The sequence below is a fragment of the Haliotis rufescens genome, unplaced genomic scaffold (assembly GCF_023055435.1).
Source record: "Haliotis rufescens isolate VD_foot unplaced genomic scaffold, xgHalRufe1.0.p SCAF_143, whole genome shotgun sequence".
In the NCBI taxonomy this organism is placed as follows: Eukaryota; Metazoa; Mollusca; class Gastropoda; order Lepetellida; family Haliotidae; genus Haliotis; species Haliotis rufescens.
The window spans coordinates 1,879-146,057 of NW_025963828.1; the positions used below are offsets into that span (position 1 = coordinate 1,879).

A 144,179-nucleotide genomic window follows, 5' to 3' on the forward strand; every position below is an offset into this window, starting at 1 on the left:
CTCTAGTAATGCCAGTTAGGTCTGCCTGGCTACATATGTGAGTGTCAATCAGGGTATTACTTGGCTAAACCTCTCGTGCAATATCAGTCTGTGTTGTACGTATTGCTTGGCTGTACCGAAACAAGTGTGAGTTTGAATAAACCCTCTAGTAATGTCAGTTATGTCTGCCTGGCTACATATGTGAGTGTCAATCAGGGTATTACTTGGCTAAACCTCTCGTGCAATATCAGTCAGGGTTGTACGTATTACTTGGCTTTTCCGAATCAAGTGTGAGTTTGATTAAACCCTCTAGTAATGCTAGTTAGATCTGCCTGGCTACATATGTGAGTGTCAATCAGGGTATTACTTGGCTAAACCTCTCGTGCAATGTAAGTCTGATTAGTACGTATTCCTTGGCTGTACCGAATCAAGTGTGAGTTTGATTAAACCCTCTAGCAATGTCAGTTATGTCTGCCTGGCTACAGATGTGAGTGTCAATCAGGGTATTACTTGGCTAAACCTCTCGTGCAATGTAAGTCTGATTAGTACGTATTCCTTGGCTGTACCGAATCAAGTGTGAGTTTGATTAAACCCTCTAGTAATGCTAGTTAGATCTGCCTGGCTACATATGTGAGTGTCAATCAGGGTATTACTTGGCTTAACCTCTCGTGCAATGTAAGTCTGATTAGTACGTATTCCTTGGCTGTACCGAATCAAGTGTGAGTTTGATTAAACCCTCTAGTAATGCTAGTTATGTCTGCCTGGCTACATATGTGAGTGTCAATCAGGGTATTACTTGGCTCTCTCTCGAGCAATATCAGTCTGTGTTGTACGTAATCTTCGCTGTACCGAATCAAGTGTGTGTTCCACCAAACCCTCTAGTAATGTCAGTTAGGGCTGTGTGCATGATTTTGGTTGTCTCTCAAGCAATGTCAGTTTTGGTTGTGCGTTGCCAAACACCTCAAATGATTTCGCCCTCGGCCTGAGAAATCCATGGAGAAAATTCAGAAACACAGAAGTGGCAGCCAAAATACAATCGCACTCATTCTATTTGTTCTTTTCTTGAATAACTGTACGATAATAGAGCATGAGGGAGGGAGTCATTCCCTGTTGCGTCACGTTATCAGATAACTGAACAGTCCAGAAGTCCATGTACTGGTAAACAGAGCCGAGTATATCTGTCATGCTGAGATATAGGAACTAACAGCACTCGGAGGATAGACCGCCTCCGTGGTCTTGTGGTAGAGCGTCCGCCCGGAGAGCGGAAGGTCCAGGGTTCGATCCCGGGCCGCGTCATACAAAAAGACGTTAAAAGATAGTGTTTGTTGTTACCCTGTCTGGCGCTCGGCATTAAGGGGCTAAAACAAGGACCAGTCGGCTCGGAGTCAGTATACTTTGTCTGAGTGGGGTATTCATGTTAAACTGTGGCATGGTATCTCAGTGAGCTAGCACTATAAATCGGCATCAGTCCGGACTAGTACAAGCAGCCACACACACACATCCACGTGCATGCACGTCGCTATATAAGTGCAATAATCTTGGACGCGACGTTAAACCCCATTTCACCTCACCTTACCTCACCTCACCTCACCTCACCTCACCTCACACTCGGAGGATACGAATAATACAAAGAAATCTTATAGTCCATGTATTGATATAAAGATAGTGTTTCCTGGTAGGTTTTCATCTGTTACTACCAGAAGAGATGTCTATTCGGTAAAGCCTAATTTGGAACACATGGCTGTAATTACACAATGGGTTTGTCTGATGTTGTTCAATGCATTGGTAATGCCATCTTGAAACTGCCTCCCTTCAAAGTAGCAGTCTGATACTCCATCATCGAGTAGGGTTTCATTCTGACTATTAACTCGATAAGTGAACTCAGATATTCTAATAGTATATTTTTTGTTTGAGGCGTATGCGTGTCAAAAACCACCGCATGATTATAGGCAGGATGGACCAGTGTTTTTTCACTTTATCGTACTTCGTACTGCGCTATATTGCTATGCTATGCAATAGAACAATATGTCGATACATTAGAACAGTTCAATGACACAATTCGATAGAGCGAGAACGCATCGCAGTATTTCGAAATCGCATTATATAGAATCGCATCACAATACAGCTAAGCCGTATTTCGATACCGATGTGTGACATCGCAATATCGTTCAGTTGGGTATAAACGTAGCCCGCCAAAGCAATGTCCCTTAGGCCTGTGACAAGGTCGATGTTCCCTTAATAGTTGTCAATAAAGGCAGGTCCCGGCCCCATAATAGCAGTGTATGAAACTCCCCAAAATTTCAGCCAGACCACAGGACTGGCTAGCTGAAATACTTGCCAGCCCTGACCAAAACCTGCCTGCCCACTATAATCATATGTTCTCAGGATAAGCTAACGGGGTTTCTTTTTGGTTACATTTTATCATTCATCTTTACATGTGAATTAATACTTATCATTGGGAAATATTTAGAATATTTTCACATATGAAATATAACCTGACCGTCGGGCAGGGGGATTTGAAAATCTGGCAGCCCGAGTTGAAATCAACCCGTCTCGGACGGTCGGGCAGGCAGGTATTTCGGACACTGATAATAGTTGTCAATAGAGGCAGGTCCCGGTTCCGTAATAGTTGTCAATAGAGGCAGGTCCCGGCCCCATAATAGTTGTCAATAGAGGCAGGTCCCGGCCCCATAATAGTTGTCAATAGAGGCAGGTCCCGGCCCCATAATAGTTGTCAATAGAGGCAGGTCCCGACCCCATAATAGTTGTCAATAGAGGCAGGTCCCGGCCCCATAATTGTTGTCAATAGAGGCAGGTCCCGGCCCCATAATAGTTGTCAATAGAGGCAGGTCCCGGCCCCATAATAGTTGTCAATAGAGGCAGGTCCCGGCCCCATAATAGTTGTCAATAGAGGCAGGTCCCGGCCCCATAATAGTTGTCAATAGAGGCAGGTCCCGGCCCCATAATAGTTGTCAATAGAGGCAGGTCCCGGCCCCATAATAGTTGTCAATAGAGGCAGGTCCCGACCCCATAATAGTTGTCAATAGAGGCAGGTCCCGGCCCCATAATAGTTGTCAATAGAGGCAGGTCCCGGCCCCATAATAGTTGTCAATAGAGGCAGGTCCCGGCCCCATAATAGTTGTCAATAGAGGCAGGTCCCGGCCCCATAATAGTTGTCAATAGAGGCAGGTCCCGGTTCCGTAATAGTTGTCAATAGAGGCAGGTCCCGGCCCCATAATAGTTGTCAATAGAGGCAGGTCCCGGTTCCGTAATAGTTGTCAATAGAGGCAGGTCCCGGCCCCATAATAGTTGTCAATAGAGGCAGGTCCCGGCCCCATAATAGATGTCAATAGAGGCAGGTCCCGGTTCCGTAATAGTTGTCAATAGAGGCAGGTCCCGGCCCCATAATAGTTGTCAATAGAGGCAGGTCCCGGCCCCATAATAGTTGTCAATAGAGGCAGGTCCCGGTTCCGTTATAGTTGTCAATAGAGGCAGGTCCCGGCCCCATAATAGTTGTCAATAGAGGCAGGTCCCGGCCCCATAATAGTTGTCAATAGAGGCAGGTCCCGGCCCCATAATAGTTGTCAATAGAGGCAGGTCCCGGTCCAATAATAGTTGTCAATAGAGGCAGGTCCCGGCCCCATAATAGTCAACTTGTCAATAGAGGCAGGTCCCGGCCCCATAATAGTTGTCAATAGAGGCAGGTCCCGGCCCCATAATAGTTGTCAATAGAGGCAGGCCCCGGTTCCGTAATAGTTGTCAATAGAGGCAGGTCCCGGCCCCATAATAGATGTCAATAGAGGCAGGTCCCGGCCCCATAATAGTTGTCAATAGAGGCAGGTCCCGGCCCCATAATAGTTGTCAATAGAGGCAGGTCACGGTTCCGTAATAGTTGTCAATAAAAGCAAGTCCCGGTCCGTAATAGTACTGTTGTCAAAAAAAAGGCAAGTCCTGGTCTGAAACTCACATAGGGAGATACCCTACAGTATCGACTGGCTAAGTATGTACCCCCGAAATTCACGACTGTATCAGCAGTGTATTGCGTCGGTGCTAGACACCGTACACTGGAAGAAGAATATGCTCAATTTCCGAGGTCTAAACAATCCGTGTGTAGACAGATAGTCAATGTCAATTTTCAAGATTGACGTGACTTTAAAACGTATTTCCAACATTATCCAATGCATTCTTGTGAATTGGTGTGGCTAGTCTGAGTACTGTGTGTATTAATGAACATCAGATGTTATTACCTTGCAACATTGTGCCAGTGCAGGTACATGTGTTGTCAGGTGTGTCTATGACATGATGGCTGGTTGTAATATTCAATAATCTTACCTGTTACGAGATACGTATACATTCAACGGGGTCAATAGTCTTCCTCTGAACATCTCAGAACCATGGTCGTGCTTTAATTGTGGAATACATGATTCAATGAAATGCAGTATTTCACCCTATACATATATATTCTTGCTGTGTGTTTGTCATGAGTGAGTGAGTGAGTATGGTTTTACGCCGCTTTTAGCAATAGGCTTTTAGCAATGAGCTTCACACATTGTGCCCATGTCGGGAATCGAACTCGGGCCTTCGGCGTGACGAGCGAACGCTTTACCCACGAGGCTACCCGGCCGCCCTGTGTTTGTCATCAACTGATTATTTGTACCAGTGGTGCTTATCCATCAAAGCCTGTTTCCTGTGTAGCTGTTGGAGGAATGTCAGTGACTTATTCAATCACGGCAGATGTTTTGCTGTTTTTACGTACAAATATTGTGGAATACGTGGGCATCTCACCAGAGCAACCTTTCTGGTTTTGAAGCAACACAGCAAGCCTGTTGAATTTGCCGTATTTCCTATTCATTCGCAGGAGCTGACCTTATTTGATTTCCATGGCTGCACGAGTACTGTCTGAGCCATAAATCACTGTAGGTTACAGAGGACGAATGATAAGAAATACACACAGTAAACGGCTTGAAATACCACACGCTGGAAGGTTAAAGCTTTACATTACTTCATCGACTGTGTAATGTCGTGTCAAGAAGATGTGGGATACGTTTAGTCAAATAGGTTGACGTGTGAGTATTTGCACCACGCTACCGCTGCCTAACCTTATCAAAATAAGATATTTTACTCCGATGTGATATCTCTCTGGGTGTAGATCTGATGACATCCTCAATAGAATGTGTTATTTGTAGGCATCACTACATTAATTATTTGATCAAAGAACTTGGTGTAAGTAACACCAAGTAATGCCACATGTACGGCCAGTGTTAACTGTGCAAGACATCTGCCAAAACAACGCATCTGTACCAATAACTTTTGGCTTGACTCGAAAACCTGAAGACGTGTTCATTACTCTTTTATACTGGATGTAAAAGCTCCATAATATCCGTACATAGAGAGACTGGGTTCAGCACATGTACCACCAAATCATTGTCTCCCAGATTGACCATAATCCTTAAACAACTAGGGAAGCACTTTATATCCTCACAGAAAGTATTGTTACAAGTGGAATAATGCCATGTCCAAACAACAATCTGCAATTACTGATCACTGCAAGATCCTTAAGTTTGTCCAATTTCCAAAGATCACAGACCCCTTCTTATTTTACCGACAATTTGATCAATTGACTAAAGTGTTTATGGATATACCACTAGGAAATCTTGTAATGTCCACGACAAAATATTTCACTATTGCGCAAATCCTTCCATGTGAGGCTTAGAAACGTTCAATCAACCATCGTAGTTACGCCTTTATTTTCAAAGGTTCGGGACAATTTATAGAAAATGAAAGCAAATGTCATTTGAATTTTACTGAGAAGACAAGTATATATGTGAAATGCTGGATTCTTAATGTAAACGAATCGGAAGTTCTGCTCCGATTGAGAAATTCAAAACATGGGAAGTGGCCAAGTTTGATTAAATTTCATATGTATCGATGAACTGATGTCGTTAGGGGCTGTGGGGTAGCCTAATTGTTAAAGCGTTCGCTCATCAGTACAGAGTGTGAAGCCCATTTCTGGTGTCCCCAACTGTGATATTGCTGGATTACTGGTAAAGCGGCGTAAAACCCAAGACATATACTCACTCTAATGTCGTTCAATGTTGGCCAATTAGCTAATTCCCTTCTTCTGATTTAACCACGGTTTCCTATTTTGACGTGTACCATGTGTTCCCGTGTGTCTCCATATGAACAACTGACGTGCCTTTGCATGTGTTTGTGACGCTTGCCACCGGTGGAGCTAATACGCCAACCAGTCTAGTAGCGACCACTGTTCTATAGCGATTCATAATGGACTTTGCTTTTGGCATAGATTTTTTATGATAATGGAAAGGGGTTTGTTATTTATATTTGAAAATGCAGCGTTATAGCTAGTTTTGAACGCCCGATAGGTCTCAACAAGGCAATCAGTTTGTCCCTGTCTCCACGTCACCTGGAAACCTGGTGTTGCATCGTTTCCCGCGGACTGATGCTTACGACATCTACCTGTGGGACATACCTAATTGCAGATTGTCGTTAAAAGGAGTTTAGGCATTGTTGAACAGAGCATAGGTCCGGCAGTTGACCACCGTCACACATTAACAAATCGGGATTACCGTATTTGTGCCGTATAGTGCCCATGTTTTCAAAAAACCACCAAGCCCACAGCTGTGTAGAACATTACACACGCCATAATGAGTTTTGATGTTTTCCCCCAACGAAAAGACATAACTGTGAGCGAGTAACACCGGAAATACCATGTCAACAAATTCGTACAGGAGTGCGCATTGGTATCCCTCGGCCAAAACAGCTGTCATCTGCCAACAAACAGTTTGACCATCTTTCTAGTTTGAAGAGCTTTTAGGTCATATTACTGTACATTATACGAAGTGAATTTCGAAGTCACTGGTCAAATGTGCTTGAAGACGGTCATGGACATCGTGATATGAGGTGTGTCTGACTCAAAATATTACACAATAATATCATAACATGCACTGTTGTTAATAAAATAGTATAATAGTTTATTGATGTCGAAAATCAACACTGATGTATTTATTCAAAGATGTATATATCAAAGCTCTATAATACAAGTGTACATTGCAAAGCACATGTTTTTGGACGAAATACACCATGATATTACATGGAGGAGTTCAAGGTGGTCGCAGACGCTTGCAACAGCATTTACCAACACTTTTGATAATATTGAACAACACGTGTCTGAAATTCTTCCCCCATATAAGGTAATAAACAAAATTACACGAGAAACTTGTATAATATACTAACTGGCACAAATGTTGTGTAACTCTGTCGTGCTGAGTCGCTTCATTTTTATCACTTGCCAGGATTGAAATCAAATACCACAGTTTATTCACGTGGCTAGGAGCTGAAAATATCATAAATGAAACGGTAATAACAAAGAGGAGTCTTGTTACTCGTAACAACGCTCTTTCCTTACGAGTAAGGACACGTCTCATGTTTGTTCTGAAACCATTGGGCTGGGATATGTTTTTAATGAATATAGCTATGAGGAATGATATGATTAACAGTGAAGGCAGCACAAGTGTTATCACGACATCCACACAGGTTAGAACGGCAACTATGGTGCCATACTCATCCGATACAAAGCAGTACGTTGTATTTTGAATCTCCGTCTCTTTGGTCGACCATAAAGCAAAGTCGTACAGAAGTAACGCGAAGAAGGTGAGGCCGCCGACCACTATCAACGCTCTGCTGACGGTGCACAGTCGGGGAGCGTCATGGAGATGGAACGTTATGATGAAATTCTCAATTGTAATACACACAATGAGCCAGATGGATAGAAAACTGCACACGTAAGTAACGAAGATGACAGTCTGGCACCAACCATTCTGATGAACAAGTCGTATTCCAAGCATCTCCAGCCAAACGATGAACAAGGCCAATAGGAACGCGCTGTTGCTGGCGGACAGGGCCGCCAGGTACACATTACACGACACAGTCCGCAGCTTTTTGGACGAAAATACAATCAGTGATATGATATTCCCAACGACCCCAAAAAGGCATATGATTGGTTGGAAGTATAAGGTCAAGCAATGGGCGACTTGGTGTATTGTGTCCGGCCGGTACCAGGTGAAGTTTTCGTCTGGGGTGGAAAAGTTACCTTTCCCCGCCAATTTCAGAATTGGATCGTCCATGTAGTTTGTCCGAGGAAAGTTTATGCACATGTGGAGATTGGGTCGCGAATCATCTCATCTGGAAAGAAACAAATAAAATAAAGTACAATAAGTTTGATTAATTGTGCGTCTATTAACAACCATTAACATTGCAACAAAACTGTGCAATATCTCATCGTACAGCTTCGCACTGGGAGGTATATAATCACCATCAAATGTGATTGCAACTAGCGCATGCTGCACATTTACACAATCTAGAAAACACATGCATGTGAAAATTTATTGATTCAGTTGGATGTTTATTTCATTATGATGACTAGGAATAAAGAACACCACTATCTTCCTTCACGGTTACCCCGTACCATTCTCAGCGATAACAACCGTTGTTTATATAATTATCTTAACATAGCCCCGATACAACAGACCACTGTGCCTTTGAAATACGTAATACTTGTAATTTCCGTGTTTTAATAAGCTTTAGTAGAAACACCTGAAAAAACTGAGACAGCTGTTGTCTCCCCGGACAAATCTCCACTTTCGGCGCGTTCATACGAAACGAAACATGACAGATGGTGTATCGACGATTCAGGGTCCCTTCATGAGATGAACCATATTGAATTAATATATAGAGATGTTTAGGATTGGATTATTGTACATAAATAGCAACATCATGACCACGGTATTTCCTGGCAACAAACCAACGTTCTGTATACCAACATCAGTTCCTGGAAAAAAGGAAACCTCAAGAAGTCATTGAAATACAAAGAAAGAAAACAGCCATTCAAAGAGACTAATGCCAACTTAAAAATCACAAAATAATATGTCCATGTAATTTGAAATAATATCAAGAAAATCTATCTTATCATCATTATCATAAGAGGTACATAATGATAGATGATTGAAGTTTACCGGGTGCAGCCGTTAGGGAAGGCATCCTTACCCCTTTCGCGAACACCCGGTGCCATCACCGAGTTTCAGTGGCCCATTCACATACTTTTCACAGCTGATTTGCCCTTTACGCCAACAGGATTATGTTTCGGTGGATAATCAAGACTGGTTATTCGCTTGCATTGACATTGCATATTTAGTGCAACATTTAGTATTCTTAATTTATCATATTCTTTGTAAATGATACAGACTGCCATGTGGTCTGACTCTAGGTAGGATTTGTGATCTTAACAATCACCGGGGGTGACCACGTAAACAGGATCTCATTAGGGTTTGCAATTTTTACAGGCTCGCTGACTTGGTTGATGCATGTCATCGAACCCAAATGCTTATGATATCAGTCACTGGATTGTCTGGTCCTGACTCGATTATTTACGTTCAATGTACTCTCTCTTCTTTCTCTCCCATTCCACGGACAATATCCGAGTAAGAGTTTTGTGTTGCTACACTGTGTGGGTTCACGACAGGGGCTGGAGAGTACAGTCACAATGACGACCCATCTATGTAATCAAGGTAGTCTCTTCATTGAAAAGAGGTGACGAATTAAGTCACACAATAGTTAACCATGACAAAAGTCCGTTTTAATGATATTCGCAAAATGCGCAGCTCACTTTAAACAGACTGAAGTTCGTGAACACTGAGTTTGTGTCAACTCTGTAAATGTATAATTGCTATAGTGAGTGAGTATGTTGGGTTTAACGCCGCTTTGAACAGTATTCCATTTTCATCACGGCGTGTCAACATAATGTAGGGGGAAAGCCCGGAGTGGCGCATGTCTCAGACGTTTACCATTTCGGTGAAACCCAGGAGCACGGGTATGTTGCTGCCAAACTTAGAACTGGCATTTGAACCCACGATTATAGGTGTCTGACGTGCCCAGGGGACGCAACTCTGAACAGCGAATCGCGGCACCTGAGACGACTTGGCCACCCGTGTCCCCAAAATTGCTATAGAAGCAGGTACTGGCTGGTTACTTCCTATGTTTTAGGGTATGAAAAATGGGAGTCTGGCAAATGGGTGATCCGCACTAACCGTCGATGACGGTAACGTTCAGCACCAACATGTGCCATCTACAAATATCTACTACGTTTTCCGTACTTGATAACATGAATTCTTATCTTTGATTTGTTTAGAGTAGTTACCTTTAACTGTACGCTTGGTGTTAACGGGAGTTTTTTTTCAAAAATGATTTACTGCTAAGAAAATATTGCTCATATGACCCTATATTAGGAGCAAATATACGACGTTATTGAATATATGCGACAAAACACTTTCCAAGCCCATCAAGACCATATTTGAATATGAGAGAAAAAACTCGCATTAAGGAGAAAATGTTCGTAATAACGACTTTCAAAACTCGTGATTACTTTTCAAAACCCGTAATTACGAGAGAATATAGTTTGTAATAAGATTCTATTTATTGCTTTGTCATTATATCACGTTGATTTTCATCACCATTGTAAATGTCGTAATTACGACTTTATTCTCGTAACTAGGAGTTTTGAAAAGTCGTAATTACGACTTTTTTTCTCGTAATTACGACTTTTAAAAGAGAAAAAAACTAAATACCAATATGGTCCTAATGGGCTTTCGTACTAATGGGCTTTCGTACCATATACATAACAAATCTCTGCCAAAAGCAGAGTCCATCGTACGATTACGACTTTATCATGAGCATGTGTTTACGAATTACTATCAGATAGCGGTGATGCGCAATGCAGGAACATTAAATTGTTTAAATATGATCATATAACGAAGGTCACTTCAAGAACGTCGTCTTGAGATGTATGAAATGAAATGATGCAATTCGTTAGTGGTTAAAAATCGTTATGAAAATGGACCATCAATTCTATATTTTGTATTACAAAACAAACACACCAACATATCAAAGCCTTAAGATAATTGAACCTTTTACCGAGGCATGTTCAAGGCACCTGTCAGAACCATGTGGAGCCTGTTCTGGAAAAATAAGGATTGTCACAATTCTTCGAGACACTGTTGACGGATACCATTCAAACTAAAAATTGAGACTGGCAGATATGCACATGTTCCAAGAAATGAAAGGTTTTTCAACGTTTGTTAAAAAAGTTTCGTTGAGGTTGAGTATCATTTCTTGTTTGTATGCCGAAATGCGTGAACAGTACATTCCAAGAAACTACTATGTATTTCCCACGTTACATAAATTCAATGTCTTGATGTCAAGTGATAAATGTAATATCAAAGAAATTTGGCTATGTATGTTTATAAGTCTATGTAATTAAGGACAAAACTGCTGATGTAAATTTCAACTGATGTGACATGGGCCCATGGCATACGTAACCTTGCTGAATAAACATAATAAACAAATGCATTGAATTTCCGTGGTCAACAAAAGACACGCGACTTGTCTCCGATTTTCATGACTTGTAACAAACTCTGAGAAACCGTTAGCATTGCTGTCCCTAAAGTCGCCTTCCGCCCTCCTGGTATTTGTGGCTCTGAAAGGTCGCCTTATATGTGCCTCAAGGCATTAAACCAGCAAATAAAATGTCGTGTTCGTGTGAGACACAATCCGTCCATACAAAGCCAATGAAGAGTTTGAAATAGAACACTGGTTGGTCCGTGATGAAGACGCTTTCCTTGACATAACTTGGGTAAACACGCTGATTTGACACAAACCGCGCTAGAAAAAGAACAAGCTATTATTACCCTCGCGTTTTTTTTAAAGAACAACAATGTGTTTGTGTTCTTTGTGACCAAATAGCTTAAAAGAAATAATGGGTAAAACTATGGTACTTTTTTTTACATTTTTTTGTTTCTACATTTCAATACGCAAGATTTAATTTCTAAGAGATTTATGGAGATTAGATTAGATTAGTTACAGCTGAAAAAAAAACATATTTCTATGAGCCTGAACGTTGTTTTAAGAAAAATACCTTGCAACAGTTTAATTTTTGGGGCAGGCATTTTTTTCCACAGTCTGAAGCATAATTATTGTTATGAGATTTTTTATTATTCTTCCTTAAAATCCAAGGTCCCCACTCTGGACGTTACCATCAGCATTAAGAGGCTAACACAAGGACTGGGTGGTGGGTCAATATAGACCTGCAGCACGCCGACTTACTAGTTGAAACTTCTACTCAACACATATGTATTTCTGCGAGTCAGTTAAGGCTTATTCAAAGTCTGTTGTCATTTGGTTTTAAGTTCAAAGTTTATCGGAAACCGACGCGCAGTGGGTTTGGTAGCCAAGTGGTTAAAGCGTTCGCTCGTCACACCGAAGACCCGGGTTCGAATCCCGACATTGGTACAATGTGCGAAGCCCATTTCTGGTGTCCCCCGCCATGATATTGCTGGAATATTGCTAAAAGCGGCGTAAAACAATACTCACTCACTCACGCGCAGTGGTGACTTGGTTTTTGGTGTACACTGATTAGGACTGATATACACGTACACGCGTTATTAACGATGCGTGGGAAAGTGTAAGAACCACCACGGAAGTCACACAAACCTATTGTTCAAGGCAGCGAATCAACTTCGCCTTTGGTGAGCAGAGTGGTCTCAAAACGCACAAAACACACAGGATACATAAACAAATAGGTTAACACAAAATATATAGGATGTATGTGAGTGAGTGAATATGGTTTTACGCCGCTTTTAGCACTATTCCAGCAATAGCACGGCGGGGGACACCAGAAATGGGCTTCACACATTGTATCCATGTCGGGAATCGAACCCGGGTCTTCGGCGTGACGAGCGAACGCTTTAACCACTAGGCTACCCGATCGCCCCTAGGCTGTATGTAATACGATGAGGGCTAGCATATTTTTTTGTTAACAAGCCCTTCAGTCCTGTGACCTTCGGAAACAAAGTCTTACACTGCTCGGGAGTATGTATATCGAGTTATTCCAGAGTCCCAGAGTGCCGATATAAACATTTGTGTTCAAGACGACGTCATCATGTTAAGCTGTCTTAGAATTAACGACATTATGAGTGCATAGCTAACAATAACAAACAATTTTTTAAAATATATTAAATAATAAAAAAAGCGCAAACCTTGATTATTACCATGATAACATTTACTGAAATTAACAAACCGTATTCCCCACTCCGCATGCTCAGCTGTGTATATAATCACGTTAACATTTAACAGTCTACTCACTCAGACAGTAATGGCGACTGGGAAGGTATAAGTTCACTTACCAAGGCAGTTTATATCGTGCAGGATTCTCTGATTGTTTAATTTGTCCAGACAATATGCGTTAATTGAACTAGAATCTGCACAATGTCTAGACTTTACGCACTTTAGACGCATGTCCAGATGGGCTATGTATGTTATAAACTTTTAAAGACATGTAGTTGCCACAGAACAGTGAGGCAAAGTTACCAACAGAGACCATATAAAAGATTATATGGTCTCTGTTACCAACTTTATGACACTTATGAGCGGCCATACACTTGGTGCGAACTCTCAAAGACATTCAATAACAAGTACAATCAATAAATACAGTCGAACCTCGTTGTATCGAACTTGGATGTGTCGAATTCCCGGTTGTCTCGAACTCACCTTCCGGTCTCTGCGAAGTATGTGCCTATATTTATCATCACTTGTACTGGGATTTGTCGAACTGGAAGTGTCAAGCTCCCGGTTGTTTCGAACTCGTTTTGGAGTATCTGAATTCCCCTGATGACTCGAACAGTTCAACATACACAATCACGCCCACACGCCCACACGCCCACACGCCCAAACACGCCCAACTTGTATCTTTATACATTATTTTGCAGTCATAAAGAGAACCTAGTTCGCCAAGAAAGCTTACAAACATGTCCAAATGGATGAAGAACGTCCACGATAGCATTGTGTACGAGGTCCAACCTATACGACTCATAATGGGAACGGTCATAATGGGAGTGATTCATCGTGACACACATTAATCGTTAATAATTATTGTCTGGTTGACATTTTATTTAGTTTCCTGGAATTCTTTTTTTAATGGAGAAGACACGCTAATTTGCTGTGCGTATTGAAGCGATGTGTTAAGCCTAAGTGCCCGGTGTCCTCCGATCCTCCTGCTCGCCAAGAAAACTTACAAGTATGTCCAAATGGATGAAGAACGTCCACGATAGCATTGTGTACGAGGTCTAACCTACTCGGTACGTGCGATGGATTGCTATTCTCCATTATGGTTTGCAAACCCATATATGTTTCCAGATTAAGTTGCATAGAGGGTCTGAATAGTCAACAGATTCCTTGTAGTATTCGTATTAATATATTATGTAATATTTATTCATGTACTCAATTCTTGTAAAACTGCATTTAGGACGCACTAGAAGAAAATAACATTCATCTTCGACAGCACATACATTTTGTTCCTGACAGTAATCACAATCACAAGTCCCATTAATCCGACATGGTTGCATTTGATTATGAGTATGTCAGATAAACGAAATTAGGTGATTTGTGATCGAAAAACGGACATCTTCACGATAGATAAGAACAATGTGTACCTTGTAATAAAATCATTAGAAACGAAATATTCATATGGTTTTGCTGTTCATTAATTCATTCCTTAATTTATGATTGATGATATTTCAAAATTACAACCGATTTTCGGATTTTGTATCTATATTTTCTTGCAATATTATTGTAACTCTCTGCTTTCTTGAGGTAAAATATCTAAACACATATCGTCAACCTCAAAGATGTATACAATAGACGTTTCTTGTTATGACATACATTTTCTCTCAGCTTTTCGATGTAGTTATCAGGCAAACGCTGTTTGAAACATACACAAGCACCAGGGTTTACAGAGAGCAGTAAGACCATTCGTATAATTTGTGTTTGTTTGGTTCAATATTCTTGATATGGAAAGTCAATTTTAAACCCATTCCACTACATATTAAATGCTAATGCCAACAAACATTTAATACTATTTAATAATTTAAACCAAAATGTTATCCTTCCAACATATCTAACAACATATATATACTACAACATCACCCACTGTAGTATGCTCTAATCGAGAAATTCCCAGTATCTGTGCTAAGGTATTTTCAGAGATTTTTGTGAAAATAAAGGACATAAGAATAAATGATACATCGAAAATACAAACATCTCTCATAAGCCGTTTTCTTTTCTTCATGGGCAGAGTGTGTATGACGGCTGGAGCAGCCCATTATTCAGAAGGTAGGCTTATTTCATCTTCTTTTTTTTCAGTAGTCATAATGGGAACAGTCCAAATGGAAGTGATTCATCGTGACACACATGAATCGTTAAGAATTATTGTCGAGTTGACATTTTATTTAGTTTCCTGAAATTATTTTTTTTAAATGGAGAAGACGCTAATTTACTTTGCGCATTGAAGCGATGTGTTAAGCCTATTAAGTGCCCGGATTTTCTGATCAGCTTGAAGAATACATCCCCGTTAATTTCTAATCGTGTCTCATTCTGTTTTGTCCACGTGTATTATACATTCCCATACAGCAACTGATAATCCTGACCTTAAAGTCACCGGGACAGAGGCCGCACCTACAGATTCAAGGTATCTAAAACCATATAACTGTGAAGAGTAATTAAACATATAAATTTCATGAAACGTCAACTTCAGAGAGTAACCAGTCTCGATTAGCCGCCCAAACAGATTTCATTGGGAGTAAAAGGCAATAATTATATGAATGGATCGCTGAAAGTCAGTGATGGCACCAGGCGGTAACAAAAAGTGTAAGCATGTAAGCATGTAGGCATGTTAGCGTGTAAGCATGTAAGCATGTAAGCATGTGACCAAACCAGACAAGCAAGTGAACGACAGAAATTCCAATTACACGATAGCGCATTTACTGGCTTTGGGGGAAACAAGAATTTGTAGGTTGATTTGTAAGTAGGTATAAAAACGTGTAAAACATACGTTCGGTTTGCAACACAGTTGGGAGCAGTTCATGTCATTCTGAGGTGAGGTAAGGTAAGGTGAGGTGAGGTGAGGTGAAAAGGGGTTCAAGATTGTGTGTTTGTGGCTGCTTGACCTAGTTATGACTATTGCCGACTTTACAGCTAGACCACTGTGATACCATGCCCCAGTTTAACATGAATACCCCACTCAGACACAGAACTGACTCCAAGCCGACCAGTTCTTTTGGTCTGTTGGTGTAGCGCGGCCGGGGATTGAACCATGGACCTTCCGCTCTGTGGGCAGACGCTCTTCCACTAGACCACGGAGGCGGTCCATGCCATTCTGAAATGATCTCGATAGCGTTTTACTGTCAATAGTGTATTATTCCCTAAAAAACCTCTTTGTTAAGTCGTAAATCTGGTAATCAAACACTAATGCAACACTATCGCAAAGATGAAACACATTTCGCAATGTTGTGGTAGCAGTCAATATTGAGAAATGGTATCCTGATGGCTTACTTTTGCAGGTAACTTGTAAAGATTAATTTCGATAACCATTTAGATTATTTACACACACGTCCCACCAATACTCTAGGTTTATTCAGACTGTGTATCGAAAAGCAGATAAATTGCTTTGCCACAATGCCACAATATGGGTTGTCCGGTATTGATTTGCAGCTCTGTGATTATGAACATGGACATCAAGCTGCACGTGTAATGTCAGTTTAACATTTTAATTCGAACGGAAGTAACCACTGTCGCTATCATCACAGACATTCTTATTGCAGTCATGACCAACACTGGCATCAACTTTAGAAATATATTCAGCATCACCGTTATATTTATGATCAATATCATTCAGAACCACAATCATCATCGCGATAATGACGATAATAGTATGTGCATATAGGTATAAGTTGATATCGGGAGTACGCTGGTTTCTCTCCGTCTGTTTTACGTCACACTCAGCAATATTTCATTATATAACGGAGGTCTGTAAATAATCGACTCTTGACCAGACAATCAAGTGACTGACATCATGAGCATCGATGTACGCAATCGGGATATGACGACATGCATGAACCAAATCAGCAAGCCTGACCACCCGATCCCTTTAGTCGCTTACGACAAGCAAGGGTTGCTAAAGACCTATTCGAACCCGCATCTTCATGGGGAGAATGCGATGGCACAATGAGTAGAACAATATATGAGGAGGAGGATTGTATTAAAACAACAATATTAATCAACATCGTTATTTCAAACAAGCAAAGCAGTTATAGAAGCCATTCTCATTTCATTCGTCATCTTTGCTAGAACCATCATTATGGTCACGATATGGATGGACGCTACAAAAACAAAACAAACAATTTCAAACTTAAGGAAGACAGACATTCACCTCTATCAATATAATGGTTGGTTGGTTTGTTGTATAACGCCGCACTCAGCAATATCACACCTATATGACGGCGGTCTGTAAATAATCGAGTCTGGACAAGACAATCCAGTGGTTAATGTCATGAGCATCGATCCACGCAATTGGGTTGGTTGGTTGGTTTGTTGTTTAACGCCGCACTCAGCAATATTCCAGCTATATGACGGCGGTCTGTAAATAATCGAGTCTGGACCAGACAATCCAGTGATTAATATCATGTGCATAAACCCACGCAATTGGGATTGATGACCGTGCATCAACCAAGTCAGCGAGCCTGACCACCTGATCCCGTTAGTCGCCTTTTACGATACACCTATGACCCATTCTAGCCCGGTCTCCCCACCGATGGCAGATGTGATGTAAACGACAGAGCGTAGGTCGGGGTTGTTTATGTGAGCCCATTAATAGCGTGGATTAATGATTTTACCTTTGCGACATCGTACCTCAAAGGATTAGGCTGATGAATCTTCTTCAACGCTACAGTCAGCAGTACTTCAGCTATATCATGGTGGCCTGTAGATACTCGAGTCTGGGCAAGCCATGCAGTGACTGGAAGCAGGGGTACAATGGCCCGCAGAGTCAAGTGACAGCCTGATCAGCCGGTCTCCATGCTAGTCCAAACTGAAGTGTCTGGTTTCTGTTCATACAAACGGACGACGGCGTGGGCTGGTAATAATATGATCAACTATTAGTTTGGCTTGTCCAGATTCCACAGCGTTCAGCCCGCCGTGTTATATCTGTAATGCATCGGAGTGCAGCGTAAACAAAATTCACTCAATCTTCTCGAGCACCCCTGGGGTTGGCTGTGGGAGATTAACCCACATTTGAACATCAATGGAGACAATGCTGCTCCAAACCGATTTTGCATCAAATCCGCATGTATGGGAATCGATTTTAAATATGGTGTACACTCTGAAATCATTCACATTGAGTGTGGTTTAAGCTGCAGGGCCATTAGATTTGTTGCCTTAGGTGAGTTGCTGAAGCGTTAGATGAGATGGTTCAGCGTTTAGAAGTACATGTACAGAAGCTACGGTTATAACGAACTCAAAGGGACCACGAATTTCGTTATAACCGTAGTTCGTCATAAGCATATATACAGCATATATACAGCAAGTGGAGAGGAAAAAAATCAGTTCGTTATATCCGTCTGTTCATTATAAGCGTGTTCGTTATAAACGTAGTTTACTTAGTCTTAGAGGGAGTATGAAATGGAAGACGAAACGCGGCCATCACGTGCACTGGATTTGTAACTTGGTCGTGCGGGAAAACAAACTTGTCAGAGCTCCACCAACAAAGGATTTAAATAAATGTATGGGTGTTATTCAAGAGTTGTAGGATACATCACTCAAAAAAACACCTGACTGATATACTATGACAATGCATAATTCACACAAACCTACACGTGTAGATGTATTAGTGAACTATGACATGTCGTTGTACTTTTAAGGGAGTGAGTTGGGTTTCACGCCGCTTTTACCACTTACCGGACTTTTAACAGTATTCCACTTATATCACGGCGTGTCAGCTTAATGTGGGAGGAAAACCCGAAGTGATGCAGGTCTCAGACGTTTACCACTTCGGTGAAACCAACGAGCACGGGTATGGTGTTGACAAACCTAGAAACATAATCGGGTCGAACCGGGATTCGAACCTACAATCATAGGTTTCTGGCGTGCCAAAGGGACGCAACTCTGCACAGCGAATCGCGGCGTCTTAGACGACGGGGCCACCCGTGCCCCCTGTACTTTTAAGAACATTAACAATTTACAATAACTCTTTCCATAATTAAAAGGAATCTCTGCTAAAGCAGTCTCCAATGTACGATTCCGACTCTATTATTTAAGATTGATACGCGGATTCATACAGTTTGCACATCGGTTTTTCGATTCATACCTCAATGAACCGAAAAACATACACACTCAGTCAATCTCTATAATTAAATTCGACAACGAAAACACGTTAATCTACAATAGTTTAACCCAAAACAGTTGTATATGTCAAAGCAGACAAGAAAGACGAGATTGATAAACATTCCAGGAGCAGGAACACATACTGTGGCGTGGCAAGAATCAGGTGATTGTTTAATTTATGCACATAACTTGACACGCCTACAAAGTCAGTAGCCAATCAAGGGAGAGTAGGATCGATCAAAACAATGTTCATAGGACCTGATAATCAAGGCAAGAAGAACTGCAATAATTCTACTGTAACGAACCGATACAAATATGTCCGGGAGAAGGCGGCTGTCTCAAATGACATGGTCAGATAACGCCAAATTCAAACATAAGTTCCCTGTGAACGGGAAGACACAGTTGGAAAAGTGCGGTTAAAAATAAAACCCGAAGACATGAAATTTGTGGCACCCAGGCGAGCGGATAAAAAAACCCAGGAGAGCGAGCTTGCACGTTTGCAGCTCATTCCTTCTCGGCCTTCGGTCTCAAACAGTGGTTTTGACAATGAATATGCATGAATTTCGCTAAATGTCCTGTGCATGACGATACACGTGAGCACATGAATTCCCTCGACTGTAATATTAAGATTCCCCGACATTCCATAGTAAATAAAGTAGTCCGCCTCGGTGGGCGTGGCTTCATTATTTTAAATTTCATTGGGAAATGAATGCAATAACGTTTGACCAATTCAGCTAATCAGATTGCAGGAATTACAATGAACAAAACGAAAACAAGTTTGTGAATCACTACTAAATGGTGATAATATCAGGTTTTCGCGAAAGCATCAGAGTATCCTGACCCAAACGGTGGAACCCGTCACAAACACATGCAAAGACAAGTCAACTATTCTCCTGACAAAATACAGGATCTTATGGTTCAAGTCAAAATTGGGACATAATTTATGTCACAGATGCGTCAAAATGCAGGATTCCGACCACGTGACGAATGGTTGAAAACGTGCGTCTCTCGCCTGATTCACTTCCAGTTGATGTCATCTCGTTGGAAATGGTGTACTATATTTGGAAGCGTTTATCAGTGATTCACGAATTGGCAAGTGGTTCAAATTATGACGTGATAACTAGGCTTGTGTTTCATTGGTTAGATATACCTTTATACACATGAATATCAATTTGACACAGAGGACGGCTTTCATCGGTTATAGCATAAACACATGCATCAGGGAGTGAGTGAGTGAGTGAGAGAGTGAGTTGGTTTAACGCCGCTTTTAACAGTATTCCAGTTATATCGCGGCGTGTCAGCTTAATGTGGGAGGAAAGCCCGAAGTGATGCAGGTCTCAGACGTTTACCACTTCGGTGAAACCCACGAGCACGGGTATGGTGCTGGCAAACCTAGAAACATAATCTGGCGAACCGAGATTCGAAACCACAATCATAGGTTTCTGGCGTGCCCAAGGGACGCAACTCTGCACAGAGAATGGCGGCGCCTCAGACGACTGGACCATCCGTGCCCCCGAACACATGCATCAACTGTATTGGGTCCTATTCCACATTTTTGCGTATTGTCAGTTAGGTAATTTTGCACACTTGATACAATTCCAACAATACGAAACACAACCTACCAGACCAAACGTCGGCAAATACAAATAATTCACTGATTGATACATAAACAAATGCCTGAAATGAGTGAAGGAATATTCTTTTCAAGTACATTTCGGCAGCCTACTCTTATCGGGGCCAAGCAAACCAGTGATTGATAATATGAACACCATACATGTGGCAACTGATCCTGATCTTGATCCAAGTCGGTTACTACGTCAGGCATGGGGTGATGTGGGACGTTTCTTTCCAGGATTCTCCTCGAATATAATTATATTGCACCAATCACGACTGTTTGGGTTGTGTTTTTTTCTTAGGCACTGAATATATTTGTCTGCTGGTAGGAATGGTAAAATAAATTGGACTGGAATATGGAAGAAAGCCTTAAACAGGAAGTAACCAGAGCTGTAAAAGTGATGGAACTAGCCTTCAGTTTGTGTTTTTCTGTACGCAGTAATATTTACTGAAGTGAAGTAAACTGAGGCAACCTAATCAATATAGTTTGTTTGTTGGTTGGTTATTTTAACACCGCATTCGGCAATTTTCCAGCTGTATGACGGCGGTCGGTAAATAATCGAGTCTAGATCAGACAATCCAGTGAATTTGGGATACGAAGACACGCATCAACCAAGTCAGCGAGCATAATCATCCGACCCCGTTAGTCGCCTCTTACGACCAGCATGGGTTCCTGAAGACCAATTCTAACCGTCGCAGGTATAAATCATATCGATATACAAGAACATGAGCAACATGATTAGACACCTTAGATTTCTGTTCTGAAATATGTCTTAGTGTGTGCAGTGTATAATAACGTATCTACTGAGACATATTCTCAGAAGTTAAACTTTCACATCGCTCGATTCGCGCATGCGGAACTGAGATAACTGGATTTGGAGGTGTGGTATGTTCAGAAATGATAAGCATGGAAAACTCAACCTTTGTGCTAAATGTGTTGCACGTGTTCTCAAAAGCACAATGCTATGCCGTTCCGCCACTGGGAAGTACCGCTGCGATTTTCCGATTCAACCAAGTCAGCGAACCTGACCACCCGATCCCGTTAGTCGCCTCTTGCGAGTCGCCTTTTACGGCAAACATGGGTTGCTGAAGACCTATTTTAGGCACGGGTCAGTACCGTTCCGAAGATCATCAGGATAAAAGAATCATTAATAAAAGATAGAAGATAGGGAATTAGCTACCATTTAGTGACATTTAAGAACTACCTTCATGACCAAAAACACGAGAAGTGCTATTCTTGCCGCCCCTATTGTTTTCGGCGAACTAGCTGTGATCGTTATTTGAATGGATTACTGAGTGAGTGAGTGATGGCACCAAGTGTCCGCGAAAGGGGCAAGCATGTCCTGCCCTACACATCGTATCCGCCACTCGCACAAGTTGCCTAAAAAAGTAAATGTTTGCTGCCTGACGTCTACAGCAGTACTCGTGCCATGCGACGGCGGCCAGATAATCAAGTGATCGATCGCGATAGACCAGAAAATCCAGAGCTACGATAGTGTAATTACTGATGTTGTTGAAACTAAAATCGAAATGTTAATTTTGAATTACATTTGTTGTGTGCCATTTGTGATTTTGGAGCTTAAACTTAAAGAAAAATATTATTCATGAAAATCATGTGCCTATTTAGCATGCGCCACGATAACTCTCAAGACATGTCCCAAAGCCTTTAACACCGGATGCTTGCCGTAAAAGGCGACTTTGCTTGTCGTAAAAGGCGACTTTGCTTGTCGTAAAAGGCGACTAATGGGATCGGGTAGTCAGGCTCGCTGACTTGGTTGATGCATGTCATCGTACCCCTATTGCGGGGATCGATGCTCATGATATCAATCACTGGATTCTTTGGTCCAGACTCGATTATTTACAGACCTCCGTCATATGGCTGGAATATTGCTGAGTACAAACAAACAAATCTAATGTTCTCAAATAAAGAGGTTTCCGAAGACATTAGCTTTTGAAACATTGTTGCGAAACAGCTTCTCCAGTGAAATGCCCTGTCGCCTTAAGCATCAATCATATCTGATGAAACACGAGCACATGATTTCTCTAGGCTCCAAGATTACCAGCTTATTGGGCTTCCAAATCATCCCGAGGAACATGAAGCAATAACTTGTAATTGCCCCCGACGGAAGCTGGGGCCCTTCCATCAACTGACTAAATACATCACATTATGAAAATGTAACGACACTAATTTGGATAATGTTCAGGTTTGAACTCGTATTTTGTTGCGACGAAGTACCGTTATTTATATTTTGAAGTATTATGGACGACAGCGAATAGGATCTCATCGTATTAGCAAATCGGCCTCAGGGTAAGTTGCCAGGAAATGGGAAATCACAGCTTGTGGAAGTAATATTGTTTTTCACAAGGAACAATATTAGCCATACCACGCAACAGACAACGCTTGGAGAAAGCTGATTTTTGGTTGTATGTTCAGGTATCATGTGATGTTTTCTGGGTTGGCCGAGCCTTCTAAAGCGGTGAGGTTAGGTGAAATTGGGTTTAACGTCGCGTCCAAGATTATTGCACTTACATGTATATAGCGACGTGCATGCACGTGTGTGTGTGGCTGCTTGTACTAGTCCGGACTGATGCCGATTTATAGTGCTAGCCCACTGTGATACCATACCGTAGTTTAACATGAATACCCCACTCAGACACAGTATGCTGACTTCCACCCGACCAGCCCTTGTTTTAGCCCCTTAATGCCGAGCGCCAGACAGGGTAACAACAAGTACCATCTTTTAACGTCTTTTTGTATGACGCGGCCAGGGATCGAACCCCGGACCTTTCGCTCTCCGGGCGGACGCTCTACCGTCTATGGCACGCAATTGACTGTGCAGAGTTATCTCCATTAGACGCGAAGGATCCAATGATCGTGGGCTCAAATCGGGTGTTCGCAATAATCATCAGTCTGTCAGCATTTTCCCAGTTGTTTTGGGTAAGGGGTAAACCACTGAGACGTTGATCATGTCGGGTTTCCGTGCCAAGCGGCATTATTTATACACTTCGGTTCACATTCCCAGACTCATTCATATCACTTGAGGTGAAGTATCACCATGCCATTGCATTTGCACTGACCCGTGAAGATCCGGGGTAGAATAGTTCTTTAGCAACCCATGATTGCCGTAAAAGGCGACTTTGCTTGTCGTAAGAGGCGACTAACGGGATCGGGTGGTCAGACTCGCTGACTTGGTTGATGCATGTCATCTTATCCAAATTGCGTGGATCGATGCTCATGACAGCAATCACTGGGTTGTCTGGACCAGATTAGATTATTTACAGACCTCCGTAAAATAGCTGGAATATTGCTGAGTGCGGCGTTAAACAACAAACAAACAAACCAAACCTATTATTAATACCACTAGTCATACAACGTAGATTTCCTTTATCTCTTCAACACAACAATGCTACCATATATACCAAGTCCACTATTTAACATATTGCTATTGCTATGGCTCTTTTCATTTCTATGGCTAAAGGATAGTTAGCTCTGGGTATTTTTTTTTATTTAAGTGAGATGGGGTGAAATGGGGTTTAACGTCGCGTTCAAGTTTATTGCACTTATTATTAGCTCTTGTATATGTGGTTCTTGTACTAGTCCGGACTGATGCCGATTTTATAGGGCTAGCTCACCAAGATGCCATGCCGCATTTTAACATGAATACCCTCTCAGACACAGTATCCTGACTCCGAGCCGACCAATACTTGTTTTAGACCCTAAAAGCCGTGCGCCAGGCAAGGTAACATCAAATACTATATTTCAACGTCTTTTGGTATAACGCGGCCGGGGATCGAATCTCAGACTTTCCGCTCTCCGGGCAGACGCTCTACCACTAGACCACGGGGCCGGTCTGATATAACTTCATTATCGATTTCAGAATGGATACCCATTTAAACATGTTGTCACCTTAAAACGTCGACGACAGAGAATATCCTGTCTGGTGTATCCGCAAAAGCCGATTCCACTTAGCGTAAAAGACAAAATATCGGTGAAAAGTATATATGTGGATCAAATAAAAATCGAATAATAACGCGATAATATGTTGTTTTTTTATTTACTGATATGCCGACAGGAAAAACAGAAAATGAAAATATAATTAAAACGGTTTTTTTCAAATGTATTAATACCGCCGACTCTAATGGTATGAAAAGTAAGTAAAAGTATCAAGCATATTGTTTTTCATTGCGAAAAACGAAATACATAGCGACGTGTTTAAGGCAACCTTTAAACCTATATTAGAGTTATGGCCCTTCGATATTACATGCGGTTGCGCAGCGTTCAGGCAGGAAAGTTGCGACATTTATGTGCCTCGTGAGTTCAGTTGAGATTTTTCTTTCTTTTTTTTTATCACGAACATGGTGAGAACAAAACACAATTCCATAACCCAATAAAAAATGTAATAGCCTAAAGAACTATCAGCATTATCATCTTATTAAGTCTTCTGATTAAGTCATGGACGTATTGACATTAGAACTGACACTTGCAAAGCATCGGTAGGTCGATCAATCATTTCACCCCTAGTGGTTACTCGCTCACGATCAGCTCCAGGATGTTTAGCACTCACTGAACGAGGATTATTTTGAGTTCCATCTGTCAACCCGTCTGGCGTTTACCTTGAAATGGCGTTGACCTTCACCTTATCTGATCACATAAGATGTGACCAGGTAGCTTAACATCAAACTTGACAGTGTCCCCCTGATTCCCCTGATGTTCGTTATCTAGACACTAGGTTACTTTCAATTCCTTAAACAAGCCATGCGCAATGACAGTGGAATATTTGAAAACATTTCTTCAAAATAATTGTAATTTCTTTTTGGTCAAAAGAAACTTTCCTCCTCTGCTGTTTGCATAGTGTGAATACCGGTGAAGATCCGTGGTAGAATTGGTCTCCACCAACCCATGCTTGTCGTAAGAGCCGACTAACGGAATCGGGTGGTCAGGCTCGCTGACTTGGTTGACGCATGGCATCGTATCCCAATTCCGTGGATCGATGCTCATGACATCAATCACTGGATTATCTGGTCCAGACTCAGTTGTTTACAGATCGCCGTCATATAGCTGGAGTATTGCTGAGAGCTTCGAGAAACAACAAACAAAAATCATCGTGTGGAATCAAGGAAATTAGAACTAGATTTGCCTAGGCTTTTAGTAAATAAAATCACACACACTATATAATTGTATAAATATATAATATAGACAATTAAAGGAATGTTTTCAAAGGATAAGTGTTAGTCGTCCCTTGGCCCTACATACATTCATAGTCAGTCCGCCATTTATGGGTTTAACGACCACTTCAGTGTTGTGGATTGGTCATTATTCATAAGGAGTAAAGACACATACCAGTGACGACCAGCCCTCTACACAGAATCATGATGGAACAGCATACCAGTGTTACCACCAGATGTGTCCAACTTACCTCAGGGTACTGACATGCATGGGCTCTCCACCAAGAACCGGAGGGTGTGTTGACACACATGTGCTAATTACCCTAAGGAGGAAACGGAAATCTTTTGGCAAGAGATCTGACAGTTCAGCCTTGCAGTTCCCTAGAAAGAACTCCGTCTGGAAATCAAACTAGCACCTTCCTTGGACTCTTTTAAGAAACAGATTATAATCAAACCTGTGATTTACAATTGAGAAACGGAGGCCAATGAAACAAATTAACCAATCATTTCCACAAAATCAACTCAATAAATTAAATGACATTATTTCTGTTACTCTCAATGTAGACTGTTCTTTGCATGACATTAACTGTTGCATGTATGATGCTGCTCGAACACTGGAAGAACTCCATACAGTTTCCAAAGAAAATGAACCACAAAAGGGTAATAAACAAAATCATCCAAAGAAAAAATAGTTCTAAATTAAACTAAATGAAACAAGGAAAGACATATCCTAGATAGAACTTTGCCTTTAATTTACGCCCCAGGGCAATCAATGTCAAAATGGCAGAAATCAATTTGGAAAACTTTAAAACAACAGACAACAAAAGAGAAGATTCTCAATGAAATTCTTGAATCTCTGAAAGCAAAGTTAAAGGTTTTGACAGAAAGAAAAAGAAAGTGGGACAAGAGAAAGAAAACTAATTTCATCAGACAAAAGAAATTGTTTAAATCTGATGAAAAACAATTTTACAGGCAACTAAATACAGCCAATGGCAGTGATGAGAAAAGACCCACCATGGATTACAGTGAAAGGTTTTGGAAACAGTTGTAGTCTGTACCCGGCATCTGTAACCTCGAGTAACCATGGGAAGCGGAATATAATGATTGGGTACACGATGAAATATAAGCACCATTGTTGTGTTTTATTACACCTGATTGGCTTAAAATTGTAATTAAAAAGTCCAAATCTAATATGGCGCAAGGACCTGATGGTATTCGAAACCGGTTTTGGAAACTGTTCCCTTGTGTCCAAACACCATTACTTCACTGTTTAAATTCTCTTGTGGATACAGGGGATGTTCCGCCTTGGTTCTGCAAAGGTCGAACAATACTTCTCCCAAAGAAAGGTGATTTAATTGATCCCCAAAACCTCCGCCCTATTACTGAATACACAGTACAAAATATTTACAGGGTGTCTTACAGATATTGTGTCATCAAACTGCGCATCCAATGACATTATTATGTAATCGCTTATATTTTGATTAATGTCGAGGCCCAGTTTTTTAAGGAGAGGCTATCTGAACGACCACTGCTTCGAGTTTATGTGCAGTGTGTTGAGAAAATCAGCAATCCTGCAGGGTCCTTTGCTTGGATGAAGTCGTCTGGCCTGAAAAGTGAAACAGAACGCTTTCTGTTTGCTGCTCAGGACCAGTCACTTCCCACTCGAAACCGGCAATGTGTGATTTTGCTTCAAAATGTAAATGTGAAATGTAGATTATGTAATGAATTTAATGAGACTGTCCAACACATTGTCAGTGGATGCCCAGCTTTGGCACAAACACAGTATCTAAAGCGACATGATGGTGTAGCTCGATCTTTTTATTACCGTCTTCGCCATGCTTGTGGTTTTGATACAAAGGTCCATCCATGGTACGACCCGCAATATCTAGAGGGCGTCATGGAAAATAATCAATACAAAATGCTAGGCCTTTTTTTAGGAAATGAATAGGCCTATATACAGCCTCAGACGTATCCAGGCAAACAAACCTGATCTTGTCCGTTTTGATAAAGCTAATGAAATCATTTATATCATTGAATTTTCTGTCCCCTTTGACACTAATGTGATTGACACGATTGAGGAAAAACATGGCAAATATGCGGACCTCGCTTTCGAAATGTCACGCTTGCATCCCATGTACCAAGTTGTCCGACTCCCCATTGTTCTCGGTGCCTTAGGTTTGGTACCTCCAAATCTGTTGACTGATAGTGGGAGAGTACCCGGGTTTGCTACCAGGAATACAGCCCTTCTAACAATCTGGGTAATGCAGAAGGCTGCAGTGTTGGAGAGTCTTCACATTCTCCGAAAAGTTCTTGGTGGGTTTGACCAGGCAGCGCTTCCTGGGAGAAGCCCCAATCGCTGTCTGGGCTGCGTGTAGAGGGGGCAAGGTCCCTGAGCTGATGATGAGCCTAACCAGCCTGACTGTGCAAGGGTCACCCAAACCCTCGTTGCTGCATTTTTCGTTTTAATCTGTACATCATAATAATAATAATAATAATAATAATAATAATGATGATAAAAATAATAGATCCCACCACCCTCGCTCTTTCCTCAATCAGAATTGTTTCATGATGATGCTCTTGTGAAGCATATCATGACTCGTCATGAAAACAAGGCATCCTACAGTTTTCGTAAACGGCTGCAGTGTTGGGGAGTCTTCGCATTCTCCGAAAAGTTCTGGATGGGTTCGACTAGGCAGCACTTTCTGGGAGAAGTCACATTTGCTGGCCATAGAATAAAGTTACTCAGCTTGCCACTAACTCCGGATAATTGATAATACGAGTTTAACTAGTCTGTCTTACAGACCCTGATACAAGTATATCAAATACAGCCCATGCAAGTCTATAATGTTTGGCAAGTTTAGATTACTGCAGTATCTGAAAACGAAGAGAGTCTCTGTCTAGATTACTGCAGTATCTGAAAATGAAGAGAGTCTCTGGGCTCCTTTTTATTATATTTTTATTAAGATAAATTAACAACTGTTTTTTTCTGTACTATCTGTTTATTTCAGAGACTAGATGTTAGCCTAGAGTTTAACGTACATGTAGAGGTAGGGTACGGCTTAAGTTGCCAAACGTATTGATACCGCACTGCATGCTGGGCTAGAGAGTGCTGGGTGATACGATAGGCGGTGTTTGTACATGTAGGTCGGTAATTGAGGTTTCGTATCAGAAGAAACTCAATTAAATCAGACATTGCTGTGATGGCCTTCGACCTTGTAGACCAGACCGCCTCTGCCGGAACAACATTCTCGTCCTGATAATGGAAAGACTCAATTTACTTTGATAAACATATCCCCATTTATTCCAAATGATACATTGAAGCAATTTATCGTCAGATAAGACGCCATATTCTTGATTGCTCAAAATAGCGAAAGCAATTGATCCGAGAACCCGATGATCATCACGCGCGCTCTGCTCTTATGGCTGAAACAAATCCACATTTGACGGACAAATGGACCAATGTCATTTACAGATCACTTATCAATCTCGCGTGTGTGAGATGTATTGGAACAGATCCACAACCCATCCATTCAGTGATGTGCATCTCAAACCAATCCTGAGAAGACCATGGTGTTTCAATTTGGCAGTGTCATGTCTGCAAATGTTCTCACGAAGAAGTCAAATAAAGACCCGAACCGAGCTAAAAGTAAGAGCTGATATTGATTCCATCCAATCTTGTGCCCAATTTAAATCTCATAACAGTGCCAGGCTTAATATTTGATTCTAACCAGGCGCTAAGAAAAAAGTGAAAATCGTTTATTTCCATAGCTCCGACCCAGCATAACATATTGCTGAGATAGATTTATTGAGAAGTTCAATTTTCTGCTGATGAACTATGTGACAAGATTGCTGACGTGCAAGAATTACGAGTTATATTATTAAAGCAGAATTTAAATATAGAGGGTGATAATATTTTTTTCCAGCAAAATTGGTTTACAGGTTTAAATAGTTCAGACACACCTCAATCTAGAAATGAAGTGTCTAAGTTGGCTGGAGCTTTAAATATGTTGAAATGAGGAATATTACGTTAATCAAATTTAGTGGTGATGTTTTAGATAAAGCCCAATATTGAAACGCCAGTCCGTTATATAAGGGTAGATAAATATGAAAGCAAACGCAACATAACTGACGAAAAAATGGAAACTACTGAATGAATCCAACAGGTGGTTACTGTGGGCATGCTATGGCCGATTGACCTTAAAGTGAGTGAGTATCATTTTACGCTGCTTTAAAAGTATCCCAACAACACCAAGGCGGGGACATCAGGAAAGGGGTGAGTGAGTATGGTTGTACGCCGCTTTCAGCAAAATTCCAGCAATATCACGGCGGGGGACACCAGAAATGAGTTTCACACATTGTGTTGGAAATCGAACCCGGGTCTTCGGCGTGACGCGAACGCTTTAACCACTTGGCTACCCGACCGCCCCCGTACGATTGTATATGTATAAATGCAAATCTACTTGTCAAGATTTCGTTACCCAATGTGCCACTTAAGTGTTTGTTTGTTTGTGTAACGCCGCACTCAGCAGTATTCCAACTATGTGACGGCGGTCTGTAAAATAATCGAGTCTGAACCAGACAACCCAGTGACTGACATCATGAACATCGATCCACGCAGTTGGGATCGATGACATACATCAACCAAGTCAGCGAGCCTGACCACCCGATCCCGTTAGTCGCCTCTTACGACAAGCATGGATTGCTGAAGACCTATTCTACCCCGGATCGTCACGGTTCTTGATTAATACATCGATGAGTAACACCTTAGTAACAATAATGTAAGGGTAACCCTTTCCTAAAGGTGCAACATATTTAGAACTTCGTGGAATTCTTCCATAACAATCCACTGGTAATTGGATACAGACTGGTCGATAGGGATTGGCTGTCATTCTCCATGCGACCTGACTACAAGACTGCAATATATTAGCCCTCATACAAAACGGAAAATGAAAGAAGAGTGAGTGAGTGAATATGGTTTTACGCCGCTTTTAGCAATATTCCAGCAATATCACGGCGGGGGACACCAGAAATGGGCTTCACACATTGTACCCATGTCGGGAATCGAACCCGGGTCTTCGGCGTGACGAGCGAACGCATTAACCACTAGGCTACCCGACCGCCCAAATGAAAGAAGAAAGCATTGAACTGACAAAATGAAAAGAAGTGTCTGGAACCACAAGCATCCATTTCCAAGTACTTGTCATATCGCCTCTACAAGGACACAAACTGATAAAGCAAAGTTCACCCAAGACATTTAGGGGCGGTCGGGTAGCCAAGTGGTTAAAGCGTTCGCTCCTCGCGCCGAAGACCCGGTTTCGATTCCCGACATGGGTACAATGTGTGAAGCCCATTTCTGGTGTCCCCCGCCGTGATATTGCTGGAATATTGCTAAAAACGGCGTAAAACCATACTCACTCACTCACTCACCCAAGACATTTGATTTATAGCAAGCTTCCTCCATCACTCTTCGTTATGAGGTCTCATGGGTTGGATGACACTACAATAGAGCCGAATAAGCAGTTTGAACTGGTTACCTTTGCAACATCTGAGCAGGATTTCTAGTTTTCGATGCGAGGATGATGGACTGATGCCGATTTATAGTGGTACTTGTTTACGCCCCTTAATGCCGAGCGCCAGACAGGGTAACAAAAAGTACCATATTTTAACGTTTTTTGTATGACGCGGCCGGGGATCGAACCCCGGACCTTCCACACTCCGGGCGGACACTCTACCACTAGACCACGGAGGCGGTCGTTGACATATGAGACTGTTGAACAAAAGGCAATACTTTGGTCGGCGTTCCTTTGTTTGAGGACACTTTGTTTGTGATGCTTCCCGTGAATCATTCGCAGAGGTACTGTGAGATATTACCATTAAGGCTCGCTATCTGTTTCAAATGCATTTCCCTGCAAAACATCCGGGCTGGAATAGGTCTTCAGCAACCCTTACTTGCCTTTTAAAGGCGACTTTGCGTGTCGTGAGAGGCAACTAACGGGGTCGGGTGGTCAGGCTCGTTGACTTGGTTGAAGTATGTCATCGATCCCAATTGCGTGGATCGATGCTCATGATATCAATCTCTGGGTTGTCTGGTCAAGACTCGATTATTTAAAGACCGCTGAAATATTGCTGAGTGCGGCGTAAAACAACAAACCAACGAACCAACGACAAGTGAATTGTTCCATCTTTTTAACTTGAAATGTCTCACTAACTATTCATTTACATCGGAACGTTTATTCCAAGACATATGCATGTAGAAGGCTCATCTCCATCAACTTTCAGCTTATGGTGCAAGATGATGATGGCAGTTGTGACAGATTGTTGATTTTGTAACTCTAGTTTCTATCTACGACGGCTCAAGGATACCACTTCCAGTTTAACTTCCTGATTCACCTGACTCACTTCCTGATTCACCTGACTCACCTGACTCGCCCTGATTCCCTTGACTCACCTGATTCACCCCTGATTCAACCATGATTCACCTCATTCACACATGACTCACCTGATTCAACCATGACTCACCCGATTTACACCTGACTCACCCTAATTCACCTGATTCACCACTGAATCACCTGATTAACCCCTAAATGATGCCGGAAGTAATTAATACTGAGACACCAGTTTGATCTGATCATTTGGGAGTTGAACAATTATAACGTAGACGACTCATTTCCCTTTGTCGATCGATTCATTTTCATTGTTCATCGTACTATAGGTTTTAGTTAAAAAACGTTATGTAATCATGACAATAGAATTTCATTACAGGCAGCGTACACAACTGTCAGTATGATGGAAATCAGGGGACACCAGTAGACGGATCAAGCTGAACCTAATCCCCAGAAAACAACTAAATGTGATCAGTTCGATACGCATTGAAATCAGTACTACAATCAGTTATCTCTCATTATCAATGGTTGCTATCGTCAGTATGTTTGTTTAATGCTACTACAGTAAACATTTATTCAGGCATGCCATGGCAATATTTCTGAGGTATGGAAATGATTTTGCCCTCTAATCATCACATCCCCACCATGTATACGATAAGAGACAGCAATAGAAAAAATACCACGTGGAAATACCTGCAAATTACTTCCATTATTCAGCTTCCGCCTTTTGATACCCTTTCATAAGCTCGAACAAGGAGTTCATAAACTGAAACAAGGAGTTCATAAACTGAAACAAGGAGTTCATAAACTGAAACAATGAGTTCATAGACTGAAACAAGGGGTTCATAAACTGAAACAAGGAGTTCATAAACTGAATGAGTCCATAAACTGAAACAAGGAGTTTATAAACTGAAACAAGGAGTTCATAAACTGAAGCAAGGGGTTCATAATCTGAAGCAAAGAGTTCATAAACTGAAACAGGGAGTTCATAAACTGAATGTTAACTTAGTCAAAACTGTTTCACATTTCTTTATCATAATTTGCTGATGTTATCCTGGGTTGGAATACGAAATCCACCCTGATCATGGTCATTCGTTTTTCCGCACGTTACCCAGTGATGAGGGATTCCTTAAGGTGGTACACGCCACATTTGGATCCACGTTCAGTTCACTCACGATAATATAGTTGAAAAGCTAATCATGTTTGCATTCTCACTCACCTAAACATACTCAAAACAACGGCGCCCAAGACAAAGCCTCCAAAGAATTATAACAATAAACACCCCTTCTATCTCAATATGGAATACTCTAATCTGTCATAGGAATCGTCAAATTCGAACACACACCATTATGAATTTAAATATCACGACACGGTGTGTTTATATTTAAATTATCTCTTTTGATTAACGTCTTGCAAATATGTATTTCTTTTGGGTTTTTTTCAGTCTGAAATCTAATTATTTGTTTCAAACAAAATTAGTTTGTTTTGATAACGTCCGACAAACAAACATCGATTGAAGCTTCAAAAAGATTTATTTCAAGCAAATATTTTAATAAATTCATTTTTCAAATTTGAATCCCGTCTTACCATAAGTTATTGTGAAATGGTTATTTATATTCTCCATGAGTGATGTTGAGATTAATGTTAACTATTATCGTCCATGATAACGGCCATGTATGCATCGAACAGGACGCTGTCTTGCATGTAGTGACACGTGTGTACAAGTATATACATCTTGACACAGTGAGAGGAAGCGGTTTCAGCAACCACACACCAGTGTCACGCACGGTTTCCTTCAAGAACATTGTTCATCAATTTGTTTTAGGTTTCAGCACCATGTTCTAAGAAAACACGCAAATATAATAGTTTCCTGTACACACGAGCATTCGGTGTAAGGTTCATAAACTAAAACTGGTAATAACTCATGTCTATAGCCATAAACATTCTACGCTCGCTTACCAGCATAAGCCAATATTACCGGGGAAGATATCATTGCATCACATACATTTATTGACCGCCTCCGTGGTCTAGTGGTAGAGCGTCCGCCCGGAGAGCGGAAGGTCCGGGGTTCGATAACCGGTCGCGTCATACCAAAAGACATTAAAAGATGGTACTTGTTGTTACCCTGTCTGGCGCTCGGCATTAAAGGGCTAAAACAAGGACTGGTCGGCTCGGAGTCAGTATACTGTGCCTGAGTGGGGTATTCATGTTAAACTGCGGCATGGTATCTCAGTGGGCTAGCACTATAAATCGGCATCATTCCGGACTAGTACAAGCAGCTACACACACACATACACGTGCATACACGTCGCTATATAAGTGCAATAATCTTGGACGCGGTACTCATAGCATGGATGGTAATGGTGAGTCTATTAGGACTGAGAACCACACCCAAGTCACTATAGACGGAATGTCATAATACATTTGTTCTGGGGAAGATAACGTGAATCTATCGATTTGGAGACATCACAAGAAAACTAAATATTTTGAGAAAATAGTATTTTCTGTCGAGCTTACAGGAAACATCAATACATACTAATATTGAATAATACACCGCAAACGATAGAGTGACATGTTCATTGGACCAGTTTGTAATTATACCAAAGTTTGAAATGATACGTTCCAATACAGACAAAGGACAATGGAGGAGTCGACCATTTGATCCTGGGTCCTGGAATTTATGCAAGAAATAGTGTTCACAAAAACTCTCGATGAGAATAGAATGTCGTCAGGTTTAATAGAATACATCGTTCATTGGACATGATAATGGTGTGAACAATATTGGCAGTGTGTAAATATAGAATGTCGACGCCAAAGTTATAAATAAGCTGTCTCGAATATCCGCCGAAAAATATTCCATTAGGCGTAAAAGGCAAAATAACTGTGAACATTATATGAATGGATCACTGCAAACCGGAGATGACACCATGGTGGAGTCAACTAATGCCACAGTGACAGATACCTACATGTACAGTGTTAGATAAAAACGTTTATGCCCCAGTGGTTTTCGTAATTACTATTGAATTAAAGTGGTATAGTCCTGCTCGGTCTGGTGGACAAATACCTACACTAATATTATTGCTCTAAAACAGTTAAGTATGTTGTTTGATATTTATTATTTATTCGTATTTTCAGACATACAACAACTGTCATTAGGAGAACTAGTCCATCTTGACTAAATACCCAGCTATCAGGAATTCAAAAGTCTTTAGTTCTGCTTGGAACAGCCTCTGGTCAAATCTTACTGTAAGTCTTCTTGCCAGGTATGGTACCATGGATCACATAGGCCACCTTGTTTCTCTCGGTCTTCTACAACATATACTGCACCTTGACAAAAGCAAATATGTTAGGATGTGCCTCTGCACCACCCTGGTGAGATAAGAGTGCCTCTCCTTAAGATGGCTTCATGTCCGAGGATCGAGGTTGTCATGGTCGTTCCATATCCCAAGGCGGAACTGTGCGTGGACATCGTCCTTGTTGGTCATGTAGTCATTGACATCTTGTGTTTGTCTAATGGCAGGAACATCTTGCATGATCTGTATCCAAGCATCTTGCACCATGGTGACCTTGAAGAATGGAAGTGCTGCAGCTCCTCGAACCCATCTGTAGACATCACGGTCTGGTTGGTAGACTTCACTGAAGTCCAGGTTTGAACCTCCCTCCATAGAGCCTGAGAATAATGGAGGTGAGGTGAAATTGGGTTTAACGTCGCGTCCAAGATTATTGCACTTATATAGCGACGTGCATGCACGTGTGTGTGTGTGGCTGCTTGTACTAGTCCGGAATGATGCCGATTTATAGTGCTAGCTCACTGAGATACCATGCCGCAGTTTAACATGAATACCCCACTCAGACACAGTATACTGACTCCGAGCCGACCAGTCCTTGTTTTAGCCCCTTAATGTCGAGCGCCAGACAGGGTAACAACAAGTACCATCTTTTAACGTCTTTTGGGAAGACGCGGCCGGGGATCGAACCCCGGACCTTCCGCTCTCCGGGCGGACGCTCTACCACAAGACCACGGAGGCGGCTGAGAATAATGGAAATAGCATCCACGGGTACATATTTCCAGGACACACAAATTAGTCGCCAGGTGTTGAGTCTGTATATGTAGGACGATTTGACAAGATTTGTTGACCACTTTTGTGTGACATGACGCGTTCGACATTCTAATGATTCGCAATGGTTATGAGCTCTACTTTTCCTTCTTCACTTTGAGTAAACTAAAAAAGCAAAAATTGTAAAACTATTTCTTACTCAAACCAGGCACTAAATTATCATGGAAACAAAGGGGATGAAGCAGGAGAGGAATACACAGGATGGTCACTCAAACAGATTTAACAGACCAAAAATATGTTCCCTCTGAATAAAAAAACAAAACAAAAAAACAACAACAGGGAAAATGAAACGGAATCTTATTAGGTCAGTCCCAAACGTAGTGATGCGTCTAGCCTAGAATTAATTAATGTGTTTCCTTTGTTCACGACAGGTGATAAGTTCATCTAATAGTTGACATACATTTGACCGTCTGGAGTACCAAATTGATAATTTGTCACAGTTTAGAAGGTAGGTTCAGCAGAAATATGGCTTCATCCTGGTAATCAGCACGGATAACGTTCGTGTGAATTTCCGTTTGTAACGTCTCCGCGATCTAATGCATTGTGCGTCTGTCCGAAGAGCGTCACAAGCAAGGATGTCATCTTGTACAGACTGCCTCAAAACTGGATTCTCAAATATTATCTTCGATACGGGATATATATATATATATATATATATATATATACAAGAACAACTTTCATTATCCCGATCTTCTATCTGCATCCACGGCACACTAATCCATCCACTCCACAAACTGCATAACCCAGAACTACAAGCAATGTCGATGAAGTATCAATACAGAAGAACAAAGCTGACTGTCAAAATACCTACGAGGCAAAATTAACTTACAATTAAGGATTACAGTAAAATGAGTTATTTTGGATCTGTAGTTTAACTCTGTTCGTTGTTCTTAACAAAAGAAGAGGACACTCTGAAATTAATTAAAATTTCCACAATGGTAAGAGATGTTAGTTTCTAGTAATAATGTTTTGATAATAATGAACGAATTCGAAACACGATAAAACCGATAGTGAAGTATGACAGTAGATGTTATGACCTCTAACGATTTTGAAGGACGGGAGGGGTAAGATGGAACATTTCAGAAGTTGACGTTTTGGATCAGTAGTGCGTGATACCGCCATGACTTATCAAACATTCATTCAATCGACTAGGCACTCTGGATATGAGTCTCCCAATGGCGATCTGAGGGAGTCTGATCCACTCCTCATGCAGCGCATGGCCAATTACAGCCAACATGGTCGGCGGCCTATGACGTTGACGCACGCGTCTGCCTATCATGTCCAAGACGTGTTCAATTGGGGAAATGTCTGAGCACATTGTTGGTCATGGCATTCTATGGATGCTGTGATGTTGGATGTGAGCATTGACGATTTGTGCACGATGAGCACGGGCGTTGTCGTCCTGGGGCCCGTTCCTCAAAGCGATCTTAGCAGTAAGGTGATCGTAAGTTCCATACTTAGACATAGGCTTACGATCATCGTAGCGCTAAAATCGCTTTGAGGAACGGGGCCCTGAAAGACAAAACGTCGACCCACAAGCCTTGCAAACGGAACAACAAGAGTGTCAGAATGTTGTCCCGTAGTACTGTCTAGTGACCTTTTCTTGACAAATCTGTCATGAGGTTTCTGGTTGACACTGGCTTGACGTTCATGTCAACGTCGCCAGACACGACCACATCTATTAAGGAAGTGAATCGGGACATGACACGTGATCAGCGACGGTTACCCCATTTTCGACGTTGTGTACACCATTGACGTCTGTTGGCAATGATGATTTGTATGGGGCTGTTTGTAGACTTAGATTAGTTATCTAATCGTCTGACCCGTAACTCGTACCCCACTAGCCTGATTGAACGTTTGCAGCAATGTGATTCGCCGGTTTCAGCTCAATTTCGTTGAACCTGGTTTCTGAGGTTAATTAATCGACCAGGGTGCCGTTGTACAAAGCTATCTTAGAGCTAAGGTGATCGTAAATCCCATACCTTAACATAGACTTACGACAATCGTAGCGCTGAGGTTGTTTTGTACAACGGCATCCAGGTACTCCTTTCGTTGACCTGGAACGCCCTGAACGGAGTCCATTACAAATACAGTAAAGTACGGTTATAACGAACTCAAAGGGACTACTAATTTTAGTTCGTTATAACCGTAGTTCGTTATAAGCATATATACAGCATAATACAGCTAATTATCGGGACCAAAAAAGTAGTTCGTTATATCCGTCAGTTCGTTATAAGCGTGTTCGTTATAACCGTAGTTTACTGTATTTGGGTTTGTTAGTGCCTGTTCCATAGCCTCCTAACAGACTGTGAGACTTTGAACTGATTGGCCACTGCACGCGGACTTCGAGCATGCCAAGAGCCCGCAGCCGCATCGCGAGCTCATACACAAGCAATGAATGAAATCAAGTAAATCACAATTGTATGATAGGCAGAATCAATAAGGTTGACAGAAATGATGGTCGACAGAGATTAATCGACCTACCGTGAAATTGTGAAAATCAGGAATGACGACACCCAAGGAACGACGCGTGCAAACTAGATGTGTTTTTCGATGTTAGTCGTCAACACTTTTTTTATTGTTCTTATACCTCGTATAAATATATATATTGCCTGAATTATTAACCAGTGGTTTCTGAGGTCCAGGTTCGATTAACCACAAACCTTGATGATTGATGTTGACTATTAAACTTTTTGTTGCGGTGGACGTATCATGTACACCCTCACTCATTTGTCGCGTTAAACAACAAACAAACAAAACATTCGTCGCTTTCAAGTTTGTTGTTACTGCATGGGAAATGAATGGCCCATGTCAAAGATGCCATATACTTGTTTTTTAGGTGAGTGAGTGAGTTTAACGCCGCTTTGAACATTATTCCGTTTATACCACGGCATGTCAGCTTAATGTGGGAGGAAAGCCCGAACTGATGCCGGTCTCAGACGTTTACTTTGGTGAAACCAACGAGCACGGGTATGGTGCTGATAAACCTTGAAAACTAATAGGGGCGAACCGGGATTCGAAACCATAATCATAGTTTCCTGGCGAGCCCAAGGGACGCAAATCTGCACATCGAATTACGGCGGTCTAGACGACTCGACCCACCGTGCTCCCCTGGTTTTTATATGAAGTAGATGTACTCATTTGCTACTTTCTACAGAATAAGTTTAAAACGCCACAGTTCACTCCCTTAACCCTGTCAGGATCAGCTGGACATGATGTCGAATCCCACAGTCGCCCCTATTATTATATACCTGGTTTGTCGTCACATTAACCGTCCCCAAGTTTCACAACATGAACCCTCCGCCATTTTAAGTTTTCTTTCTGTGTTACTCATTCACTCTAAGACCTGACGTAGGTACGGTGGGGGCACGGGTGGCCCAGTCGTCTAAGGCGCCGCGATTCGCTGTGCAGAGTTGCGTCCCTTCGGACGCACCCGAAACCTATGATTTTCGGTTCGAATTCCGGTTCGCCCCGATTATGTTTCTAGGTTTGTCAGCACCATACCCGTGCTCGTGGGTTTCACCGAAGTGGTAAACGTCTGAGACCTGCATCATTTGACATCAAGCTGACACGCAGGGATATAAATGTAATACTGTTAAAAGCGGCGTTAAACCCAACTCACACACACACACACACACACACACACACACGAAGGTACGGTACCTGTACAAGGGAAATGTGTTCCAGGGCCCCGTTCCACAAAGCGATATTTGCACTAAGATAATCGTAACTCCGATTCTTTATCATAGACTTATCGTACAATCGTGGCTCAAAGATCGCTTTGTGGGATTGGGCCATGAGCAGCAGACGTCAATATTTCCGTTGATAGTCTCACCGGGGTTAAAGCTTGAAATCACAGCGAATAATATCCGACAGTGTATCGTGTACGCTGAATGCTCTCTCAATAACTGCACCTGCCAAGCTTTAGAAAAAGACTGGGTTGTATTGCTTGGGCCTAGCGCTGTCCATCGATGCGTTGTACAACACCTCGCTGTGGCACAGCGGTGAGGAGCGAGAGTCATCAACTTTGAGAGGCCGTCACCAGTGCTGAGAGGCAAAATGAAAATGGCGACCCAAAACACCGCCGGGCATGACAACAAAGCAAACTAGACTGTGTGCCTTTCTAAGAATGAGGGGGGCGGTCGGGTAGCCTAGTGGTTAAAGCGTTCGCTCGTCACGCCGAAGACCCGGGTTCGATTCCCGACATGGGTACAATGTTTGAAGCCCATTTCTGGTGTCCCCCGCCGTGATATTGCTGGAATATTGCTAAAAGCGGCGTAAAACCATACTCACTCACTCACTCTAAGAATGAGGTTGCCAATATTGAGCAAGTGAGGCTTTCTCATTTATTTCTATACAGTGAAGTACGTTGGTGACGAACACGCTTATAACGAACTGACGGATATAACGAACCGATTTTTTGTCCCGACCATTTGCTATAGTTATGATGTATATATGCTTATAACGAACTACGGCTATAACAAACAAAAGTAAGTGGCCCCTTTGAGTTCGTTATAACCGTAGTTAACTGTACTTCGGTATCTGGTTATTGTTTCAACTATAATGTTTGCATAATGTTTGCGCGCGGTCACCCCTGAAGCACCGATACGTAGACTGTTTCCCGGTGCTTTTCAGCGCATACTCCCTGTTGACGGCATAAACAACGTGACACTGGTAACCCGTTTCCAGGCACGTTCGTTCAGCGCATGAATTATGTAACAAACTAACAGGAAACGCAGTAACACTGACATCCTGATGAGGCGGTGTCCTCCCATTAGTTAGACGTCCCAATAGTTAGACAGCTTAAAACAACACTTTAAACGGTTGAGTGCACACAAATCCTTTTGCCTGTTACCTCTGACTTTAAAATGGAATAGTCCAGATAAGATCTAACAAACAAAGCAAAGCAGCTTAAATAGATACTTTAATATTATACTTAACATTTAATGACACTTTACATTTGATAAATTTTATACAGTTTGGATTTGTAGATTGCTGATTGTGTATTGCTGAGGCCATGCCCATTAGTTCGGCCGTGAATATGGATTGGTTGTTTGGGAGTCGGTAAGATTGTGTGTTTTGGGTTGGTTGTGCGATGTGGACTCCGAAACCAGTGTGTTTTGAGATCGGTTCTGAGGATCGTTAATCATAATATTGAAGAGTGTTGGGCTAAGGATGCTGCCCTGGGGAGTGCCATTTTCTAGGGGACATTGGTCCGATAGCGTTTGGTCTATGCCCACGGTGATTTTGCGGTTTGTTAGGAAACTTTGGATGTAGTTAATTATTCGACCTTTAAGACCTGTTTTTTGTACTTACTTCCACGCCGCGAGGTGAAGTACTCTACTTTCCTTAAACCAGTCATATCGATACTGATAATGATACATACCCCATGATCATTTTTATTTGTTGGATAAGTAGATAATCTAAACTCAAGTCCTTCAACTGAACATACAGTAAGACCTTAGTTTACATAGTTAATCTCATGCCTATTGAACCTGTGCTGAGAGTAAGGTAATTTAGGTTAATTAAACGAAATTGTAACATATATACTCCCTATACTGTGAGTCCCCTATCCCTACTCAGTAATTTAATCTAATTAGGACTGATCCATTATACCTGTAGGTATATTCGATCTTTGCCTAAATAAAAATGTCTAACAAATGGGACGTCTAACAAATGGGACGTCTAACTAATGGGATATAACCGATGAGGCAATACAAAGAAGATTAACATGCCCGAGGACGTGTTGTTTTAATGACGTAATACAATGACAATGCAAGAGAATATTTAATTCGATAGAATCAATACGCACTTAGCGTGGTAGTGCGAAAACTGTTTCTTTCCATTATGCAACAAGCGAACGTCATTAACCAACGCCCGACCTTCCGGAATCGCACCATCCAGGTCCTGCCATGGCCATACAAGATATTCAGAAGGGGTACGTGACCTTCATGATCGCAACATCCAGGTCCTGCCATGGCCATACAAGATATTCAGAAGGGGTACGTGACCTTCAGCTTGAGAATCTACTGTTCCATGTGTGCTATTTGGAACCAGGGTCAATGACAATGATGTGTGCCAAATTTGAAAAAAATCGATTACCATCTGTTGATTATCACTATGATATATAAAATATACGCTGACTTGATGCATATCATTGATCCCAATTGCGTGGATCGATGCTCATGATGTCAATCACTGGATTGTCTGGTCCAGATTAGATTATTTACAGTCGGCCGTCATATAGCCTGAACATTGCTGAGTGCGGCTTTAAACAACAAACTAATCAAACAAACGCCTACATCAATTCCCCGACCCACCAATACACCCACAATCGCACGTGCATTGATCGTTTACACATTCAAACCCAAACCCACCAATACATTCACAATCATACATCCATACATCAATACTCGAACCCACCAATCACATTCGATCGCGAATACATTCATTTACCAAAAGAGGAATACATCCGCATTGGCGATGTGTGATTATATTACACTTATACTAAGTCCCTCCGCCACTGCACAAATACTTAAACAAAAGTAGAAACACTAACTTGTTATTCTACTCCCAAATGTACACTTAACGCCTTTAGTTGTGCTAGTTAGTTTAATCGGCTCCTCATTGCCGTGTGTCTTACATCCCGATCACTTGGCGTCCATTTCCTATCGACTCCCTATCCAGTGCTTCGCTTTTACATAGGCAGGCGATCAAGTGAGGTAAAATGGGGTTAACGTAGCGTTAAAAAATCAGGAGACGTTTATGTCGTGTGTGTTTGTGGTTGCTTGTACTAGTCCACGACTCACAAGCTTTGCATAACAAAGAACATGTTTCACATTGCCACATTTCCATATTTATGAATCATAAATCATCGCTTAATATCTGTTTGTTTGTTTGTTTGTCGTTTAATATTCAAGTTCTATTACGGCGGTCTTTAACTAATCAAATCTCGAACAGATCAGTGATTGGAATCATGAGCATCGATCTACGCAATTGGGATACGATGACATGCATTAACCACGTCACCGAGCCTGACCACCCGATCCCGTTAGTTGCCTTTTACAACAGTTATTGCCACCTATACGACTAGCATGGGTTGCTGAAGACCTATTCTAACCCGGATCTTCACGGATTTGGAATTTTCATAGACGTTCCAAACAGTAAATGCGCGGAAGGCGGGTTTCCGGATTAGCAGGGTCCTCGTGAACAAGGTAGGTATTTATAAACATAAACACAGCGTACCGAGTATCAGGGTTACCTGTTGCTATTGGAGAGCTTCGGATATAAGGGAAAGTTCACCAAAAAGTCGTGGTTTAAATGTCCGATTTTGTTTTGTATACTCACTGATCATTTCATCTATTAAACTCAACGAAAATGACGAAGATTCCACTCGTGACTGAAAAGTTTGTTTACCGAAGCCATTTGCATTCATCAGCCATTCATGTGCACACAAAATGTGACGTCACCTTGATTCGTGGATTACGTAGTAGAATATTGTATCGCTTTGTACAAAAGCCCAGTACCGTTACTGTGTAACATTTTTTATGAATCCGAATCTATACCTACCAGCATTTCTGTGTCGGCTGATAACAGTTGAAAAGCATAGTTATTCAACAAACAACTCCAAAACAAATCTTGTCAATAAAGTTATGTACACTAATTACAGGTAAGTTTTTGTCCTCTTTCAGTCCCTACTCTTCCGATGGTTTGCATGGCAGACCATGGCAAGGGCAATAAAATGTGTCATGAGTCCGAAGCACGCGCACTGGTCAAGAATACTGTAAGTGCACCCAGTGGTTACAGTCATGATACATGCACTGTCCCCACTGTACGAAAAACAGTGATGTGCATTGGGCCAGTTGTGCGGGCTGAAAGTGATGACACACCCAACATGTTTCCTCATCGAATATTGGCGAATCCTCACTGTCACTGCTGTATAGTAGACAAATCGCACCGGATCGTCCCGCTGCTGGCTCCGTGGTACTTTTAGGTTTCTTCCGAGATGGTTTAGCTGATGTATGTGACTTTGCTGGTCGTTTCTTGGTTGTTTAGAAGTTGAACTTTTAACATAGTTTTTAACTTGAATTTCGATCTCTGGTTCAGTAATGGCTTTGCCGCGAGCGATCCTGTGGATAGATCTGCGTGGTTTTCTTTGCTTCTTCTGAATGATGGGAAGCTGGTCAACAAAGAATTGGGTTTGGTCAAAGTTAGAGACGAGATTCCCCTTCTCAACGTTAGGGTGGGCTGTGTACATTGCCAGTAGCTGGTACTTGCTGCGATTTGTCTTCATCATGTGATGGGTGGATATAAGCATTTGGTTGGAATGAAGATTTATCAATCATATCTGGCGAAAAGGGATAGATTCCAGACTTTCTGAATACCGACTGCAGGTGACCAGGCGTTAAAACAGCAGAATATCTCTGCAGGCTACGGAGGCGATGTTATATCTGTTGACTGTGGGACTATCTGACTTCAACAGTTTGTGACATTGTATTTTTTTGTAAACGGACCGTAACATCCTATCGACTCCCAATCCAGTGCTTCGCTTTTATATAGGCAGGCGATCAAGTGAGGTGAAATGGGGTTAACGTAGCGTTCAAAAATAAGGAGACGTTTATGTCGTGTGTGTTTGTGGTTGCTTGTACGTATACAAGTCCATTGGCAGCAAAATATGACTTGTGTGAGCCGGAAGGGCAAACAACACAATGTTGTGATCTTTTGCTCAGTCTATCAGAGACGGAGAAATGTGCGACTTGTGGTCATTGTACAGAAGGATGCAAAGGTCTATTCGGCGTTGTTGGAGATGCATATCGAAGAGAATGCCTGTCCAAGTAATCTTGGAATATAACACCATTTGACCATCCCGATTCAGAAACAGTTCCGTCACTTCCCGCTGTACAGCCTTCAAGCAATTCAATGCGCATTCTAGCACCCGCAAATACACTGAAAGGTGGAATACATGTGCCCAGGGCGTTTCCACATCCCAAAAGTGTAACGACCGGCGATCTCTTGGAAGAAATCTCGTAGGCCACGGATTTTCTTGAGCCAACAATTTTCGGTGCGACGTGGGACTTGATTTCTTTCTCATCTACGTTATAAATTGCTTCTGGTCTTGATTGGAAACCGTATTTGTCCATAATCATGGCAGGTTCATCAACATACTTGTTGATGCATTCCTCAGAACTTGCTTTGGCACGAAGTTCCGTGAGAGACTTGGCACTTCTAACTTTCAACTCCGGCCATCGCTCCAACAGACCATATAACCCCTCGACAGATAATGGATGGGCCAGCTCACGTTTTCCTAACTGACAAGCAAAGTTAGACCCTAATTGGATAACCTCTTAATGCCGCTTTATGAACTGCAACTTCATTGTTTTTGATTTCTAAGTAGGCATTAGTCAAAGCTGTATCCCTGTCGTTAAGGCCTGGGTGAACCCTATGAAAATGAAAAAAGCTCTACGAGATGGCCCGAAAATGTTTCCATAGATTTGTAATTTTATCAGCCGACAGCACCTGAAGTCACGTGACTTATGTTTATTGACATCCAGACAAGCCGACGACGAGAGGTGAGAAGGGTGGTGCTTACGGTATATATTTTATTTGATGTTTTGTAAATATGACATTTGGTATTAGTGCTCTAGGGCTATTTATCTCAGTGTTGGACATTTGGTTTTTCTGTACTTACGTGTAATGCAGCGATTCGGAACATTTTTGTCAGCAAGGCGTGGCAGTGTGTGTACATCAAAAGTACCGCTGTGTGACGTCATACGAGACTTAATTTACGAGATATCACGATAATAACCGCGATCCACGAATCAAGGTTATCCACGAATTTAGGTAACGGTTCTGTGTGTGTGTATATATATATATATATACAAAAATGAGGTAAATGTTCACTCGGTGTACATGTAATATATAATAAAATAATAAAGTCCACGTTAGTCCATCATCTTCTTTATATCAGTTTCATACATAGTACTTTCGCTGTCTCATGACAGCTCTTCAGTGTAACTGACAATGACATATAATGACGTCATACTTATGATGACGTCATAAATTACAACTGTGACGTCACAATGTATTTACACACTCCAGCGACGACACCAAGTAATTTAACAATTGTAGGGAGACTTTTGAATTAAATATACAGTATTTGTAAAGTAACAGTGCAACATTTACGATTGAAATGACCAGTCTTTATAAATTATCCACCGAAACAGATTCCAATGGGCGTAAAGGGCAAAGTTAGGGTGAACATTATATGAATGGATTACTGAAAATCAATGATGACACCAGGTGTTCGCGAAAAGTGTAAGCATGTTCTGTCCTACCGGTAGCACCCGCCATCCACACAAATACTTATATTTATCGCCTGACGGCAACCATTTAATAAACCAGACAATCAAGTGATCGATAGGCTAGATATCCAACGTCAAACCCTTTCAATCTGATCAAATAGAGACAGAATTATCACTAAACATGTATAGTTTCACATCAATAATACTGTATAGTTTCACATCAATAATACTGTATAGTTTCACATCAATAATACTGTATAGTTTCACAACACTGATACCGGACAGTTTCACATCACTTATACCGTATTGTTTATACATTGTCCTCCAACTACAACCAGTCTCCTAACCAATGATCGTTATCCCCTGTAACAACATAAAACTCACAGATCGATAGTAACAAAATCCGATTTTACACAACATCATATTTCTGATATTGACTCAGAAGCACTGTTAACAAAAGTTACAGATGTACAGATATCGTCATGTACACATATTTAAACAACTCATGAAACCAGCGCCAGACTCAGTTCTGAAACGTCACTTAGGAAACAGACCCTGGTCTTGCCTGACTAATCCATTTAGCCTCAGAGGATAATTTGATCTACTGTATTAATATTGGTCTGGCGAACAAAATAGATTTCGCCACATTGGCTAAAACTACTTCACTGAAGTGTCATCCCTGTGAAACAGGAGATTACTAACAATTTCTGGAGACAATTTGAAATACTATTAACAGAGAGAACACACTTGAGGAGCTGCGCAAAAAGGTCAAGTTTTGAAACGACTGGCTATGGAGTTGAGACCTTTTATGGAATATCTAGGCTTCATGCTATAAGTCATTCTTGCCATGCCCTGTTCGTCTTCCATGAACAGTGTACCACCATCCAGACACACATATGAACGTGAATATAACGACGGTTGCTTTCCATGAGAGGTCGCCCCAATCACATGATTATTTCTGGAAGAGCGAGTTATGGAATAAGCAGAATAGATGTATATTTTATAAAGACGTTTCAAACAGTATTTGTCAGGAGGGAATTCGTCCCAATCCATAGGTTTCACACTAGGTGTTTAAATGAGAGAGCGAGTGAAAGAGTGAGTTGGATTTAAGGCCGATTGGTATAATATTTTAGTGAATCAATTGGTTTTTTACCAACGCGAATAGCTATAGCGATGTAAAACAATATTCACTGTTACAAACTGTTTTACTAACCGAACGGTTAACAATTGGCAATATATTTGGGATAACACTTTCTTAGTAAAGTACAGATTCTAGTACTTTTTTTGTTTTAAGTTGAGTCCCGTCCGGGATTCGAACCCACACTTGCCAGAGTGAGGCACCTAATCGCCAGCACACAAAGTCGGCGATCTAACCAACTCAGCCACCGAGGCTTCCACAAAATGAAAGTCCGACAACTGGTAGTCTAGATCACGTACTTTGAGTACCCCTCTGACAAGTGGAATTGAACCATCTGTTAAACCAGAGTTTACTGCAGTCTGGCAATTTGGAAAGCGTTTTTTCTCACCATATCTGTTTTTAAAGAATTCCGTGTCTTTGTTTTGTCCGACCTATTCCAGTAAACGTACACTCGTCTGTTATTTAATCACCTTATTTCAGCTGGCAAGGACAAAGAGAAGGTCACCCATCTTCATGTTCCATTATTCAAATGTACATGTATACAACAAACTGCCAAATAATTGCAAAATATGTTAACTGCAACTGTGTATTGATTCTACAATAACTTCAAAAGGAAGAGAGAGCAGGTGGAGGGATAACGACCGCACTTCGCATCCACTGATGGCGTTAACATTACCGCTGCAGATAATGCCATTGTAATACGGCTAAGATTAGGAAGAATGTGTTGAGATTCACAGAAGGTTGATTGAACAATAGAACCTGATTACCCTTCGGAAGAATAACATTACATTCTTGACAATGACCCTTAATAATATTCATAATCATAATAATAATAATAATAGGTGGGAGGATCAGTCAGTTTACTTGGAGGAGTTATTGACCATCTCGTGGAAGGTCAGGCCTACACGTACTTAGGGATGCAGATTAGGTAAAACTCCAGAATGCCCATATTAAGGAAAAACTTCGGGCAGAGTACAAATTTAGACTTAAGAAAATCCGGAATTCAGAGCTGAACTCTGTCAATAAAGTCAAAGCCACAAATACTTATGCTGTACCCGTCCTTTCGTATTCTTTAGGTGTTGCTGATTGGACGAAACAAGAAAATCAGGGTATTGACACGCTCACACGAAAAATCATGTCAGACAATAGATCCCACCACCCTCGCTCTTCCCTCAATCGCTTATATTTACCAATCATTATGGGAGGTTTGATTAACGTTGGGCTTTCCATGATAGAATTGTTTTGCGCAATCTTGCACACATTTATTTGTCTCATGATTCTCTTGTGAAGCATGTCAAGGCTCATGATAAAAACAAGGCATTCCACTGTTTTCTAAAACGAGCTAAGGATGTGGGACATAATCTCAATGTCAGTGTTGATTTTGTTGATGGTGCTGTACTACTGGACGGTACAGAAATTAGTGTCCACCAAGCGAAGTGCCATGTCAAGGCGGCCCAGACTCAGTTTTTAAAGGAGAGGCTACCTGAAAGACCACTGCATCGAGTTTATGTGCAGAGTGTTGAGACGATCAGCAAACCTGCAGAGTCCTTCGCTTGGATGAAGTCGTCTGGCCTGAAAAGTGAAACAGAAGGCTTTCTGTTTGCTGCTCAGGACCAGTCACTTCCCACTCGAAACAGTCGATGTGTGATTTTGCATCAAAACGTAAATGTGAAATGTAGATTATGTAATGAATTTAATGAGACTGTCCATCACATTGTCAGTGGATGCCCAGCTTTGGCAAAAACACAGTATCTGAAGCGACATGATGGTGTAGCTCGATCTTTTTATTACCGTCTTCGCCATGTTTGTGGTTTTGACACAAAGGTCCATCCATGGTACGACCCGGAATATCTAGAGGGCGTCATGGAAAATGATCAATACAAAATTCTTTGAAATAGGCCTATTTACAGCCTCAGACGTATCCAGGCCAACAAACCCGATCTTGTCCTTTTTGATAAATCATTTATATCATTGAATTTTCTGTCCCCTTTGACACAAATGTGATTGACAAGATTGAGGAAAAAACATGGCAAATATGCGGACCTCGCTTTCGACATGTCACGATTGCATCCCAAGTACCAAGTTGTCCGACTCCCTATTGTTCTCGGTGCCTTAGGTTTGGTACTTCCCAATCTGTTGACATTTGGAGAGTACCCGGGTTTGCTGCGAGAAATGATAAATAAATTTAATAATAATGACCCGCACCTGCACCCGCACGCCCACCAATGTAGTAAACATGTACGTCATGTTTCCTTTCACATCAAACTGGAGTAACAATCAAAGAGACAATGGATCTAACTTACTCAATCACTCCTTTGCATGTGGCGATGTGTTGAAGTAAGTGATGGTTATGTAAGATAGTCGCCAGGCACACGATCACGGCGTGCGAGAAATGACAGCAATGTTAAATAGAGTTTTTGTCAGGCCCCTGTTGTTAGGGGTATATAAAGGCAGTATTATCAGGAAGCAAATACGATAAAGAGTATCATGTTAGAGTGATATTTGAGCTACGTACTATCGTGAGGAGAACGGACATTGTCTCTGAAAATGTATATCTTTGATAGAACGAGCAACCACATGAATTGAAAAGGATTCCAAGTGAGATGGTAGAGCATGTTAGAGTGATATTTGAGCTACGTACTATCGTGAGGAGAACGGACATTGTCTCTGAAAATGTATATCTTTGATAGGACGAGCAACCACATGAATTGAAAAGGATTCCAAGTGAGATGGTAGAGCATGTTAGAGTGATATTTGAGCTACGTACTATCGTGAGGAGAACGGACATTGTCTCTGAAAATGTATATCTTTGATAGGACGAGCAACCACATGAATTGAAAAGGATTCCAAGTGAGATGGTAGAGCATGTTAGAGTGATATTTGAGCTACGTACTATCGTGAGGAGAACGGACATTGTCTCTGAAAATGTATATCTTTGATAGAACGAGCAACCACATGAATTGAAAAGGATTCCAAGTGAGATGGTAGAGCATGTTAGAGTGATATTTGAGCTACGTACTATCGTGAGGAGAACGGACATTGTCTCTGAAAATGTATATCTTTGATAGAACGAGCAACCACATGAATTGAAAAGGATTCCAAGTGAGATGGTAGAGCATGTTAGAGTGATATTTGAGCTACGTACTATCGTGAGGAGAACGGACATTGTCTCTGAAAATGTATATCTTTGATAGAACGAGCAACCACATGAATTGACAAGGATTCCAAGTGAGATGGTAGAGCATGTTAGAGTGATATTTGAGCTACGTACTATCGTGAGGAGAACGGACATTGTCTCTGAAAATGTATATCTTTGATAGAACGAGCAACCACATGAATTGAAAAGGATTCCAAGTGAGATGGTAGAGCATGTTAGAGTGATATTTGAGCTACGTACTATCGTGAGGAGAACGGACATTGTCTCTGAAAATGTATATCTTTGATAGAACGAGCAACCACATGAATTGAAAAGGATTCCAAGTGAGATGGTAGAGCATGTTAGAGTGATATTTGAGCTACGTACTATCGTGAGGAGAACGGACATTGTCTCTGAAAATGTATATCTTTGGTAGAACGAGCAACCACATGAAATGAAAAGGATTCCAAGTGAGATGGTAGAGCATGTTAGAGTGATATTTGAGCTACGTACTATCGTGAGGAGAACGGACATTGTCTCTGAAAATGTATATCTTTGATAGAACGAGCAACCACATGAATTGAAATGGATTCCAAGTGGGATGGTAGATTCCGACCCTGAGGGAAATCATTTAGGTCTTCAGCATTACAGTAAGGGCTGGGGGACAGGAAAAATAATATGTTTCGAGGACTGTGAGACAGACTAGGCCATTAACTATAAATAGATGCTCCATCTCGTGAGGCATACCTCATGGTGTTCTCTTGTGTGTAGTATAACTGTGTACTGATCGTTGATTATTGTGGCAGATACATATTATTGTATTATACATATATATTTGATTTGAATGTATGAGTTAATCAAGGAGTTATCGCCCCCTGTATATTGTCATATACTTTGTCATTTTTATTTCACCTTATTTGTGTAATGGACTGTTTTGAAGCCTCAAGTATATTGCCTGACGCTGTATTTATTGAATGATATATTGTTTCAGGGAGTGTTATCATACAACGGAAATAAAATGTTCTCACCCGTAACCAGTGTCTTGAACCTGTGTTTACCTCCACACTAAATCGGTTACATTATCACGAGACCTTTTGAAAGACCTTTTGCCCATGTCAAGTTGAGTTCCAGACCTTCTGATAAGTGTCCTTGGTGAAACTGTGACATTGAATAAGGTTAAACATTCACGACTGAAGTGGGATTTAACGTGAATGAGCCGTGCTGGGACTGCCAATTTCGCCGAGCCTTACCCCCCTTTAAAATGAGAGCAATGAGAGATTCAGAGAGAGTTCTAGGACATGTGTGCACACCTTGGACAAGTTGGATACCTTCAACACCCGAATGCCATAGTAGTACAGGACCCTGTTGTATCAATCTCTAAATAATAAAAGATGAATTAACGTCTCATTTGAACTAAATGTGAAAATTCAAGTTTACGTTTTCCAGAAACTAGTCTGGAAAGCTTCCCAACTTTGGTCGTGCCTGTTTTAATCTCCGTCAACTTAAGTGTGTTATCAAGACTAGATAATATAAAAGTGAACCTATTAAATTATTGCTGGATGGTGAGTACTATTACCCATCATCAATCCAACCATTTCTGGACCCGTGAAGATCCGGAGTAGAATAGGTCTTCAGCAAACCATGCTTGCTGTTAAAAAGCGACTATGCTTGTCGTAAGAGGCGACTAACGGGATCGGGTCGCCAGGATCGATGACTTGGTTTATACCTGTCATCGGTCCCAATTGCGTGGATCGATGCTCATGATATTAATCACTGGATTGTCTGGTCCAGACTCGATTATTTACAGACCGCCGTCATATAGCTGGAATATTGCCGAGTGCGGCGTTAAACAACAAACCAACCAGCCAACCAACCAACCAAACATTTCTGACGCTATTTGCCTTACGGTACCCCACAAACTGAATGTTACAAGTGTCGTCTTAACAATTGCGTCTTATCAAACTGTCAAGGAGTGATAGTCTCATCTAAACATATTTTTGCCATTTGTATTGGAATCAACGCGATAGCGGAGATAATGAGAGACTTTATACAACAGAAACATAGTAGATATATATAATGTGAGAGGTGGGAAATTTAGCTACGAATTCAGAAGACTCACAGGAAACAATAACAAACTCCTCGATTCAACAACGAAAGGAAAAGAAAAGGTATAAAGAGGGAAAACAAAACAAACAAATTGTAATTATGTAATTGAATAATTATGAACATTCTAAGAAGCGTTCAGGCAAGCAATTTTTGTAAAATGTTTGAATTCATAAAGCATTTAAATTTCTTCTCTACGCAAATACCATTAAGGTTTGGGTTGTTTTCTTAATAAATTATAACGTAAATCTTCTTTAAAACTGCATTGTAGTGATATGCTGTGAGCACAGCGATCCATTGTGTCATTGTCCAACACAGCAATTCATCACTAAATCATAAGTCTCATGTCAAGGGCAACGCTATTGTCACTTCGTCTGTCCTTGGTTATCTATTTTTACATACATGTATATATATCTTTACTTACATACATGTATATATATATATATCTTTACTTACATACATGTATATATATCTTTACACCTGTACTGTTAGTTAGTCAGGTATTCCGACAGCACCTGTATGTACAGCCGCGAGCAGGATACGTCTGCCTGCTGAGCAGTTGGAATCACCGCTAAATTTATTTCTGTTAGTAATTGTATTTGTTTATTTTAAAACCGACTAAAGAAGTTTGAACGAGTCCCTCGTCGTCTTACACGTTGACACATATAGACAAAATTAAAGTGCACCGACACAGATATGCGGCAAGTCTTCAACAACTAAACCGAAATAAATTCAGTAACAATGTAATATATATATATAGAACATTATAATTGAATATATCGTGTTATACCACACGAAAGTTATAGCAAAACTGTTCATGAACATTGCGTGCCACTGGTATCATACGAGGAACATATAATTATTCATCACATATGATATAATATAATTTATATGCTCAGTAACATTGATTATTCGTGGTACATACATGTGTGATGTATAATTTTTCATAACAATGTCCAGTACCTTTATATCATTAGGAATATGTGCATTTCCAAATAATATGTATCTAAAAAAACATTAAAACACGAAAACTATAAAACATCTAGACTTGTGAAAGTACGAATAAGGTGAAACATTTCATTGGATAAATCAAAATCAAGAACATGTTCACTGTTTCTAGCTCATGACGATAGCTCACTGGATAGTCTGGTCCACACTCGATTATTTACAGAGCGCCGTCATATAGCTGGATTATTGCTGAGTACGGCGTTAAACAACAAACATCTAGAAGGCCTGAAATCCCATCTCGTCCGCTTCAGTACATGTACTTATAAATTCCTTTTCTTTACCTATTCGTTATCATGTAGCGCTATGAACATGTATTCCTGGGTGGATATGGCGCATTACAAATGTTCGTTATTATTATTATTATTATTATTATTATTATTATTATTATTGTAGTTGTAGTAGCTTGTGTCAGCAATATTGGATTCAGATCTCTGAAAATAATCGAATCTGGATCAGACACTACTCTGATTATTAACCAAGTCAGCAAGCCTGACCACCCGACCCGGTTAGTGTAGCATGGTTTGCTGTTCTTCATGGGTGAGTAGTAGTAGTAGTAGTAGTAGTAGTAGTAGTAGTAGTAGTCCCATCATTGATGCCCCATCGTTAATGCCTCATCAAGGGCAAAAGGTCTCATCGAGACTTGGTGTATAAAAACTACAGAAGTAGCAAGCCATACATATTGTGGCTCAACTTCTGAATACCTTCTATATATACTATATAGTATCTATAAAGAGGTCTGAATATTTCCATATAGTTATGACAAAATGTACACATGACTTCACATTTGTATAGAGAACCTACTTACCTGAAATATGAAAACGTGACACACTTGCTCAGTAAGCTCGCCGTAGCTATATCCGAGTACAAACGTCTGGAAAATATCAAGGCGTGTCGATACGCAGACCAGTGCCTTCACTTGCCCGTGCCGCTCCCTCGTGTGTATACGTGTCTGAAGGATGAGCGACTCCTGTCAGTGTCGACACACAACAACATATTTTCTTCTAGGAGGCGGAGCCATAACTCGCCTACAGCATATCGATCATTGATCCCCGAATCACTCTGTGACTACTGTTGTGTAAAACACGCTCAATCGTTTGGACGTCGTTAGCACTTCGCAGCTTATTACGATGAACAAATGTGGAAAATGCAAGCAGTCAGGTTATGGACGCGTACGTGGTAAGACTTCTCACAGAAGCATTCAGCTGTAGGTTGCGACCTATGGCCATTCTTCCTGAAAGCTGGACATTATAAAGGACGGTGGTAGCGGTCCCTGGCTTGTTGGGGAACTATTGATCGGGACACTATTACCGTGTCATGTGTACACTCGTTGTTGACGTTGTAATTGCCAGCACCTGCAATTACAGCATGTACAGTAATCAGACGAGATGGGTGTCAAACATACAAATGGTTTTGATTTATCAATTATTGTTATTGTATTTCCCTTTATTAGTCTAAGTTGAGGGTCGCAAGGAAAGGGTGTGAGTATTCGAGATTAATGGTATGGTATGGTTTGTTTGTTTAACGCCGCACTCTGCAATATTCCAGCTATATGACGGCTGTCTGTAAATAATCGTGTCTGGACCAGACAATCCAGTGATTAATATCATGAACATCGATCCACGCAATTGGGATCGATGACATACATCAACCAAGTCAGCGAGCCTGACCATCCGATCCCGTTAGTCGCCTTTTACGACAAGCATTGTCACCTTTTACGGCAAGCATGGGTTGCTGAAGACCTATTCTAACCCGGATCTTCACGGGTCTCGAGATTAATAGAGGTGGTTCTTTGGTATTCTGTTATGTTTGGGCCGAGACAATAAAACTGCACACATTGTCTTGTAAAATGGACACTTTTCTGAAACGTTTTCCTTCACTCATAATGCAGCAGATTATTCTTCATGTGTACACAGAAGACGTAAAACAAAATCAGTAAATACGCTTTTTGTGTCACTGAACTAAGTAGTCAATCACTTGATTGTCTGACATTTTTGTGCCCAGTGGAATCTGTTTCGGCGGATAATCGCGAGTTGTTATTCTCTGGTATTGACGCTTTATATTTAGTGAGTTGGCTTTAACGCCGCTTTTAACATTATTCCAGTTATATCACGGCGTGTCAGCTTAATGTGGGAGGAAAGCCCGAAGTGATGCAGGTCTCAGACGTTTACTACTTCGGTGAAACCACGAGCACGGGTATGGTGCCGACAAACCTAGAAACATAATCGGGGCGAACCGGCTTCATAATTTATTTAACTGGATCTCGGGCGTAACAAGACAGTGGATTAAACCGGACAAACCCAGAAGTGGAAAATATTTCAGACAATCCAGTGATTAATGTCATGAGCATCGAACCACGCAATTGGGATCGATGACATGCATCAAACAAGTCAGCGAGCCTGACCATCCGATCCCGTTAGTCGCCTTTTACCACAAGCATTGTCACCTTTTACGGCAAGCATGGGTTGCTGAAGACCTATTCTACCCCGGATCTCGAGATTAATGGAGTCGGTTCTTTGGTATTCTGTTATGTTTGGGCCGAGACAATAAAACTGCACACATTGTCTTGTAAAATGAACATGTTTCTGAAACGTTTTCCTTCACTCACAATGCAGCAGATTATTCTTCACGTGTACACAGAAGACGTAAAACAAAATCAGTAAATGCGCTTTTTGTGTCACTGGACTAAGTAGTCAATCACTTGATTGTCTGACATTTTTGTGCCCAGTGGAATCTGTTTCGGCGGATAATAGAGAGTTGTTATTCTCTGGTATTGACGCTTTATATTTAGTGAGTGAGTTGGCTTTAACGCCGCTTTTAACAGTATTCCAGTAATATCGCGGCGTGTCAGCTTAATGTGGGAGGAAAGCCTGAAGTGATGCAGGTCTCAGACGTTTACCACTTCGGTGAAACCCACGAGCAAGGGTATGGTGCTGACAAACCTAGAAACATAATCGGGGCGAACCGGCTTCATAATTTATTTAACTGAATCTCGGGCGTAACAAGACAGTGGATTAGACCGGACAAACCCAGAAGTGGAAAAAAATTTAGTTTTAAAACTGCATGTTTGATTCACGTGGGATAACTCAAAGTGACACATCTTCCGCATTATTTTCCAACATATTACGATCACAATTGGGAGAACCTGGAAAACGATCCGGGCACGGACACGGGAGGCAACTATGTAAAAGCATTCATCGTCTACCAACTTGTCATAGCAGGAATTAAACCCTAGAAACTCGCAGAAGTCAAACTGCTGAAAGCGGTCACCCATTCAACTACTCTCTGAGACCGGCGTGGCTTAACTTCGCCTAAATTGTGACCTGTACGCTGTGCACAGGACCACGTGCCACCCATGGCAAACCCATCAGTCAGCGCTTGTCATAAGAACCAACCAAAGATGACTCCCCAGGCTCACTGTGTCATCCTGCTGCGATGACGTGTATGTCAGACATGTTTTCGGTCTCTGGTATGCCTGGTTCTGATTTCAAATTTACAGGTCGCTGGAATATTGATGCTAACTAAAATATTCAGTCACTGATTAACAACAAGGGAAATTAGGTGTCATTGGTTTATATTGAGACAAATCTAGATGTCAAAAGCCTATATCGTAAAGTGATACGATGGACCATCAAATACATAAATATCATTCCCAGTAGGTTTGCGTTCAAATTTGCGATAACTCCGTAAACATCGCGCCTTGACCATTGATAATCCTCTGTGTGTGTGTGTGTGTGTGTGTGTGTGTGTGTGTGTGTGTGTGTGTGTGTGTACATTGTTGCAATGTGCTTTTTCGTTTTGAAAAAGATATCTATTTAGGCTCCTAGTTTTAATTTTTTTTAAAATCTGGTTTTAATTTTAAAAATATCTGGTTTTGCAGCAGTAACTGAAAAATAATATCTGGTCTCCAAACACTATCCCAGACCCTATTACAATATAAAATGGTCGATCCCGAACGAGATCGGTTGGTAAAGTTCGCTGACTTGTTTGATGCATGTCATCGTATCCCAATTGCATAGACCGATGCTCATGATGTCAAACACTTGATTGTCTTGTCGATTATTTGCACACCGCCGCCACAGAGCTGGAATGTTACTGTGAGCGGCATTAGATAAAAAGATGAAAAAAACTCACAATCGTAATAAAACCAACAAGTAAGAACGGCAGGTTTGAATTACACCCTCCATTTTGAAGGGATTGCATAAAAAATGGCGGCAATTTGCATCATTCTCATTCAAAACTGAAAGACATGTTGAAGTTCGAAAATTCAATTCGTTCTCATGAAAAAGTTATTGCGGCAAACCTTAAAATGTATTGAACGAATTACATCACTTACATTTAGAGCGATTGAACGAATTATACAATGAACGAGGGTTGGATGACATTTTCACAAATACTTTACGAAATACGATTTTGTCTCATTTTAGAGTAATATGGAACCATTAAAACCGATTTTAAATGCTACTCGTGTCATTTTAGCATCGACACCTTTCAAGAGGGAATAAACCACTGTAAATAGAGACCAACATTAGTGTACGACTCAGGTTTGGTAAACTTTCCTTGATCCTGATACGGGAAAGCAACTGTACCGCGTTACACCCACATGTACATTCCATATGCAATACGCAGCTCCAGACACATTAGTTTGGAGGGAAATTTAGGCAGCATTGGCGATGTTACCAATGAGGAACAATCCAGATTCCATGGCCAAAGTATGCAAAATGTCTGTTGCATCAAAGTGAAATAAAAATAAGAGTTTATAATAGATATTTGTCCTTTTGGATTTCGCCTTGTCTTCCATAGTCTGGGGTCCAACGAAATATAAGTAAACTTGAAATCATAAATAAATGGTTCAAACACTTGTTTTGTTTGTTGTTTTTTTCTGTTTAACGCCGCACTCAGCAACACTCCAGCTATATGACGGCGGTCTGTAAATGATCGAGTATGGACCAGACAATCCAGTGATTAATATCATGAGCATCGATCCACGTTATTGGGACCGATGACATACTTTAACCAAGTTAGCGAGCCTGACCACCCGATCCCGTTAGTCGCCTTTTACAAGCATTAAAAACACTAATAACAGTACAAGGACATACCATAAAAATGAAGTGAAAATAGCCAATAAGTAAGTATCATAGTTGCAAAAGAGAATAAAGCAGTGTCCAAGATAAAGAGGATAATCAGCCACTGAATCAATGCTTGTGCTCACTTCGGTTTCAAAGCTCATGTCTAAGACACTGTTGCCGGTGAAGCCGCTGATTCCTATCTCTGTGGGAGTGAGTGAGTAAATATGGTTTTACGCCGCTTTTAGCAATATTCCAGCAATATCACGGCGGGGGACACCAGAAATGGGCTTCACACATTGTACCCATGTCGGGAATCGAACCCGGGTCTTCGGCGTGACGAGCCAACGCTTTAATCACTAGGCTACCCGACCACCCCCCTATCTCTGTGGGAAAAGATATGAACAAATGATAAAACATCTGACTAATGGCAGATGGTAAATGTTATATACGCTACAAAAATGGGGATATATAATAATATAAGATAGCTACGCGATAAATCGGAAAGGACATTGAAGAACGAAGCATGGTTTATTTCACGATAAAACATTGTTCTACCATGACGTCATTTCTGGAGATTCGCCCATGCGCGTCGCAACTTGATGATGTCGTATATTGAACGATGTTAAGTTTGAGAGTGAGTGAGTATGGTTTTACGCCACTTTAAGTAATATTCCAGGAATATCCCGGCAGGGGACACCAGAAATGGGCTTCACACATTGTACCCATGTGGGGAATCGAACCTGGGTTTTTGGCGTGACGAGCGAACGCTTTACCCACTAGGCTACACAACTGCACCTTTGATATTAAGAGGGACGTGAATGGTGAGTTGTTTCCAATATATGTAGCTTGGCAACGCAGATAAATGCGATGTCCGACCGGTCGCACCCAGAACGGGGAGATATGACAATCGGTATTGGGAGAAATAGGTACAGATAATCGACGTGAGGATTGTGAGAATATGCGGGAAATTCCCACATGTGCGTAAAATTGACTTGTCCGACATTTCCGGATTCTATGGAGGGAGTCATCATTAATAACATACGGGTAGATATTTGTGAAGCTTGTACATTGTATCATCATCCTTAAAGAGGCTATACCTAATGTTGATGTCTCCCACACGTAATCGACTCATAGTCGTTGTTTATCGTACAGTAAAACATTCCCACGCGTCCTTTATTTCTTAAATAACAGATGAGTACAGAGATACAAAGATATATTGAGCAGTGACAATGGATTGATAAAAAAAAGGAAAGACCAGATGTAACCTCATAATCAACAGATGGTGTTGGCGGTGTACAGAAAGGGTGCAAACAACCAAGACAGGCGACATGGGTGTATAGTAAAACAAATGACTGTTTGAGATGACTTGATCAGTAAAGGGCCATGTGCCCACGATTGGGCAAACATTCGTCTCTACGGTGTGGCATGGTCCGAATCCATCTCCAAATGACAATCTGAGGGAGTCATGTATGGCCAAGTTCGACAAACTTAGGGTGGCCTTTGGCGCAGGCGAACACGTCTCCGGATCATGTCCCAGGCGTGCTCCTTGAGGGAAAGGTTAGGACTCAGGGCTGGCCGGTGCATTCAGGTGATGTTTTGCTGCTGGAGGTAGACAGTTATGATGCGTGGACAGTGGGCAAGAGCGTTGGCGTCTTGAAAGACAAAACGTGGACCAGCATGGGGCGCAAACAGCACCATGATTGGCGGAAGTATGTTATCCCGGTATCCCATGGACAATACGCAGTGGTGTTCTGGCTGTCATAGCTATTCAGCCCAATATCAATACAGGCCCACCCCAAATCTGCCATGTTGCCTTACGTTAACGTTCGCATGACAATCGTTAGGATGCCTCGAGACACGTCCACGCCGATCCAGAAAGTCCTGAGTGGATCCGGACTCGTCTGAAAAAGTTGTACGAGATCATTTGCCTTCTGAAAATCATTGGCGTCTGGCTAGAATGAGTTAGACGACACGGTCCCAATTTGATTTAAAAATGATGCATTAAAGCAGCAGTTTGTAGTAATAATCAGCAATACTAATTTTTCATAGCGAGTTGACGTCCTTTCATTGAAGTGTCAATATCAATATCAATATCAATATAAAGAAAGACCCCAACTTAACTGGACAGATGAGTTACATTGTCCACCTGAAATGTTTCGGGGGTGTTAGGATTTGGTACCGAAAATTTCTATCTCCGGCAGTTATTTTTCAAAGCTTATCTTTTTCTGGCGAGAGATCATAACATTAATATTTCATTATATCCTGACGATCTGGGGTAGAATAGGTCTTCAGCAACCCATGCTTGCCGTAAAAGGCGACTATGCTTGTCGTAAGAGGCGAATAACGGGATCGGGTGGTCAGGCTCGCTGACTTGGTTGATACAAGTCATCGTATTCCAATCACTGTATTGTCCGGTCCAGACTCGATTATTTTCGGACCGCCGTCATACAGCTGGAATAGTGCTGAATGCGGCGCTAAACAACAAACCAACAAACTTGTCTCTTAGGGTTTTCCCTATTTTAGAAAGAACAAGTCTGTCAGCTCTCCCGGCTCTCCCGGCTAGCAAGGGGCGGGGGTCTTTCTCAAGGGGCGGGGGTCTTTCTCCGATGTCCGCGCGTCTCGTACAAGAGACCTGGCGCTTTCAAGATTATTTCCGGGAGACGGTCAGCTACTCGAACGTACATAAACAGAGCAGAAATTCTATCAATTTCTAAAAATCACAAATGAAATCATATCAAAACGAAAAACTCACAAAAGATAGTGTACCCCACTCACACACATAAATCCCAAAGTGGACCGACCCGTGAAGATCCGGGGTAGAATAGGTCTTCAGCAACCCATGCTTGCCGTAAAAGGTGACTATGCTTGTCGTAAAAGGCGACTAGCGGGATCGGGTTGTCAGGCTCGCTGACTTGGTTGATGCATGTCATCGATCCCAATTGCGTGGATCGATGCTCATGATATTAATCACTGGATTGTCTGGTATAGACTCGATTATTTACAGACCGCCGTCATATAGCTGGAATTTTGCTGAGTGCGGCGTTAAACAACAAACCAACCAACCAACCAACCAAAGTGGACAGGTCAGCCGACATTGCTGAGGCAGATGGCGACCTCTTAAACACTACATAAACAACATAGGATCACATCACCAGGATTTGCTAGATCGCTTTACATGTCGTACTGTTAATTACATGTACTGGGTGGTCAGGTCGAAACTTAGTTTCGCCAGTAAATAATATTTAATGGGCAATTTTGACCTTGTATTGACCTAGTCTGGCGTTACTGGGCTAAACGTATTAGCTTATATATTATATTATATATATTTTATACCCCTTTTTTCCAGTGACCCGTGATTATCCAATTTTCCCGGGATTATCTAGTTGAGGGTCAAGTACCTGTATTTTTGTGAAGTCTAGAATTCCGTTGCTCAGTCCAACCGACTTAAGTCTATAAGACTTATCTTCTATTTAGGCGTGTTCGTCTCGCCTGAATTGTCCAAGGGACATATTTTAGGGATAGGCCAAGGGAGTTTAGGGATCAAGCCTAGCCTAGGTTATTCACTCATTAGAGTGTCGAGTTTATTAACTCTCGGGTGTTAATTGGTCACAGCCGGCTAAATTGGCTGTCTATGCATCTTGTCGATTGGCTTGCCAGAGTATTGATTTAGCTATCTCTTGTAATAGGTGTTAATCTGTTGCTTAGCCAATCAGCTTGTGTATTTGTTTAACAGGACCACAGGGCCACTTTCGGCGTCCCTCCTTTCAACGTTACGGACAATCAAGATAAATGGATTAGTTAAATCGATGCACTGAACATCACAGAAGCGATCTAAATGAAGAATACAGTGCAGTGATACGACCATTGTAAAGTTTGGTCACGCGTACCCGTTCGGACGTAATTCCGAAGACCCGTGTTGGATTTCCAGTATCGATGCACAAGTTGAAACACACTGATTGTCGTCAGCCTTGAAGTGGTTTGACTAGTGTAAAACGCGACGACTCATACATTCTCTGTCATGAATATAGGGGACGTTGTCATTATTAGTAGTCGCGTTGGGCGCTTATATGTATTGCCGTGCGTGTGCGGTGTGTGTGTGGGGGTGGGGGTGGGGGTGGGGGGGTGGGGTGGGGGGGGGGGGGGGGGCAGCGTAAATGTCGTGCGGGAACCTAATGTTTGTTTGTTGTTTAACGCCACACTCACCAATATTCCAGCTATATGACGGCGACTGAAAAAATAATCGAGTCCCGGCCAGACAATCCAGTGATTGATATCATGAGCGTCGAAACCTGTGGTGGTGGGTTCGAATCTCAGTTCACCCGGAATATATTTCTAGGTTTGGCGTAAATGGCGTGCGGGAACCAATGGTTTGTTTGTTGTGTAACGCTACACTCAGCAATATTTCAGCTATATGACGGCGGTCTGCAAATAATCGTATCTGGGCAGACAATCCAGTGATTGACATCATGAATAATGATTGACATCATGAGCATCGAAATCTATGGTGGTGGGTTCGAATCCGGGTTCATCCAGAATATATATTTAGGTTTGTCAGCGCCGTATCCTTGTTTATGGGTCTCACCCATGTGGTAAACTTAAAGGACTCAATCTCTTCTGGCTTTCCAGTATAAACCGGCGTTAAACCAATACTCATTCATTCACTCTTTGCCTTAATAAGTGAGAATACATAATTTGAATATGAAATTGATTTTTCTTATCTTCGTTTGATCCCTGTTATGGAAACTGAACAGTTGTGCCATTCTTACTGACGTCGTTGAAAATGCGGGAAATTTACGTCAAGTAAATGTTAATGTGAAATATTGCTGTAACGGCCCATTGTCATGAGATCCAACAGGTGCCTGAACTGCTAACGAGAGTGTGGGGCCGGCCAACATCTAACATTTAACTATCGTAAGATCACAGATTAAAGGCGACAGATCAGCGTTGTGGGGGCTAGTTTATACAGGCCTTTGCGTTATATTTCCGCTGAAGCATTATACCACAAATCAGCACTTTTGGGAATTCTTTCGCCCGCAAACCATGTTTTCCCAATGATGCTAAAGACTCAGCCTTTGGTGTGCGCTGTCAGTTGTGACGTCACATATTTGGGTGTATATTCGCCCCCGTAATGTTAACAATTGGATTCTTTTGGGGGATTTTGTAATGGCAAAGGGTTTGAAATTTCATACTTTGATTTATTTTCAATATCAAACATAACGCAAGAAAAGCGTAGCTCTGATATTGGAATATATATTTAAGTGTCTTCGTTTGTTGTTGAACGCCGCACCCAGCAATATTCTAGTTATGCCAGTGGCCGTTTCAGTCATTGAGTCTGGATAAGATATGCCAGTGATCGATATTATGAACGGCATAGGTTACTATGGACAAACTGAACAAGGTTAATACTATTACAAGGACCTTGAAGTGGACTAGAGCGTCTCAATCCAAACTGGCCTTGCTAGGAATTTAGTGACAATGACCAATGTCACATTAATATAAAACGTCGACGTCAGAGAATAACCTCGATTATCCGCCCAAAGTGAACCCATGCGTTAAAACGCAAAACAGCGGTGAACATTATATGAATGGATCACTGAAATTCAGTGATGACACCAGGTGTTAACAAAAAGAGTAAGTGTGTCCTGCCCCCCCCCCGGTTGCATCCGCCACTCACACAATTTGCTTAAAAAAGTAAGGGTTCGCTGCGACGTCAGGCACAGCAGTTGTTCTGTTACGGATGCCTGAAAATTAACCAAACAATCAAGTGATCGATGGACCAGTGTGAGTGGGTGTTTTACGACGCTTTTAGCAATATTCCCGCAACATCACGGCCGGGGACTCCATCATATTGGCTTCACACATTGTATCCTTGTGGCACCCGGGTCTTTGGCGTGACGAGCGAACGCTCTAACCACTGGGATACCCCACCGACCCCGATAGACCAGAAATCCAGGGACACTAATTTTGTTGAAACTAAAACCGATATTGTAATGTTGAATTACGTCTACTGTGTACAAGTGGAGAGATGCTGCTGCTTACAAGTAAAAGCAAACGTTTAACAAACACGTTCGTTCTATACTTTTAGCTCCTGATGAAACCCGGGGTCCACCAGCAGAAATATTGACCCAGTTCTGGTAAATATATAACGTCAACGACCAGTCTCGATTATCCGCCGAAACAAATTGATATTCACTTCTAGAACATGGACCCTGAAGAACAAAACACGTGATGTTGGCTCAGTGCATAAGTGGATAAAACGCGTTTTATTATCAACACACAAATTGACATTGAAAGCCATTTCAACACGTCTAGCCAGACAATTAAAACATGACTGAGGTTTCATCGCAAGTGGTTGGTAGTTTGATAAAGGTGGATGTGTACCATTTCAGGCTTGTACAGTAATGCTATCAAGGACTTTGTATAAACGTGGTCTCGCCATTACGACGATGTATATAGCCATTGCGTATACTCTCGAAACTCCCTAAGGCTACATTTTCCAGACAACAGACGTTGGCATGTAAACACAAGAGGCGGTCTATTGCTTGTTATTATCAACACAGCCCTGTTTTGCGTTTTACAAGTAGTTTCAGAGCCATTATTCACGATTCCAAGTCGGTTGTTGTCCATGCCAGAGATCCCAAATAGAAGTGCTCTACAATATGTCGATAGTTTTCTGTGTGCATGAGTATCTAACAACCAACTGTCGATTCGCGAAATGTATTGGATCGTTTGAAGAATAAAGTGATGTCACATATGTGACCAGGTACAGGTTAAAAAAAAGATATACCATAGATTAAACACAATGTTCTATTGTATAATAATATAAGAAAACTAAACGTAAGTGATCGTGACTATTTTGGGGGATATTCTTTTGAAGTCCGTGAATACCGGGTAGAGAATAGGTCTTCACAACCCATGCTTGGCGCAAGAAGCGAATATGCTTGTCGTAAGAGGCGACTAACGGGATCGAGTGGCCAGGCTCGCTGACTTGGTTGATGTATGTCATCTTATCCCAAGTAAGTCGATCGATGCTCATGATATCAATCACTAGGTTGTCTGATGTTAATGATGAGCATAACCAGCCTGACTGTGAGATGATCACCCAAACACTCTTTACTGCATTCTTTTATATTTCTGCTCAGGACCAATCACTTCCCATCCCTAACCGATGCGTGATTTTGCATCAACATGTTAATATGAAATGTAGATTATGCAATGAATTTAATGATTGATCCTTTTATTACCGTCTTCGTCATGCTTATGGTTTGGACACAGATTTAGAGGTCCATCCATGGTACGACCAAAAATATGTAGAGGGCGTCATGGAAAATGATAAATACAAAACTCTTTGGAATAGGCCCGTTTACAGCCTCAAACGTATCCAGGCTAACACACCTGATCTTGTCCTTTTTGATAAATCCAAAGAAATCATTCATATCATTGAAATTTCTGTCCCTTTGACACTAATGTGATTGACAAGATTCAGGAAAAACATGGCAAATATGCACACCTCGCTTTCGAAATGTCACGCTTGTATCCCAGGAACCAAGTTCTCCGACTCCCCATTGTTCTCGATGCCTTAGGTTCAGTACCTCCCAATCTATTGTCTGACATTGGGAGTGAGTGAGTATGGTTTTACGCCGCTTTTAGCACTGTTCCAGCAATATCACGGCGGGGGACACAAGAAATGGGCTTCACACATTGTACCCATGTCGGGAATCGAACCCGGGTCTTCGGCGTGACGAGTGAACGCTTTAACCACTAGGCTACCCGACTGCCCCATTGACATTGGGAGAGTAACCGGGTTTGCTGCCCTACTGACAAAATGTACAATACAGAAGGATGCAGTGTTGGGGAGTCGTCACATTCTCCGAAAAGTTCTTGGTGGGTTTGACTAGGCAGCGCTTCCTGGGAGAAGTCCAATTCGCTGTCTGGGCTGCGTGTAGAGGGGCAAGGGCCCTGAGCTGATGATGAGCCTAACCAGCCTGACTGTGCCAGGATCACCTAAACCCTCTTTGCTGCTTTTTTGTCCCCCGCCGCGCGAAAGCGCGGAGCGGGGGACATAGTATTCACGACCGTCCGTACGAACGTCCAACCTGTTTGTTGCCGCGATATCTCAAGAACTAAACACTGGATTGTCTTCATATTTGGAACTATGGTGTATATACAGACTCCGCAGACACCAGTCGGTTTTGGTGACCTTGACCCTATTTTCAAGGTCACAGCAGGCAAATCTGCTTTTGGAGTTGGAAAACGGTGTTGCCGCGATATCTCAAGAACTAATCGCTGGATTGTCTTTATATATTTGGAACTATGGTGTATATACAGACACCGCAGACACCAGTCGGTTTTGGTGACCTTGACCCCCTTTTCAAGGTCACAGCAGGCAAATCTGCTTTTGGAGTTGGAAAACGGTGTTGCCGCAATATCTCAAGAACTAATCGCTGGATTGTCTTCATATTTGGTACTATGGTGTATATACAGACACCACAGACACCAGTCGGTTTTGGTGACCTTGACCCCCTTTTCAAGGTCACAGCAGGCAAATCTGCTTTTGGAGTTGGAAAACGGTGTTGCCGCGATATCTCAAGAACTAATCGCTGGATTGTCTTTATATTTGGAACTATGTTGTATATACAGACACCACAGACACCAGTCGGTTTTGGTGACCTTGACCCCCTTTTCAAGGTCACAGCAGGCAAATCTGCTTTTGGAGTTGGAAAACGGTGTTGCCGCAATATCTCAAGAACTAATCGCTGGATTGTCTTCATATTTGGAACTATGGTGTATATACAGACTCCGCAGACACCAGTCGGTTTTGGTGACCTTGACCCCCTTTTCAAGGCCACAACAGGCAAATCTGCTTTTGGAGTCGGAAAACGGTGTTGCCGCAATATCTCAAGAACTAATCGCTGGATTGTCTTCATATTTGGAACTATGGTGTATATACAGACTCCGCAGACATCAGTCGGTTTTGGTGACCTTGACCCCATTTTCAAGGCCACAACAGGCAAATCTGCTTTTGGAGTTGGAAAACGGTGTTGCCGCGATATCTCAAGAACTAAACACTGGATTGTCTTCATATTTGGAACTATGGTGTATATAAAGACTCCGCAGACACCAGTCGGTTTTGGTGACCTTGACCCTATTTTCAAGGCCACAACAGGCAAATCTGCTTTTGGAGTTGGAAAACGGTGTTGCCGCGATATCTCAAGAACTAAACACTGGATTGTCTTCATATTTGGAACTATGGTGTATATACAGACACCGCAGACACCAGTCGGTTTTGGTGACCTTGGCCCCATTTTCAAGGTCACAGCCGGCAAATCTGCTTTTGGAGTTGGAAAACGGTGTTGCCGCGATATCTCAAGAACTAAACACTGGATTGTCTTCATATTTGGAACTATGGTGTATATACAGACTCCGCAGACACCAGTCGGTTTTGGTGACCTTGTCCCTATTTTCAAGGTCACAGCAGGCAAATCTGCTTTTGGAGTTGGAAAACGGTGTTGCCGCGATATCTCAAGAACTAAACACTGGATTGTCTTCATATTTGGAACTATGGTGTATATACAGACACCGCAGACACCAGTCGGTTTTGGTGACCTTGACCCCATTTTCAAGGTAACAGCAGGGACATCTGTTATTCGTGATGGAAAACAGTGTTGCTGCGATATCTCAAGAACTAATTTCTGGATTCCTTCATGTTTGATGATCAGACATGTCGCTATATGAGCAGCCATGAGCCGATTTGATTTGCAGGAATTTGGGTAATTATTTCTAATGGTACGACAAATAGTTCCATGGAGGTATCTAACGCAGAAAATAATATTAGTCAAAAGGAATAAAATATTTAGAAAAAAACCACATATCGCATAAGGCGGCGGGGGACATTTCGTCACTTTGTGACAAATACTTGTTAAATTTTAATCTGTAAATAATAATAATAATAATAATAATAACAAGCGTTTGCAACTAACGTGGCTATATCCCCCGTCCCTGTTGCAGAATTTATGACATAATTAAATCTAAACAAACCCTAACCTTTTTTAACCGAGGTTGAACATTTCATCTTGTTGCCATGGAAACGTAAAAAATTAAAATTTCTAAAATTTCTAAATAGCAAGAGGCACCAGTTCAGCATGTACCTGAGAAACCTGCAAAGTTTCATGAAACGATATTGAACGGTTTATGAGTTATGCTCCGGAAACGAACCCTACCGTCACAGAACCTAAGTCAATCTTGTTGCCATGGAGACGTAAAAAATAAAACTTTCGAAAATTTCTAAATAGCAAAAGGCACCAGTTCAGCATGTACTTGACAGACCTGCAAAGTTTCATGAAAGAATGTTGAACGGTTTCTGAGTTATGCTCCGGAAACGAAACGTGACGGACGGACGGACGGACGGAGCCCGTTTCTATATCCTCTTTGTTGGGCGGGGGATAATAAACAATCCATTTATAACGCGCATTACTCGCCCTTTATACACAGACACCATCTAAATTTTGCATTTTTTAATGAGAACAAAATGTTACTTAGTCCGAGCATGGGCACCAGAACGTGGAGCATGTCCCCCCTTTTATGTGAAGACGACACCCTTTTTACAGAAGCTGTCGACCATGAGTTTCGTGCATGGAAGTATCAATACATTCGAACGTCTTCGGATATGATGGCGATGAATTGATAGTGTAGACTCCCATTAAAAATACACACCTTTACTCTATCTGTTAGATCAAGAGGCCGATCCATTACGTAGGTACACTTTACAAGTAGGATTGTGAACAGTAATTGAAGAAGACATAACGTTCAGACAGAAGGTTCAGTGTTAACAATTTGAATTAAGAGAATGGCCCACGAGAAGCGCGGAATTAAGTAGTATCTGTTCCAAGAGAATAAACTTCCTTTGCAAGTGGCTTCGAACGTTAGGCCCGGGATAGAATAGGGCTTCAGCAACCCATGCTTCCCGGGTGGTCAGGCTCGCTGACGTGGCTGATGATGCATGTCATCGTTCCTAATTGCGTGGATCGATGCTCATGATGTCAGTCACTGGATTGTCTGGTCCAGACTCGATTACTTACAGACTGCTGTCATACAGCTTGTATATTGCTGAGTGTGGCGTAAAACAACAATGGTGAGGACTACAATGAAATATTTTCACTCCATTAATTGCATACTGCCCTAGGGCAAGATCATGACTATACAGCATGACACCGTTGATTTGTAAGCTCCCGAGCGTCTGATTCATGTTTGGAAAAACTACTAAAATATTTGTTGAAAGATAGACAATCGGAAATTTTCCTCCTTCGTGGCATTATGCGATTAGCATTCCTGCACCACAGCCTCGCCGTGATCATACTGATCAATCCAATTACTGTCCCATAACACGAATTAGCTTTGTTTGTAAAACCATGGAGCGCATTGTCAACAATCGATTAGTCTGGTACTTGGAGACCAATAACCTCCTGAGTAACATCCAATGTCGTTTTCGAAAAAGACCCAAGTACCATTGATCATGTGGTGCGTTTAGAATCATTGATTAAATTCCATTGTCAACAAAACTGTTTCCTCTAGAATCCCAGATAAAAGTTCAATCTTCACTGCTGAAGTCAATGAAATCGTAACAGCTTTGACTGAGGGACTACTTTCCTGAGTGTAAGTCATTCATAAATTGCTCGTGCTTCAGTCGAATGTTCACCCACGTCTGTATTGAACAACAGGACCATGTAATTAATAATAAAAATAAACAAACTCGTCCTTGTCTGCGAGTTTGTTTGTTTTTATTATCAGTTACATTATCTGTTGTTATGTCAACATTATCGTTTTTTCAGAGTGTAAACCCCCTGGCTGCAACAGTGACACATATGACCCTCCTCTTAACCCTCACTTCGAAATCGAATAAAATTCAAAATCACGCAGACACTTCACAGTTTTGAATTCCCCCTTCCGTTTATCATTTACTGTCATTTGAGGCAATTCAAAATTACTGAAATTGACTGAAAGTTAGGTACATTGTAAATCTCGCCAAACTACAACTCACGGCGTAATAAATATAAATATAAATATTTACTGTGTGTTTAGAAATCTAAATATCGGATATTTACTCGAATAATTAAAGTAGAAAGATAGCATATTAGTGATCACGGGTATCAAATCACTCATGATAATTCTGAAACGTCGCTGATCAGCCTAGAGTCGTTTAGAATGTTTTGGAAAATATGCACACACGAACGCCGAAGTGTACGTTCCGCCATATTGGATTGTGTTTACAAAATGCCGGTTACGAGAGGCCTATATTCGATCAGGTATATTTCGAACTCAGCTGCTATACATGCATCCCTGAATTCCTCATACATTTTCGAAACAATGGATGAATGGTCTTTGTCACCAATGCAAATTATCTAGATGAAATCATGCGAAATAAATTAGGTATGGAAACGAAAACTGTGCTCGGAAAATTGTACTTGCTGAAATGTAAACAAAGCAAAATTCAGATTTTACACTGTAGCGTTAAAGAGGTACTTTCGTCTAATTGTTGCATACATTGGCTCGATCACGCGTTTGAGAATATTCATGGGAAGAGTATCGTTGCACTAATTATGGAATTACACATATATACATTACAATGATGTGGTAAATTCAACAGAAGCCGTAAAAGTTTCCGTGTGACGCCACGACTGACGCTAAATCACGCACAACGATGACGGTACTAGTTATCTGCATTTCTGACTAATTCTCTTTCTTACATTGGAAAACATGGTAAACAAATAACAGTACGCAGATTTTCAGAATATTTCTGATTACTTACGTGACACATTTATGTGTATACGATCCCTTAATCAACGAAAACCTCCTCTGGAAATCCCGCGTACTGTTGTCAGTCAACACGCCATTTTGTAAAAGTCGGTCACCGGTAGTGATGTCACACGGAAGTAAACATTGTTGTACATATTTGGTAATTTCTTTGAGATGTAAACTTTCAACTTGGCACCCAGCGTGTTCTTGGTTTTTGTCTAGTTTGCATTTTCATCATTGCCTTGATAATCCACAGATAGGACGGAAACCTTTTTGTGTAGGGTCACATTATTTATGAGTAGTAATTATAAGCAGCACATAGGATGACGTCACTTATGACAGTGGTGTTATATGTATTAATGCGCTACTGCAATCATGAGAATAGACAAAATTCATCGGTTCGATGCTAAAAAGTGCGATTTTAGGGTGTGTAAGAAACAGATTACTGCACTCGTGTCTGTCAGATACCATTGATCTTACAACTCGTTGTTACAAAGCGTATCTAACTCGCTTTCGCTCGTTAGATACGTTTTGAAACAACTCGTTGTAAGATCAATGGTATCTGACAGACACTCGTGTAGTAATCACTATATCTCCACTCCTTATCCCGTACAGTGATATCAAATCAAAGAGTTATCATCGGGATCTTATGCAAGAAAGGTGGGACACCAAGGTAAAAATAAATATATTTCAAGAATTTAAACCATCAGTCGGTCACACCTACATGGGTTTTCAGTCAAGCCATGTTGAGGTAACCTGGTTGTGGTGACAGGTGGCTTTCTTGCCCGTGTTTTAAACAGTTGTAAATAATATTATTATGCCAAAATATGTTTAACAAATGTGTTTTTAAAAATAACTTTGTATTCATGACACACTTGTATGTGTCAACTTGTTCTCGTCGCAATATGGCTGAAATAATGCCGATGCGACCTACTATTTTAATTTTTATATTATGATTAGATTGATGTGTTATAGCGGAAAACAACAGATTGATGCTATTGCTTCACGAAATTTAATTTGAAGTTAGTTTCTTCCGTTGTAGCCATTTTTCCAAAACGGTATGTAATCGCTGAACGGCAGATTTGAATTACACCCTCTATTTTGGACAGATTAATAATTCAATGACGGCTATTTGCAAAACATACATGCAGGTGTAATGAGCACAATTTTGCCCACAATTATGTAATATTTATTATGTCTTTTACATAACCTAAAATATTTCCTTTACTGTATACTTAAACGACATTTATGTGTTATTTAGAGGTCAACTTACCAGTATAATTGGGCAAAACAGACCCTGAAATTCGACATCATCTTTTCAACAGATAAATGAGAATGATTTTGCTCATAATAACATATATTATCGAGATACAATTATTCCTCATTAAAAACTGGAAGACATGTTGAAGTAATTAAACTTGGGAACTGGCTATGGCGACAGAAAGAGGCATACCCTTTGAAACGAATTGAACGAATAGCATCATTTACATTTTAAGCGATTGAACGAATTAAGATTCGCCCAATGCCCTTCGCGTGATCCGTTCAACGGGATCACTTGGTTAGCGACTTTCAGTATCCCTTCTTTCAATGTTCAGGATGATCAAGATAAAAAATAGTAATAAAAATCAGTGCAGTGACCATCTTAGAAACTATCCAAATGTAGAATACAATGCAGTGATACGACCATTGTAAAGTTTGGCCACGCGTACTCGTTCGGACGTAATTCTGAAGACTCGTGTTGGATTTCCTGTATCGTGAGTGAGTGAGTGAGTATGGTTTTACGCCGCTTTTAACAATATTCCAGCAATATCACGGCGGGGGACACAAGAAATGGGCTTCACATATTGTACCCATGTCGGGAATCGAACCCGAGTCTTCGGCGTGACGAGCGAACGCTTTAACCACTAGGCTACCCGACCGCCCCTTTTCCTGTATCGATTTATCCCATTAAACATCGGAAGCAATTGTCCGTATTACCTGGTGTATGTGTACAGATTTTGTCTAGGTTGTACATTAAGCATATATACTTCTAGTATGCACAATGTAGCTGGTATATTCTTCTTTTTTACTACTGAAACTATGAAATGTTATCTTGTCACGTGCACGCGTATGCTTCTTTTTTGGTGTAATTCGTACAAAATAGTAGGTGTAATTCAAACCTGCCGTTCAGCAATTCCATGCCGTGGATCAGTTGGGGACTCAAAATTCATAGACTTTGTGTACCTACATGTATCTTAGAGGTGAGTCATACTGCATAATTTATAATAGACATGTCCCACCAAAATGAGAATAATATCTGTAGCTATTTATCCAAAAAAAATACACAGTCAACCCAATGAAGCCTTGTGAATTGTGGGCCCACCTGTTTCAATCCCTATATAAGTCGGAAGAAGTGGGCCCACATTTTCGAAAATGGTTATCAGTAAGCCAACGAAGCTTTGCGATTTATAGGTATGGTCTCTCTTGTTGCAATCACTGTGATGGAAAAAGTAGGTCCACATTTAGAAATTGGTTATCAGCACTAATTAAGAAGCCAAGTGAAGCTTCGCGACATTCAAATGTGGGCCCACTTGTTACGATGACGCTTAAAAAAAGTGGGGCCACAATTTAGAAAATGGTTATCAGTAAATGGAGCTTCGCGATTTATAATTGTGCTCCCTCCTTTCGCAATCACTATGATGTGGAAAAAAACGCCGAAGAACTGTTTATCAACACTATGCCAACCTAATTTGGCAAATGTGATTTACAAATGTGGGCACACTTGTGTGGGAATGGAGTGAATAGACATTTTAAAAAATGGCTAACGCGAACCAACCAACGAGGATTTGCACATCACACTCAACATACCACTACTGACGTGTTTCAGCTGTGAGCCCGACCTCAGCCATCTGCTAAACTGAAGTGGGCCCGTATTTAGAGAAAACTAATATGCACGAGTTATTAGTTTCATTGGCAAGAACAGTTTTTAATTTCCTGCAAGTCACAGATGAAAAGACCAAAATAAAATATATTCAAACGTGAATTTGTTGAAAACAGCGACTTGGAAATATGAATGTTAAGGAATATATGGATCTGATGTAGGAATGTATGCATCTGTTAAATAAATCTATGGATCTGCTATAGGAATGTATGCATCTGTTAAAGGAATGTATGCATCTGATATAGGAATGTATGCATCTGTTAAAGGAATGTATGCATCTGATATAGGAATGTATGCATCTGTAAAAGGAATGTATGTATCTGATAAAGGAATGTATGGATCTTATATAGGAATGTATGTATCTGTTGAAGGAATGTATGTATCTGTTAAATACATGTATGCATCTGATATAGGAATGTATGCATCTGTAAAAGGAATGTATGTATCTGATAAAGGAATATATGCATCTTATATAGGAATGTATGCATCTGTTGAAGGAATGTATGTATCTGATATAGGAATGTATGCATCTGTTAAAGGAATGTATGTATCTGTTACAGGAATGAATGTATCTGTTATAGTAATATATGGATCTGATAGAAATGTATGCATATGTAACAGGAATGTATGCATCTGATATAGGAATGTATGCATCTGTTAAATGAATGTATGTATCTGATAAAGGAATGTATGGATCTTATATAGGAATGTATGCATCTGTTGAAGGAATGTATGTATCTGATATAGGAATGTATGCATCTGTTAAAGGAATGTATGTATCTGTTAAAGGAATGAATGTATCTGTTATAGTAATGTATGGATCTGATAGGAATGTATGCATATGTTACAGGAATGTATGCATCTGATATAGGAATGTATACATCTGTTAAATGAATGAATTGATTTGATATAGGAATGTATGCATCTGTTATAGGAAGGTAAGGTATGGATCTCTTACAGGAATGTATGGATCTGTTATAGGAATGTATGCATCTGTTACAGGAATGTATGGATCTGTTATAGGAATGTAATGCATGGATCTGTTACAGGAATGTATGGATCTGTTGTAGGAAAGTTTGCATATGTTAAAGGAATGTATGGATCTCTTATAGGAATGTAATGCATCTGTTAAATACATGTATGGATCTGTTATAGGAATGCATGCATCTGTTAAAGGAATGTATGGATCTGTCATAGGAATGTAATGCATCTGTTAAAGGAATGTATGGATCTGTTAAAAGAATGTATGCATATGTTAAAGGAATGTATACATCTGATAAAAGAATGTATGCATCGGTTGAATGAATGAATGTATCTGTTATTGTAATGTATGGATCTGATAGGAATGTATGCATCTGTTATAGGAATGTAATGTATGGATCTGTTACAAGAATGTATGGATCTGTTATAGGAATGTATGCATCTGTTACAGGAATGTATGGATCTGTTATAGGAATGAAATGCATGGATCTGTTACAGGAATGTATGGATCTGTTATAGGAAAGTATACATATGGGAAAGGAATGTATGGATCTGTTATAGGAATGTAATGCATCTGTTACAGGAATGTATGGATCTGTTATAGGAATGTATGCATCTGTTAAAGGAATGTATGCATATATTAAAGGAATGTATGCATCTGATTAAGGAATGTATGTATCGGTTAAATGAATATATGTATCTGTTGTAGTAATGTATGGATCTGATAGGAATGTATGCATCTGTTATGGAATGTATGCGTCTGTTAAAGGAAGGTATGGATTTGATATAGGAATGTATGCATCTGTCATAGGAATGTAATGTATGGATCTGTTACAGGAATGTAGGGATCTGTTATAGGAAAGTATGCATATGTTAAAGGAATGTATGGATCTGACATAGGAATGTATGCATCTGTTAAATGAATGTATGTATCTGTTATAGGAATGCATGGATCTGATAGTAAGTTATGTATATGTTAAAGGAATGTATGCATCTGATATAGGAATGTATGCATCTGTTAAAGGAATGTATGCATCTGATGTAAGAATGTATGCATCTGTTATGGGAAGGTATGCATGTGTTATTGGTTGTACTGTAATGTATGGATATGATATATGAATGTATGCACCTTACATAGCAATGTATGCATCTAAAAAAAATCTGTCCAAACACTGTAAACATACTTTGAGACATATTAAATAGATAAAACTTGGCAAAACTGATCATCCAGGTTGAAATTCAAGTGTTAAATGTTCTTAAAGTGAAACACAACACTGAACATCATGGGCATCAGTCCACGTTCTTGATGACGATGACATGCATCAACCTGACCACCCCATCCGGACTAGCATAGTCGCCTCTTAGAGCAAACACGGGTTGCTGAAGACCTATTCTAACCCAGATCATCAAGGGTCTCAAACATTTGGACTCATTTTCCGACTTATAACTGTTTATGTAACAATTGCAGTTTTTAGGTATAATGTATGATTCATTGAAAGTAGACATGTATGCTGAAAGGTTTGGAAATAATGTTTTTATTACATTACGAACTAAGGAGGGAAATATAAGTTATTCTGTACAGTCCGCGCATGTGGCGCTGTTCACTGAAGTATGTTGACGTCAAACGTCAAACACCCATTTTCCCCTGGCGGGTCACACTTATGTAAAACTGATGTCGAGCAGGTTAACGTCTTGTTCAGTTTAGAAACAAGATCATATAAACATCTATAAAGCCTTCATATCTTCAAGACATTGTTCATATGACGTCAAACAAAAAGTATCAACTTTTCTTTCGCTCATTACATATGATTTATTATAAAACTAGTTCTCCATTAATAATTGGGCAGCAAAGGTCACGTTACATCAACAAATCAGGTGAATGCGAAGATCTAAGGGCTTATGTTAAGTATTACATAGAGCCTCTAATTCTGTGCTACTAAATTTGTATGTAGTACTACTTCATCATATCTTAAGATTTGTCATAATAACGAAACGTGAACGTTTTCCGTATATTGCTTGTTTTGTAACAGCTTGGTTACCCGTAAAAAAAAGAACACCAGCAAAAGATATTGTCGTGATCCATAGCAAATTCTGTCATAATGTCTTTCAGATATAAGCAAGTATTTTGTTTGCTTACAGTTTGCAAAATTGTGTCAAGTAAAACTGTTCGCCGCACAGTACTAGTTTGATTTTCAAACAAATTTACAAGTACTTTTACACACCCAGTTTGGAAATTAAATATTCTACATCTCTGCGTAATTTCATAATTAGAGGTAGACCCACCGCAGAGCGACCACAGTTCTCAAACAACCATCACTTTTCAGAACTACCACATGTGCCTCAGAAAAGTTACTCGATATCCATGGGTAATCGGACAACCGGCAACCAGAAGACGTCGGGGTATGATGACGTACAGTCAACCGGATAACACCTTGTGGCCACTCCCTCCACTTCTCAGTAGGCTCCGCCGAGTAGGATGAGGATGAGGTTCTGGGGACTTTTTCTGAACCAGAATGCCCACATACCCGAACACTGGGGACCTACCTACCCATCCGGGGTGTGGTGTGTGGGGTGGGGGGAAGAGTTGAGGTTGTGTGTTGATGAAACATAAATCATAGCTAGTTTATTTGATTGTGCAGTCTAGCCATTAGATCACTGTACTACTTCCTACCCAATCAGTATTGTTCATGTACGTGTAATTCCTATAGACCGAATAATACGGAGATGAACATTGAGATGTAATCAATCATCTCGTTCAACCATGTTATATCATGCCTCGTGCGATCTCCGTATCAGTTCGTGATAAAGTCACACAGGAGTAGTTCCCCTTGCATGTCAGACGCAATAAACTACAACATCCACACTAGCTATGATTAATCTGTATATTTTTTGTTGTGTGACTCTATTTATTAGTCTCGTGCGGGCATCTTGTAACAAATTTGATTACATACCTACACGCACACACATACGCACACGCACGCACGCACGCACGCACATACATACAAACACTACATGCATACAAAATACATCCATACACACACAAACAAGCACACACGAACGCACGCACGCACCCACACACGTACGCACGTAATTACATACATACGCACGCACGCACGCACGCACGCACGCACGCACGCACGCACGCACGCACGCACGCAATACACCAACACAAGAGCGCGCGCGCACACACACAGAAACGCACACACACATACACAAACATACATACACACATACATACATATACACACACGCACGCACGCACGCACGCACGCACGCACGCACGCACGCACGCACGCACGCACGCACATACATACATACATACATACATACATACATATGGAAAAGGTTTTGTCACTTTGTTCGGAAAAATAATGTATTCTGTATAAATGTTGATTTTATTGCTTAGCAACTCAAATAAGAAAACTCTTTACTGATTCAATTTCCGTTTTCGTGATTAATTAAACATAATGGAAATATTAGAATGGTATCCTTTTAATGCCATATGAATATGACCATGACAGATTTAGTATGATGTTGCTTGACGTTGCACAAATGAATTATATTAATTAGGTATTGATTCCTACCTGGAGGCTTGGGTTGTGTTTGGTGCCGCACAAACACGCTGTGTCGTTAAGTCATTCCGATCTGAAGATACTTGATGAGTACAGCCGTGGAAAGAGTGAGTGAGTGAGTTTGGTTTTACGCCGCTTTTAACACTATTCCAGTCATATCACGGTGTGTCAGTTTAATGTGGGAGGAAAGCCCGAAGTGATGCAGGTCTCAGACGTTTACCATTTCGGTGAAACCCACGAGCACGGGTATGGAGCTGACAAACCTAGAAACATAATCGGGGCGGACCGGGATTCGAACCCACAATCATAGGTTTCTGGCGTGCCCAAGGGACGCAACTCTGCACAGCGAATCGCGGCGCCTTAGACGACTGGGCCACCCGTGCCCCCAGCAGTGGAAAGAAGAAATGATTGAGTATATAATTGAGCAAATGATTGAGTGCATGTGAAATGAATGAAAATTTGTTGGTTTGTATAGCGACCACTTGCAAATAGCCTGGGTCAGTCAATCCAGTGATCGATAAAACGAGCAACGATCGTTGCCGTCGGGATGCCTCGATGCGCCATCAGCCAGGCGCCCGAGCCTTACCACCCGATCCAGTCATCCCAACCTTTTTTTTAGGTCACCACGGGGTCACTACATTGAATAAATATAGATTAATGTCAACATTATGAATACCAGCAAGAGAAACAGAGATCAGAACAAAATAGTATTCAGCTGCAGAAACAGTCATTCATTATCCCCCCGCCACGTCCGTCCGTCCGTCCTCTTGTCAAAGGGGACACATTTTCGCAAAAAGTATTTAAGTTGGAGAAATTAATCTTTACACACTGACATTACTGGTCATTGTCTTAAATGAATTCGTAAATTGGTGTCTTAAATTTACTTTTTACAGAATTTTGGCCCTTGCTCCGTGCTTTTATACTTGGTCCATATTGGTGAAATGAGGACAAGTTGTCTCAGAAATTACTAAAATTACATGAATGAAAGTTTGCGGGCTTATCTAAGAGAGTAGTTTCATTAACGTGGAAGCTCATCATAGAATTATTGTATTGTGCACTTTTGCACACATGTATTTGTCTGATGATCCTCGTGTGAAGCATGTCAAGACTCATGATGAAAACAAGGCATTCCACAGTTTCCTTAAACGAGCCAATGATGTAGGACACTATTTCAATGTCAGTGTTGATTTTGATGATGGTTCTGTACTGCTGGACGTTACAGATATAAGTGTTTAACGATTCCGGCCGCTTGTGAAGACTGGTACTTTGGCACTGTACACCGCTTGTCATTACGACAAATGTCAAGCATTTCAGGGTTAAATAAAACTGAACAGCTGACAACAAATCTGGAATTTTAAGAACTAATAGACCAAAATGTTTAAAAAAATAGAAATGTTTGTACTTTCTATTCAATTACCCACATTTCCCATATTCAATTTACGTAATGGTAAGACAGGATAAGTTGGATGTGATGTCACAGTTATCCCAGTATGACAGTGTATGAGGTCCGCCCAGTGGCGCCTAGTAAGATGGATATTTGCGTGCCTCGGCTGACAACGAGTTCTAGTGGCGAGTTCAATAGCATATAATAGTACGTACTGATGTGAGGTACCTGATGACTGTGATAACGGTGAAAAATGTATGATTTGGCCATGCTTACATGTATTATTTGTTTGTAATAACTTTTATCAAACGACTTTTAGAAAATTCCGGTATACACTTGTCACTCCGACCTCTTAATAGTCTTATGAGCAACGCTGTGTCCACGGAAACGTAGTCAATTTCATCGTCATGACCTGCACGTGTACAACATGCGTACACCCTCTCTAACTGTAACACACCAAATATATTTGGCCAATTCTTGGTATATTACAAAGAAATTTGGAAATATCGCAAATGAACTGAAACGTAAACTCATTGTGTTTTATATTGTGAAAAGTTCGTAATATATCGTTATAATATAAGTAGTGATTAACTTCATTTACTTTAAGTGTCTTTATCAATAAATACACAATGCCATGCAGAGAGTGGTCAAATATAACAAATGTCATATTTGGTATTACACTTTCTTTTGCCAAAGCTGGGCATCCACTGACAATGTCTTGGACAGTCTCATTAAATTCATTGCATAATCTACATGTCATATTTACATTGTGATGCAAAATCACACTTTGACTGTTTCGATTGGGAAGTGACTGGTCCTGAGCAGCAAGCATAAAGCCTTCTGTTTCACTTTCCAGACCAGCCGACCCCATCCAAGCGAAGGGTTGCTGCACATAAACTCGATACAGTTGTCGTTCAGATAGCCTCTCCTTGAAAAACTGAGTCTGGGCCGATTTGATATGGCACTTCGCTTGGTTGTCACTAATTTCTGTAACGTCCAGCAGTCAACAAAATCAACATTGACATTGAGATTATTTAGGAAACCTTTGGAATGCCTTGTTTTCATTATGAGGCTTGACATGCTTCACAAGAGATCGTCTGACAAATAAATGTTTGCAACAGTGCACAACACAATCCTATCATGATGAGCTTCCACGTCTATCTAATCACACCCTCCTATGATTGGTATGATTATGATTGGTAAATATAAGCGATTGAGGGAAGGGCGAGGGTTGTGGGATTTATTGTATGATATTATCTTCGTGTGAGGTAGTCAATACCCTGAAGTTCTTGTTTCGTCCAATCAGCAACACCGAAAGAATACGAAAGGACGGATACAGCATAAGTATTTGTGGCTTTGACTTCATTTATAAAGTTCAGCTCTGAACACCAGAAGTTATTAAATTAAATCTATATTTCTATACTGCCCGGAGTTTGCCTTGATATGGGCATTCTGGAGTTGGTCTCTACCCTGCATCCCTAAGTACGTGTACAGGCCTGACTTTCTACGAGATGGACAATAACTCACCCCCCCCCCCCCCCCCCCCCCCCCCCCCCCCCAGCCCACCCCACTCCCACTAAACTGACCGATCCTCTCTCTTCTGCCTTGTTTGGTTGCATTTGTAGATCCCACAGGACATGTCAATATCATTAGAATCATTCATCATTCCGTATTATGATTATGATGTTTATTATTTATATGTTATTCATATCTGGTGTGCAAGTTACAATACATATTTTTGCTCATTTTTTAAACGATTCGACATTTTCATAATTAATTGCGGGAAAATGTTTTTAATATATCTCAATTACTTGGCGAATTCTGATTGGCAAGCGGTGTTTTGACTCAAACCGTCATATGTAACCATTGAAAAAAACGCTAGAATGCGAGATCGCGACAATTGGCCAATGTCGCGTTCTCGCGCTCTTGTGCTTTTGTGCCAATTGCCTGTGCAGTTACATTTAACTGTTTGTAACAACGCGGTCAAGCGTCGGTCGCAATCTCGCGTTTTCTTGCTTTTGTGTCAATTGCCCGTACAGTTATATGTAAAACATTTTATAATGCGAGAACGCGTGCCAGAAACCTATGATGGTGGTTTCTGTGCCATCCAAGCTGACAAGCAGTTATATATCTGAAATATAAATACTGTTCAAAGCAGTGTTAAGTCAAACTCACTCACTTATTCAGAGCATGTACACGCCTCAAGCTGTAAAATAGGGTTCGTTCCCAGTATTAGCATGACTAGCATGTGAACGTTGAAGCCGCTATAAATTAATGGTTATAGGCTGATTGATTTATATAAAAATCATGGGAGGCATTTTTTGTTTACATTATATATTTTTTCTAAGGGAACTATTTAAGGCATCTGCGTACAATTCACATGCATCATGTGTGTTCAATTGGGTTACGTATTTGGAGTATTTCGTCAAGTAAAGAAAGTAGGAACACACAAATTATTGATATTTCTATTTCAAGGAACTTGGGGGCAATAGCATCATGCTAGGCGGGATGTTTTGTAGTCAGGGGGGATCGGATGAAAGTGCATTAATTAATTTTGTATGGTCCAAAGTAGCGAGTATGGTGTCGTGTAAAACATCGAACAAGCTCATATTTGCCGAATCCTACAAATTGGTCCGTGGGGCGGTCGGGTAGCCTAGTGGTTAAAGCGTTCGCTCGTCACGCCGAAGACCCGGGTTCGATTCCCGACATGGGTACAATGTGTGAAGCCCATTTGTGGTGTCCCCCGGAATATTGCTAAAAGCGGCGTAAAACCATACTCACTCACTCATTACAAATTGGTCCGTGAGGATTTTGCTTTGAGAATCATCATATCTTTTATATAAACAGTTTAAGCCCATCGTTGGAATAGAAAAGTATATTAGTTATGTTTTAAATTATAATTATAGAGTCGCACTTACAAGACTGAGATTATAATCTCATGGGAGACACGGTAGTAACAGGATTCCCCGTGGGGAGTGAGTGAGTGAGTTTGGTTCTACGCCGCTTTTAGCAATATTCCAGCAATATCACGGCGGGGGACACCAGAAATGGGCTTCACACATTGTACCCATGTCGGGATTCGAACCCGGATCTTCGGCGTGATAAGCGAACGCTTTAACCGCTAGGCTACCCGACCGCCCCTCCCCGTGGGGAGAGAAATGTATAAAATGTTATATCAACGACATGGAAGATGAATTTCACTTTGTAGTAATTTGTTCTTTCTATAGAAAAGTTTGTTGTTTAAGAAATATTATTATGTTAACCCATCAGTATTCATATTTGTCCAGTCATTCATTACATCTGATAATATTGGTTGTCAAAGAAATTTAGCCAAATATGTCTGTGAATCTTTAAAATTAAGAAACAACAATTACGTTAAATATCTATTGCTTATTCTCGACAAAGTTCTGAACTCTATTCTGTAAAATCAATAATGTATTTAATATAATTCTTTCCACAACGCCAAATATCCTATGTATCTCGTGTACATGGCCAGAAGCAAAATAAAGTCCGTCTGTCTGTCCGTCTAAAACTGACGGTGTAGCCGCGAATACCTGCAATACTGCTGATGCGGCTTTAAGCATTATTTACTCACTCATGATCACTGACTGTGATATTTTTGTCCAGCTTCCGGACACTTTAATGTCTTCACTATTATTGAACATTCATGTACATATTTTATTTTGTTAAATTATATTAAACATGTTGAGGTTTTTAATTGAAAGTACATAGGAAACTGTAACAATGGAAGAGGACATGCGTACACTTCATAGGACTTTGTGTATGTAAATTACATGAAAGCATTTTCGAGCGAAGTCGTAATTTTGCGAAATGCTACTAACTTGTAAAATGAAGAGCATGAAAGAAGCGTCACCTCAGGACTACTAACGTGCGCATGCGCCTCCACCTACTATGCATGCACGCGGACAGCGTCTAAAACGCGAGAACGCGAGAACGCGAGAAAATGAAATGTCGCAAATGTCGTGGCATTTCTTTTGTGTTTTTTTTTATCACTGTGGATGTCTGACTTGCCGTTGCAATCGTTTTATACCCTTACCCGCACGTGCATTTGCAGATGTCCGTGGTGCACGTGTTTTTCACTTTTTCGCGTGTTATCTCGCAAACATGTAACAGACGATTAACATTTTCTGCATACACTATTGTTGTATTTAGGTTATGTGTTTTAGATAGACTTCATCGAAAAAAAAATTATACTTTGTCTGAAATTTATATTTTCAGTTCGTAAAGTTTCTTTTGGACGTCAGTTTAGTTTGGTCAGTTTTACCTTCACAGAAATTCCCGTTCAAAATAGCCAGTAAACTATCTCAGAATCTACTGTAACAACAATAGTGTGACGTCATCATAATTGCTGAAAACAGAGCTACCACATGGTCTTGTCCTACATGTAGCGTTCGTCCTACGACAGTGGTTCAGATAACTGTCCAGGAAATCGACGAGTCAAGAAAGAAATACCACCACCCAAGTATGGGAATGATAAAGCATATAATGTAAATCCAGAGAATGGAAATTTAAATTTACAGGGACATATTGATTGCAAAATTGTTTTGGCATTGCGTGTGTTTTTGACGGATGCCATCGTTAGGGCAGGATACGCTCATCCTTCCATGAACATCTGTGTCGTTACTATTTGGGTAGTTATTCGTAAACTCATGTTCATGATATCAATAAAGTCGAAAATTAACAATGGACTCAGCACATAGCAGGGATTCCTTTGATCGTGGACCCGTGAAGATCCGGGTTAGAATTGGTCTTCAGCAACCCATGCTTGCCGTTAAAGGCGACTTTGCTTGTCGTTAAAGACGACTAACGAGATCGGGTGGTCAGGCTCGCTGACTTGGTTGATACATGTCATCGATCCCAATTGCGTGGATTGATGCTCATGATTTCAATCACTGGATTGTCTGGTCCAGACTCGATTATTTTACAGACCGCCGTCATATAGCTGGAATATTTCTGAGTGCGGCGTTAAACAACAAACAAACAAACAAACAAACAAACAAACAAAACAAATCCTTTGATCGTTGAAATGGTTTTGTCGCATATATTTACAAACAACGATGCAAATTTAAAGTGAAGTCGAATATTTTGTTTTTGTCATTTACCGTGTGTTGTACAATGACCATTGAAAGCAGAAGCAAATTGTGGACTTCTCCGTGTAACATGATATTTCATGTACAATATGCCTGGTAGTGGCTGATGCTAAAGATAACTCGGACCTGATTGAGCATAATTGAAACATGTCCCGTCTGATTGCAGTATTTCTGTTTATTTGTTTTGAAAGGGTCGTTTTGCGTGAGGAAAGCGAATAGATCAGACTGGTTCTATCCTAGAGGATCAACAAGACGTTTGTTTGAAATCATGATACAGTCAATGAGAGTCAAACGAGGACATTTCACGTTGTAGTGCCAATGGTATTGATCTGAAGAACGATGCTAATTAAACCAAATCGTCCACTGTTTCCTTTCAACACAAATTAGCAAATAAACTGTGACAGCGAAGTGGATACGAATGGTAATGTTTATAGATCTTTGATGTTTACAGGAAGAAATTTAGTATTTATGTGTTAGGGGAATTGATTTGATGCTTGGTGTTAGGACTACCTTGTTATGTATTCACATAACCACTTGCGTTGTTGCAGTTTGTATTTTGAAGTGTTCTGTAAGAATAATCGCTCATCCTCGTAATCTGTGAGGGCGGTGGATTATCCAAGTAATTAAGAATTAACTCATCGATGCTTCAAAATACCCCAACTTAGGTTTTCGCTTTACTGATACTAGGGAAAATTGGATTTTCGCTAACCCGGCACGACACCAAAATTCCGGTGTTTGTCAGGACTTCGTGTTTGTTGTTTAACGCCACACACATCAGCTCTATGACGGCAGTCCGTAAATATTCGAATCAGGTCGAGACAATTCAGTGATTGAAATTATCGATCTACCCAATTGGGATACGATGACATGCATCAACCAAGTCAGCTAATTACGCCACGATATCGCTGGAATATTGCGTACTACGTCAGTAATATAATTCCATTTAAATTATGTACCGAGAGGGAAATTAGCCTAGGTCCACGGCAACATATGCTTGCCGTAAGAGGCGACCAAATGGATCGGATGGTCAGTCCAGGGTAATTGGTTGATTGCGTGTTCTCGTTCCCCGACGACGTTGATTGTTGCTCACAATATCGATCACTGGTCCATACACAAATATTTCATGCTGCTGTCGTATAGGTGGACTATTACTGGGTGTTGTATTAAGCAACAAACAAACAAACAAGTTACACGCGGCCAGCGGTAATAGAATTGATCTAGTGACAGTAACTGTCGTAATAATGGGCATGTGAGTATCCACGTGTGTATTGCCTATGACACACATATCAGCATCACTAAGCATAAACAAGGGTTTGCAACTAACGTGCCTATATCCCCCGCCCCTGTTGCAGAATTTATCACATAATTAAATCTAAACAAACCCTAACCTTTTTTTAACCGAGGTGGAACTTGTCATGGAAATTGTAAAAAAAAGAAGAGTTTGGAACCTAAGTCCATCTTGCTGCCATGGAAACGTAAAAAAAATTGTTTTTCTAAAATTTCTAAATAGCAAAAGGCACCAGTTCAGCATGTACCTGACAAACCTGCAAAGTTTCAAGAAAAAATATTGAACGGTTTAAGAGTTATGCTCCGGCAACGAACCCTACCCTCACAGAACCTGTCCATCTTGTTGCCATGGAAACGTTCAGCATGTACCTGACAGACCTGCAAAGTTTCATGAGAAAATATTGAACGGTTTCTCAGTTATGCTCCGGAAACGAACCCTACCCTCACAGAACCTAAGTCCATCTTGTTGCCACGGAAACATAAAAAATACAAATTTTAAAAATTTCTAAAAAGCAAAAGGCACCAGTTCAGCATGTACCTGACAGACCTGCAAAGTTTCCTGAAAAAATATTGAACGGTTTCTAAGTTATGCTCCGGAAACGAACCCTACCCTCACAGAACCTAAGTCCATCTTGTTGCCATGGAAACGTAAAAAAATAAAAAATTATAAAATTTCTATATAGCAAAAGGCACCAGTTCAGCATGTACTTGACAGACCTGCAAAGTGTCATGAAAAAATATTGAACGGTTTCTGAGTTATGCTCCGGAAACGAAACGTGACGGACGGACGTACGGACGGACGGAGCCCGTTTCTATATCCCCCGCCAACTTTGTTGGGCGGGGGATATTAAGCATTAGTAAGCATCACTAAGCATAATTAAGAAGTAGTAAGCATCAGTAAGCATCAATAACATCTTGAGCATACGTTTTGCACAAAGAATGTGTGCATTTCTTTCCTTTACAATTTAAAAAGTGTGAAAGTATTCCTGGTGCATCCCAACAAAATCGATAAACACTGCGACGCCACATTCGTTGAAAGAGCCTAAACGTGTCTTATCTCTATGCAATGAATGTGCGTTTTGTTGTTTGTGGAGAAAAAAAGAATTCAAACAGATTTCCAATAGTACGCCACGAACGCATTTCATTCAACTCGCGATAAAAACAAGGCATGATCTCGACATGTGAGTGATTAAATAAGCTGTTTGAACAGAATGTCAGTAATATCACGGCGTGTGTGAAAACATTTCTCGCCAACCGACGACTTTTACGATGTGGGAACGCATCGCATTAAACGACGACCGTCTTAATGTCAGAACATATCTAAACAGCCGACGACTTTTTCAATGTAAAGGGGCATAGAATTATCCGACGACTTCCTCACTGTCAAAACACATCACAGTGACAGAACATATCGTATCACGGGAGGTTGAGACACTGTGAGAATACACCACATGAAATGACGACAATTTCAAGGAGAAAAACTAATATCAGATGTCACCTCTTTCAATGTGAAAGAAACAATCTCCCGAAACAACTACAATATATCGTACCACTTATATATGTTAATTAATTAATATGACGACTTATGCATCTTATATAATTAATATACTCCAACAAAGTAGAGGATATCTGAACCTAACAGATGATTACAGAAATACAAAGAGGTATCGAGTGATGGTAATTGATGGATAAGCAAGAGAAAGGAGCAAGAGTCTCATAGCAATCAACATTACATGGTGGCGGCGAACTGTAATGGTGCACGCTATCAAATAAATCAATTAATGAACGTTTGAGAAGACTTACTCAATAATGGGTCATGCTCCCACAATTGGTCAAACATTCGTTTATACGGCTTCGCCAGGTCCGAATCAATCTCCCCTTGACAATTTGAGACGATGAATTCCGCTAATTGTGTATTTGTCCATCTTTAGAAAACGATAATTAAACTTTTGTTTCTGCAGAAACCAGTTCCAGTGTCTTCAATTCACAGACTGGGACACCTAGGCTGCCTCTCGGCTAGTTTTACCAGGTTGAAACATACCAATAACCCTTAGACGTTCATCACGTTGTAGGCGATGCATTCCCGATATGTTCACAAATACTGCATTAAAGCAAGAATAGAGAGCTTACGTGTTACCACGGATATTGAAAATCAACAAACTAATGGTTTAGAGCGTTTTGACGTCCTTTCACTGAAGTGTCAAAAACAAGAATGACAATGGTCATCGAGTGTGCATAAGCTCCTCGCAGTGATCTATCAACTCCACACGCAATGTCGTTGAATAAGCCAAGGGATGTTGAGAGCTTTCAATATTTGTTTGTGAAACGTGTTCCTAGAGTACAAAAGCACGCGTTTTGGTATTACACAATGTATGCTTATTAAACGGGTGATCTCTTCACGGGCAAGTAATAAAACACTGTTACATAACATGCATGACATTATCACCAGGGTCATGTTCATTACATATGACATAACCACAAACCTCCCTCCGGAGTACTTGTAATTCTATCACTAAAAAAACGGTTACGTCATTCTAATGGATCTTGTACCGCCCAATGAGGCGATAGGTAATACGGTTATGATCTCCGTCCATCGTGTTGTGACAGCATTATCCCTTTGTTGTCAACACCTTACCTATGTTATCCCACTCATATATGCAATAGTTGTTACTGTTAATCCTTCACCTACTATATATATTCTGTACTAGGTCCCTCATTCAGTCTTGCTTGACAACGGTATAAGGATCTATACCGAAACGTCGCTTTTCCTAGTATTAAAGAAGTTGTCATCCATAAAAATTGTGTCTACCTTGTCATCCGTCAACTTCTAAGTAATGCCTATCAAACCATTTACGGTTATGACCTGTTACAGTTTTACAGCCAATGCTTTTGTTTTCTTAGCTGTAGCCGGTCCCTAGGGACTACAGATAGGTCTCATTTTAGGCATCAGTCTCCCGTTAACTTATTTGCTTTGTTGGTTATACATGTAATTGTACAGGGCGTCACAATGCGCATCCTTCACTGAACTGGTGTGTGGTGATATAATTACAATGACGATGACAATCTCTTATTGTCCTTTAGACCAACAGACCCACAAAACAAATACATTTTAAATACTTACAATATTAAGAAGATATCTTTTGGATGTCAACTTCTTAATCATGAGGAATATAACGTTTTGGAATATATCCCACTCCATCATCAGGTGAATAGAAGCTATGAAGCAGAGAACATATTTTTTTACCTGTAAGAACAACATACAACAGGTACATAAATATGTTCTCTGCTTCATAGCATTTATTCACCTGCTGAAGAAATAAGCATATACTCCGAAACGTTGTGTTCCTCATAACAAAGAGGTTGACATCCATATATTCTCTTCCTCATGTGTATGACTTCTAAATGCCTTTCAAAGACTTAAATGACATAGTGTACATACATGTAGTATGTCCATGGATCTTGAACATATTACACACAAACCTTGCAAGAATAAATATTGTTTTCTTATTATTTGATAAGAATATTGATCTTATGACATGCCAATTGATCATATCTCAGGAAACATATGTGGAACGTTTATTATTATATTAGGGACAAAGCAAGGGTTCATGTTCTTCATTTTCTAACGCAAAGCATTTAGTTAAAAGAATAATTATCCTTATTAATACAGTACATGGAACAATTGTCTCCAACATAACATCTTAATACGGCCTTATTGCAATACAGGGAAATTGAATGCAGTCTTATCTCGGTTCCCGTAAACCAAAATGTAATCTCTTAAACTCCTGGTATTTAAATTGTTTTTTCTTTAAATAAAAACATGTGTCTGGGCTATTTGTTCTATTGAGAGTTGTATTGGCGTTGCTATGGGAACAAGCTACATAACCTTTGTTGAGAAATGTTATATTAAAGTAACTTGCACGATTACTGTCACACGTATTGACGTCTCCTGCTGTGGATTACGTCTGTAGCCTGGGATCATGTGTCAATCATGGAACAGTGACAGAAGCCTAATTCTATCCGTTAATGCGGCAAAATTCTTTTCCATGAACATAAGTATTTTATGCTGAATTCAGAGTCGGTTGTACTATTCCGACTATATCATGATCATATATTTATGACTTCTTATTAAATGTGGATGATACCATGTGTTCGTGAAAAAAAAGAACATATCCCATCGGTTGCACCCGTAACAAACACATACAAAACCAAGTCAATTGTTTAATTTAGAAAGACTTAAACATGATACAAGTCAAAATAAGGAATTGCATCGGACATCATTTTTGTCACTGAGGCGTCAAATTTGGAAGTGTCCTCAAAAAAGTAATCTTGTCCCGGTCTTAATACCCCGAGTTAAAGGGCTTTCAATGTGTATTGTCAACATCATTTTCATGGCGCCCCAGATAGAGATTCTCAATGCACGATATATAACTTCATTAGTCAAACGAGGCCAAACTGTTAATAATTTATTAGCATGTTAGGCAGAGCATATTTCCACAATTGGACCGAATGTTAATAAGCGTGACTATTGAATTATCACGTGTCCCGCTTTGTAAACAACAAGGTTATGTTCTTGATATTTATGTCAAGGTTTAGATGCAGCGCACACTGGCTGGAAATAGAAACTGGTAGAAAACTTAATATCCCTCGCGAAAATAGATTTTGCAAACTATGTCAAGTTGGCCTAATAGAAAACGAGTTTCATTTCCTGCTAGTGTGCCCTGCATACACTCACCTACGCCATCTCTATATTCCTTCAAAATATTATTTACACCTAAATGTCCATAAGTTGGACACAAAGCTGATTATTAATATACCTAAATATCTGTATCACAGTAAAGAAGAGAGAACACGTATTTTATCATTGTGACTGTTGCCATAAATATGCCATACATTTTGTACAAAGGGCCTGTGGCCTGTACTGTACTGAATAAAGATCTGATATACCAATGTAATGGTTTGGAGTATATTAATAATCTCCCGAGGAACAGTTATATCCAAAATGATATTACGGTAACCTTTGTTGCTCTACACAATAGTCCAACTGCTCAAACAAGCTATATAGGTATACCTTGCCACCGAACTTTATCTCCTAGTATTCAGTGGTACTCCATTCCGACCAACCTATATAGAAATAACAGGAACTATAATATGTGGTTTAAATAGTATCGAATGTTGCAGTATAAGTTGGGAGTATACAAATGACTTAATAAGTAGTATTTATTCCCGATTGATTGAATGGCAATTTTTGGCCTTTCGCTACTTCGGATGACTGGATGCTGACGTTATAGATGTAACAGTCAATGTGTAAACTTACTGAAGATTTAACTTAGGCAAGTATATATCCAACGAATTCCAAGCAACTTGATGAATTTCATCATCGAATGACTGACAATAATAGGATTAAAAGAAAACGAAAGTCAAATTGTATGTATATAAATTTCTTAAGCTCCGTGTCTTTAAAGTTTTTTGTTTTTCTTTAAAATATTTTGTTAGTGTCTATTTGTTCTATGGAGAGTTTGCTGTATGTGGTTTGCTATGGAAACAAGTTATAACATCAGTCAATGTAAATAATGGACCGCCTCCGTGGTCTAGTGGTAGAGCGTCCGCCCGGAGAGCGGAAGGTCGCGTCATACCAAAAGACGTTAAAAGATGGTACTTGTTGTAACCCTGTCTGGTGCTCGGTATTACGGGGCTAAAACGAGGACTGACTCGGAGTCAGTATACTGTGTCTGAGTGGGATATTCATGTTAAACTGCGGCATGGTATCTGAGTTAGCTAGCACTATAAATCGGCATCAGTCCGGACTAGTACAAGCAGACACACAAACACACACACGTACATGCTAGTCGCTATATAAGTTCAATAATCTTGGACGCGACGTTAAACCCAATTTCACCTCATCTCACAATGTGTATAATGACTGAAATTTTCACTTAGGTAATTTACAAATCGAAAAACAATATTTCAGTCCTTTTACACTGACTTAGATATATGTATGTCCATTTATGTTATTGTGAGAACGGATTTCAAACGTTTTAATATATGATAGTATCAAAAGAAAACGTAATACAATGTAAACTGCGTATATTTTGGGGCTTTATATTATTAGTCTATTTTGAAGTTTTAAAGCGATTTTGATCTCCAAATAATTTGTCAGTCACTCTGTCAAATTAATGAACAGAATTGTCAGTCAGTTTGAAAAATGACTGATATATTTAGGTATTTTGTAAATTGCTAAGTGAATCACATTTTACACATTGATTGTAACACATAGACACGATATATAACAGCTACATTGTCCTAAAGCCAAACCAAAGCAAGAACATTATTCCAACAGGATCATCAAAATCGATTTTATACAAGAAGGATTTAGACAAAGCAATCTGCTCTTCCGCTTCTACATCTTTATTACAATCTCCATCATCAGAATAAAATATCCAACTGACATCTCATTTTACAACAAATTAGAAATTCAATCAAACAAACAATACAGCCTCCAGAGGGAAGCGTTTACAAAATTACGATAAAAACAAAAACCATAAACAATGTCAGCTTCTGATTAACCCGTAGTTTGGTGTAATCGGCCATGTTCTATCCTAGAACGAACGTAACAATTTAAATCCAAATAGAGGTCCCGTTTAGTGGGAATGTAAAATTGGAATATTTCAACCAAAGAAGAAATGAACATACGCATTGCAGTGGAAGAATGAATTCACTTATTCTGTAACACTAAATTTATTTTCGTGAGATATTAATTTATGGTGTTCGTTGGTGTGTGTCAGAAGTTTTATTCTAAACGCTGCCGTATGATGTATCTTTTTTGTTGTCTAATGCCTCAGGGGTGGTCGGGTAGCCTAGTGGTTAAAGCGTTCGCTCGTCACGCCGAAGACCCGGGTTCGATTCCCGACATGGGTACAATGTGTGAAGCCCATTTCTTGTGTCCCCCGCCGTGATATTGCTGGAATATTGCTAAAAGCGGCGTAAAACCACACTCAGTCAGTCAGTCAGTCTAATGCCTCACCCCGCAATATACATGTACCAGGTTATACGGATAATCGACTCTGGACCAGGGAAACCAAGGATTGATATCATGAGTAACGTCCCAAGATTCGTGGTAAGATGACAAGCAAGTAATCTGTTTTATCACTTGCCGTTTATACCTCTTTTCTTTTAAAATCACTGCCGTGTGTGAATAGGCAGACGTCTATCCGATCCACTGCATAATCCAATTGAATTCAATGAAGTAATACTTCAAACACATCAAACGTTTACACATATTTATTTAATATCATACAACGGCCCACCTGTATAATTCAGGAGTCTGTTCCACAAAGCTATCCTTGGCTTACACACACACACTATAAAAGTGCAAAACCTCCATTGCACCTCATTTCACCCTCACTTTAACATAGACTTTCGACTGTCGCTGCGCTCCGATCGCCTTGTGGTCCTGCACCACAATGTTTACAATCACGTCATAATTCACTAAGACGTAATTTGTGAAATTTTGTTGCAAGACACCGGCAAAAACAATGCCATGACGTCAGGGATGTATGACCATTTCTAGTGTTGGCCTTATCTAATGATACCATACGTATCCCTTCCCTGTTACCAGGGATGGCTGACACTTGTCTGAAACAGCTTGTGTGTATAACGTACAATCATTTCAACATTCTGAGGAATGAACTTGACATTTCAAGGTTTTCTACACGCCGGGTTCCAATGCTTCTGACTCCTGATTAGAAACGTTCCCAGGTCGTCATCTCTCGTGTGAATGTACGTCGTTTTGAATCAGATCTAGCTAGCTTTGTTGAGCGATTTGTCACCACCAATCAGCCAGAGACTAAACCACAGTCAAGGCAATGGAAACATTCTCATTCTCCGAAGAAGGCAAAGTCTTTTGTCTGCAAAGTTTTCTAAGATTCCAAAGGTGGACTATCTCCCTAAAGGTCAAGTCAGAACATTAATGGCCAATATTTTGCACAACTGCTCAGTCAACTGAGTGAGAATATCAAGGCTGAACATCATGGAAAACTCACTAATGACGTCCTGTTCCCCCGGGATAATGTACCTGTTCACAAGTCTGTAATCCCCCTGGTTGAAATGTATGGCTGCGGCTTAGAACTCATTGATCATCCACCGTATTTTCCAGATTTGGCACCGTCCGAAATGACCGAGGAGGACCTTTTACACCAACATATAGACTAATAATTAAAAACTAAATTCACCAACGCAGTCCATCACAGGTAGGCTCAGAACCTTTCAGATACCCCTCGCAAAGGTCTCACACACAATCCACCTGTCCATCATTATCTATCTCACACACAATCCACCTGTCCATTGTTATATATCTCACACGCAATCAACGTTTCCATCATTATCTATCTCACATATAATCACCAAAGTGCTCAACACATTGTCTATCTCACACATACTATTGTGGGCTGTCCATCTCCTCACAACTATGGCAATCCCTCAACCTGTCTATCTTCGTTTGATGCCATGCCAGCTTATTGAGATAAGGTTTCACGGCTGTAACCCGACGGATAGTCAGGTGGAATTCCAATGTGTTAACTACCAAGTCCAGATAGAACACGGCAAACAGACAGACAGACAGACAGACAGAGACAGACAGAGACAGACAGAAACACACACAGAGACAGACAGACAGACAGACACAGACAGAGACAGACACACAGAGACAGACAGACAGACAGACAGACAGAGACAGAGACAGACAGACAGACAGAGACAGACACACAGACAGAGACAGACACACAGACACACACACAGACAGATAGACAGACAGAGACAGACAGACAGACACAGACACAGACACACACACACACAGACAGACAGACAGACAGAGACAGACACACACACACAGACAGACAGAGACAGACAGAGACAGACAGACAGACAGACAGAGACAGACAGACACAGACAGACAGACAGACAGACAGACAGACATACAGACAGACAGAGACAGACAGACAGACACAGACACAGACACACACACAGACATACAGACAGACAGACAGAGTCAGACAGACAGACAGAGACAGACAGAGACAGACAGACAGACAGACAGAGACAGGCAGACAGACACAGACAGACACAGAGACAGACACAGAGACAGACACAGAGACAGAGACACACACACACACACACACACACACACACGCGCGTCGCTAAATAAATGCAATAATCTTGGACGCGACGTTAAACCTCATCTCACAAATGAACAAGGTTTTAAAAAACAAGTTCCCCGAAGAGCTGAAAAATGGAGTCTAATTTAAGTCTCACCTAAACAAGATACAAACAGAAAATATACGAGATAAAATACATTAATAAACTGAGCCGTTCCATACGGAACTTCGAGAGACTATTATACATTAAATATATGGAAAGAACACTTAACTTAAAACGAAACAGTGGACCTATGTTACAGTAAGGTGAATATAAGACAGGTATATACAACTTGACACTACGTTGTTTTAAGACATTTAAGCAGGTTTTTAGCTGTTAAGTCATTTGAGGATGCGACCAAATAACCTTTACGTCCTCGACACCATTAAAAGTCATGAAACCGTATAGTACTTGTCTTCATTTTTTTCACAAGGAGGTTACTGCCATCAGAATATAAAGGACATTGTAATAAAACGTGATCTTAATCCTCAATAAAATCTTTAATACTATTTTTCTTCTTGTAGCAGAGAAAGGACAGCACATGAGGCAATTTAAGTCTCTCCGCCGTCAGTCACGCAATGCTCTTCTTGCACTCGGAGTCCGCGAAGTACGCAATATGTCCGCTATAAGTACGATTTTGTGCCTAAATGCCCTTGGGTATCGACCAATTTCTTCAGGAATAAAGTATTGTTTACGTTTCCTTGCATAAGAACGCGACTCCCATGTGACTCAGATTCCAGATGTTTATTGAATACAACGGATTCGGCTGAGGCATCGGACTTACATGGCTTATGTACTTTCCTGGCCGTGTTGATGACCCAGTTGTTCCTGGTACAGGGCTAACCTGAGTTCTAAGTGCGTACATATATCAGCTCGCGATCGGCTACAGTGTTGCGATCTAATTTGTTAAAAAAAAGTTATGAAATGAGATTGGAACAAGGATCTTCAGCACTTTTCACTGCGTATGGATATTTCTCTTGATAATTATCCTTTTTTTCCAATTCCGAAATTTGAAAAAGGTGGCATTCGGCCTGGCGAACCAGCTACTGCATTACTTGGTTTTTAAGGATGATCAATACTTATCAGAATAATCTCGATTTTCGTTGTCTTACCTCCACATTCTGCTAGCTAGATTTACGGGTTCAGTTGGTGTAGATGTTATCTTGAGGTACAATCAAGCGCGCTCTTCAGTAATTCTACCGAGACTTCAAAGAGCGTCATACGACTCTTGCTCAAAATTTCTTTGATCAAGGTTACAACAGACAAGGCCTCGGTAAAGCTTTCAAAACGTTTCATGGTAGACATGTGAAGACATTTCCAAATTTATAAAAATGGTGTCTTATGCAATTCCTTATTTGGTATTGTACCTTATGTTTCCGTGTTTGTTCAGGTTTCCGGGTGTTATTGAGTATTTAACCCCCGGTAATTTCTTTATTTTATATCTCCATTTGACGCCGTCGGTGCCACATTGAGTGAGTGAGTTAAGTTTTAAGTCACATGGGCAATATTTCAGCCATAACGTGACTATGGTTCCACATTGAAATGCCCAGGCTTTTATATAGTCAATAACAACTGCAGATCCGACAAAATAATTTTTTGTTGAAAGGAAACTGCCCCATGATCTATAAATGTCTAGATATTGTAGTTAATACCACCTGAGAGATTGTTTAAGATGGGTTACGATTCACTGTTAAATTGGTATACATAACAAACTTTGAACGAGTAGACCAATAAACTCTTATTTGAAGGACTGCCAATTCGCCGATCCTACCCCTTTTAGTCTCCTGATAGGAGGCCTAAGGGATCTATCCGTTTGGGATTCCGGGGAAGAATATACATGAAGGTCCCCAGCAATCTATGCTCGTAAGAGGCGACTAAATGGATCTGATAGTAAGGCTCTGTGACTGGGTTAATTGTACAGTACGAAAAGGATCAATAGTGACGGATGTTCAGTACGACCTGGAGGACTAACGGGTGTGCAGTACCTTCAGTAGAACTGACAAGGGTTCACATACGTGTAGGGGGAACAATAGGAGCTCCGTACTTACATAATGCTTAACGGGAGATCAATATGGACAGAAAGACTAACGGGAGTTTATACAGGCGGGAATACTAACGGGCGTTCCATATGGACAGAAAGACCAACGGGAGTTCATACCGGCGGGAATACTAACGGGCGTTCCATATGAGCAGGGGGACTAATGGGAGGTCAATATGGACAGGGGGACTAACAGGAGTTTATATCGGTGGGAGTACTAACGGGAGATCCATATGGACAGGGAGTTTAACGGGAGATCCATATGGACAGGGGACTAACGGGAGTTCCATAGGTACACAAACACTTATGGAGGGTGGGGGTAAATATATAGACTTATTGGATTGTAATGTTTAGGGGAACTAACGGGAGATCCAAACGTATTGGAATTATTCTGAACGCAATAGAAACAGGTTGGGGAAGAACGGGAGTTAAGACTATATTATTTCTAAAACTAGAACTGTTATTTATTCACGCTGTACACTTCTTAAAGTACTAGAAACTATTAGGGTTTTATCGATAAAATAAACATTGATCCAGGAAATTATCTGCCACAATTATGAATTGTTGAAAGATGCTGTTAAAACAAATACTTAAGTTACAACACACACACACACACACACACGCACGCACGCACGCACGCACGCACGCACGCACGCACAAACACACACACACACACAGACACACACACACCACACACACACCCTATACACCCCCTATACAGTGTACACACTGACGCTCAGAAGTGGAATACGAAACTTACAGGTTCTCATGAGCCAGTTTCTTGTAGCAATCAGCGACTCCAACGACAGATAGCGTTTACATGTGGGTGAATCAATAACGTTTAGGCAGGCTTCATTCACTTCGCTCGTTCACTTAAAAACAACGCCGCGGTCTTGTGTCAGGGTGTTACAGAATGGCACCTAGGAGATCCAGTTCGTTTGTGTTGTGAGGTAATGCCTTAAATAAAGTAGACTTCGAGCATATGAATATCTTCTTGTGTTATGGTAACGTTGCGAATCGTTGCTTAAAACTCTTGATCAAATCTTTTTTGGTCAATTAAACTTTGTTTTAAACAATGCACACCTTCCGCGTCAGCATGTGATTAATGATTAATGATGAAATTAGCGCTGCTCGTCCATATGAACATCGTGATCAGTCAGTGCACCCATTCAGTTTTAGCATTTGACGTGAAATGTGACGAACTACAGTATTTCGAGATCACATTTAAATTTTCTGACTCAAAAGCATAACAGTCACATTTAAACGAGGTTCCGACACGTTTTTGAAGACAGAGCTGACAAGCTGACACAGTTATATTTTTTTCAAATATATAAATACTGAACCACAAAAGAAACCTCACCATGGATAGATATATGAGAAACCTTATTGTCCAAACACTGTTAACATACTTTGAGACATATTAAACAGATGAAACTTGGCAAAACTGATCATCAAGATTGAAATTAAAGTGTCAAATGTTCTTAAACTGAAACACAACACGAGTCTCTGAGAAAATGGCATCACAAGTCAGTATCTCGTGTGTCCGCCATTTGCATTGATGACTGCCGAGCGCATCCAAAAGTGGAAGAGATATGACAATCGGTGTTAGGAGAATATTTAAGAATTGAGTTGCACTTTATGTGAGTTTATTGGAGTACGAATCTTCATATATGTAGAGCGAGGGCCAAACTATATGAACGTCGGAGCTTGCACACTAAATGAAAGTCAATTCTTATAATTTGTATACCGCTTTTTTACCCTAAAGGATGTAGACCTTGATTTATACACAACTGAATTTAGTACATGTGACTTCATGTTTACACTGACAGCCAAACAACAACCAGCTGTATCGCGGAATAAAATAGTTCCACAAAAGGAGAGGTAACATGAGCTAACGCATGCTCAACAGGAACAGCCTTTGTTGTTTCAGTAAACAAATGTACTCAAATAATATCCTCATAAGATGATAAAGGTCTGTTAGGAACTACCTCAGTAGGTCAGTCACAGTGACAGCGCGTCGTAAACATTTACATCAAGTACAAGACGTCAAAATGGCCGACATGATAAATGTGACGGAAGAGATTTCCGAAGTCTTTTTATGAACATTTGGTTATAACAAGTGTTAGTCATCACTGATCAGTTGGTCGATCGCTGAAAGGTGATTGTATAGATGTGTCAAAGAGATGCTAAGGTACATTCATATATTGCTGTAGACTGTCACTGTAGCCTAGACACGGATCGAGTCGATACTAAGGAAGTTTGGATGTGCTTTTCTTCGGGTTTTTTTCTCCAAGATAGATTGTACTGAGGATATCCTAGAATGGACATGCAATCAAACTCTCTGACTTATTTCAATTATAAGTTCAACATTGAAGGGCTTCTGTATTTATTCGTGCTCGGGAATTCCCAGGGGTATCCCGAGGAATGTGGAAGTAGTCCGTCAGTGTTTACGTCATTTCAAGAACACGATATCGTGTAAAACGTATGAACGTCAAATTGTGTCGTTCATACACTTATGAACTTCAGTTTCGCGGGCAGTGACCGACCTCTCGTCCAATGGAAAAAGAGTACAGCGTGTTAACTTCACATTAAACAACTATACATATGTAACGTAATTGACATACATGCATACATTAGAGGTGTAACGATACGGTGGATCCGCGTTACGATAAGTATCCAGATACTATGTTTGCGAAACGATTCGTATCCTGATACAGTACTTTTATTTGATAAGTTGGCATTCTTTGTTTTTGCAGGTGAATCACAAATCTGAATCATTTGTATTTAACTTTAAGAGAGCGAAGATGGGTTTTTTCTGGGACATAAACATATAGGCTGGAGTGCACTGTGAATCTTATATGTGCTGTTTATAGCCAATCAGGAAATAACAGAGAATCTGCGTAAGGCGGTTGTTGAACAGTTGCCGTTATTCACATGTTTTTACACCACTGTAAATTGTAATGAAATGTATCGTATCCATCGCGATACTGTGGTTATAAATTGATGCATGGTATCGCGGGCCTCGTACACCACTAGTATTCATGTACCCAGTGTCTGAAACTCAGCGGAGTAAACTGAGAGCCTTAAGGGCCAGCACATTAAAAAAAACCTCCAGGCCCAGTGGAAAAACTGTAGGTCAAAACATTTTAGCTGAAGCAGGGAGACATACTTTCATACATAAATTACAAAACACAACCAGTCAACTAGATGTTTTACTGCTATCATGCCGAGTTCCCCTAGACCAGATGGTGATAGATGAAGTCAACATTTATCAAGGAAAATATCAGCTTGTAAAACATCTTTGCTACTACATGTTATGCACCATTTGATAGGTCTGATCCTACTATTTGTAAATATGAAAGTTATGTTTATCACATTTTTTAAATAATGCATTAATAACTTAATTAAGTTAGTTTTTTTTAATTAAAATCGTAAGCTTACACATTCATAACGTCCAGATTAAGCACCAAGGAAGTGAAAATGTATGGCCATTTTTCGGCAATTCTAAGACTTCGTAAAAGAGCTATCCACTAACTTATTTCTTTTTCATTTTCAATGTTAAAGAAATCGGGAAATGAAGATATACGAATTTTAAGTACGATCTATCATCACACATTTCCCGATAATAGTGGCTTTCCGTTCAGTGACAAAAGAAAATAGCGGGATAGCGATGTTTGGTATCGTTAGAAAGCTCTAAACATCAATAATATTACAGTGACCAGGAGTATATTCCTAGTTGTAAAATGCGATGTTATTGGACAGAAATTGGTTTCTTATGACTCATTTGTCGTAATCTAATACAAGCATCGTTATTGATTAAAATCAAGCCCGATATAGACCCGTTGTCGAAGCATGTGTCCCAGGTCATTTCTTTTCATAACATTGAAGGAAATATTTCTTAATTCAAAATCTATTAATATAATATGAAAGGAAATACGTATTTTCTGACTTTGTGAAAAGTGATTTAATAAATGATTGATATGACAGGTAGCTTCGGGAGTCTATATATTATTTTGACGTGGCTACGGTGTGACCAGGACACCTTCCTGCGGTGTTGAAAGAGCTAACGAGCGGAGTACCATCAATCAATCTCAGTGTTATGAATCATTTACCATGTTTACAGCTTAAAATACACTGCAGGGCGTAAGGGCCTGCTGAAATTTAAAACTATCAGCCCGAGAACAAATATGTCGGCCTCGGGCTTACGGGTCGATGTCTATGTCGAACAGTGCATGTACCTTAATTAACAATATGCCGGACACAGCTGTGGGAGATAAACACTCTTACCATCTGAGCATGCCTGAGTGCAGATGGATGAAGCCAACACTACAGCATCTCGATCTTTGTTTCTTCTTCACAGAAAAATCATACACACCTACCACACACTACATTTTCTCAACCTTGTGGATAGGCTATCGTATCTGAAAGATACGACCGAAGCTAGCCACCATCAGCTGAAGAGCCCAGCATACTAATAATCTTTAAGCGAACATCTTACCTTAAAACAGTTGTTAACGCCAGAACCAGCGTGTGTCAATATGCCAGATAAAGTCAATGCTCCGAGTTCCTCTAACATGTAATTATAACTTGAATAGCAGCACTGAATCTCCTAGATGTTGAAGTTCTCATTGCGCTTGATGCGGGAGAAAATCAATTGCAACATAATAGACATGTGTGCCTCTTGACAGATTGCACACACTTACAAAGTGCCTTCTCCCGTTCTTTTTAGTAGTCACGTGGAAGGAAAACATGCCACGAAACCGATATAAACATCATGTTGTGATGTGTCCTCATTCTCGTTATTGCCCAACTGTAATTTCTGAACTTTTATTCCTGAAGGGTCATTAGTGAAACGATATTGATTAACAATCATTTCAGGAGAGTCATTGCTGAAATATCATTGCTAAATTCTAACTGCATAATTGTTATGGGAACATTTATTGCCAAACTGTTATTACTGAACAGTTAGCGCTGACCTGTAACTGCTGAACAGATGTTCTATAAGTGTTTTTACTAAAGTGTTATTAGAACTGTTATTACCAAAGTGTTACTACCGAGTGAGTGAGTATAGTTTAACGCCGCTTTTAGCAATATTCCAGCAATATCACGGAGGGGGACACCAGAAATGGGCTTTACACATTGTAGATATGTCGGGAATCGAACCCGGGTCTTCGTCGTGACGAGCGAACGCTTTAACCACTAGGCTACCCGACCGCCCTGTTACTACCGAACAACCATTCTGTAACAGGCATTCCCGGACTATCATTACTGCACTGTTCGGTTATCAGAACTAGTAACGACTATCTGAACGTCGTTGCTGAACTATAAATGAACAGAACCGCCTCCGTGGTCTAGTGGTAGAGCGTCCGCCCGGAGAGCGGGAGGTCTGGGATTCGATCCCCGACTCACCTCACCTATAAATGAACAGCCATTGCTGTTATACCTGAACCGTTGTTTAATTGAACTTTTGATTTGCAGGGTAATGGTATTTTCAGAACATAATCACTCTTAATCGTCGTTTTGGATTCGACTTATAAATAAACCTGTGATGTTCGTCTTTAAGAAGACGCTTCACTGTACTTTGTAATACATGTATATGTTACATCCAATCTGTGCAATATGATCCTAAAGTTATTACTTTATTAAAAACAAAACAGTTAAAACAGTACCATTTTCAACTGCGTGCTTTGTGCAGAACAATTACCTGCACATTGCGTGAAATGAGCATGCTGGTTGCCCATATTGTAACGCAATGAGCAGATAATTGTTTGCGCATTGCGTGCATTGGGCAAACGGCCTGCCAAATGCCCACAATGATATGGCATGGATATCTCCCGTTAAATCGTAATTTCAAATAAAAACTTAGAAGGGGTGAACCTAACTATGATAGCTTGCATGTATCGGTTGCTCATTATCTTTCAACACAACCAACTCTGAGGTCCACATAATTGCCAACAATGTTGGAGTGCCTGGATCCCACTGATGTAGAAGGCTTCCACCAGCGGTTTAAAAAGTCCTCCAAATCAGAAGTGACGTCATCATCATGGAACAGACTTGCCCTTCTGCAGGGAAGGAGACGTTTCCACTTCTTTGAGTGCTCGGTGAGTTCTGTTTAGTCTTTCGTCGATAGTGGTGACTCGTACATGGTCAACATCATCAGCTCAGTCAGCTTTCAATAAACGAAAATGTCAAACCTTGAGCGTTTCTGACCAGGAGTCAGGAGTCTTCAAACCCAGCGTGTTTCAATCCTTAACCATGGTCAGTTCATTCCTAAGATTGCTCTCCGCTTGTGGAGATGCCAACTGTATTGGGTCTGTGCGTGTAATGAGTCGTCGATCATCACTAATCACATTTTATCAACATTTGTCCAAGTGGTGGCAGTTGACGGGTTTTCTGATTTTTGATCATTTTCGAGGCTCTCCCTGCCCCTCTTGAACTCACCTGTCCACCGCTTAACAGTGGTAATGGTCGGAACTTCATCCCCTGAAGTTGGCAACATGTCCGCATGGATGGCTGTTGGAATTTGTCCCTTCAGTTGGAAATACTTGATGTCAGCGTGGCAGCCAGTGTTGTCCATTGTCATGAAGAAATAAGTCCTAGTCACTTTCCTGCCTGCAGAGTCATGCTAGCTGATTGAACATTTTGTTAAAGTGAAAACTGTAAGCACTTTACACATACATTCTCCAAAGTTAGTCTCCGAACCTTGCTGCCACCACTTATAAATGACCAGGGTGGCTCTTTCCCTGATCGTTTTTGCCTCTCTGCACGGTTTCTTATAACTTTAATAATTGATTCTACTGGCCAGATACCATCACCCAGATGCCAAGTGCATATCAGCTGCTTGACCAATGTTACCATTGGATCCAGGATTTTCAGCCTAACTATGATAGACTGCATGTGTCGGTTGTTCATTATTTTTCAACACAATCAACTCTGAGGTCCACATTATTGTCACCAGTGTTGGAGTGCCTTGATCCTACTGGTGATGGAACAGACTTTGCCTTCGGCAGGGAAGGATACGTTAATTGTTTCCACTTCTTTGAGTGTTGTTGAGTCTCTGGTCGATAGTGGTGACTCGTACATGGTCAACACTATCAGCTGTGTCTGCGTCCAGTAAACGAAAATGGTCAAACCTGGAGCGTGTCTGATCAGGAGGGTTCACACGACCTTAACAGGGGATTGCGAACATGACCGAATATGGGATTCAAACCAAAGAACATAGGTTTCTGGCACACCAAAGGGGCGCGGAATATTGCAGGGACAGGCCACCCGTGAACCCTCGTTATATATCAATACATATAGCATTCAGACTATTCCAGATTGGATGACCAAAAGAAATATTCTGGGAATGAAAGTCATTCGATATTTCGAATTGTTGGAATTAGTACATAAAGGGCGGGTGTGTGTGTTCATCTATATTCCATCTCCTGGGAAAACAGCTGTTTCTTCGGTGATTACTTATAGTGTATATGTTCCCAACTGGCAAGGTGCCGTGATCTGTCAGCACCATATCTGTGTGTTTGACGTGGTAAATCTTTACAGCCTGCGTCAAACCCTGATGGAATTGGAAGCCGTTGAAAACGGCTTAAAACCAATGAACTCACTCATCAATGGCGTTTATTTCAAGTTGTGTACAATATCTTCATATGCCATGAATGTACGTGTGTAACAGGTTGTTATTTTTATATATAAGATAGCTGCGCGGTTAATCGCGAAGAACAATGAAGACCGAACTGTGGTTTATTTCAAGGACAAAACACAATTCTATCACGACGTCATTTCTGGACTTTCGAACAAACGCTCACATCTGGATGACGTCGTAAATTGGACGACGTTATTTTAAGAAGGAAGTGTCCAGTGAGTTGTTCCCGAAAGATGTAGCAGGTCAACGCAGATAAACGCCCGATCGCACCCAAAAGTGGGCGAGATATGACAATCGGTATTGGGAGACGAGAAATTTGTGAGATAATTTGGGAAATACCAAACTTAACTCCCTGTTCATAAAATGGCTTTCGACGGATTATATATTCAGGAGTCATCATTAATTAAACACGGGTAAATATGTGTAAAAGCTTGTACAGTTTATTAACATCCTTAAAGAGGCAGTATATGATTCTGATATCTCTTATAAGAAATAAACCTACATTATTACCCCGTGAAAATATACGCATGATGGAAGTTCATTTTAAGTTGCTGTCAGTTAGTTCGTGATAATAAAATTGCAAACTACAGACAAGATTTGCAACTTACAGTGACTAAAATCAATAAGTCCTAGCGCCGTCCCATAAACAATTACATTTTGTAGGTTGGATCTAGCTTCATACCTCTACTTATCCATTGGATGCCACAGCATTAGTTAGTGAGTGAGTGAGTGAATATGGTTTTACGCCGCTTTTAGTAATATTCCAGCAATATCACGGCGGGGGACACCAGAAATGGGCTTCACACATTTTACCCATGTCGGGAATCGAACCCGGGTCTTCGGCGTGACGAGCGAACGCTTTAACCACTAGGCTACCCGACCGCCCCGCAATAGCAATAACATAACACATTCCGTTTTACACAAAAACGAAGCATATGAATAATTAAAATATTGATGATCAGTAGTTTTAGACAAACACAACAAACTGAAATCTAACAGCGGTATATATCACGACACATCTTGGGTGGAACAGTTTGATATAGCAAAGGTACACAAAACTGTTGTCTTCCAAATCAAGGTTTTGACGGCAAATGTTTATATTTGACATAGATACACTCACCATTAATTCAGAATTTGGATCAGGATATGTTTGTAAATTTTATAACGATAGCATTATTGTAAAAGCTTTTGAACGAACAGAAATAGCATCGCACACTTATGACCCTCATGTATAAATATTGTCATTTTGACTCTCTCGTTTAAAATATTTGCATTCTGCTTCCGGTAGAATTGCTGTATAGGAATACTGTCTGCACTGTATACTTTATTGTATGAAAGGCCACAGGCTTATATACAACCACATACATATTTTAAAAGATACAAATTTAAAGGCAAGGTAACAATTCACTTCGTAACAAAAACGCATGATGTATGTACAAAGTCAGATAATGTTGTATTAGAAGATCCTTGCAGGACAGTAATGAACAGTTTTATAGCATTGAAACGAGATTAAGACCACTGCGGTAAGTAATTGTTTCTGTAATTTTCATACAAAGGGCAAATAAACATAAAATGGTATTCATCTTTGACATCAATGTCACAGAATGGGCATAACCTCAGGTATTTTTCTTCATATTATCCCAAATGCAATACACAGCTCTAGAGCATGGGTTCAATTCCCCACATGAGGACAATGTGTCGCCCTGCCGAGATTGTGCTGGAACAGTGCAGCGTAAAACCATACTCATTCACTTACTGACTCCCACAGCACTAGTGCTCTCAGCCTTGATCCCTGGGAATGTTGTGCTGACACTACAGGATTAAGTGATCTGCACTTTACAAGTTCCCGCATTTCACTCGATATATTTGTGGGGCGTCAAGATGTGACGTGCTTCAGTGGGACAAGGCATATATTGGACTGATGCCGAGATTCCATCTCTCCTATAACGGAGGTGGGAACAGATCGAACAAGAAAGCTTTGATGATCTGAAGGTCAACACAGCATTTCTAAGGAGCTGTTTTTCTGGATAAGAAGAGTTTTCGTTTAAAATATCCACAGGGCAACACAACGTGATGATTTCCTGAATAGGGTACAGTTGATAACGTTACAAAAACCAAGGCCATTTCAGAGTGGATTGGATTGGATTGGATTGGTTGTTTACTGTGTTCACTGAAATTAAATCCAGAACGATTGACCAACTTTATTCTTCTCCCGTGAAGTGCGTTGAAATTCGCTGTGACTTTCTTTTGTTAAAGTGACATGCTTGCGACATGCTGTGTCGATATGTAATATTGTTCGGTCACTATATATATAGATCAAGGTTTCTGTTAGTAAAACCTTATATGGTACCCTGTATCTCGGATTCTCTTCTTTCTTGTTTTAATGTGTTGCGGCTCGAAACCATTAGCATTTTCAGAAACTTGAAACCTTATAGCTCTCGGGAGATCCAGCCCTGAGTGTAAACATGTTCCTGAACTGTTTCATGGCTAACCGTGTCATGACCTTGGCCTGCCTTTACCACGAATACCTTTCCGCGAATACCTCGTGTTATCAATGTCAGGTTTCTCTAGAAGGTTCTGAAATGTGTGGCAATATGTTGTATACCCAATATGCCCAGTATTTTACCTATCCGTATCATATCCGTGGACTAACACTTAGTCAGTGGAAACTTGTCATTAAATATTTTTTTTTCAAAAGAACCTTTCCTCTTCTGTTGTAGACTTGGTTAGTTTGACCTAGACTTGACTAGGCTTTTAGTAAAAAAATACCTAAAAAATATTAATTCCAGTCATGGCGCAGGACTATTATATCTGTGACAGTTTATGTTAACATCAGGAAGTGTGAGGTAATGGGGTCGTGTATGCTTCTCTGAGCCCCTAAATGTTTCCGCGCTTGGGGAGGTTTCTTCATGCGACCTTGTGTATATGAAAACCAGAAACCGATTCAATCATTTCCTCATTCATCTACAATGCCCGGCAAAAGAAAGTATATGAACATTGGATAACTCAGTCAATTTGATCTAAATACCCCCTGACAAACACAAGCAAACATCCGGACAAAAGAAAGTATACGCCCATGTTTGATCGTGGCTAAACATGAAACAAACAAGATATCATGTTATTCGATAATGATGCATTTCATAAGAGTTTCATGGTTGTGTTATGGGCCCTTTTGCAGTGTTTCGGCGACTGTCTTCAGCCTAGCAATATTTTTATTACGTCAGTATTTAATAAAGTGTATAGCTTTTATTGTATGAAATCTACTTGTATTCGTCAGGCGGTCACACGCCTAAATTCATTATTGCGTTTCATCTATTTGAATATAACTGTAAGAGCTGCGTAATATACCTAAAAACGAGGCAATATTACTAAGAGAGGCGTAATATAACTACACGCGTTGTTATATCTTAGTAAAAACGACGTCATATTACTACACGCGTTGTTATATCTTAGTAAAAACGACGTCATATTACTACACGCGTTGTTATATATTAGTAAAAACGACGTAATATTGATACACGCGTGGTTATAAATTAGTAAAAACGACGTAATATTACTATACGCGTTGTTATATATTAGTAAAAACGACGTAATATTACTAAACGCGTTGTTATATATTAGTATAAACGACGTCATATTACTACACGCGTTGCTATATATTAGTATAAACGACGTAATATTACTCCACAGGTTGTTATATATTATTTAAAACGACGTAATATAACTACACACGTTGTTATAAATTAGTAAAAACGACGTAATATTACTACACGCGTTGCTATATATTAATATAAACGATGTAATATTACTACACGCGTTGTTATATATCAGTATAAACGACGTAATATTACTACACGCGTTGTTATATATCAGTATAAACGACGCCATATTACTACACGCGTTGTTATATATTAGTACAAACGACGTAATATTACTAAAAGCGTCGTGGTCTTATTTAGAACGTTGCTACGTCACAAAAAACGTCGTAATATTATAAACACGGCGTAATATTATTCGGAGTGGTGTGGTACTACTAAGAACGATATATTAGTCCTGAAAGAGTTATATTATTACTTAATATTAAAAATCCCTACTCTCTTTCGACAAAGGTTTGTTTAACTCGCTGTCATATCCATGCAGTATCTAGACTGGTCATCGTCAAGGTTAGTGTAGATATGTCAAGCACTAGTACTGTAGAACTATTTGAATATACAATGTCAAGAGACTGCTTTGTAGGATATAGTTCACTTGTATTTCCCACAACTAGCTCTTTATGTTGGCCTCATTTTTTTCCATTTTTTTGTATTCATTGATACAAACACAAAACCATGAAATTCAATTAATCGCGTTGAGGAGATGTTTGCCGAAAACCATCTGTCAGTTTGTCTGGTAAAATCCATATAACTCCCTCCGACGAGGAAGCTCAACTGAGTGTATTTGTTCATCCGTCAGTAAAGATAAGGATGATAGATAACCTGGCCATAACACGACTCGTCTTAAGTAGGCTTTGGTTGAAAATACCAATTGTCCTTTCCGTCACTACACTTTTGTTCATGGGAATTAAATCTATAACTGTATCCACATCGTGTAACACTTGGTATTGAGTGTTCGAGGAAGTCGGTTCAACCTCTGTTTGTTTGCTTCTACGTAGCCTTTGATTCCGACAATAAATCTGTGAAGGTAACATCTGCGGTGAAGGGCCATCTAAACATTATGCTTGGCGGTTGTATTTTATACAGGGAGTGAGTGAGTGAGTGGGTGGATATGGGTGGGTGAGTGAGTGAGTGAGTGAGTGAGTGAGTGGATGGATATGGGTGGTGAGTGAGTGAGTGAGTGAGTGAGTGAGTGAGTGAGTGATGCTATTTCCGTTGACGACCTTCTGGGATTATGGCGTCGATGAGTAAGTGAGTGAGTGAGTGAGTGAGTGAGTGAGTGAGTGAGTGAGTGAGTGATCGAGTGAATGAGTGAGTGAGTGAGTGAGTGATCTGTTAATGGTATTTCCGTTGACGACGGTCTGGGATTATGACGTCGACGGTATTGAGGATGATCTGACTAGTGGTGTGTTTTGGAGCTTGTCCATTAATTGATGTCTGAACAGCATAGACATTGATACGCGACTATGAACAATAGATGACGGACTATTTTGTTTAAAGCTTGACGTTCACCACATAAAATTCTATTTCAACAACTGGTTTCCATTACGAATATTAAATCACACCACCGTATTTAGGACTAAAAAAACATCAATCAAAGTTTTGAACTTTTTTGAAATTAGAACCGACAAAAAAATCATATGAAATCTCGTCTAAAAGCAGATTTTTTTGTGCGATTCCGTACGACTTTTTATACGTATGTTATCGGTGTTTGGTGCATTTTTAAAAAAAATGTGAAAAGTTCAAAAATACCCAAAACATCAGATGAGAATATTTTTCAAGTCTGTTATTGCTTTATAATAACGGCACCCCTAAGTGCCCCCTTCGAAGCTTATTAACAATGACAGTTGAGTTAACGAAACACAGAACAGCTGTAGTTGGGAACGCTGAGAATTTGGCATTGACATGTTATTGTCTTAACGAAAACTTATGGGGATTGCATTAGTGCGAGGACATGCCAACATAGTCTGCACGAAGAGCATAACTTCATTTTGCCAGTGACTTCATTTGCATACACAAAGCGGAGGTTGCAATCATTGGAGAACCGACATAAATATAACATTCTGGCGTGATTTGGGCTAAATGCAGAACGTTTCTTTTTTTTACGGCTTATAATTGGGTTTTTCTTTAAAAGATGCAGACAATCACTTTTATGGGATCCACAACATATTTATTTATTCATTATTATTATTATTTATTTATTTTATTTATTTATTTATTTATTTTTTTTTTTTGGGGGGGGGGGGGCTCTTATTGTGTTTGTGTGTAAATACTGACGATTCTTTGCTTCTGACCCTTTAATGTTATAAGTATTCGTGTATATGTTTATCGGGGAACCATTTTAATATGATGAGACCCATGCAGATCCGGCTTAGAATTGGTCTTCAGCAAACAGAATAGGGTGGTCGCTGATTTGGTTAATACATGTCATCGTATCCAACTTGCGTGGATCGACGCTAATAATGTCAATCACTGGATTGTCTGGTCCCAGCACGATTATTTACAGACCGCCGTCATTTAGCTGGAATATTGCGGAGTGCGGCGTTAAACAACAAACCACCCAACCAACTAGTGAGGGTTGGAGATGTCAGACCGTCTCATACTCCCCAGGTGGCACATTCGATACTTACTGTAGAGGGCATTGATCACTGCCATGTCATGTCTACATCAGCGACTATTGTCCACTGATTGGCAGCGTGTGTCGTGTCTGAACATACAGCTGGTTTCCGTTGATCATTAAATTAATACTTAGAACATCAACTGTCGCCAAAAGAATGCATTTGTGTTTCTTTTTAGGCGGAGTATACATAATGAGTAATCAGAAACAAGCTGCGCACTTTTATTTCTTTTTATGTTTTCCGTTTATTTCATAACCAAGAAACTCCGGAAATGCAGATAAATACCCTTGCCGCCGTGTGTGATTTGAAGTGGAAGACTGATAATTTTTTTTAGGATTGTACCAAATCATCGCAATTAATCAATTTAATTCGCTAATCATTGATACAATGTGAGACAATTCGCCCCATTACACGGTCCAATATGGCGGTTCATGATTAGGTACTCTAAATCTTTAAATTAACGCGAGCGTGAATTAAATGAGACAAATGCGAGTGGTCTTTGTTCGCATTAATGAAACTTCGCATTTATGTCTCCAAAATGACTATCAACCATAAGACGACCTCACTGCACACGCATTAATTTCAGGGAGTGACTAACACTAGACTGTTAGGAACAATTCAGAAACTCCTTGACAACATTTTGAATCCTACAATTATGTTTTTGTTTGTTTGTTTGTTTGTTTGTTTGTCACACGTCATTATTTCAGCTGTATGAGGACGGTCGGTAAAGAATCGAGTCTGGACCAGACAATCCAGTGAATGACATCATGAGCAACAATCCACGCAATTGGGATACGATGAGCCAAGTCAGCGAGGCCGACCACCCGATCCCGTTTGTCGCCTCTTACGACAAGCGTGGATTGCTGAAGACCTGTATTCACGGGTGACCAAGGTGTAATCTAGCCCACACTATAAATCTCCTGCCCAAGACTGATACTCTTTGCTTGAGGCACTAGCATTCCTGGAGCACTACTATCTACATCACGATGTGCATGAAGTCTCCGAGTTTTGCCATAAGCTCCTCAGCGTCTATCAATAATGCTGAGTCAGCTACAAAAGACTTTTAGGCCGCGATATTAAAACTGCGAAAGGAACATATACGGATACGAGTTTGTTAGAACACTATAAACAGTTATACCACAACGTGTCAGCTGAATGGTAAAAGTAATGTTCGCCATGAACCTATTTCTATGATGCTGTAATGTATATTTAAGTTCAAATATTTCACCAACAATACAAAAGACTATTATGGAACGGATTTATGTCTGCTTCGCACACTCAGTTTTATCCCCTGTTCATCCATTGCCGACATTTCGTTAGAGTAACAGGTTTGAGTAAAGGTAAGGTGAGGTGAAATGGGGTTTAACGTCGCGTCCAAGATTATTGCACTTATATAGCGACGTGCATTCACGTGTGTGTGGCTGCTTGTACCAGTCCGGAGGGTGCCATGTGATACCATGCCGCAGTTTAACATGAATCAGACACAGTGTACTGACTCCGAGGCGACCAGTCCTTGTTTTAGACCCTTAATGCCGACCGCCAGACAGGGTAACAAAAAGTACAATCCTTTAACGTCTTTTGGTATGACGCGGCCGGGGATCGAACCCCGGACGTTGCGCTCTCCGGTCCGATTAGAGTCAAGAGTTAATAATACTTTAACTTAGTAAATATGTCATCACCATATCGGCTAGGTCAGTGGGTCCCCCGATAAATAAGGTAGGAAACCCAAAGCGAGAGGTTGCACACGTTTCCTTATTTGCTGAAACGCAGTGCTGAATGAGTGAGTTGGGTTTAACTCCGCTTTGGACAATATTCCAGTTACATCACGTGGGAGGAAAGCCCAAAGTGATGCATGTCTCAGAAGTGTAACATTTTTTTTAAACCCACGAGCACGGGTACGGTGCTGACAAACCGAGAAACATAGTCGGGTCGAACCGGGATTCGAACCCACAATAACAGATTTGTGACTTTGCAAGGGACGCAACGCTGCACAGCGAATTACGGTGCATTAGACGACTGGGCCTCTCGTTCCCCGTCATAGGGCGAATCTGGTTTTCGAACCCCGATCCCCGATACTCTGGCACTCTTAAAAGGACACAACCCTGCAAAACGAATTACGGCGCCTAGGACGACAACCCGTGCTCCCGATTGCTGAGACGGTATGAGGCGTGTATTACACATGTCATCATAGGTATTATGTTATTACGCAGTTTACCGAATATGCTCTACGTATGTTTTTTTTCATTTAATTATAAAATTAATGATAAAACCTTTACCTTAGTTACCCAAATAGACGCGACATACCACACACAGAAGTGTCATACAGATTGTTCCGTACATTCTCAATTTAATCTTATGATTACTGTATTTATCCGAGTGTAAATTTATGTTATTTTTCATTACCGTTACTACTCTAGTAAATGTTGCATTCTTTGTACATATATAATGACGCATTTACCGTACGTACTCCAATATGGCACACATTGCTTTTATTCCCAGACTTAGATTGAAACTTATTAGGATATCAGTATCATTATTATCAGTGTGTCATTTTAATGTATGAATTAATGTATTTTGAATGACATGTCTCGACCCTTGCTCGAATAAACCCCAAGGAACTCAAAGCACTCTCTTCCCTTGTTTCAAGGCTAGCTCTCAATAGCCACACCGAGGCCTGCTAGTAACTCGATCAATAGATCACGGCTCTCTTAGCTCTACCAGTGTTCATTAGAAAGGCGAAGCGCATAATTTCCCCTAAATTACGTCATTATCTTCTTGTTGACAAATCTTATAAGGGATCGACCATTTATTTCTCTGAGGAGGGTCTTGTATAATTAGTTGTTTTCTCCACCGCTTCAAGACATACATTTTGTTGCTCTGAAAGGTGAGCCGAAAAATTGTTTTCGAATTCAAACATATTTGTTAAAGGACATCCAGTATAAGCAGAGAATGGTAGTATTTTGGGGGGACAAACTTGAGGCAGATTTGTATTTTCTGTATTTGCTGGAACATTGCGCTCCACTGCTGGTCTAAATTGGCGACGTTTTGAACTGGATGGTTGTTAGTATAATGTGTGGGATATTCATGTTAAACTGCGACATGGTATGTCAGTGGGCGATCACTATGAAATCGGCATTAGTCCGGAATAGTACAGGCAGCCACACACACAAACGTGCATGCACGTCGCTATACAAGTGCAATTATCTTGACCGCCACGTTAAACCCCCTCACCGTAAATATAAATAGAGTGTTTCAGGTCTTGAGGTTAATTTGGTAGGTGTATTCTTGCGCCTAGAACTGCAAGTGTAGTTCCATCGACGAGCAAGATGCCGGAAACGGCGATAAAATACTGTATCATTAGTGGATGAAAGCGTAGATGGACTCTCAACATTCTGCGAGGACACACCATTGGAAGTGAAAAACTAATCTGATTAGCATTTTTAAACAATTAAAAAACACATTATAATTTTAAGGTAAAATGTCAGTAGGACGTCGGCCATTATATTTCATACAGTAAAAGCAATAGTCAGACATGTCGACTTTCAAATGTGAGTTTATATTGAAAAAAGATGAGAATGGATTTATGAGACCCATTATGTTATTATTTTGACTCGGTTATATAATTTATAATTTCCGTTTATCTCAAGACATGTGGTAATCTTGAAGGTAGCGGACGTGTTCGTCTGAATCCATTATCCCAAAGGCAAGGGAGTTAACGGAGCCTTGTTTCCACCCTTGCCGAACAAGGCTGGAATTAATAAGTTACATTTGGGCTTGATTAACGAGTCTATGCAAAGTACAATCAAAATCACGTACACAAATCGACATCCGGCTCATAAACAACATGGCGAGTACCGTGCAGATTTCGTCGATGGCACGATTTGCAGAGCACGTGCAACACCAACCGGGAGTCGACAGATATTTTCCTAATACTTTTGTGTTTTTAATCCATGTGTGCAAGTGATTACATGCACTTTGCGAGGTGAGACCCGTTTTTATTGCAATAGAGATCTTGATTATCGATCAGATCGTCTTGTTTTGGGCGCAGCCATTTTGTTTGAAGCAAATACAAGTGATATAAGAGGCAGAATCTGATTGGTCAATAAGAGGGGAATAGAAGGGACATAACTCGTAATAATCACTGGTGGCACTACGTTCTAGCCACGAAATGTGTACGTCGTAGGGTGGAAACTGGACATTTACAGACAGAGAACTCCCTTGCTGGAGGATGATCTACATCTGGTATCGTCAGGTTTTAGGACAATGTTGTCTTTGCTTCGTACAGGTCTTTTATGAATAACGCAATTACTCATCATAAGCATGACTATACCAGAGCAATTAGGAAACATCAGAGAACATTTCATATTTTAAAATGTATCAGGAACCAGTGACACATATCATCATGGGTGAAATACATTCGCACGGTCAATCATAGCATTACAGCTACTCACCATGAACGTAACTTCTCGAAAATAAAAGCGACAAAGCCCTTTCCACAATCATAATAAAATAAAAGCGACAAAACCCTTTCCACAATCCTAATAAAATAAAAGCGACAAAACCCTTTCCACAATCATAATAAAATCAAATCAACAAAACCCTTTCCACAATCCTAATAAAATAAAAGCGACAAAACCCTTCCCACAATCCTAATAAAATAAAAGCGACAAAACCCTTTCCACAATCCTAATAAAATAAAAGCGACAAAACCCGTTCCATAATCATTATAAAATAAAAGCGACAAAACCCTTCCCACAATCCTAATAAAATAAAAGTGAAAAAAACCCTTTCCACAATCATAATAAAATAAAAGCGACAAAACCCTTTCCACAATCCTAATAAAATAAAAGCGACAAAACCCTTTCCACAATCCTAATTAAATAAAAGAGACAAAACCCTTTCCACAATCCTAATAAAATAAAAGCGACAAAACCCTTTCCACAATCCTAATAAAATAAAAGCGACAAAGCCCTTTCCACAATCCTAATAAAATAAAAGCGACAAAACCCTTTCCACAATCATAATAAAATGAAAGCGACAAAACCCTGATAAAAGCAGAATCGATAATACGAGTCCGACTCTCTTATGAGCATGCGTTTATAAATTGCCATCAAATAGTGATGATACCAGGTGTTCGCAAAAAGGTGAGCGTTTCTTGCTGCACCGGTGGCACCCGTCAAAAACACATACAAAGGCAAGTCAAGTTTTCACCTAAAAAACCCAAGGGAGAGCATATGGTACGAGTCCGAATAGGGAATTGCATCAGACATCATATTTGTCACTGCAGCGTCAAATTTGTGAAATATGCTCCACATGTCCATAATAAAACCTTTTAGGCTTAAAACCGAGGCCTTAAGTATTGTAACCCTGATCAAACATCTTTTGAGCTACAATCGTATGACAATATTAAAGTAATATCACGCCGGGAAACACCAAAAATAGACTCCACACATTGTACCCATGTCGGGAATCGAACCCGCGAGGAGTGAACGCTTTAACCACTGGGAAACCCGACCGCCTCTCCTGCACAAATGAAGAGGAGCTTATTTCGTATTGTCCTAAACATCATCTAAGACAATTCGAGATGAGGTAGTATAACCGTGCTATCTTTCAGCTGATTCATACTTAGATCTATGCATAAAGATTCAGAATGTCAAAAACTCTCCACAAGACAGTATGACAAGAGGGATAACTTAAGGGTCTTAAGACATTGTACCCATGTTGGGAATCGAATTCGGGCATGTGGCGTGACGAGCGGACGCTTATACCACTTGGCTACCCCACTTCCCAGTCATTGTATAAATAAACATTATGATAGCATTGCTATGAAAGATCTGCAGTCTAGTTGTGTGCATGTGGTTAAACGACGGAAGGTCGTTAGCCCACACGGGGAATTGGTCTTCCACAGACATGACGTTCAGATTTTGTGTGACGTGATTACATAACGTCACTTGTAGCAGTTATCGGTATCATGTGTGGAAATAGCACACGCGCTAATTGTTTCAAACACAACATACAGTAAACTACGTTTATAACGAACACGCTTATAACGAACTGACGGATATAGCGAACTTACTTTTTCCTCCGACTATTTGCTGTAGTTATGCTGTTTATATGCTTATAACGAACTACGGTTATAACGAACTAAAATTAGTGGTCCCTTTGAGTTCGTTTTATCCGTAGTTTATTGCAGAAACATATCATGGACTAGGTTGTTGATCATGCCGATAGATGATGGGGCCCAAAGTTAAGTTAGGATTTTATGTAAATTTTAAACTCGATCATTAAATTATGGGAAAAGAAGTCTGAAATCCTTATACAAATGTCATGATTAAATCTGCAAACTATTGTAGGGCTTAATGTGCTACCTTAATATGCTAGCCTTATTGTTTCTGAGGAAATGACGCTATAACGTTTTCGCTATTGAATATGTTTCTCAATTGAAAAAGAGATAATTGATTTGTGTCTTTACAATTCAGTGCAATGAAAAGATCGGAATCCTGTGGGAAAAAGTACACGCGTTAATTGTTTCAAACACAACATAGAAACATATCATGGACTAGGTTGGGAAAATATCACCCAATTAAGTGCTTAAATTATAGTTCGACCGACTCAACATGTCACATGTGGCATATGGACTGGGGTTTCTTTTAGCCCACGTTTTTTTTAACTAATTCAACATTTGACGACTTAAAGTATTTCAAGAATATTCCAAAGGACTGACCAGCACCAAACTAAATATGAAGCCCTTTGGAGGAAATCAATGTGATGATAACGCAAATATTGCATAGGCAATTATTGAATTAAGCCACCGTACAGTACCGCTGATATCATTAGAAAGCCATCACTTCACATACAAAAGTATTCGAATAATTTAACCTCTGCATTCATACGACTTCACCATAACTTTAGAAAGGGCATTTTAGTGAAGTGGCATTACCGCATATGATAAAGCAGTGTCGGATATATATTTTCCAAAAAAGGGCATACTAGGAAATGACTTACAATTTCCAAAATTAAAAAAGGTATTAGTTTCTAGTGAAGGTTGTATGACAATAATGAACGAATTGGTGACATATTACAACAGGTAGTAAAGTATGACAGTAGATGTTACACGGTCAACGATCTTGAAGGGAAATTGCAACGTTGACGTTTTTTGATGAGTAGTGCGTAACGAATAGTCAAACATTCATTCAGTCTACTAAAGAGGCATGCTAAATATGAGTCTCCCAATGGCGATTTAAGGGTGTCTGTCCCACTCCTCTTGCTGCACCTTGTCAAGTTCAACCAACGTGGTCGGTGGCCTATGACGTTGACGCACACCTCTCCCTTTCATATCCCAAACGTATTCAATGGGGATGGGGGTTGGAAGTGGGAGATGGGTCTGGGCTCATTACTGGCCATGAACTTCTATGGACGTTGTGCTGCTGGAGGTGAACATTTATGATTCGTGCACGGTGAGCAGGGGCGTTGTCGTCCTGAAAGACAAAACGTCGACCCACACGCCTTGCAAAAGGCATAACAAAGGGTGTCAGTATATTGTCCCAGTAATTCTGTCCAGTGACCCTTCCTTGCACAATCAGGAGTTGGGTTCGCTCATTCATAACGACGCCCCCCACACCATAACCGATCCACCGTCATGAGGTCTCAGGTTGATATTGGCTTGACGTTCATTTCTAAGACACGGCCACTCCTATTAAGAAAGTGCAAAGTGAATCGGGATTCATCTGAAAACATGAAACGTGACTAGCCACGATTGCCCCAGTTTCGACGTTGTGTACACCATTGACGTATGTTGCCAATATGACGATTTGTAAGGGGAACACAATACGTGGCCCTCTAGCATGGAGATAAGCTGCATGTAGACGATTTCTAATGGACTGATTCGTAACTTGTACTACAAAAGCCTGATGAAAGTTGATTTGATTCGCCGTTTGAGCTCGATTTCGTGTAGCCTGGTTTCCGATCAATCGATTCTGTACCGAGACGCCCTGCAAGGCGTCGATCGTCAACATTCGGGGTCTGTTGGGTCCAGTTCCAGGTCTGCAAATCGCAGACTGTGAAACGTTGAACGTATTGGCCACTGCACGCTTAATTCTGCCAATTTCCATTATGTCATACACATACACAAACAATTTCAACTATAAGCAGAATCAATAAGATTGACAGAAAATATGGTCCATATAGATTAATCGACCTTCCCTGAAAGTGTCAAAATCAGGAATGACACCCAACGCACGTATGTGTCGCAACAGCGTGAGGCAAGTGCAAACTATAGGATGTGTTTGAGTGCTAAGCTTTACAGGCATAAACGTTCTTGAACAGTATGTTTGTCGTCAACAGTTAACTTTGTTCTAAAGTTAACTTAGGATTAGGATGTTTTATGCAATTTTTCAACTCGATCATTAAATTATGGGAAAAGAAGTCTGAAATCTCTATACAAATGTCATGATTAAATCTGCAAACTATTGTAGGGCTTAATGCGCTACCTTAATATGCTAGCCTTTTTGTTTCTGAGGTAATGACGCTATAACGTTTTCACTATTGAATATTTTTTCTCGACGTAAAACAAAAGGATACGTGATTTGGATCTTTCCAATTCCGTGCAATGAAAAGTATAACGTCACGTGACCTTCAGAAAGTTGCAGATTCCTGGCCCTTAAAATTTCAAAATTAGATTTTTTTTCATTTAAATCAACACGTTGTCAAAACATTTTGAAACCCTCATGGAAGGATGCAATATGAATGTTTCAAAGACTAGAAGAATCTTTACGAATTGATTTCGTTTGCATTTCATAAGTAAAGCTATAGACTTCCAAATAAAGTTAAACTGTGTGGTCTTAGTTGTTTCTGAAATGTAGTTTGATACGATATCAATGTTTGACTTTTTGCGATATTTTCATTATTGTGCTCAACAAATCTCTATACCAAATGGGTTTCTGCATATGCTTGCAAGGCTCCACAGAGCTAACCTTTGTAGTGTTTCAGAAGAAGAATACTAATCTTTTTGTTCTTCTGATAGGTTGAGGTTGGGCGGGGGTAGGGTGTAAGGTGGAAGGCTGATGGGATTTCGTTCCTGGGGGCCCGAACACTTTGTTCTAAAACTGATGATAGATTTATATATCTACCTCTGTTAGCTTCTACAATTGCCAGTACTAGCCCAAGACATAGCATCACCAACGTGGTGAGCCTATATGTCCTCCATCTTCAATTCCCGATCCTCCATCCTGCAAAATTAAGCCCCCCTCTTTGTTTTTGAAAGAACATATATTTAAGATTTATTAAATACCAAGCAGCATGTACTGTACATGTAAACTTAAGTCACTTCATTGAAGTCGTTTCCTTTCGCATTGACTAAAATAAATAACCCAGTTGTATGGTGTAGGGGAAATGTAGGTTATTGCATGGCAAATACAACTTAATCTTTTTACCCGCGCAATCGGTTTCATATTATTGGAGCTTTTAAAAATGATAATATCATAATATTGTGTTAACCTTTTTAAAAGATTCAATAATGAGAAACCATTTACTCTGGCAAAAGGATCATGCGACTATTTCCTTTGGCTACTGTTTCAATAAGCTGATATCGAATGATATGTACCGTCGTATACATGGCTAAATTTAACACAGTGCATCGTTCGGTTAAATGTGATAGTCACATACATTTTATTATTGCTGGTAGAAATGGGTTAGGGCTAGGTGTTCTTGAAAATACATTGTTCCAGTAAACACTGGAAGATAAATTCAAAACTTATAATCGCTGGAAATGACAGACGTCTTGGACAAAACACTGTTATTGCGATAGTCTCACGGGTACGTGTCCGTCCAACAACGCAGGTTTCCTTGCAATATTTGGTGTGATGACAATGTCATACGCTATATAGCAAGGTGTACCGTATTCGACGTAATAAGCGCCCAGGCCGCTCTCAAAATTAGAAATATAGGGCTCTTATTAGAATATTATTTTGGTGAAAAAACAGAGTTGAAAGATAAATTTCCTGGTTTATGCTGACAGTCTGAAATGTTTATTTACGACAGATATGTTCTTCCAGAATTTAATTGCCCATAATTAAGGGTGCATATAACACACGAGTGCGTATTATACACAAATAAATAAGTCTTGTGTACATTGATCAATCGGAAGGGGTGCTAATTGGGATTGTTCACTGGCCAATATATTAGCAAATAATTTTAGTTTTTAAGAGCGAGGCGCTTATAACGTCGAATACGGTATTTTTGGTGATGGTGCAGCACGTTACTTATGTCGAACGAATATTCATGTCAGTGTTTCCCTCATACGATCAGGAAAATATTTGATACACAGCAGAACAAAGACTGACGAATTAATATATATTAGAAACGTCAACACCAAATAATAACTAGTCTCGATTACAGGCCTACCAAGGAATACCAGCAGAAAGCAACCAAACCTAGGAATTACCACCTTACAAAGAAAAAGCCACACAATTAGAAGCCAGACATAATCCCCATAAACGTTACATAGTAATGATTAAAACCTGGAATCTTCAAGGGAAGCAAATACAGTAAATCACGCAGACCGCAACAAACCTAGTATGCGTCTCCAGTGAAAACGTGACCGGTTTTAATCATTACGGCGTGAAGTGCAGGCGTACAAGGTAAAACAGCGCTGATAATTATTTGAATGGTTCACTGAAAATCAGTGATGACACCAGGTGGTCGCGTAAACCAGACATGCCCTATGCCCTAGATGACCTATTCTACCCCGGATCTTCACGGGTCGCACGTTCAGGTACAGCACATAGTAATCAGAACTATGCTCTACGTTGGATCTATTCATTTTAAACGGACGAGAGTCAGACATTGCCAACTGCTGTGGGCACCAGCGCTGTTGACCACATCGTCGTTTCCAGTGGCTGCACGTAAACTTCATGTACGTTTATAACAAACGCGCTTATAACGAACTGACGGATATAACGTACTGTTTTATTCGTATATATCGTGTATATATGCTTACAATGAATGAACTACGTTTATAACGAACTAAGATTAGTGGTCCCTTTGAGTTCGTTATAACCGTAGTTTACTGTATGTAAAACATTCACAATGCCAAAGTATTCTGGCAGTCGCGTAAAATATTTTCATTCCAATCCAGTGTTACCCACAAATTGTGACTTCAAAAAATTGAGGTATTTTATCTGAACACGAAAAGTGGTATTACAAGGATCAAAAAGTGAAAATGTTCCATACTACAAATATCTTGCAGATCTTTTTTCGAGGAATCTGACATGGGCGAAACATTCCTCAAGCCAGTAAAATATTCTAAGGAATTACGAATGCCTGAAAGTAGTTATGTGCGAAAGTCATATAACATCGTGTTTCATGCAGCCGAAAAGCGTAAACGTAACTTGGCTTCAAAAGTAAAAGATATTCTCCTTTCTGTCAGATTTGACTTCACATAGGTGAACAATTTGTTCATTATACTTTATCTCACAATGTGCATGTCGTGTGAGGCAATATACTGCCTTGACAATAACGTTGGGGCACTAAAACCAATAGTTATGTTCTTTTGCTGGGAATTATGTCTTAAAGTTAAAACGTTCAAAGAATATAGTAGCCTTGGCACGTTTTTGATGTAGTTCATAACAATTCAAAACAGAAACAGGAAGATATATTTTGTGGGTTATGTCACTGTGACACTATTGAACATGAATTTTACTTTGTTATAATTTGCAAAGCTTATAATGCAATTAGGGCAAAATATTCTATTTTTTGTCAAAAATTATGTTTCCCCTTGTCATTAAAGCTCTAATGATCCAACGTCTTCCTCAGAGTCATACAATTAGAAATCTTGCAATTTGCCTTTGTCACGCAATGTTTTTGAGACAATGAGTGAGTGAGTCAGTTGGGTTTAACGCCGCTTTTAATAGTATTACAGTTATATCGCGGCGTGTCAGCTTAATGTGGGAGGAAAGCCCAAAGTGATGCAGGTCTCAGACGTTTACCACTTGGGCGAAACCCACGAGCACGGGTATGGTGCTGACAAACCTAGAAACATAATTGGGGCGAACCGGGATTCGAACCCACAATCATAGGTTTCTGGCGTGCCAAAGGGACGCAACTCTGCACAGCGAATCGGGGCGCCTTAGACGACTGGGCCACCCGTGCCCCCTTTTGAGACAATGTAAATTTGAATTAACATAGAATGTATTACACTCTCCCTTCAATATGGGCCCGTGAAGATCCGGGGTAGAATAAGTCTTCTAACGGGATAGGGTGGTCAGGCTCGCTGACTTGGTTGATGCATGTCATCGATCCCACTTGCGTGGATCGATGCTCATGTTGTCAGTCACTGGATTGTCTGGTCCAGCCTCGGCTACTTACAGACCGCCGTCAGAGAGCTGGAACATTGCTGAGTGCGGCGTTAAACAACAACGAAACAAACAAATCCAATATGACATGTTTTCAACCCATATGTGCAGAGGGTCTCTGGCCTTCTCACATTTCTTGAACAAACTTCTCGAGTAACGACAGGATCCTACTACTTCATGTCCAGGTCGCCGCGATCACGCACCTGTCATTTTTCACAAATCAACAATATCTGCAACCATCCACTCAAGGAAGAGCAAAGGATCGTTTGGCCATTACTACATATCAAAGCAAGAGCGTAACTTTTAACTGACCCTCCCAATATCCCATCCTCAGATGTCTGTTATACAATCTCCTCCACCAAGCTCCCAAATTCATCTTTAAAGCCACAACACTGGGTCTAGTCACCTGATGTTTCCATAATAAGAAACCACAAAGATCTTCAGGGCCATTTGCAGCAACGCAGAGCCGTAATTATTGTGGTATTAGCCCCAAGAGACAAGTCATCTGATCCAATTAATTCCTTGTTATGATTGCAGGATGAGACGGCTGGCCATGCCTGCTCATGGCGACGTGTCTATTACAACCTATGTGGTTAGCAGCTCGAGGGGTCGGGTACTTTTCCCGACCCTTGAGCGACTCGTCTAGGTCGGGGGAGCCAGGGGCAATAATATGTAGTGGACATTAACCATACATTATATAATCAATAAGTGGAACTTGCTTGTCCGATGGCATCAAGGGCACTGTACTAGGGAATCTTATATTTAGTGTAACTGATTCTGTGTCTCCGGTGTTTGATATATTTTGACATATTTAGTATTGGGCTTCATTTTATTACTTCAACAGAGTCTCTCATGATCGGGAACGTGTTTGTGCCGCCGGGAGTTCTGATGCGCGGCGTTAGGCAACAAACAAGTACTTGCCTTTTTATGAAAATTGTAAGTGGCGCGTGCTACCATAGCGCAGGACGTGCGTACCATTTTCGGGAACACCCAGTGTCAACCTTGATTTTGAGTGATCATTTCATATACAGGTAATTAACTCAGGATAAGTTTAGTTGTGACCTGACAATAAACCCCAGGTGACTATGTATGAGGTCCGCCCACAAGCGAACTATTGTGAAGAAAGGGGTAGCGGGTGGACCAGGTCAAGTAGTACGATAGATATGTGCATGACCTGTCTCGGCTGACAACGAGTTCTAGTGGCGAGTTCAATCGCACATAATATTACGTTCTGATTTGAGGTACCCGATGACTGTGAAAACGGTAACATCAAGGTTGCATAGATAACAACAATTGAGAAGTCTTGTGACAATTAAGGGAAATCCATTCATTTGCTGTAAAAATGGAATATTTTTTTCTACCCCAGAGAGCAATAATGGATGGTGTCATGTCATTCATCAAATGATTGTGAAGATAGAGACATTAACGTCGTGAGAGTCGCAATGACATACTCCTCAATTAATCCCATGTGATTGTTCGTGGGGTTCAGCATACACTAAAAGTAATATTGCCAGCTGGATCTATATTGAGATAACTGAATGATCATAGCATAGTATCGACTTGACACACCGATCTCTTAATAGTCTTTTGTCCAGGTTTTTCCAGGTTTTTCCACGTGTGTCAATGTCATCACCATGACCTGCACGTGCACAACATGCGTACACCTCCTCCACCTGTAACATGCCAAATATGTTTGCCAAAATTCTGTGAACCTCCTACTTGTCTCAAACACGTTTTGGGAGTTGGTTCAACTAATCCTGGATTACTAGTAATTTTCACTGTTATTTTGCCTTTTACGGCTATTCGAATCTGTTTCGTCAAATAATCGGGACAGAATATTCTCTGGCGCTGACATTTTTATTGATGATACAACAAATAGGATTTCTAGAACTGAACTCTTTTCAGGTCATCACTCTTTGAACATAAAATTTACACTGAAACATTGGAACATCTATATATATGTGTAATATTATTATGCTCCTAACACTGGTTAGTTTTTACTTTTATGGTTCTTTTCGGAAACGGTGATTCTCGTGTTCTATTCCATCATCTTGATGTAATCGGAGTCACCCAACACAGGAATTAGGATCTGCACAAACCTGTTGAGCCGATGTCATCTTGACCTAACACATGTCTTTGAAGCTGGCAAATGGCCATTATTATATATTTGTCACAAACATCCCATGGTCTCCAAGTTGACCGATGGCCACGATGACTCATATTTTCATTAGTCTTGTGTTGAGTCAGCAAATTAGTGTTTCGCTCCGCTTTTAACAGTATTTCGGTTGGGTCATAGGGTGTCAAGATGAGGACCAATACACGTTTCCTCTTTGTTAAAACCCACCCTGTATGGTGCTGACACAACCAACGATCATAACCAGAGCGAATCTGAGATTCGAACCCAGAACCACCCACCCACGACAAGCATGGTGCACTGGAGGCTAACTATACCGACGATCATAAGGTGTTCACCCCGTCTATGACCAGCAGTGGCCACGATAGCATTCATTCCAATACGCCATCAACAACGTGGCAAAGTAAAGGGAGTGTCGTAGTGATGTTTGAACAAGTTGGTCGCAAAAGAGCCAGCATTACCACAATAATGGCGAGCTGGGTCGACATTACCGTTGTTGTGTGGCAGTATGTAGTGTATATAGTTTACTTCTGATAATTGTAAGTGGTAGCTAATTGAAGCGCTCGTAAAATGTTAAGTTCCGTTGTTTCCTGATATATTTTAGTGATTGTATGCGATAACCGGAGTACTTGAGAGTTCGAGGGCGATTCGACGCCTTCTACGACTTGACAATTATCCATTTGCCCAGTAAGGATGGGATATCTAAGTTATTGCCTGCCATCAACAGTGTACCTATTTTATACCAAGACGAGGGCGATTCGATGCTTTCTACGACTTTCAAGCGATTATCCATTTGCTAAGTGAGGACGGGATACCTATCTTATTGCCTGCCTTCAACACTGTTTCCTAGATTCAAGAACGGAGTGCGTGCCTCATTGCAGACATTCGACTGTGACAAATTCTGGACAACGTTTATAATAGGGGTTATAAATATACACCTGCAGCCACATGCCTGACCCAGTGTATTGCCGTGCATGATTGTTAACATAACGTTGTGTATGTCAATAAAATTTGTTAGTTTATTGATCTTGTGTGGTTATTCACTGATTTTACAATCGAATTATGTACATACCAATTTACGGGTTAACCTTCGGGTGTTACGAATCAACTCGTAACACCAGTGTGGAAAGAATGGTAAGGTTTTCTCCCTCTTCACTGAAACTGTACAGATGTAGGTGATTTTGAAACAGAACAATGAAAATAGCAGACTGTAAAATAAAGCATTTTATAAAATAAGAAATAAAATACCATTTTTTACACCATGTGTAGCAAAACCGAGTCAACTTGACATGTTGGTACTCAAATCTACTGGAGGAATGTACTTTTTAATTACTAAGATGATGTGGATGATGGACATAAGTAGCATAACTTTGATGTAAACTGACGAAAAAAGAAAAGTTACCAACCTGAAAGTTGGACACGTTGGGCTCAAACCCAAAACAGTGTCACAAAATTGTTAAGAAACAATCGCCTAAACACAACCACAACAGTTTGGTGAGTAATGCAAGCGCTACATTACCCAGATAAGTGGAACTTGAGTTTGAAGTGAAAATTTTCGACGGACGACAGACGATGCTTCATCGTCGACGTCATTAGTGAGGAGGCGTCCTTGGCCGACGCCACGACTAACCATGCACCATAATAATACCCATGAACGCCGTGGAGATTTTGTTCCCCAAAACATTTTTAAAATATTGAAAGTGCAAGTACACAATAAAATGCATTTCTCCAATCACAAAGATCAGTTTTTGCCTCAGATGGGTCAAATAGGGACACACTCACACATCACAAAATAAATCAGAAACACACTCTCTCTTCATAGGCAAAACTCACCCGTTAAGGAAAGAATGTTCCAGACAGGGGCAAGAAATGTTTGAAGCCAATATTATTCAGCCCAGTTCTTCTGAATGACACTCTCCCATTGTCATGGTTAAAAAACGTGATAGCTCTTACCGCTTTGCCGTAGATTTTAGGTGTTCGCTCTACCACCTCTGACAATATTTTTAGTGTGCTTGATTGTGCTAGTGGCTTATGACGAAAACCACTTCATCCATATGCAAAACACAAGTCGACCTAAATTACACCCGATGGTGTTTTTGAATGGACTCCCTCGCCCCTCTCCTTTTCGGCCTCAAAAATGCTTCTATGGCATTTCTGCACACCATTTCAGAGGCAATAAAGAATGAATTGACATAATATCTTTTCTAAAACGTTTTTGGTACATTTAAAACACCTCAAGGCAGTATTCCAAAAGATAAAAAAAGCAGGACTCACTCTAAACCTAAGCAAATGTACACTTGCTACTGAGGGCACAGATGGCATCCATGTCGATCCATCAAAATAGATTCAGTTACACAGATCCCGACCTCTAAGGTTGCCCATAACGTAAGTCATTTTATAACATTTGACCCCGAATTATAATAAATTGAAGTAAACCTTTCTGTCATAGCCTCCCCTTTATAAAACCTTCTGAAAATAACCGCGTTTTTCGAACTGGCATTCGAAAAGCTAAAGCAAGCCCTTACAACAACCCCCAGCTTTGCATACAGGTAAGCAATATCAAATCTGATGTAGTGCACTTTAAACACGAAAGACAAACATCTTCCGGGTCAGAATAGGTCTTCAGCAACCCATGCTCGCTGTAAGAGGCGACTAAGTTTGTTTTAAGAGCCGGCTAACGGATCGAATGGTGAGGTTACATGTTATCGTATCCGAATTGCGTGGACCGGTGCTCAGGTTGTCAATTACTAGATTGCCTGATGCAGACTCGATTATTTACAGTCAACCGTCATATAGCTGGAATATTCCTGGGTGCGACGTTACACAAACAAAACAAATCGTCTGGTGTCACTGCATGAAACAGTGTATGTACATTAATGTCAAACTATTCCAAACGTAAAGAACTCGGCTTTTTCGTGTAGTGTATATATTGGACTGTGTATGGATAATAATAATTATAAGAGTCTCATTGAATTGGAAATTCCAATTTCGATGGGCGCTTGCATTGCAGATCTAAGAGAACTTCTGTGAACACTGTGTATACGTCAAACAAGTCTTGGCGAAGAAAGCCTTGAGGGTGTATGTGTACAAAGTCAGTGTCGTCGACAGTAAGGGCAAAAGATGAAAGAATCACTCGATAATGAGTCGCTAGAACTGTAATAGGTCAACTTGGGGTGAAAGGGGCATATTTTGTACTGGTGAGCGAGTGAGTAAATTTTGTTAATTTGACGCCTAAGAAAAAAACGTCTGTTTTATAGAAGCCATGGGCTATCCAGTGCTTCTTGGAAACCTATTCCGAAAAGGAAACTTGTGTCTACTTGCAGTGGGTGACTGAATGTTGTCGAGTGGACACCATACCAAACTATGCTTCATAGAAGACCTGTGTCACCCAGTGTGTCTACTTGCAGTGGGTGACTGAATGTTGTTGAGTGGACACCATACCAAACTATGCTTCATAGAAGACCTGTGTCAACCAGTGTTTCTACTTGCAGTGGGTGACTGAATGTTGTTGAGTGGACACCATACCAAACTATGCTTCATAGAAGACCTGTGTCACCCAGTGTGTCTACTTGCAGTGGGTGACTGAATGTTGTTGAGTGGACACCATACCAAACTATGCTTCATAGAAGACCTGTGTCACCCAGCGTGTCTACTTGCAGTGGGTGACTGAATGTTGTTGAGTGGACACCATACCAAACTATGCTTCATAGAAGACCTGTGTCACCCAGCGTGTCTACTTTCAGTGGGTGACTGAATGTTGTTGAGTGGACACCATACCAAACTATGCTGCATAGAAGACCTGTGTCACCCAGTGTGTCTACTTGCAGTGGGTGACTGAATGTTGTTGAGTGGACACCATACCAAACTATGCTTCATAGAAGACTTGTGTTACCCAGTGTGTCTACTTGCAGTGGGTGAAATAAGAGATAATTTCACTAATAATTTCACCACTAGACACCATACCAAACTATGCTTCATAGAAGACCTGTGTCACCCAGCGTGTCTACTTGCAGTGGGTGACTGAATATTGTTGAGTGGACACCATACCTAACTATGCTTCATAGAAGACCTGTGTCACCCAGCGTGTCTACTTGCAGTGGGTGACTGAATGTTGTTGAGTGGACACCATACCAAACTATGCTGCATAGAAGACCTGTGTCACCCAGCGTGTCTACTTGCAGTGGGTGACTGAATGTTGTTGAGTGGACACCATACCAAACTATGCTGCATAGAAGACCTGTGTCACCCAGTGTGTCTACTTGCAGTGGGTGAAATAAGAGATAATTTCACTAATAATTTCACCACTAGACACCATACCAAACTATGCTTCATAGAAGACCTGTGTCACCCAGCGTGTCTACTTGCAGTGGGTGACTGAATGTTGTTGAGTGGACACCATACCAAACTATGCTGCATAGAAGACTTGTGTCACCCAGTGTGTCTACTTGCAGTGGGTGAAATAAGAGATAATTTCACTAATAATTTCACCACTAGACACCATACCAAACTATGCTTCATAGAAGACCTGTGTCACCCAGCGTGTCTACTTGCAGTGGGTGACTGAATATTGTTGAGTGGACACCATACCAAACTATGCTTCATAGAAGACCTGTGTCACCCAGCGTGTCTACTTGCAGTGGGTGACTGAATGTTGTTGAGTGGACACCATACCAAACTATGCTGCATAGAAGACCTGTGTCACCCAGCGTGTCTACTTGCAGTGGGTGACTGAATGTTGTTGAGTGGACACCATACTAAACTATGCTTCATAGAAGACCTGTGTCACCCAGTGTGTCTACTTGCAGTGGGTGAAATAAGAGATAATTTCAATAATAATTTCACCACTAGACACCATACCAAACTATGCTGCATAGAAGACCTGTGTCACTCAGCGTGTCTACTTGCAGTGGGTGACTGAATGTTGTTGAGTGGACACCATACCAAACTACGCTGCATAGAAGACCTGTGTCACCCAGCGTGTCTACTTGCAGTGGGTGACTGAATGTTTTTGAGTGGACACTATACCAAACTATGCTGCATAGAAGACCTGTGTCACCCAGCGTGTCTACTTGCAGTGGGTGACTGAATGTTGTTGAGTGGACACCATACTAAACTATGCTTCATAGAAGACCTGTGTCACCCAGCGTGTCTACTTGCAGTGGGTGAAATAAGAGATAATTTCACTAATAATTTCACCACTAGACACCATACCAAACTATGCTTCATAGAAGACCTGTGTCGCCCAGCGTGTCTACTTGCAGTGGGTGACTGAATATTGTTGAGTGGACACCATACCAAACTATGCTTCATAGAAGACCTGTGTCACCCAGCGTGTCTACTTGCAGTGGGTGACTGAATGTTGTTGAGTGGACACCATACCAAACTATGCTTCATAGAAGACCTGTGTCACCCAGTGTGTCTACTTGCAGTGGGTGACTGAATGTTGTTGAGTGGACACCATACTAAACTATGCTGCATAGAAGACCTGTGTCACCCAGTGTGTCTACTTGCAGTGGGTGACTGAATGTTGTTGAGTGGACACCATACCAAACTATGCTTCATAGAAGACCTGTGTCACCCAGCGTGTCTACTTGCAGTGGGTGACTGAATGTTGTTGAGTGGACACCATACCAAACTATGCTGCATAGAAGACCTGTGTCACCAAGCGTGTCTACTTGCAGTGGGTGACTGAATGTTGTTGAGTGGACACCATACCAAACTATGCTTCATAGAAGACCTGTGTCACCCAGCGTGTCTACTTGCAGTGGGTGACTGAATGTTGTTGAGTGGACACCATACCAAACTATGCTTCATAGAAGACCTGTGTCACCCAGTGTGTCTACTTGCAGTGGGTGAAATAAGAGATGATTTCACTAATAATTTCACCACTAGACACCATACCAAACTATGCTTCATAGAAGACCTGTGTCACCCAGCGTGTCTACTTGCAGTAGGTGACTGAATATTGTTGAGTGGACACCATACCAAACTATGCTTCATAGAAGACCTGTGTCACCCAGCGTGTCTACTTGCAGTGGGTGAAATAAGAGATAATTTCACTAATAATTTCACCACTAGACACCATACCAAACTATGCTTCATAGAAGACCTGTGTCGCCCAGCGTGTCTACTTGCAGTGGGTGACTGAATATTGTTGAGTGGACACCATACCAAACTATGCTTCATAGAAGACCTGTGTCACCAAGCGTGTCTACTTGCAGTGGGTGACTGAATATTGTTGAGTGGACACCATACTAAACTATGCTGCATAGAAGACCTGTGTCACCCAGTGTGTCTACTTGCAGTGGGTGACTGAATGTTGTTGAGTGGACACCATACCAAACTATGCCGCATAGAAGACCTGTGTCACCCAGCGTGTCTACTTGCAGTGGGTGACTGAATGTTGTTGAGTGGACACCATACCAAACTATGCTGCATAGAAGACCTGTGTCACCCAGCGTGTCTACTTGCAGTGGGTGACTGAATGTTGTTGAGTGGACACCATACCAAACTATGCTGCATAGAAGACCTGTGTCACCAAGCGTGTCTACTTGCAGTGGGTGACTGAATGTTGTTGAGTGGACACCATACCAAACTATGCTTCATAGAAGACCTGTGTCACCCAGCGTGTCTACTTGCAGTGGGTGACTGAATATTGTTGAGTGGACACCATACTAAACTATGCTGCATAGAAGACCTGTGTCACCCAGTGTGTCTACTTGCAGTGGGTGACTGAATGTTGTTGAGTGGACACCATACCAAACTATGCCGCATAGAAGACCTGTGTCACCCAGTGTGTCTACTTGCAGTGGGTGACTGAATGTTGTTGAGTGGACACCATACCAAACTATGCTTCATAGAAGACCTGTGTCACCCAGCGTGTCTACTTGCAGTGGGTGACTGAATGTTGTTGAGTGGACACCATACCAAACTATGCTGCATAGAAGACCTGTGTCACCAAGCGTGTCTACTTGCAGTGGGTGACTGAATGTTGTTGAGTGGACACCATACCAAACTATGCTGCATAGAAGACCTGTGTCACCCAGTGTGTCTACTTGCAGTGGGTGACTGAATGTTGTTGAGTGGACACCATACCAAACTATGCTGCATAGAAGACTTGTGTCACCCAGTGTGTCTACTTGCAGTGGGTGAAATAAGAGATAATTTCACTAATAATTTCACCACTAGACACCATACCAAACTATGCTTCATAGAAGACCTGTGTCACCCAGCGTGTCTACTTGCAGTGGGTGACTGAATATTGTTGAGTGGACACCATACCAAACTATGCTTCATAGAAGACCTGTGTCACCCAGCGTGTCTACTTGCAGTGGGTGACTGAATGTTGTTGAGTGGACACCATACCAAACTATGCTTCATAGAAGACCTGTGTCACACAGTGTGTCTACTTGCAGTGGGTGAAATAAGAGATAATTTCACTAATAATTTCACCACTAGACACCATACCAAACTATGCTGCATAGAAGACCTGTGTTACCCAGTGTGTCTACTTGCAGTGGGTGAAATAAGAGATAAACAAGCTGTGTTTACAAAAGAACAGCTTCATGTGTGTTACCCAATGGTATGTAGTACGTATACGTAGTAATATTTATGATCGATTAAAGATCCATTGAAACATATGTGTTACACTACAACAAAATTTCATTGTTCAATGAGATACATTTGTCAACATCTACGAAAACAGTCAGAGAAATTCAGTCGTGTGTTATTTCATTTTAACGATGTCTACCCTTTAAATAGATACTAGGCAAGTAAACAGGTGGTGTTGTTTAGTCAAAATCTTTCTTTTGAAAAAAGAAAACTGCGATTTTGGTGGCAGAATATCTTTAATCTGGTAATCTGTTACTTATGAAACTCGCAAAGTGATAAAGTGTGAGCGTCCACGCAACAGTTTGAGGATGCTCATGATATTAATCACTGGATTATCTGGTCCAGACTCGATTATTTACAGACCGTCGTCATGTAGCTGGAATATTGCTGAGTGCGGCGTTAAAAAACCCCGCAACCAACCCAATGGGATACAACGGATAAAACAAAGTCGGGGTTAAAACGAATGGTCTGGTATAATAATGTCGTACTGTAGATGTGGGCACTTCGACCCATAGCAAATGTGCAGTTATGTAGTATTTATGTACGTAATTGCTAATTACTTACACCAGAACCTCAGATCGTGGGTTCGAATCCTATATTCGTGAAGATTATGTTTCTCATTTTTTTTGGTTTTTGTTGTTGTTGTTTTTTTGTTGTTGTTGTTTTTATGTTGTTATTGTTTTTATGTTGTGTGTGTGTGTGTGTGTGTGTGTGTGTGTGTGTGCGTGTGTGTGTGTGTGTGTGTGTGTGTGTGTGTGTGTGTGTGTGTGTGTGTGTGTGTGTGTGTGCATGCGTGCACTAGCCCACTGAGATACCATGCCGAAGTTTAACATGAATACCCCACTCAGACAAAGAACAATGACTCCAAGCCGACCAGTGTTTTTTTATCCCCATAATGCCGAGCTCCAGGCAGGGTAATAACAAGTACCATTTAACGTCGTTTGGTATGAAGCGGACGGGGATAGAACCGCCGACCTTCGGCTCTCAGGGCAGATCCCCTACCACCAGACCACAGAGGCGGTCGGCTCGGTGGATATACACAGTGGATGAGTTGAGTTGGATGAGTTGAGCGAAGTGATCAATGACAGGCTTATTGTGAGCGTGTTGTTTTGTGGGTGTCATAATGATATAGAAATAAGCGATGCAAATACACTATTTATCCGCTACTCTTGAGTCAATAATCAATATTTCTTTGTGCCTCGCTGGTCTATTTTCATTTTAATCATTACGTATATTAATATAGAAATATTGGTACCCATTTTATGTATTATTGTATTATCATATTGTTATTAATAATGGCCTAGCTATAGGCCCTCTGTCAGTCATATTGGCTTTGTTATATACATGTAGGTCCTCTGTCAGTCATATTGGCCCTGTTATAGGCCCTCGGTCAGTCATATTGGCCTTGTGTTATAGGTCCTCGGTCAGTCATATCCGCCTTGTTATAGGCCCTCGGTCACTCATATTGGCCTTGTTATAGGTCCTCGGTCAGTCATATCGGCCTTGTTATAGGCCCTCGGTCAGGCATATCGGCCTTGTTATAGGTCCTCGGTCAGTCATATCGGCCTTGTTATAGGTCCTCAGTCAGTCATATCGGCCTTGTTATAGGTCCTCGGTCACTCATATTGGCCTTGTTATAGGCCCTCGGTCACTCATATTGACCTTGTTATAGGTCCTCGGTCACTCATATTGGCCTTGTTATAGGTCCTCGGTCAGTCATATGGGCCTTGTTATAGGCCCTCGGTCAGTCATATCGGCTTTGTTATAGGTCCTCGGTCAGTCATATTGGCCTTGTTATAGGTCCTCGGTCAGTCATATTGGCCTTGTTATAGGTCCTCGGTCACTCATATTGGCCTTGTTATAGGCCCTCTGTCAGTCACATTGGCCTTGTTATGGGCCCTCGGTCACTCATATTGGCCTTGTTATATTGGCCCTCTGTCAGTCATATTGGCCTTGTGATAGGTCCTCGGTCAGTCATATTGACCTTGTGATAGGTCCTCGGTTAGTCATATCGGCCTTGTTATAGGCCCTCGGTCACTCATATTGGCCTTGTTATATTGGCCCTCTGTCAGTCATATTGACCTTTGATAGGCCCTCTGTCAGTCATATTGGCCTTGTTATAGGCCCCAGGTCACTCATATTGGCCTTGTTATATTGGCCCTCTGTCAGTCATATTGACCTTTGATAGGCCCTCTGTCAGTCATATTGGCCTTGTTATAGGCCCTCGGTCACTCATATTGGCCTTGTTATATTGGCCCTCTGTCAGTCATATTGACCTTTGATAGGCCCTCTGTCAGTCACATTGGCCTTGTTATGGGCCCTCGGTCACTCATATTGGCCTTGTTATATTGGCCCTCTGTCAGTCATATTGGCCTTGTGATAGGTCCTCGGTCAGTCATATTGACCTTGTGATAGGTCCTCGGTTAGTCATATCGGCCTTGTTATAGGCCCTCGGTCACTCATATTGGCCTTGTTATATTGGCCCTCTGTCAGTCATATTGACCTTTGATAGGCCCTCTGTCAGTCACATTGGCCTTGTTATGGGCCCTCGGTCACTCATATTGGCCTTGTTATATTGGCCCTCTGTCAGTCATATTGACCTTTGATAGGCCCTCTGTCAGTCATATTGGCCTTGTTATAGGCCCCAGGTCACTCATATTGGCCTTGTTATATTGGCCCTCTGTCAGTCATATTGACCTTTGATAGGCCCTCTGTCAGTCATATTGGCCTTGTTATAGGCCCTCGGTCACTCATATTGGCCTTGTTATATTGGCCCTCTGTCAGTCATATTGACCTTTGATAGGCCCTCTGTCAGTCATATTGGCCTTGTTATAGGCCCTCGGTCAGTCAAATTGGCCCTGTTATAGGCCCTCGGTCACTCATATTGGCCTTGTTATATAGGCCCTCGGTCAGTCATATTGATATTGTGATAGGCCCTCTGTCAGACATATTGACCTTGTGATGGACCCTCTGTCAGTCATTTTGGCCTGGTTATGGGCCCTCGGTCAGTCATATTGGCCTTGTTATATAGGCCCTCGGTCAGTCATATTGGCCCTGTTATAGGTCCACGGTCAGTCATATTGGCCTTGTTATTGGCCCTCTGTCAGTCATATTGGCCTTGTTATATTGGCCCTCTGTCAGTCATATTGGCCTTGTTATAGGCCTTCGGTCAGTCATATCGGCCTTGTTATAGGCCCTCGGTCAGTCATATTGGCCTTGTTATATAGGCCCTCTGGCAGTCATATTGGATAACATATCTGTTGATTGACTTCCTAACTTATTTGTTTCCAAGTAGAACCAGTCAATGAGATCACGGAGAAGCTAACAATGTCACAGCAGTTAAAAAAAAGGATCCAAGCTCTAACGAAGTGTGATGCCAGCAGTCTATCGTCTTGATGTGATTACAGTGTTAAGAAATGCAGTCACGAGCAAAAGCCATATTGACAGACATATCCGAATTTGCACGCTCAAATCCCGTACTGGTTCTCTCAATGTCGCTTTTAACAGTATTTCAGTCCTAATGATAAATTGAGTGTAGATTAAGGCGTCTGTGCTTGTCGTAAGAGGCGACTAACGGGATCGGTGATCAGGCTCGCTAACTTGGTTTATACATGTCATCATGTCCTTGTTTACAGACCGCCGTCAAACAGTTGAGTGCGGCGTTAAACAACAAACAGAGAGAGACAGGGAGAGACAGAGAGAGAGACAGTGAAAGAGAGAGAGAGAGAGGGATAGAGAGAGAGAGAGAGAGAGAGAGAGAGAGAGAGAGAGTCTTAATTCCAATAACATATGAAAATACCCTCGTTAAATAAAACCAATTAAATCTCATCTTAACATTCAGTGACACAAAAACAATAACAGCGGGCAAACATCCGTCTGAAATAAAATGCATGATTGTAATGTTCAAAAAGAGTACATATTCGTACAGGAAAACAGTTAATTCATTTTCTTTTCGACTTACCTAATTAGCAGATCCTGCACAGGCATCCAAATATCCGTCTTGTTTATCATACACTGAGCACATACACGTGGCCCCGGGTCCCACCTGCGCGTCACGTGAACACGATGTTTTTTTCAGACGCGTGCTTTGTTTTGCCGTCTCAGTGACTTTTGAATGGCATCGTGTCGTTTATTTTCACGCCTTCACGAATGCGCGGCGAATGCCATGGCTTGACTAGAATGACTAACATTAAATGTTGAAGGTGAGGTCGGGATGTTATGATATATCCTCTTTGGTTTATCTGGTTAACGATTGGGTTTAGCTCTTCAGCATTATTATGTGACAGAAGTATCGTGAATGATAATAAGGGATTGGTCTTTGTTTACTTGACAGCTCAGAACTCATTGCAATTAAGGCTGACCTGTAAAGGATGAAATATGAAAATCTATTATGGGTATCTTTATTCACAAAGGGGCCGGTCGGGTAGCCTAGTGGTTAAAGCGTTCGCTCGTCACGCAGAAGACCCGGGTTCGATTCCCGACATGGGTACAGTGTGTGAAGCCCATTACTGGTGTCCCCCGCCGTGACATTGCTGGAATATTGCTAAAAGCGGCGTAAAACCATACTCACTCACTCACTTATTCACTATAGAAATTAAGCTTATGATTATCATAACCTATGATTGTGGGTTCGGATCCCGGTTCGCCCGTTTAATTCCAAACAAAAATTGTCTCGACCTAAGTTGTTTAAATACTTGGCATAAAACACGTCCTGGCCACCAAAAATGTCATTCCTGCTCGTGGAATCAGGGCCCCGTCTAGGCCAATCTAGGCCATTTTTTCACTCCACATGGAACAAATTGCATCAGAATTTATTTCATGACAATGCATTTCTACAAGGTCTCCAAAACAACATACTAAAAGTCCCAAGCAATCGGAATAGCCATGTCATGTTTCTAGTAAGATATTCACACCAACCGACATACTTCCCAAACTTGGATTGCTTGGGTTTGTTGGTTGGTTGTCTAACGCCGCACTCAGCAATATTCCAGCTATATGACGGCGGTCTGTAAATAATCGAGTCTGGACCAGACAATCCAGTGATATCATGAGCATCGATCCACCCAATTGGGATCGATGACATGCATCAACCAAGTCAGCGAGCCTGACCATCCGATCCCGTTAGTCGCCTTTTACGGCAAGCATGGGTTGCTGAAGACCTATTCTACCCCGGAATCTTCACGGGTCGGGATTGCTTGGGACTTTAAGTATGGGGTTTTCGGGACCTTGTGAAAATGCATTGTGGTGAAATGAATTCTGTTCCAATTTGTTCCAAGTGAAATCTTATTTTTCCTGGACTAGTTCCAGAAAATGGTCTTAGCCCAAAGACGTCCATAACGCCTTTCCTTATACAGACATGCGACGACCGTTGCACTATGACACATCTGGAACAGGGCCCAGGAAAGGGTAAGAGACATTGACGCCTTGGAGATGTGTCAATGTTGTATTTAGGACGAGGAAATTGTTGTCAGCTTGGCTGCTTATTAGTGGTATGTTGTGGACATTAATATTATCTGAGACAGGATTTTGAAATTTTGCCATTTTGGATCCCTCACTTTAAACAGACAGTTGAAATATTTTTTACCAGCTTAGTGATAGTACCCTTCCTACTAAAGCTGTTTAAAAAGAAAAGTCTGAATAGATTAAAACAAATACATATATGTTAGAAAATAAAGTGTGACACTTTTTTTTACCACACGTGATATATGTAATCAAATATGCTATTTTCGTTCCTTTAGCTTCGGGTATGGTTCATTGGGGCATGTCACAACGCCTTGCAAGACTTCATCTACTTCCTCAAGGCGAGTTTACCAAAGAAGTCTTACACAATATCATGATTATAATCTCATATAAACATTATCATAGATATTTTATTTAATGTAAAATTACAAACAAAATATCACGAGCATCTTCAAAAATGCAAAATTAGATTAAAACTTTTATAAACTTTTCTTGTTAAGATGCACATGTGAGACTCCCTGGGCCTGATATGTCGCAAGGATCTCCCTACTATGTCTGATATGTCGCATGGAGCTCCCTACTATGTCTGATATGTCACATGGAACTCCCTACTACACTGTATGTCTGATATGTCACATGGAACTCCCTACTACACTGTATGTCTGATATGTCGCATGGAGCTCCCTACTATGTCTGATATGTCGCATGGAGCTCCCTATTATGTCTGATATGTCGCATGGAACTCCCTACTATGTCTGATATGTCACATGGAACTCCCTACTACACTGTATGTCTGATATGTCGCATGGAGCTCCCTACTATGTCTCATATGTCGCATGGAGCTCCCTATTATGTCTGATATGTCGCATGGAGCTCCCTACTATGTCTGATATGTCACATGGAACTCCCTACTACACTGTATGTCTGATATGTCGCATGGATCTCCCTATTTTGTTTGATATGTCGCATGGAACTCCCTACTATGTCTGATATGTCACATGGAACTCCCTACTACACTGTATGTCTGATATGTCGCATGGAGCTCCCTACTATGTCTCATATGTCGCATGGAGCTCCCTATTATGTCTGATATGTCGCATGGAGCTCCCTACTATGTCTGATATGTCACATGGAACTCCCTACTACACTGTATGTCTGATATGTCGCATGGATCTCCCTACTATGTCTGATATGTCGCATGGATCTCCCTACTATGTCTGATATGTCACATGGAACTCCCTACTACACTGTATGTCTGATATGTCGCATGGAACTCCCTACTACACTGTATGTCTGATATGTCGCATGGATCTCCCTATTTTGTTTGATATGTCGCATGGAACTCCCTACTATGTCTGATATGTCGCATGGAACTCCCTACTACACTGTATGTCTGATATGTCGCATGGATCTCCCTATTTTGTTTGATATGTCGCATGGAACTCCCTACTATGTCTGATATGTCACATGGAACTCCCTACTACACTGTATGTCTGATATGTCGCATGGATCTCCCTACTACACTGTATGTCTGATATGTCGCATGGATCTCCCTATTTTGTTTGATATGTCGCATGGAGCTCCCTACTATGTCTGATATGTCGCATGGAACTCCCTACTACACTGTATGTCTGATATGTCGCATGGAGCTCCCTACTACACTGTATGTCTGATATGTCGCATGGATCTCCCTATTTTGTTTGATATGTCGCATGGAACTCCCTACTATGTCTGATATGTCACATGGAACTCCCTACTACACTGTATGTCTGATATGTCGCATGGAACTCCCTACTACACTGTATGTCTGATATGTCGCATGGAACTCCCTACTACACTGTATGTCTGATATGTCGCATGGATCTCCCTATTTTGTTTGATATGTCGCATGGAACTCCCTACTATGTCTGATATGTCACATGGAACTCCCTACTACACTGTATGTCTGATATGTCGCATGGAACTCCCTACTACACTGTATGTCTGATATGTCGCATGGATCTCCCTATTTTGTTTGATATGTCGCATGGAACTCCCTACTATGTCTGATATGTCACATGGAACTCCCTACTACACTGTATGTCTGATATGTCGCATGGATCTCCCTACTACACTGTATGTCTGATATGTCGCATGGAACTCCCTACTACACTGTATGTCTGATATGTCGCATGGATCTCCCTATTTTGTTTGATATGTCGCATGGAACTCCCTACTATGTCTGATATGTCACATGGAACTCCCTACTACACTGTATGTCTGATATGTCGCATGGATCTCCCTATTTTGTTTGATATGTCGCATGGAACTCCCTACTATGTATGATATGTCACATGGAACTCCCTACTACACTGTATGTCTGATATGTCGCATGGATCTCCCTACTACACTGTATGTCTGATATGTCGCATGGATCTCCCTATTTTGTTTGATATGTCGCATGGAACTCCCTACTATGTCTGATATGTCACATGGAACTCCCTACTACACTGTATGTCTGAAATGTCGCATGGATCTCCCTATTTTGTTTGATATGTCGCATGGAACTCCCTACTATGTCTGATATGTCACATGGAACTCCCTACTACACTGTATGTCTGATATGTCGCATGGAACTTCCCATTATGTCTGATATGTCACATGGATCTCCCTGCTACACTGTATGTCTGATATGTCGCATGGAACTTCCCATTATGTCTGATATGTTGCATATAGCCCCCCCATATTATGTCTGATATGTCGCATGGATCTCCCTATTTTGTTTGATATGTCGCATGGAGCTTCCTATTATGTCTGATATGTCGCATGGATCTCCCCATTATGTCTGATATGTCGCATGGAGCTCCCTATTATGTCTGATATGTCGCATGGAGCTCCCTACTATGTCTGATATGTCACATGGAACTTCCCATTATGTCTGATATGTCGCATGGATCTCCTTATTATGTCTGATATGTCGCATGGAGCTCCCTACTATGGCTGATGTGTAGCATGGAACTCCCTATTATGTCATATATGTCGCATGGATCTCCTTATTATGTTTGATATGTCGCATGGATCTCCCTATTATGTCTGATATGTCACATATGGAACTCCCTATTATGTCTGATATGTCGCATAGAACTCCCTGGTATGTCTGATATGTCGCATGGCTCTCCTTATTATGTCTGATATGTCGCCTGGAACTCCCTACTATGTCTGATATGTCGCATGGATCTCCTTGTTATGTCTGATATGTCGCATGGATCTCCTTGTTATGTCTGATATGTCGCATGAAGATTCCTATTATGTCTGATATGTCGCATGGATCTCCTTGTTATGTCTGATATGTCGCATGAAGATCCCCACTATGTCTGATATGTCGCATGGATATCCCTGTTATAAATGTCTGATATGTCGCATTGATCTCCCTGTTATGTCTGATATGTCGCATGGAGCTCCCTGTTATGTCTGATATGTCGCATTGATCTCCCTTTTATGTCTGATGGGTCGCATGGAGCTCCTTATTATGTCTGATATGTTGCATGGTTCTCCCTGTTATGTCTGATATGTCGTATGGCTCTCCCTGTTATGTCTGATATGTCACATGGATCTCTCTACTAAGTCTGATATGTCGCAAGGATCTCCCTGTTATGTCTGATATGTCGCATGTAGCCCCCTACTATGTCTGATATGGCGCATGGATCTCCTTACTATGTCTGATATGTCGCATTGATCTCCCTGTTATGTCTGATATGTCGCATGGATCTCCCGTTATGTCTGAGAGAGGGGGAGAGACAGAGAGAGACAGAGAGAGAAACCATCACTCCAGGCAGTGCCGGGACACTACACTTCAACCCACGTTTCGGTTTGTGATAATCACACTATTGTAACTGCTGTGTTTTTTGCGTGAAGGGCATACATAGTTCATGGTAAATTTTGAAATTAAATCGCATGGAAACTAGTTGTGACATTTAACGGTAAATATACGGGGGCGCGTAGTTTTCAGCAATATTCAGGTGATATCACCACGGATTGTACACAGAACTAGACTTCATACCATGTAGGGAATCGAACCCGGGACCTCGGCGTGACCAGAGAATATGAGCATGAGAGAAATACGTGAATGAATAGCTAACATTAACGTTCACAGATCTGTGTT

At 40.8% G+C, this 144,179-nt stretch overlaps 1 protein-coding gene across 1 annotated transcript; it reads right to left on the reverse strand.

Annotated features, from left to right (window-relative positions):
* Window positions 1–6,980: 6,980 nt before the first annotated feature.
* On the reverse strand, window positions 6,981–103,270 carry LOC124130893 (B1 bradykinin receptor-like). Its single transcript, XM_046493948.2, has 3 exons — window positions 103,069–103,270; window positions 55,033–55,579; window positions 6,981–8,181 (listed from the first exon to the last, which is right to left on the reverse strand). Exon 3 carries the CDS (start codon window positions 8,151–8,153, stop codon window positions 7,101–7,103), a length of 1,053 nt encoding a protein of 350 aa, XP_046349904.1. The 5' UTR covers window positions 8,154–8,181; window positions 55,033–55,579; window positions 103,069–103,270; the 3' UTR covers window positions 6,981–7,100.
* Between the last annotated feature and the right edge of the window lie 40,909 nt (window positions 103,271–144,179).

What these genes read in the sequence shown, in the direction of transcription:
- LOC124130893 (XM_046493948.2), bottom strand. Translation starts at nt 8,153, where the DNA reads ATGTGCATAAACTTTCCTCGGACAAACTACATGGACGATCCAATTCTG.